Source organism: Dendrobates tinctorius, unplaced genomic scaffold (assembly GCF_039654945.1).
Source record: "Dendrobates tinctorius isolate UK_male_01 unplaced genomic scaffold, ASM3965494v1 ptg000211l, whole genome shotgun sequence".
Taxonomy (NCBI): domain Eukaryota; kingdom Metazoa; phylum Chordata; class Amphibia; order Anura; family Dendrobatidae; genus Dendrobates; species Dendrobates tinctorius.
The window spans coordinates 23,445,898-23,590,076 of record NW_027361878.1 but is presented as its reverse complement, the minus strand read 5'-3'; the positions used below and the strand labels follow the sequence as shown (position 1 = coordinate 23,590,076).

The 144,179-nt window shown below is 47.7% G+C and overlaps 2 protein-coding genes and 1 pseudogene across 7 annotated transcripts; 2 read left to right on the top strand and 1 right to left on the bottom strand.

Moving 5' to 3' along the window:
• The window catches only part of LOC141058144 (uncharacterized), a 5,881-nt pseudogene extending 1,315 nt beyond the window's left edge, over positions 1 to 4,566 (top strand).
• Positions 4,567 to 28,926: 24,360 nt separating this feature from the next.
• LOC141058375 (palmitoyltransferase ZDHHC4-like) lies at positions 28,927 to 78,998 on the bottom strand. Of its 5 annotated transcripts, XM_073554623.1 has the most exons (9): positions 78,874 to 78,900; positions 73,871 to 73,982; positions 58,848 to 60,279; positions 58,361 to 58,416; positions 34,291 to 34,369; positions 32,806 to 32,984; positions 32,223 to 32,348; positions 30,951 to 31,195; positions 28,927 to 29,437 (listed from the first exon to the last, which is right to left on the bottom strand). In XM_073554623.1, exons 5-9 carry the CDS (start codon positions 34,332 to 34,334, stop codon positions 29,204 to 29,206), a joined length of 828 nt encoding a protein of 275 aa, XP_073410724.1. In that variant the 5' UTR covers positions 34,335 to 34,369; positions 58,361 to 58,416; positions 58,848 to 60,279; positions 73,871 to 73,982; positions 78,874 to 78,900; the 3' UTR covers positions 28,927 to 29,203. The 5 variants fall into 5 exon arrangements, 4 of the variants coding, with proteins under 4 accessions (XP_073410724.1, XP_073410725.1, XP_073410722.1 ...); XM_073554624.1 differs by lacking the exon at positions 58,361 to 58,416; XM_073554621.1 differs by lacking the exons at positions 58,361 to 58,416; positions 58,848 to 60,279 and having other exon boundaries at positions 78,874 to 78,998.
• Positions 78,940 to 141,379, top strand: BSCL2 (BSCL2 lipid droplet biogenesis associated, seipin). Of its 2 annotated transcripts, XM_073554619.1 has the most exons (11): positions 78,940 to 79,075; positions 80,353 to 80,472; positions 80,686 to 81,166; positions 83,032 to 83,113; positions 98,260 to 98,403; positions 98,491 to 98,625; positions 111,491 to 111,588; positions 126,314 to 126,437; positions 126,534 to 126,600; positions 128,558 to 128,632; positions 138,970 to 141,379. In XM_073554619.1, the coding sequence occupies exons 3-11, from the start codon at positions 80,955 to 80,957 to the stop codon at positions 139,146 to 139,148; spliced, it is 1,116 nt and encodes a 371-aa protein (XP_073410720.1). In that variant the 5' UTR covers positions 78,940 to 79,075; positions 80,353 to 80,472; positions 80,686 to 80,954; the 3' UTR covers positions 139,149 to 141,379. The 2 variants fall into 2 exon arrangements, with proteins under 2 accessions (XP_073410720.1, XP_073410721.1); XM_073554620.1 differs by lacking the exon at positions 80,353 to 80,472.
• The last annotated feature ends 2,800 nt before the right edge of the window (positions 141,380 to 144,179 follow it).

Sequence of the window (144,179 nt, the reverse complement as noted above, 5' to 3'; positions counted from 1 at the left end):
CAGCTTGATTGACGGTGGGGACAGTTACAAAACACGTTAGACCGACAAATGAATTTGCTGACACGGGCGGGCTTGGCCGACAGGCTAATGTGTGGGAGGCCTCCAAGCCCTTCCCGCTGACACTGGTGTCAGGGAAGAGAAGGATCAGCATGTCTGATTTTTAGACAGACGTTCCTTTTTGGTGATTATTCTAAATATAATTTAGCACCCAAAACCTCTCAGGAGCAGCCCTAATGTCCGGTGAGGAGGAACAACGAAACGGGGCCAAACTCCAGGGTTGTGGTATACCGAGAGCAGGATCCAAGACCGTCTGCAGCTCTTTCCACTAATTCAGCGATGCCGTGCGTTTTCTTAAGCTGTTGCCGAATAGTCACTGTCCGGTAACGGCTTAAGAAAGTACATCGCTCTGAAATATAAGGTGCCTGTATGGGGGTTGTGTCAACAGCACAAGTAACGGCTGCAGACTGTAATTTTGGCGTTATCCACTTTGAAAGGTCAGCGTAGGGGGGTGTAATTTAGAAAGCTCCATTTTTCTTTCTATGGAAACATCGCTTTCATTTCCGGTCTCCTATTTTTCTATACGTTCTTACCAGATGAACGCCCATACAGCTGCGGGAAGAGTTTCCAAGAGTCGGGGGCATTAACGAGGCATATGAGGTCTCTGAGGTCCTGCACAGAGAAGATCAGCCATGTCTTGGGAAACAGCATCGTGCTGAAACGTGATGCAAACTCATCAGGTCTGTGCACAGCAAAGTCTCATTTCTTATGTACTAGAGGGGTCTACAACCAGTGAGTGCTTTCCTATATTCTTGTTTTCTTGGTTTGTATGATGATGGGGGTGATGGTGCCAGAATTTGTAATCTGTTTGTCGGCTGCGTTTTTTTACTGTTTCAGTGTGAATTGAGTTTTCCGTCTTTCTCTGTTGCAGTTTTGGTATATACAGACGTCACGTCGCACTTAGGAACCGAGGAACTAGACGGCAGCCCGGTGATCCAACTAGTGACGGACGAGAAGGGCAACCTACTGCATGAGATTCATGTCCAGGTGCGAGCTGTGGCTTTCAAAACGGCGGTGAGTAGCGATTTTCCTGTAAGGTGTCAAATCAGGTCTCCCTTTCTCGAGACGCCGCAGTCGCAGCTTTGTCAGTAGTCTGTTTTGACATGCAGGGAAGATGGAGACAGACAGTAATCATGTCATTTTGTGCAGGGGGCTACATGGCCTCACTAGTAAAACGCTGCAGGGGGTATTAAGGTGTTAGAATATCCGCTGATATCTATGTGTTTTTTTTTTCCTTCCAATAGATATATGGTATACTGAACAAAGACGCAGAGGATCTCCGGTGTCCAGAGTGCGGGGAAATTTGCAAGAGTGGCAACTCCTTAAAGGTCCATCTGAAAGGACATGAAGGTGAAGCATCGTCTGCTCTGCCTACCCTGGATATTCTGAGAGTCTGGGGTCAGGATAGATGGGGGGAAAACACACAGAAATCGGTGTGATAAAGTCAGAGAAAAGCCCCTTGACGTTCTGAAAAAAAGCACTTTCTGCCCTGTGGTTCATCACCTCGCCCTTCTCGGCTACAACTTATCGTGACTGTATTCTCTCAGCCATCACGGCTACAATTCCTGTCTTGATCGCGGGAATTGTGACCTAAACTAACAACGTCCCATCACCTACAGTTCAGCTGGAATAACATTTTGTCAGTCTGCATTTTTCTGCGAGAGAGAGAGGGACACCGTGGTGAAACCAGGTAATTAATCTCTGCTTGTTTCCGCAGGGTGCAAGCTGTTTCGCTGCGATGAGTGCCCACATGCTGAAAAAGCATCACTAATCCCACGGCAATATCCGGAAATACAGATGCGGAGAATGTGGTAAGATGTACAAAACGATAGCGCACGTCAAGGGCCACATGAGGGTGCACACTGATGACCGGCCTTACTCTGTTCCAAAGTGTGGGAAAAGATACAAAACGAAGGTGAGACGGGGCAGGGGCAGCGGTGATGGTAGCTGTTTATGTTTTACATATTCTGTCCCCATGGCAAAGTTTAATCCATTTTTTTTCTATTATATAAGCTCCAGCCTTGTATTTTGCCTCTTGTCACAGAACACTCAGCAAGTTCATTTACGCACCCGCATGGAAGACAAGCCATACGTGTGCCAGTACTGTCCCCATAGCTTTAGGGAGAAGGGGTCCTTGGTGCGGCACATCAGACACCACACGGGCGAGAAACCATTCAAGTGTCCCAGATGCAGTTGAGGATTTGCAGAATACGGAACGTTAAACCGCAACATGAAGGCCAAAGGCAAGTGTGCGCATTTACGTCATAATTATGTAAATTGTCTCTTCAGAGAGGAAGAGGACTAGAACTCTAGTGCCACCTATTGGAAGTAGCAATCCTAGAAGTCAATGTTGACTCTTTAACGAGCCTTGTTACATGACTAGGATAAAAGCCAAGCCAGAATCTCAATTTGCATACACTGTGTTTCGGGGTACTGCCCCTCATCAGTGCAAAGTGGGAGATCTGGTTTGGCTGTGTGAGAGGCGTCTGACCGATATCCAAGAAGTATCATTTCTCCTTGCAGAGAATCACCTCGGCATGCTTAGCATGTAATTCTCCGCAAGGAGAAATTATACTTCTTGGATAACATTTACGTTATGTCGTGTTCCCGACTTTGATGCAGGCTCAGGCGCTGAGCCCATATCTTTCCCCGCACATGACAGCTGATTTAATCAGAATTTTTTGTTTTCATCACCTAAATTAAAAAATAAACTATATGTTTGGTATCTGCACACTCGCACTGACCTGATGAATCATATTGCATGTCAGTTTTAGTTTTTAGTAAACATGGTAAATAAATAGAAAAAAAAAAAAACCTGTGGAATTGCAATTTCACTGCACTTGAATTTTTTTTTTTTCCTCTTTTTCAGTACACTATATGGTAAAATCAATGGTGTTGCAATAAGGGGAGGGAAAAACACAAAGAATGACCATGGTATGAAGGGGTTAAAGGGTTTGTTTGGCGCCTCATTTCCTCATCGGGGGGTTACATACCTACCAGGATGCGCTCACAATCGGTACAATGTCATTGACACCTCCTAATGTGGAAATGAGTGGTTTCGAACGTACTCCAAAGATCCACTGTATTGCAACAATATCTTGTTTTTTTAGGGGGGGCTCACTGTCCCGTTTCATCTTTTCTCTCGAGGGGGCTGTGTGATTCTTCAGCGGGACACAGATCAGACTGAACACACGGCAACTGAAAACAGCTATAGTTCGGAAGCCATGAGCAGCACAACGGCCTCCGAGGAGCCGCACACGATGCTGGTGGAGTTGTCTTCAGTGGTCGCCGATACTCAGGAATATATTATTGAGGTATTTACTAGTAAACTGAAAAAAAATACTATATTCTGTGATCAGGAGCTCCGGAAGCAGCGGCCCGGAGGGGATACTTGCTAAAGAAGTACAAGTGGTGGCCAGCATTTAGTTTTGTCCTTTCTTTTCTCCTTATACACAGGCGGCTGAGCTGCTGCAGAGCACAGGACTGCAGGAGGTGAGTGGTGGTACTATTATAGATGGCGGCATTTCAGCCACACTCGATGCTAATAGTAAGGGTATGTGCACACGTTGCGGATCTGGCCCTGCGGATCCGCTGCTGTTTTCCATGCGGTGTACAGTACCATGGAAACCTATGGAAAACCAAATCCGCTGTGCACATGCTGCGGAAAATTCCACGCACATTTCCTGCAGTTTATTTTCCGCAGTATGTCAATTCTTTGTGCAGAATCCGCAGTGTTTTTACACCTCTTCCATTATAGAAATCCGCAGGTGTAAAAACGCAGGCGGAATCTGCACAAAATCTGCACTAAATCCGCAGGTAAAATGTAGGTCATTTTACCTACGGATTCAGCCAAATCTACGCGAAAAAATCTGCAGCCAAATCCGCAACGTGTGCACATACCCTTAATCACCCCAGACATATTCGATAAGTCGGCTCAACGCACCAACGTTGGAGGGATCGACCGATTATCTAAAGTGTATGGGGGCCTTGTTGGATGATGTTAATGTCAAATGAATGAAGGGTCTGGTCAATGGCGCTGCTCACTAATAACCAAGACCCTTCATCTTTAAAACTGGTGGGGGTAAAATATTATATGGGCTGTTTTTTTTTTTCCTGTTTGCTCACCGAGCCTTCTTGCCTCTACAGGTGGATGGCTATATTCTGAATGTAGTCCAGCAGCTGGTGAGCAGCGCCCACCCGGGACAACAGATCATTGTCCAAAATGTGACACTGGACAATGACGACACTACTGAGCCCTGCATCGAGGAAGTCCCTACTACAGACACCATAACTATCACTTCCCTCGAATCTCTGACTGAGCAAGTCGCCCTGATTCTGGCCTCGGCCATAGGAGACTGGGCAGTAATCGCCAATGAAGTTTCTCCCGTGGAGGAAGTAATAGCTGCAGAGGATGTGGAGCAGGTTGAAGAGTTTGTCATTGCGGCACAGATAGGGGAGGTGGCGGTCCAGACAGATATCATGTAGCCGTCTCGACCTTTTGGGACAAAACAAGCCAAAATTTGTACACTGGTATGCTGTGAATTTCATCCTTTAACCTCCACTAGATGGTGCTGTGTATTGGCAAAGGCCTTCATGCTGCAGACTGATGAAGGCCCCAGATGATGGCGCCACGTGATGGAGGGGAGGTTTTTTTTTTGAGCTACTGGTGCAGTAAAGTGACACTGACCTGATTTTTCTGAAGTCTGAGGTGTGAGGATGTGGTAAGCTCAGAATAACACTGGTGCCTTTTGAGCTTTGCATTCTCAGTCATGATCCAGTGTCAGATGTATCGTCGTTGTCTTCTAATGTCTGTATTGGGGTGTATAGCTGCACCTCCCCACCCCAAATCCTTCTCACATTGAGAAACCTGCAGCTCTTCCCTCACACTTGGGAAGGTAATGGCTGCGTCATACAGAGGAGTGTTGTACATGCGGCTCCATCAGAGGGATGTTCTTAGTAAGCCGCTCACTGCTCTAAGGAGTAGGGTCACCATAACAATAGGACATGGGTGTCATCCCCAAATCTCCAGCATCCAGGTAGACTTGTATACGAGTGCATATGTTACAGATTTAGGTGACATTTCTGCCTTCTTGGCGACAGGAGCCTTGTAAGAAATGGTCGGTAGTTTTTAAAGGCCAACTGTTGCCTAACACTTGAAAAATGTCCACTCCGAGGTCCGAGAAGACATTCCTCCAGATTAGCTAAACATTGCTTGTGAAGGCTTCTTAAAGGGATTGTTAAAAATCAGACAGACCCTTTAACCAATTACCAGCGTTAGGTCAGCAGGACTTTATTACAATATAAAATCTCCAATCAAACATATTTGAAGAATCTCATAATGTGCAAATACACAATTAGCAGGACTTTATTGTATATGACAACACAGCTGTAGGTTCTTGTAATCTTTATGCCACCACCTTTTTGGTTTTCTGCATATAACCAACCGCTACTCCATTCGCTATCTATGGGACTTGCCAGAAAAACTCAAGAACAGACCCATAGGGAATAAATGGAGCGGCAGTCGGGCATGTCACTGCAACTACATCTGCTGATCAGTGAGGGTCCCAGCTGTTGGACCCACACCAACCTACAAGTTATCAACCCCTTTAAGAAAGTTTAAGGCCGGCGTCACACTAGAGAGGAATACGGACGAGTGAGAGGCGTTAAAAAAACGCATTGCACACGGACCAATGATTCTCTATGGGGCAGCTCCCATCAGCCGTATTTTTCTTGCGTATATTTTACGGTCCGTGCCAATCGCAGCATGCTGCGATTGTCAGCGTACTACAGCCGTAGTACGCCAATGCAAGTCTATGGGTGCGCTAAAAATGCACATTACACACGGACCACACGTGTGACTTGCGAGAAATACGCACCCGGTGTCTTTTAGAAAATCCGGCAATTCAGTGCGCTATACAGTAAGATCACACTGACAGGTTTAATAAAGAAACGAAAGAATAGATCTAGACACATTATATATAGATATATATATATATATATACATATATAGATATATACACACATATATATTATACTAGCTGAAGAGCTCGGCGCTGCCCGGGCATAGTAACTAACTGTGGTTAGTTATACAAATTATAATTATCCTCCATCCCATAGTCCCGTGCCCATATCCACGATCCCAAAGTCCCGTGCCCATATACCCATCATACATATCCTCCATCCCATAGTCGAGTGCCCATATACCCATCCTCCATCCCATAGTCCCATGCCCATATACCCATCACACATCCTCCATCCCATAGTCCTGTGCCCATATACCCATCATACATATTCTCCATCCCATAGGCCCGTGCCCATATACCCATCACACATCCTTAATCTCATAGTCTCGTGCCCATATACCCATCATACATATCATCCATCCCATAGTCCCATGCCCATATACCCATCCTTAATCTCATAGTCTCGTGCCCATATACCCATCATACATATCCTCCATCCCATAGTCCCGTGCCCATATACCCATCATACATATCCCTCCATCCCATAGTCCTGTGCCCATATACCCATCATACATATCCTCCATCTCATAGTCCAGTGCCCATATACCCATCACACATCCTCCATCCCATAGTCCCGTGCCCATATACCCATCACACATCCTCCATCCCATAGTCCCGTGCCCATATACCCATCATACATATCCTCCATCTCATAGTCCAGTGCCCATATACCCATCATACATATCCTCCATCTCATAGTCCCGTGCCCATATACCCATCACACATCCTCCATCCCATAGTCCCGTGCCCATATACCCATCACACATCCTCCATCCCATGGTCAACCATTATGACATCATAATGAGGGGCAGGGCTTGATACGCGCACACTTTTTCCCCAGTATGTAGATAGGGGCATTATGACATCATAATGAGGGGTGGGGCTTGACACGCACACACTTTTTCCCCAGTATGTAGATAGGGGCAAAATTGTTTGGTGAATTGGAATGCGCGGGGTTAAAATTTCACCTCACAACATAGCTTAGGACGCTCTCAGGGTCCAGACGTGTGACTGTGCCAAATTTTGTGGCTGTAGCTGCGACGGTGCGGATGCCTATCCCGGACACACACACACATACACTTTGAGCTTTATATGTAACTAGCTGAAGAGCCCGGCGCTGCCCGGACATAGTAACTAACTGTGGTTAGTTATAGCAAATTATAATTATCCTCCATCCCATAGTCCCGTGCCCATATACCCATCATACATATCCACTGTTGATTCTGCCGCACTAGGGTGTGGCCCGTCTTAATTGTCTGTGGCCAAATTGGATCTTTGGTAGAGATTTTACGTGCACGGAGAAAAGAATACACAAGACAAGGTGTATCGTGTCAGTATGATTCTTCTCTGTCTTTAATTCAGAGTGCGCAGCTTTTATAACAGAAATTATGCTATCTCATTGTGTTACATCAACAGTGCATTTCCAAGTTACTATTTACTTTGTTCCCATGTCGCTACATATCACTATGTGCGTTTCTGAGTTACTGTTTACTGTTCTCATATGCTACATAATCACCGTGTACATAAGTATTGTTTTCTAGCCCGATCCACCCTAATCCACCCAGTTCATTAAATATTAAATGAAGCTTAGGTGGGTGATATCATACAGAAACAATTAACAGAAAATCAGAAATATCTTAGAGAATCAGAAATATCATAAGCAACATGATCAGCAAAGCGTCCATATAGTGGTACAGTTTTGATTCTTGTATATATTCATATGCCATATATTTTCCCCTTAACACCACGATCCCATAGGCCCGTGCCCATATACCCATCATACATATCCTCCATCCCATATTCGAGTGCCCATATACCCATCATACAGCCTTCATCTCATAGTCCCATGCCCATATTCCCATCATACATATCCTCCATCCCATAGTCCCGTGCCCATATACCTGTCATGCATATCCTCCATCCCATAGTCCTGTGCCCATATACCCATCATACATATCCGCCATCCCATAGTCCCGTGTCCATATACCCATCATACATATCCTCCATCCCATAGTCCTGTGCCTATATACCCATCATACATATCCTCCATCCCATAGTCCCGTGCCCATATACCCATCATACATATCCGCCATCCCATAGTCCCGTGCCCATATACCCGTCATCCAATCCTCCATCCCATAGTCGAGTGCCCATATACCCATCACACATCCTCCATCCCATAGTCGAGTGCCCATATACCCATCTCACATCCTCCATCCCATAGTCCCGTGCCCATATACCAGTCATACATATCCTCCATCCCATAGTCCAGTGCCCATATACCCATCACACATCCGCCATCCCATAGTCCCATGCCCATATACCCATCATACATATTCGCCATCCCATAGTCGAGTGCCCATATACCCATCACACATCCTTCATCTCATAGTCCCGTGCCCATATACCCGTCATACATATCCTGCATCCTATAGTCCAGTGCCCATATACCCATCACACATCCTCCATCCCATAGTCCCGTGCCCATATACATATCCTCCATCCCATAGTCGAGTGCCCATATACCCATCACACATCCTCCATCCCATAGTCGAGTGCCCATATACCCATCACACTTCCTCCATCCCATAGTCCCGTGCCCATATACCCGTCATACATATCCTCCATCCCATAGTCCGGTGCCCATATACCCATCATACATATCCTCCATCCCATAGTCCCGTTCCCATATACCCATCATACATATCCTCCATCCTATAGTCCGGTGCCCATATACTCATCACACATCCTCCATTCCATAGTCAACCATTATGACATCATAATGAGCGGCAGCAGGGCTTGCAACCTTTGATGACATCAGTATCACCATGCAACCATTGTGACATCATAATGAGGGGCGGGGCTTGATACGCACACACTGCTTCCCCAGTATGCAAATAGGGGCATTGTGACATCACAATGAGGGGCGGGGCTTGACACGCACACACTTTCTCCCCAGTACGTAGATAGGGGCAAAATTGTTTGGTGAATTGGAACGCGCGGGGTTAAAATTTCACCTCACAACATAGCTTAGGACGCTCTCGGGGTCCAGACGTGTGACTGTGCCAAATTTTGTGGCTGTAGCTGCGACGGTGCGGATGCCTATCCCGGACATACACATACACACACACACACATACATACACACTTTGAGCTTTATTTATATGTAATACTAGCTGAAGATCCCGGCGTTGCCCGGGCATAGTAACTGACTGGCTATTTATAATAGATTATAATAATTATACTTCACATAAATTGTCGCTGTGTGTCATCTCCCCTGTATATAGTATATACCTGTGTGTCATCTCCCCTGTATATAGTATATACCTGTGTGTCATCTCCTCCTGTGTATAGTATATACCTGTGTGTCATCTCCTCCTGTATATAGTATAGCTGAAGAGCCCGGCGCTGCCCGGGCATAGTAACTAACTGTGGTTAGTTATAGAAAATTATAATTATCCTCCATCCCATAGTCCCGTGCCCATATACCCAACATACATATCCACGATCCCATAGGCCCGTGCCCATATTCCCATCATACATATCCTCCATCCCATAGTCCCGTGCCCATATACCCATCACACATCCTCCATCCCATAGTCCCATGCCCATATACCCATCACACATCCTCCATCCCATAGTTCCATGCCCATATACCCATCATGCATATACTCCATCCCATAGTCGAGTGTCCATATACCCATCATACATATCCTCCATCCCATAGTCGAGTGCCCATATACCCATCATACATCCTTCATCTCATAGTCCCATGCCCATATACCCATCATACATATCCGCCATCTCATAGTCCCGTGCCCATATACCCATCATACATATCCGCCATCCCATAGTCCCGTGCCCATATACCCGTCAAACAAATCCTCCATCCCATAGTCCAGTGCCCATATACCCATCACACATCCTCCATCCCATAGTCCCGTGCCCATATACCCATCACACATCCTCCATCCCATAGTCCCATTCCCATATACCCATCATACATATCCTCCATCCCTTAGTCCGGTGCCCATATGCCCATCACACATCCTCCATCCCATAGTCAACCATTATGACATCATAATGAGCAGCGGCGGGTCTTGCAACCTCTGATGACATCAGCGTCGCCATGGCAACCATTGTGACATAATGAGGGGTGGGGCTTGATACGTACACACTGCTTCCCCAGTATGCAAATAGGGGCATTGTGACATCACAATGAGGGGCGGGGCTTGACGCGCACACACTTTTTCCCCCAGTATGTAGATAGGGGCAAAATTGTTTGGTGAATTCGAACGCGCGGGGTTAAAATTTCGCCTCACAACATAGCTTAGGACGCTCTCGGGGTCCAGACGTGCGACTGTGCCAAATTTTGTGGCTGTAGCTGCGACGGTGCGGATGCCTATCCCGGACACACACACACACACACACACACACACACTTTGAGCTTTGATATATAAAGCTCAAAGTGTGTATGTATGTATGTATGTATGTATGTATGTGTGTGTGTGTGTATGTCCGGGATAGGCATCCGCACCGTCGCAGCTACAGCCACAAAATTTGGCACAGTCACACGTCTGGACCCCGAGAGCATCCTAAGCTATGTTGCGAGGCGAAATTTTAACCCCGCGCGTTCCAATTCACCAAACAATTTTGCCCCTATCTACATACTTGGGGGAAAAGTGTGTGCGCATCAAGCGCCGCCCCTCATTATGATGTCACAATGCCCCTATTTGCATAATGGGGAAGCAGTGTGTGCGTGTCAAGCCCCGCCCCTCATTATGATGTCACAATGGTTGCCATGGCGACGCTGATGTCATCAAAGGTTGCAAGCCCTGCCGCCGCTCATTATGATGTCATAATGGTTGACTATGGATTGGAGGATGTGTGATGGGTATATGGGCACCGGACTATGGGATGGAGGATGTGTGATGGGTATATGGGCACCGGACTATGGGATGGAGGATATGTATGACAGGTATATGGGCACGGGACTATGGGATGGAGGATATGTATATGGGCACGGGACTATGGGATGGAGGATATGTATGATGGGTATATGGGCACGGGACTATGGGATGGCGGATATGTATATGGGCACGGGACTATGGGATGGAGGATGTGTGATGGGTATATGGGCACTGGACTATGGGATGGAGGATATGTATGACGGGTATATGGGCACGGGACTATGGGATGGCGGATATGTATATGGGCACGGGACTATGGGATGGAGCATATGTTTGACGGGTATATGGGCACGGGACTATGGGATGGCGGATATGTATATGGGCACGGGACTATGGGATGGAGGATATGTATATGGGCACGGGACTATGGGATGGAGGATGTGTGATGGGTATATGGGCACTGGACTATGGGATGGAGGATATGTATGATGGGTATATGGGTACGGGACTATGGGATGGCGGATATGTATATGGGCACGGGACTATGGGATGGAGGATGTGTGATGGGTATATGGGTACTGGACTATGGGATGGAGCATATGTTTGACGGGTATATGGGCACGGGACTATGGGATGGCGGATATGTATATGGGCACGGGACTATGGGATGGAGGATGTGTGATGGGTATATGGGCACTGGACTATGGGATGGAGGATATGTATGATGGGTATATGGGCACGGGACTATGAGATGGTGGATATGTATGATGGGCATATGGGCACGGGACTATGGGATGGAGAATATGTATGATGGGTATATGGGCATGGGACTATGGGATGGAGGATGTGTGATGGGTATATGGGCACTCGACTATGGGATGGAGGATATGTATGATGGGTATATGGGCACGGGCCTATGGGATCGTGGATATGTATGATGGGTATATGGGCACGGGACTATGGGATGGAGGATAATTATAAATTTCTATAACTAACCACAGTTAGTTACTATGCCCGGGCAGCGCCGGGCTCTTCAGCTAGTTAGACATAAAGCTCAAAGTGTGTATGTATGTATGTATGTATGTATGTATGTATGTGTGTATGTCCGGATAGGCATCCGCACCGTCGCAGCTACAGCCACAAAATTTGGCACAGTCACACGTCTGGACCCCGAGAGCGTCCTAAGCTATGTTGTGAGGCGAAATTTTAACCCCGCGCGTTCCAATTCACCAAACAATTTTGCCCCTATCTGCATAATGGGGAAAAAGTGTGTATCAAGCCCCGCCCCTCATTATGATGTCATAATGGTTGCCATGGTGACGCTGATGTCATCATAGGTTGCAAGCCCCGCCCCTCATTATGATGTCATAATGCTTGCCATGGCGACGCTAATGTCATAATAGGTTGCAATGGCGAAGATGCTGTCACAATGGTTGCCATGGTGACGATGTCTTAATAGGTTGCAATGGTGACGGTTATGTCATAACGGTTGCCATGGTGATGATGATGTCATAATGGGTATATGGGCACGGGACTATGGGATGGAGAATGTGTGATGGGTATATGGGCACTCGACTATGGGATGGAGGATGTGTGATGGGTATATGGGCACTCGACTATGGGATGGAGGATATGTATGATGGGTATATGGGCATGGGACTATGAGATGGAGGATAATTATAATTTGTTATAACTAACCACAGTTAGTTACTATGCCCGGGCAGCACCGGGCTCTTCAGCTTATATATATATATTTCACAGAGTTCTTCATAGCAGAAGAGTCGCTAATTCAATTGCCGGCTTCTGTCAAATCATTCCCCAACCCGACATGAAATGACACATGGTTTACATACAGTAAACCATTTCATGTATATTTTTATATGTCCCTGACTAGTAATTAGATGAGGGTTTGTGTGCAAAATTTGGGAGGTGTAGGTGTTAATTTAAGGGGTTAATTCGTTGTAAAAAAAAATGTGTGGGCTCCCGTGTTAATTTATCAACCAGAGAGGTAAAGCAGGTGAGTGTTATGAGCGGTGGAACTCACTAAATAAAATTAAAATAAAGTGCGTTCACCGCTCGGGGTCCACCGTGCGGTAGATGACAAAACCGCTGCTGAGAGAGGCAGATCACTTAAGGCGGTAATGTGCACAGGTTTTAGCTGCACCTAGTGCACAAAAAGCAAACTCTGTTGCACTCACAGAGCTGCAGGCATGACCATATGCAGAAGCAGACTGTTTCACCCACAGCGCTGCAAGCATAAATGCATAAACAAAACCCTGAGTCTGTTTTAACCTCACAGAACTCAGAGACACAGACGTGGTATACGGTCACAGGAGTCGCCCAGACAGGCGGGACAGGCTCCGTCTAGACCTACTGTTTAGACGTCTGGTACAGTGACGCTGCATCAGCAAACGCACACTGTGCTGCAACTGCAGCGCGGCAAGAATAGAGCCGGTGGCAAGGCGCTGCAAAAACCGCTGGCGCAATGCAGGACGCTTAGCTGCTGAAGTGGCTGAAGCTTGAACGCGCTGGCGCTAGCACTGCTCCTGGCTGACCCAAACACTCACACATGCGTAATAACAAAGGAAGGGGATATTTAATGAGTCAGTCACCAGTCCAAGCATCCATCATCAAACACACAGCAGCAGTACCAAATACTAGCGCATGTCGGAACGGCCATGCGCATTTTTTATAGCGTACGGGACCTGCCGGAAGTCTCCAGAGCCCTGAGCATAACCAATGGAATCAGGAGCAGGACCTGAGCACCTGACTCCTGAAGTCCAATGGGAGCTCATCCCATGAGCATGCTCAGAAGAAGGGACGAAGGACTTAGCCTCTGGAGACAAATGTGAGGATCTGTGTTCCTGCATAGGTATTGTAGAAACCAGATACCTAACATTACCCCCCCTCCCTGAAGCCTCCGACCCACCAGCCTGTGCCCGGCAATGGCACAGACCTCAGACACGCCAAACAGCGAACCTGATGTCCTAGTAGGTGAAACTGAAAACCGGGACATACGGATGGTATCAGCGGAGGTCAGGTCACCAGCTCTCAGGGGGGATACCCTGTTGACAATAGGAGCGGAAGGTTTAGGAGATCGCCGCTGTGTATCGACGGCCGTCACCACCCTCCGTTCGGGGAGACTGTCCCGAGCACATAACGTGCATGCCCGAATGAATTTTTTGATGTTTCGAGCTCCATGGGGCCACCAATAAGCTCCAGCCAAGAGCTTCGAGACTTGCATGTAGCCTCGATGGTGAGACGCATTGGAGTCATGCGCCCAGGCGAGTACCTGAGCCCTAAGATGAGGAGGGACAAAGGTCTCGACAAGCGGCGGAGACTCAGACCATTGCGGGGAGCTGGCTTCCGGAGAAACCGCACATACGTGATGACAACCGCAAACGGATTCCTGGTCCGAGTCTGTATTAAAATCGGTACGAGACACCTCCATGGGCTCAGGGGGTAAGACCTCTGGCTCAGGTGGCTCCAGAGGCTTGAAAAATTTGGGAAGCGGAGTACCCTTCCGTTTTGAATGAGCACGCTCCAAGCCGCGCTCCGAAAAACGTAGGTCAATACGCGAGGAGATGGAAATCAACTCTTCCAAGGCAGTAGGAATCTCTCTGGTAGAAAGAGCGTCCTTGACATGCTCCGCCAACCCTCTCCAAAAGACAGGGATAAGGGCCCTATCAGCCCACTCCAACTCGGACGCCAGTGTCCGAAAACGTACGGCATACTGGCTCACCGAGAGGGATCCCTGAGAGAGTGCGAGTAGCTGTAGGGAAGTGTCGTGCGTGACCCGTGGACCCAGGAAAACCTGCTTGATGGCCATCAGCAGGTGCGCTGCAGTTCGTATATCGGGATCACCACGTTCCCATAACGGCGTAGCCCATTCTAGAGCCTTGCCCGACAGTAGGGATATAATGAACGCCACTTTGGCCCGTTCCGTAGGGAATTGTGCAGCCAGCAGCTCCAGATGGATCGCGCACTGGCTGATAAAACCCCTGCAGAAGGTGTCATCCCCGGAAAACTTATCGGGCAACGGGAGGCGGGTAACTGTCGGCGCAAGGGTAGACATGGACAAACGCGCTACTGCATCCGTTAACGCCTGTACGGCAGCATCTGTATCTTGCGCAGCTGAGAGAGACTTTTCAAGAGCGGCCACCCGGTCGCCGAGCTGCTTAACTCATTGCAACAGTTGCTGCTGATCTGCCATCTCCAGCCAGACCCTGGCGCTAGTATTATGTTATGAGCGGTGGAACGCACTAAATAAAATTAAAATAAAGTGCGTTCACCGCTCGGGGTCCACTGTGCGGTAGATGACAAAACCGCTGCTGAGAGAGGCAGATCACTTAAGGCGGTAATGTGCACAGGTTTTAGCTGCACATAGTGCACAAAAAGCAAACTCTGTTGCACTCACAGAGCTGCAAGCATGACCATATGCAGAAGCAGACTGTTTCACCCACAGCGCTGCAAGCATAAACAAAACCCTGAGTCTGTTTTAACCTCACAGAACTCAGAGACACAGACGTGGTATACGGTCACAGGAGTCGCCCAGACAGGCGGGACAGGCTCCGTCTAGACCTACCGTTTAGACGTCTGGTACAGTGACGCTGCATCAGCAAACGCACACTGTGCTGCAACTGCAGCGCGGCAAGAATAGAGCCGGTGGCAAGGCGCAGCAAAAAACGCTGGCGCAATGCAGGACGCTTAGCTGCTGAAGTGGCTGAAGCTTGAGCGCGCTTGCGCTAGCACTGCTCCTGGCTGACCCAAACACTCACACATGCGTAATAACAAAGGAAGGGGATATTTAATGAGTCAGTCACCAGTCCAAGCATCCATCACCATACACACAGCAGCAGTATCAAATACTAGCGCATGGCGGAACGGCCATGCGCACTTTTTATAGCGTACGGGACCTGCCGGAAATCTCCAGAGCCCTGAGCATAACCAATGGAATCAGGAGCAGGACCTGAGCACCTGACTCCTGAAGTCCAATGGGAGCTCATCCCATGAGCATGCTCAGAAGAAGGGATGAAGGACAGCCTCTGGAGACAAATGTGAGGATCTGTGTTCCTGCATAGGTATTGTAGAAACCAGATTCCTAACAGTGAGTGAGGGCAGATTTTAATAGCCATGAGAGGGACCATTGTTTTTGGCCCCCCTGGCTACAAAAATCTGCCCCCAGACACTCCAGAAATGGCGCATCTATAAGATGTGCCAATTTTGGCACTTATCCTCTCCATTCCCATTGCCCTATAGCGGTGGCGAATGGGTTAATATATCAAAGGGTTAATGTCACCATTCGATCGTAAGGTGACATTAAGTCGATTAATAATGGAGAGGTGTTTGATACTTTCAAATGAGGCTCCACGGACTTCATTTGCATGAAGAACTCTGTAATATAAATATAAATATCTGTGTCTCAATGACGTGTGTGTGTGTATGTGTATATATATATATATATATATATATATATATATATATATATATACACACACACACACACGTACACTAGCTGAAGAGCCTGGCGCTGCCCGGGCATAGTAACTAACTGTGGTTAGTTATAGCAAATTATAATTATCCTCCATCCCATAGTCGAGTGCCCATATACCCATCACACATCCTCCATCCCATAGTCCCATGCCCATATATCCATCATACATATTCGCCATCCCATAGTCGAGTGCCCATATACCCATCACACATCCTTCATCTCATAGTCCCATGCCCATATACCCATCATACATATCCTCCATCCCATAGTCGAGTGCCCATATACCCATCACACATCCTTCATCTCATAGTCCCATGCCCATATACCCATCACACATCCTCCATCCCATAGTCCCGTGCCCATATACCCGTCATACATATCCTCCATCCCATAGTCCAGTGCCCATATACCCATCACACATTCTCCATCCCATAGTCCCGTGCCCATATACCCGTCATACATATCCTCCATCCCATAGTCCAGTGCCCACATACCCATCACACATCCTCCATCCCATGGTCAACCATTATGACATCATAGTGAGGGGCGGGGCTTGATACACACACACACTTTTTCCCCCATTATGTAGATAGGGGCAAAATTGGTGAATTCGAACGTGCAGTGTTAAAATTTCGTCTCACTACATAGCCTAGGACACTCTCGGGGTCCAGACGTGTGACCGTGCCAAATTTTGTGGCTGTAGCTGCCACGGTGTGGATGCCAATCCCGGACATACACACACACATACATACGTACATACAAACACTTGAGCATATATATATATTATATATTACATTAGATTATATATATATATATATATATATATATATATATATATATATATACACACACACACTAGCTGAAGAGCCCGGCGCTGCCCGGACATAGTAACTAACTGTGGTTAGTTATAGCAAATTATAATTATCCTCCATCCCATAGTCCCGTGCCCATATACCCATCATACATATCCACGATCCCATAGGTCCGTGCCCATATACCCATCATACATATCCTCCATCCCATAGTCCCATGCCCATATACCCATCACACATCCTCCATCCCATAGTCCCATGCCCATATACCCATCATACATATTCGCCATCCCATAGTCGAGTGCCCATATACCCATCACACATCCTTCATCTCATAGTCCCGTGCCCATATACCCATCAGACATATCGTCCATCCCATAGTCCCGTGCCCATATACCCATCCTCCATCCCATAGTCAACCATTATGACATCATAATGAGCGGTGGGGCTTGCAACCTATGATGAATCATCGTCGCCATGGCAACCATTATGACATCATAATGAGGGGTGGGGCTTGATACGCACACACTGTTTCCCCATTATGTAGATAGAGGCATTATGACATCATGAGGGGTGGGGCTTGACGCACACACACTTTTTCCCCAGTATGTAGATAGGGGCAAAATTGGTGAATTCGAACGCGGTGTTAAAATTTCGCCTCACAACATAGCTTAGGACGCTCTCGAGGTCCAGACGTGTGACTGTGCCAAATTTTGTGGCTGTAGCTGCGACGGTGCGGATGCCAATCCCGGACATACATACATACATACATACACACACACACTTTGAGCTTTATATATTAGATATATGTGTGAGTGTATTCTTTCGTTTGTGTTTGAAAACCTGTCATTGGACTCCATTATATGTCCGTTTTGCAAGCCTGCGAGAAAAAAAAGGGTATACGGATGCTTACATGAGAAAAATACACGGCCACACCCTGACAACGGATGACATACGGAGCACTATTTAGGGACCATTTATGCGTATTATGGCCATACAATACGGTCCGTATTTTTCTACGTTGTGTGTGACTCCAGCCTAAAGGAAACCTATCTGGTAGCATACCTCCCACTCCCCCATAGGCTCACAGGTCTCAGAGTGTGGTTTGTCTAAAACAATGCAGTGTTTCAAAGTAAAACTTAAAGGGAATCTGTCACCCATATTTAGTGATATCATGTAAAGATATCACCCAATTGTGCGTCCCATAAGGATTCTATTCGGGCTTTTGACTACCCCCGACCCCACACCTTTGAGGCATAAATACCTTTTTTATCTTGTTGGGGATGTATGCAAATCGCCGCCGTCCGGTCCGATGGGCGTGGCTTAGTCGCCTTCTCCCCTGCCCTCCTCGGCTTGCTGCACGTAATCTTCATCTGTGAATATCAGAGATAACGTTGGTTTCCGAGCTTGAGCATTGTAAAGGCGTCCGGCGCCTGCGCAGTATGCTTTGCCCAACTGTGGGCGAAGCATATAATCGCTACTGCGCATGCGCCGGTATTTTCCAGCGCGGTCTATGCCCCAGAAGTGTGTCCTGCATGTGAAGACTTCCGGGGTATAGACCGCACAGGAAAATAACGGCGCATGCGCTGTAGCGATTATATGCTTCGCCCATAGTTGGGCAAAGCATACTGCGCAGGCGCCGGAGGCCTTTACAATGCGCAAGCGCGGAAACCAACGTTATCTGTGATATGCACAAATGAAGATTACGTGCAGCAAGCCGAAGAGGGGGGAAAGAAGGTGACTAAGCCACGCCCATCGGATCAGACCGCGGCGATTTGCATTCATCCCCAACAAGATAAAAGTATTTATGCCTCAAAGGTGCTGGGTCAGGGGGAATAAAAAATCCTAATAGAATCCGTATGGGACGCACAATTGGGTGAGATCTTTACATGATATTACTAAATATGGGTCACAGATTCCGTTTAATTGGCTGAGATAAAGCTGAACTCTGCTTCATGGCACTCGGGTGGCATAAATCCTGTAACTGGTTCCCTTTAAAGAGAAGCCGACCTGCTCTGCCGTGTCTCGGCCTCTTCATAGGTAAAATCTGGACAAAATCCCTAGTTCTCCTAGATTACAAGAATTACTAACGGTGTCGCCTGTGTTGTTTGCTTTAAGATTAAATGAAAAAAAAACGTTTCTGTTGGAGAACAGGACCTAATGATTGTAGGCAGTTGTTGGGTATCTAATATATTGAAGGAATTGTACAGGACTTTAAGGCTATGTGCCCATGTATGCAGAAAAAAAAAAACAAAAAAAACACACTTCTTCCCAGGAAAAACATGCATTTTCTTTAGCTTTTTTTGCATGGTTATTTTCGAGTTTTTCCTGCGATTTTCGCGTGCGAAATTCAAGCACTTTCCAAGCGATTTGAAGCATCGCTTGGAATGTGATTGACAGGTTGGTCACACTCGTCAAACATAGTGTTTGACAACTGTGACCAACTTTTTACTATTGAGGCTGCCTATGCGGCATCAATAGTAAAAGATAGAATGTTAAAAATAATTTAAAAAAAAAAAATCGTGATATTCTCACCTTCAGACGTCCCGCGCAGCGTTCCCAGGCCTCAGCGATGCTCCCGTTCCCAGTAATTCCTTGCAAGACCTTTGATGACGTAGGGGTATCGCGATAATTTAGCGTGAGACCGCTACGTCATCACAGGTCCTTGCCGCAAGGCATTCCTGGGAATGGGAGTTTGCGGGAGGATCAGTAAGGTTGCGCTGGACGCCGGAAGGTGAATATAACCTGATTTTTATTTTTTATTCTTTTTTTTTAAAGGGATATGGTACCCAGGGCCTGGAGGAAAGTCTCCTCTCCAGACCGTGGGTACATTTTCTGCACATGAGTTGCTCACTTTGTGCATGGTGGGCATAGCAACATCAGGGAAGTAAGCGGATCTCATGCATTCCTATGGGTGCGGAATCGTGGCAAAAAGAATGAGTATGCTGCGTTTTTTGCCGCGATGTGATTCTGACGCGGGAAAAAAACGCAGCATTAGCACAGCATGTGCGGAATGCCATAGGAATGCATGGAGTGCGTTCTGTATATGTTTTTTAAGCGTTTTCGCAGCAAAAATCATGACAAAAACGCTTATAAAAACGCAACGGTTGCACACAGCCTGATACTGATGACCGATTCTTAGAACGCAGTCAGACGGCTGTATAAATCACACCACAATGCACAGACTGGCCGACGGCTCTCCTGACCAAGCTTGGCAGCTACATAGAAATATATGGCGCTGTCATGCCCGGGTCTGGAGAGCTGCCGGACCGACCATACCGTGCTCCAGTTTATATGGCCACCTGACTGCACTCTAAGGCCTGGGTCACACTTGCGAGTGTGATGCGAGTCACTCGCTTCAATACCCGGCACTGCCGCTGGCACTCGGGACCGGAGTATGCGGCTGCATAAAAATACATGCAGCCGCACACTGATGTCCAAGTGCCTGCGGCAGTGTCGGGTATTGATGGGAGAGACTCACGCAAGATTCTCGCATCACACTCTGAAGTGTGACCTTGGCTTAAATGTGAGATCCGGTGTTTTGCTGTACGATCGGCGCAGCTCTTTATAGATCTCCACTGGGTTGAATGTGGTGTCTGACCCCTCGGTCCTGGCCAGTGATGTTTCCACGTTTATTATTGGGGGTCCCTTACATACCTTTGCAAATGCCTCATTACATGTTTTCTCCTTCGCCTCATTGGGGGACACAGGTACTGTGGGTGTATGCTACTGCCGTCTGGAGGCAGACACTAAGTGAAAAAAGAGGTTAGCTCCTCCTCCGCCGTATACACCCTTGCCCCGATTGCGGGCGGAAACCAGTTTTTTGCTTAGTGTCTGTTGGAGGCACACGTCTGTCTCAAGACTGATTTTTTTTCTTTTCTTTTTCCCCATGAAGATAAGACAGGGGCGACGGACCTTATTGAAAGTGTCCGATCTCCCCAAAACCAACAACGGGCGAGCACGTGCGAGTGTCCCTCCACGTATCCTCTCCCGCAACGGGGATTTTTTTCCGGATGTTCCTTTTTTACATGAAGATGAGATAGGGGCGACGGATCCTATTGAAAGGGTCCGATCTCCCCAAACCATCAACGGGCGAGCACGTGCGAGTGTCCCTCTACGTATCCTCTCCCGCACCATGGGACATGATGCCGGACTTAGCCCTGTCCACCCTAGGGTATTGAAACTCTAGGCTGCACAGAGGCACAAGTGTAGTCTGTGCGTCCCCCACTGCCCCACCAATACTAAGACTGCGGTGTGGCAAGGCGGCAGACGGTCCCTCTCCTCACCCGGCGGATCCGGTTCCCAGCCTTGGTCCTGGGGTCCGGCGGTTCCGCCTACCTCCCCCCGGGCGGATGGTGAAAATCGAGGCCGCGTCTTCAGCCAGCGTTAGGCCGCGGCTGGGAGTCCACCCCCGGCGTCGCATCATGGCGGCCCCGCCCCCTGTGGCCTGGGCGGATGCCGAAAAAATTTAGGCCCTGGCTTCAGGCCAAAGCTAAGCCGCACACGGAATTACCGCCCCCAGGATCCCTTTTTTCTTCCGGGGGCCTGCCCGCAGTTGTGGCGCGCAGAATGAAGCGACGCCTCGTACGCTGAAGAAGACACAGGGGACTGGGGTAAGTGCTGCCCCCTAGCCCCACAGAGAGGCCACGCTAAGAGAAGTAAAGAGCACCCTCCCCCGGCGTTTTTTTCAGCGCAGATGCCTGACAGGTACAGCCTGTCAGGAAAACCTAAGACACATAGGTTTTTATACGCTGCATGCATCTCCTGTCGGTCAGCTTTTCCGCGGGCGCAGACCAAGCGAGTCTGAACGCGCTCAGGAGCCCTCCCCTGCGACCGAGCCCAGTGTACCAAGTCCCCCGGAATGGGCGTTATCACTGTCGCAATCGATGGCGTTACAAGAGCAATAGAGTCCCCCAGATAGGGGCAGGGACAGTGGCTTGCCTGTCTTAGAGGGGTCCTCTACCTCACAGGAGGTTCTGGCCTGCAGGGGCTGCTCTCACTCCAGGCAGACCCGGGGGAAACGAACCCACACGGCGTCTCCCTGCCCATCCGGTGCCTCGGCATCCGTGAGCTCTGCTTCTCGCTCCCCGTCACCAGCAGTCGATAGCGAGCAAGGCTCGGACTACGACTCGGACGAACCTCTTGACCTAGATACGCCGGGTGGTCAGGAAACTGTTGACAGTCTCATAGAAGCCATCAACCAGACTCTGGGGATTGAGGATGATTCCATTCTGGCTTTGGGCCATGAGGTGTCATTTAAGCGAGGCAAGCATCCTCAGAGTATTTTGCACTCACCCTGAATTTGAGGACATAGTGCAACGACTCAGAACAGCTGAACAGGCGTTTCTCGGGCCACAAGGCACTCGAGGCAAAGTATCCTTTTGCCCCGGATCTCCGTAAAAAGTGGACGGAATCCCCAACGGTGGATCCACCTGTGTCGCACTTGGCTACAAAAACTCTACTATCCGTACCTAGTGGTTCTTCTATTAAGGATCCCACTGATCGTCTCATAGAGAACTTGGCTCGCTCAGTGTTTGAGGCATCGGGATCAGCACTCTCTCCCTCATTCGCAGCAACATGGGTAGCCAAGGCTATGATTTCTTGGTCAGAATCATTGAATAGAGCCTTGAAAGACATAGAACTACTAGCGGAAGTTTCAGAAATCACAAATCAGATAGCCATGGCGAGGGACTACTTGATCAATGCATCTTTAGATGCGGCCAACTGCGCGGCACTTGCGGCCGCAAATGCAATCTCCATTAGGAGAGCACTATGGTTAAGGACATGGCGGGCCGATTCAGCCTCAAAAAAGTCCTTGACAGCGCTACCATACCAGTGTGGCCGCCTGTTCAGAGAGAAGTTAGATTAGCTCATCTCCGACTCCACAGGAGGCAAGAGCGGTTTTCTTCCTCAACAAAAGGTCAAACCGCCATCTCGTCACCAGTTTCAGGCACGATTTTGGGCCTATCGCAACCCCGGGTGGACGACAGCGGCTACTTCCGCCACATTAGGGCGCCCCAACCAGACTAGGGACCGACAGGTCTCATATAGAGCCAACCCATTGGCGAGGATGGGTACTAACCAGTCCAGGTCGAGGGGGATCAAGGTCCCAAAGATCTTCAGCCAAACGACTCGAGGCATTTGTCAGGCGGCACCAGCAAGGTAGGCGGCCGCCTACTCCGGTTTCACCACGCCTGGCTCAATGTCGCACACGACGCATGGGTGAGAGAACTGGTGTCCAGGGTACAAGATAGAATTTGTCAGGTACCTCCCCCTCCAAGACTATTTTTTCTTTCCCGTCTTCCCAAAGTGGCAAAGGCTTTACTAGGAGCCATCAATTCGCTCAGCCACAACGTAGTCATCATTCCAGTACCAGAAAATGAGAAGACTCAGGGCTTCTATTCCAACCTGTTTGCAGTCCCCAAAAAGGACGGGACTGTCAGGCCCATTTTGGACCTAAAGCTCCTGAACAAGTTTATCAGGATCAGGCATTTCCGGATGGTCTCTCCGTTCAGTCATATCCCCATTTTCCCTCCGCATCAAAGGTTTCTACGCTTCGCCATCAACGGTCTACATTTTCAGTTTGCAGCGCTGCCCTTCGGGCTAGCCACTGCCCCCAGGGTGTTCACAAAGGTCATGGCAGTCCCCATGACCATCCTGCACTCCCGGGGCATAGTCGTATTCCCCTACTTAGGCTAGTTTCACACTTGCTTTTTTTTGCAGCGCGTTTTTCCCGCAAAAAAACGCATTGAAAAAACGCATACAAAAGCATACAACTGCTGCGTTTTTTTCAAGCATTTTTATGAGCATGCATGAAAAAAATGCAGCGTTTTTATGCGTTTGTATGCGTTTTTAGTGCGTTTTTACCGCGTTTGCGTTTTTTTCCAACATTTTAGGTGGCCCCTCACACTAACCCAAACCATGACTTTAATAACCCTAACCCTGACCCTAACCCTGACCCTAACCCTTAACCAAACCATACTTAACCCTAACCCTGACCCTAACCCTTAACCAAACCATACTTAACCCTAACCCTGACCCTAACCCCGACCCTAACCCTAAACCCCCTTAACTAACCCTAACTCTAACCCAAACCCCTAAATTCCATGGTTAACAAAAAAAAACGCATGTGCAAAAAACCGCATACATGAGCATGCCAGTGCGCACGTATGCGCATCCATAGGCTATAATGGCCATTTTTAGCGCAAAACGTGCGCATACGTGCGCATGCGCTTTTTTGCAGGGCCAAAAAATGCAACATGCTGCGTCTGGAAAATACAAACGCACACCCCAAAAAAACGCAGCGCATGAAAATCGCATACGTGCGCTTACCAGCGCGCAGGTATGCGCACCCATGTTAAATATAGGGGAAAAAACGCATGCGCACGTATGCGTTTTTTTACAGCGCAAAAAAACGCAAATGTGAAACCAGCCTTAGATGACCTCTTGGTCACGGGCCCTTCAAGGCGGGCAGGCGAGGAAAGTGTCAGCATTACGCTAGACACTCTTGCCCGCTTAGGGTGGTTGGTCAATGTAAAGAAGTCATCCCTTGTTCCAGCTCAGAGAATTTCCTTTTTAGGATGACCTTCGACACTTGCCGAGGGTTGATAATTCTCCCTCGAGACAAGGCCCTAGCCCTCCGGCAGGGAGTGCGGGTACTGCGTCAACCAGTCCCTCACACCATCAGTTACTGCATGAGGAGTCTAGGAATAATGGTGGCAGCGATGGAAGCAATCCTGTTTGCCCAGTTCCATCTTCACCCCCTGCAGCACGCCCTCTTGTCATTCTGGGACAAGAACCCATTCACGCTCGATCGGTGCAGGTTGTCCTCTCAGGTCAGACAGTCACTAGAGTGGTGGACAATCAATTCCTCCCTTCTTCAGGGTAAAACCCTTTTCCCCAAATCAGTGGCTGGTGGTCACAACCGACACCAGCCTTCTCGGCTGGGGAACGTTTTTTCGCCACCACACGACCCAGGGACGGTGGTCACCACAGGAGGCATGTCTTCCGATCAACTTGTTGGTGATACGGGCGATCAGGCTGACTCTGCAACGGTTTCATCACCTTCTAGCAGGCCGCCCGTCCGGATTCAGTTGGACAACGCCATGGCATAAATCACCAAGGGGGCACCCGCAGCAGGGCAACCATGCGCGAGGTAGGGCACGTGCTTCGCTGGGCCATGAGGAACCGCTCGGTGATATCGGCGGTCCACATCCCGGGGGTAGAGAATTGGGCGGCAGACTTCCTCAGGCGGCAGGGGCTTGTTTCCGGGGTATGGTCACTACACCCAGAGGTCTTTCAGCAGATTAGCCAACGGTGGCGAACACCGGATGTGGATCTGATGGCCCCCAGGGTGAACGCCAAGGTGTCCGTATTTGTCGCTCGGTCCCGGGACCCGTAGGCAATCGCCGTGGATGTGCTGCTTCTGCCATGGAATCAGTTTCGCCTCCCATACCTATTTCCCCCGCTGCCACTACTTACGAGGGTCATCAAGAAGATCAAGGCAGAAGGGGTGCCAGTGTTTCTGCTGGCCCCAGACTGGCCTCGTCGGACGTGGTACGCAGATCTAGTGCAGCTGCTCGTCGACGTGCCATGGCGACTATCAGAATGCCCAGACCTACTTTCTCAGAGGCTGATCTGCCACCCGAACTCAGGGGCCCCGTGTTTGACGGCTTGGCCGTTGAATCTTGGATTCTGAGGCAGGTGAGGTTTGGGTGCAAAGTGGTTGCTACGATGGTTAGCGCCCGGAAGCCTGCCTCAGCACGAATTTACCACCACACCTGGAAGGTTTTCTTTGCATGGTGTCGAGGCCACGGTTGTTCTCCACTGAGATTTTCCATCCCGAATATCTTGGCTTTTCTCCAGTCTGGCCTAGACTCAGGCTTGGCCCCCAGTTCTCTCAGGAGACAGATATCGGCTTTATCCGTCCTTTTTCAGCGCAGGACTGCTACCAACTTGCAGGTAAAGATTTTCATCCAGAAGGTCTCCCACTTGGTACCTCCCTATAAGGCACCTATGGACGCCTGGGACCTTATCCTGGTCCTAATTGTTCTGCATGAAGCTCCATTTGAGCCGCTACAGGATGTCTCTTTGTCATACCTTTCCTGGAAGGTGGTTTTTCTTGTAGCTATAACATCAATCAGGCGGGTCTCTAAGCTGGCAGCGCTATCTTGCCGAGACCAGTTTCTGACCTTCCACAAGGACAAGGTGGTTCTTTAGACCAGCTCCTCCTTTTTTGCCAAAAGTCGTTTCCTCGTTTCACATTAATGAGGATATTGTCTTGCCCTCTTTTTGTCCAGCACTGGCACACCATGTGGAAAAAGCCCTGCATACGTCAGACCTGGTGAGAGCACTCAGGAGGTACGTATCGCGGACGGCACCCTTTCGTCAGTCAGACGCATTGTTCGTGCTCTCTGAAGGTGGCAGGAAGGGACTCGCTGCCTCAAAATTGATCATAGCCAGATGGATTCGTTTGGCTATTCAGGAGTCCTACCGCATCAGAGGTGCGCCGATTCTAGCAGGGATCAGAGCACACTCTACTCGGGCAGTGGGCGCTTCGGCACCAGGCTTCGACGGAACAGGTTTGCAAGGCAGCAATCTGGTCCAGCCAGCACACGTTTACTAAACATTACAATATCCATACTCAGGCTTCAGCGGATGCGAGCCTGAGTAGAAGGATTCTCCGGTGGCGCACCTTTAGACAGGAGGTGCATGTAGCTTGGATTGGTGAGTCAACTTCCCACAGTACCTGTGTCCCCCAATGAGGCGAAGGAGAAACATGGATTTTTGCGATAACTCACCGTAAAATCCTTTTCTCAGAGACGCTCATTGGGGGACACAGCACCCACCCTGCTAGCCAAGTTGGCTTCTGTTTGTTTAATTAATATGCCCTCTGTATGATATTAGGGTGGTTATTTTCTAGACATGTTGTTACCTGCATTAAGGTTAATGTTGTCTGATTTTTGTTTGATCTCCTACTGCTTTTGCACCAAACTGGTTTCTGTTGTGAGTTCATTTTCCGGTCCACCAGTTGTGAGTTCTCCTTCCAGGCTCCCTCTGGCGGTAACTGGAGGTAGTGAGGCTGATTTAATCAGTAGACATCTGCCACCTGATAATGAGGATGACGATTGGACCTCAGGAATCTCAGACTGGATTTGACAGCCGACGCCCTAGTCTGGTGCTGGTGATTCCTTCTGGCTTGTCAGGTCTTTGTTTTCAGCTCTGTTCCAGTCATCTAAAGCTAAGTTTTTCTGCTAATGTTCACACTTGATTTTGTTGGTCTATTCAGTTTTTTGTGTGGTCAGCCAGCCCCGGCTGGGGCTGCGCTAAATTTCCACTCTTATTTATCTGTATTTGCCAATTTGCTTTTTGTCCCTTATTAGATTGGCCTCTTTTTGCTCTGTCCCAGAATATTTCGGAGTGCTGATATAGTGGGAGAAGTCTAGTGACTTCAGGGTTAATTTTGCTATCAGAAGTGTTGGACTTTATTTTTGTAGGATTTTGTGCAGATTGCAGACAGTGTCTTTCCATTCCTATCCTTTCTAGTTAGTTTGGGCCCCATCGTTTGCTCAGCCTATTTTCCTGCCTGTGTTTATGCTTTCATCTTGTTTCACCGTCAATACATGTGTGGGGGCTGTCTTTCCTTTGGGGTCTGCTATCGGGCAGTTAGTTTTCCATTTTCTTGCATCAGGCTTATTTAGTCCTCCGGCTGTGACGAAGCGTCTAGGACCATCGTAGGTACGCTCCACAGCTGCTGCTAGTTGTGTGGTTAGGATCAGGGATCTGCAATCTGCATAGTTACCAACCTCTCTGGTTTTCTGTGACTTAGCTTGTTTTGTTTTTTTTCTCCTCGGTGACCCATTCATAACAGGTTTCCGCCCGCAATTGGGGCGAGGGTGTATACGGCAGAAGAGGAGCTAACCTCTTTTTTACACTTAGTGTCAGCCTCCAGACGGCAGTAGCATACACCCACAGTACCTGTGTCCCCCAATGAGCGTCGCGGAGAAAAGGATTTTACGGTGAGTTATCACAAAAATCCATGTTTTATACCTCCCTCCCCTCCACATGAAACTTTGGGACTCAGTACATAACGGCCGACTTCCACCTCGTGGAGGAAATGTGAAGAGCACACACATCGCTACGCTTGGTGTTAGTACTGGTATTAATAAACATTGTTTACTTTCGGCCTCCTCCACACCTGACTAGATTTAGGACACAAGGACGGGAGTCACGTGCTGACCCTACACATCGTGGTTACTATAGGTACCGTTCCAGCAGCTGGATTACAAAGGCAAACCTATACCACTTATACACACACCTCAAAACCAAGGATCTAGTCATATCCCTGATGAAAGCTCGAGAAGTAGAGCTGAAACGTTGGATTGTAACACCACCCTTTTTTGGATTGTAACACCACCCTTTTTACATGTCATGGTACATTTCAGGCTGTCGAGTATGATGCCGACTACCTTATGCCCTGCTGATATGTGGGTAAATTCACAGTGCTGACACATAGATGCCGTCTTCTTCTCCAAACACCATCCTACCCCATGTAAATAAAACAAACTGGAAAAGATATACCCCATAATCGTTGCATCGGATCGTCTAATAGATGAGACATTACTGCCGTCCTTTATTACTCCGTATGGATTTATTACTTAAAGGGATTGTCCCAACATTAAATACATTTACTGTATAAGTCTTAAAAAAAACAAAAAACTGCCTATTTACACCCAAGGAAAAAAGTTAAATTATGGTGCCATCTGGTGTTTAGTGTATAAAAAGATGTGCACGTCCACACCAAATGAGCAAAGTGCTGGTGGTCGCACATGCTCAGTTACTCTCTACGGGCAGCCAAAAGAAATAGCTTGCTGCCTTCGGTTCCAGTCTCCGGTACAGATGATACCGCTCATCTCTCCTTATATTGGGTGTAAGGTTGGAATATTTCTTTCAGGTTTCCCATAATTCCTCTTGAGTAGCCTTCAGGAGACGCAGAGATACTCCGTGCCTTGTACCACTCATTGGTGGTCCGGTTAGTGATGGACAGGTACCAGACAAAGCAGGTGTAGCCCCCCAAGAAGAGGATCAGGTGGAGCAGGAATACCAGAGTGAAGACGATCCTTGGAAACGCCAGGAACAGGTGCTAGGAAAAAGGTAAGATGTGTGTGAGAGTCTAGAAGAGTCCAGCAGGGGGTCTGTGTAGAGAGCGGAGATTTTGTAATTTAACCAGTTACATCCTGATGTCAATCACTGACAGCAGCATGTAAAGCAGACAAGAAGCATGTCACAGATCCCGCCTCTTCCGTGATCACAGGGAGCCGAAGGGTTGTCATGACAGCCAGCGATCTGTTGAAATCCCCCATGCATGTCATCGATCCTCCTATGAATGACGGCTTGTGGCCGGCATTCATAGACCATGATTTTGTTAAACGTAGCAGAAACATTGCTAGGTGTAGCACGAGCGATTGGATGATCGCAGCTTCAAGTCCCCTAAGGGGACCTATTAAATATAGTGAAAAGTAAAAAAAAAAAAAAAATATATAGTGAAAAATTATTAAAAAAAAATTCAAATTGAAATGGCCCCCCTTTTGCCAGATTTAAAAATAAAATACACATATTCGGTATCGCTGCATTCAGAAATGTCCGATCAAACTATAAAGTAATCTGATCGTTAAACGACGTAATGAGGAAAAAAAATCTAAATCCCAGAATTGTTTTTTTTTGGCTGAAGCAATATTATAATAAGAAGTGATCAAAACATTGTATGTACCCCATTATAGCATCAATAAAAAACGTCAGCTCAGGGAGCAAAAACTAAGTCCTCACCCAGCCCCAGATCCCAAAAAATGAGACGGTTACAGGTCTCTGAAAATGGCGACAAAAGCAAGTATTTTTTAGGGACAAATTTCTTAATTTTTTTTTTACCACTTAACAAAAAACTTATACATGTTTGATATCTATGTCTCGTACTGACCTGGGGAATTATATTACCTGATCAGTTTTACCATATAGTAAACATGGTAAAAAAAATAATTGTGGAATCACACTTTTTTTTGCAACTTTCACAGCATTTGGAATTTTTTTTCCCCCCGTGTTCCAATACACTATGTAGCAGAAAACAAGCCCTCGTATGGCGATGTGGCTACAGGAGGAGGTGTAGTTTTGAATGGCAAGATTCAATTTACTGTATAATGTGCGAAAAAAATGGCAAAAAAAAACAAGCAATTCCGCCATTACTTTTGGGGTTTTGTTCTGATGATGTCTGTTATACTGTAAAAATGGTCAGTGCGATTACGGGGGAAACAAATGTATAATTTTTTTTCACTTGTATAGTTAAAAAATTGCCATTTTCTGACTTTTTTTATTTCTTTATTTTTTAACCCCGTTTTGGGGGACTTCAACCTGCGATTGCCTGTCTTTATGGAGTATATAGTTAGAATGGTGTTCTCTTATTAAGTCTGGCTCTCGGCTACCAGGACGACCCATCGGCACACCGTGATCGTGTCCTTTAAATGTCGATGGCCAGGATTGAAAGTGGTATTTAAATGGTTAAACTCCAGCTATCGGTTATTTCCCATTTTTATTAGAACATTCCCATTTTGGTATGAGCTACCATCCTCCACCCCCCCTCCATTTTCAGCAGGTCCGGTGCCCACCTGTATAACATAGGCCAAGCTGGCGATCTCTTCATGCCCCCAGCTGTCCACATAGGCTGCAGTCATCACGTCTGGGAGCAGCACCACCTGCAGGAAGAACGCTGTAATCACAGCCGCCAACCAGGCGGCCGTTAGGGTCAGGCTCAGCAGGTACAGAGAGAAGTATCTGATATTCAGGGCTCCGATGCAGTTATTCACCCAAACGCAGTGACGGTCAAAACGGTGGATGCAGCTCCTACAGACGCCTTCCGGGGAAAAAAAAAGAAAGAATGCAGATTTATTAGAAAAGTGCCCAAATTATAGCAAAACTCTGCATCCGAAACACAGAAGAGACTAGCACTTGCTGCAGTTTTGTTTTTTTCACGCAGATATTCGGTTCATTATATATTGAATAGCTGAGGGCTACCTAAAAGGAAGAGACTCTGCCCAAAAATACGCCTGTATGCACGTAGCCGAAGGTACGAGTATTTACTCTCTTTTTTTCCTGGGGTTAAAAAACATTTTCACAGTTGAGCTTCATTAACAATTCTACACTGTTTACCTTCTATACTCTGAGGCTATGTGAACACGTAGTTGGAAGTGCTGCGGATTTTGAAAAATCTGCAGGTCAAAATACCTGCGGTTTACCTGTGGATTAGCCCTGCGGTTTCACACCTCACAATGGAGGTGGTGTGAAACCGCAGCGGAATCTGCACATAGAATTGACAAGCTGCGGATTGTAACCCGCAGAAAATCCACGCGGAAAAATCCGCAGCATGTGCACAGCGTTTTGGTATTACCATTGAAAACAATGGTACTGTACAACGCAGCAGAAACTGCTGCGGACCCGCAGGGCCAGAAACGCTGCAGATCCGCAGCAGAATCCGCAGCATGTGCACATAGCCTGAATGACTTAACTGAGGATCCAGCGGTGAGCTCAATGACAGCTTGATGGGGAGTTTGTCACCCTCATCTGTCTTTTTCTGATTGATTTATGACCACGGACCGCATCAAAGTTGAATTTACAGCAAAACAAAGAGCTTGTAGAAGCCAAAAGGTGCAAACTTTTATAATGAAACACAATTGCGATAAAAATTTGCATGGTCTCCCTTCAAAAGAAAAAAAATGGCTGCTTTCAAAAATCTCTCTATAGGACAAGTGTGGTATTGCAGCAACGAAGCCAGACCCGACCCCAGGACATGGTGGCAGTGCTTCTGGGAAGGAGATGCCATTTTTGTTTTCTAATTCTGAGGAGCCCCTTTAAAAAAAAAAAAAAAAAAAACCTTCACTCACCGCAGTGTTTTGACCTTGCCGGTTTCATCAGGTGACATGTTGGACACTCATTGTTGCAATGAAACATGATGTTGTCGTGTTTGTACACCCGGATATAAAAGGTTACGTTCTGTTTGGTGACTCTTCCTAGAAACAAAAGACTGCAATCATAAAGGAGCATTCCCACATTAGGCCTTTCTGTAGGATGGAGTCTGCTCATGGCGAATGTTCCCATTTACTCGCTGCAAGCAGAGATATTGACGAGGAAAAGGATGCGAGACCAGCAGTTTGGGAGAAAGTTTCCTACATGTGTTTTCTGGCTGTTCTGATACGCCAGAACATCTGATAGTCTGTCAGGGTCCCACTGGAGAACATTCGGATGCAGTGGGTGCGAGGCCGCCACGACTGCAGTGGGTGCGAGGCCGCCACGTCTGCAGTGGGTGCGAGGCCGCCACGTCTGCAGTGGGTGCGAGGCCGCCACGTCTGCAGTGGGTGCGAGGCCGCCACGTCTGCAGTGGGTGCGAGGCCGCCACGTCTGCAGTGGGTGCGAGGCCGCCACGTCTGCAGTGGGTGCGAGGCCGCCACGTCTGCTCTGTCCCGTTACCTGGGTCTGATGTGCAGCACTTGTAGTAGAAATAAAGTTTTCCGGTGATCAGGACGTAAGGCAGGAAAACCAAGATCCAGTTTATCTCCATCTCCAGGCTGTAGTCCACAACCTCCCAGGTGTACTCTGTGAACACCAGCGCGTCCAGGACCAGGTGCAGGAGCACAAACGCACTGCACCTAAAATCCCAGAGGAAAGCAAAAAAAAATGACAAAAGGAAAGGCAATGGCCGCTTATCCCCTCTGTACGCCCAATCATTGCTCAGCTATAAACTACCGGTCTGCAACTTATAAATGTTGTGAAACTGCAACTCCCAGCATGTCCAGGGCGGGCCTAATGCATAAGAAAGTAGCCTTTTTTAAAATTCCTATATAAACCCATTAGTGTTGCTTGTAGGGGAGATTATTCCAGTGCTGTCACCTTGTACACGAGTCCTTAAAGGGGTTGTCCAGGTCGGGATCACACATGCGTGGAATACAGCCGACTCTCGCATGTTAATACCCGGCACTGCCGCACGCACTCAGGAGCGGAACTTGCGGCTGCATAGCAATACATGGAGCCGCATGCTCCGCTCCTGAGTGCCGGTGGCAGTGCCGGGTATTAACATGCGAGAGTCGGCCGTATTGCTCGCATGTGTGATCCTGGCCTAAGAGTGTGTGCGCACGTTGTCAGGATTCTCCGGTGCCAGTGGTCACACAATCTTCATACTTGCAGCCACATTCCAACTAGACGTTTCCAGCCGCGCTCATTACACTTGCATGAGCAAGGCTGCGCATGTCTAGTTGGCATGTGACCGCACATATTTAAGTCGCATACTTGAGGGCATCGAGCAAGGCTGCGCATGTCTAGTCAGCATGTGACCGCACGTATGTAAGTCACATGCTTGAGGTCACACGCCTGCCAGCATCGGAGAATCCTGTGAGGATTCACAAGTCTGCACTCACATAAAGCGAACCCCAAACCTGGACAACTCCTTTAAAGGGTTATTCCTATCTCCAAAGATGGATATTGTGAGACAGTGAATGGAAATGTAAGCACTGGAGCAAGTTACTGCTTTTTGAAATTTGCAGATGTTCCCGAGATGTAAACCCTTTTGTTTACAGCTCATTGCCTAGGAGACCGACCACTGCTGCTGCTGTCTAGCTTGTAAGCATTGCCCTGAAGTTGGCAGGGATTAAGAGGTAACAGCGCGCTCCAGCGATCCTGGGCAGCTTCAAGATAGCACTTAGAACCCCAAAAGAAGAGACTTTATAAGCACTGCACACATGTTGGCAGTGGGGGTCCGTCTTTAAGAAAACAAGCTAAAAGTAAAAGTGTTTATCTGTAAAACGGCTGAAAATTTTAATAAGCAGCAAATAGCAATAATGCTTGTTTTTATAAAAAAACTATCCGACAATATTCATCAATGAAGATGGTGAAACAACTCTTTAAAGGGCATTTTGCAATAAAGGATGATCCCTTTAACTATTAATAATATTGTAATACCTGGGTCTAAATGTGGAACTGTTCCTCATCTTGCGTGGAAGCATCTCTGAAGCCAGACGGGTGTCACCCGGGAAATGACCTGGAATATAAAACACATCGGTTCAATGTAGAGGGAAAATCATCCGGAGAATATAAAGGGCTAAACCGCTCCCGTTTCATAAACCTTAGTTATGCGCCGTAAGTTTTGCTCACGGGGTCCCAGAAATCACAAAAACGAAGGCGAAGAGCTCGGCTGATCGCTGTGCTCCTTCAAGGGGGATCAGATTTCCCAGCGCGGTGCTCTCTCAGTGATTGTTTGCAGCGGTCACATCTCTGTATGACTTGAACAGGATGAACACAGCTGGCTCTGGCCATACAGACGTGACCCCTGCAGTCAATCACTGACCATGGTTGGTAATCCGGTATGGAGCAGCGTAGCAGCAGAGCTGGAATGACAGCGGATTTATTATATTACGGCATAACCCTGATATTTGAAACCCCTTTTAATGTGCTTCAAAAAGGGCTTTTTACAATTTTGGCAAAAAAAAAAAAAAAAATACTGTTTGCACTAGAATAAAAATTTCATGTACCGGAACTCCGTCCTGGAAGAAGGGGGTAAATAACCTGCTCTACTTTATGATGGGAGCTGTCCAGCCAGTGGTTGAATCTTCTGGAACAGAAAGAGAAAGTAGAAACTCCCAGAACGAGGAAAATGACGTAGAGGGTGAAAAGGCTCTGAAACTCCATACTGGGGCTGGAATAAGCCACAGTGCAGGTTAGTGCAGATCCCACATCAGAACTCCGGACCACCCTGTCTCGTCACTGCCCTACTGAGACATGATCAGTATTTCACATCAGGATTTGTAGCCAAAACCAGGAGAGGGTGATAAAGAAGTGGTGAAGAGTTTGTTATACTTTTCCTCTGATTGTTTCACTCCTGGTTTAGGCTTATAAATAATGATGTAAACAAAACTGACCAAATACTGATAGTGTGAACGTGGCCTTAGGGCAAATGGACATAACAATCTCCGCTACCAGCAATGTTTAATGGGATTGTCCAGGATTCAAATTTATGGGAACAAAAAAAAAAAAAAAAAAACACACACATTTGGTATCGGAAACTCCATAAAAGTTCAGATCAATAAAAATATTAAATTATTTAAAGGGGTTGTCCGGTCTCGTGAAAAAAAGTCTGCAGTGAGTCTGTGTGACAGCAAGTGGTCGTTTGACTGACAGTATACGATTTGCATACATGCAATCACATGCTGACTAGTTGAGAGCGGCCTTCTTCCATTCCCTTGTATTAAGTGAAGGCTGGACACGTCTAGTGGGAATGTGGCCAGATAAATGCAAATTGCATACTTAGTAACATGGCCGCCCGCTGTCACCAGCAATAACAGGGAGTCGGCTGAAGTCACATTAAGCGCCTGCAGAAGTTTAGCAGAAGACCAGACAACCCGTTTAAAAAAATAAAAATCACAAAGCCAGAATTTCTGTTTTTCGGTCATTGCACCTGCCTTAACAATACAATAAAATGTGATATAAATGTCAAATGTGTCCCATTATCAGATCAATAAAAAATACAACTCCCCCCCCCCCCCAAACAAAGCAAGTCCCCATACAGATACATTGATGGAAAAATTAAAAAAAATAAAAATAAAGCTACCGGTCTTGGAAGAAGGGGAGAAAAAAGGCTGAAAAGCAAAAAAAAAAAAAAAAAGTCTGCAGCCTTAACCCCTTCATGACCCAGCCTATTTTTACCTTAATGACGGGCCATTTTTTGCAATTCTAACCAGTGTCCCTTTATGAGGTAATAACTCAGGAACGCTTCAACGCATCCTAGCGATTCTGAGAATGTTTTTTCGTGACATATTGGGCTTCATGTTAGTGGTAAATTTTGGTCGATAATATTTGCGTTTATTTGTGAAAAAAATGGAAATTTGGCGAAAATTTTGAAAATTTCAAATTTTGAATTTTAAAGGGGTTAAAAGTTGACCAGCGATTTCTCATTTTTACAACAAAATTTACAAAACCATTTTTTTTTTTTTTTTTTAGGGACCACCTCACATTTGAAGTCACTTTGAGGGGTCTATATGGCAGAAAATACCCAAAAGTGACACCATTCTAAAAACTGCACCCCTCAAGCTACTTAAAACTACATTCAAGAAGATTATTAACCCTTCAGGTGCTTCACAGGAACTAAAGCAACGTGGAAGGAAAAAGTGGACATTTTAATTTTTCCAACAAAAATTTTCTTTTAGCATCAATTTTTTCATTTTCACATGGGTAACAGGATAAAATGGATCCTAAAATTTGTTGGGCAATTTCTCCTGAGTACACTGATACCTCATATGTGGTCATAAACCACTGTTTGGGTGCATGGCAGGGCTCAGAAGGGAAGGAGCGCCATTTGACTTTTTGATTGGAAAATTAGCTCCAATCGTTTAGTGGACACCATGTCGCGTTTGGAGAGCCCCTGTGTGCCTAAACATTGGAGCTCACCCACAAGTGACCCCATTTTGGAAACTAGACCCCCGAAGGAACTTATCTAGATGTGTGGTGAGCACTTTGAACCCCCAAGTGCTTCACAGAAGTTTATAATGCAGAGCAGTGAAAATAAAAAATCTTTTTTTTGCTCAAAAATGATTTTTTAGCCCGCTATCTTTTATTTTCACAAGGCTAACAGGAGAAATTGAACCACAAAAGTTGTTGTCCAATTTGTCCTGAGTACACCGATACCCCATATGTGGGGGGGGAACCACTGTTTGGGAGCATGGGAGAGCTCAGAAGGGAAGGAGCACCATTTTGGAATGCAGACTTTGATGGAATGTTCTGCGGGCGTCATGTTGCGTTTGCAGAGCCCCTGATGTGCCTAAACAGTAGAAACCCCCACAAGTGACCCCATTTTGGAAACTAGACCCCCCAAGGAGCTTATCTAGATGTGTGGTGAGCACTCTGAGCCCCCAAGTGTATCACAGAAGTTTATAAACTGAGTACGCTGGTACCCCATGTGTGGGGGGGACCACTGTTTGGGCACACGTTGGGGCTTGGAAGGGAAGTAGTGACGTTTTGAAATGCCGACTTGATGGAATGGTCTGTGGGCGTCATGTTACGTTTGCAGAGCCCCTGATGTACCTAAACAGTGGAAACCCCCCACAAATGACCCCATTTTGGAGACTAGACCACCCAAGGAACTAATCTAGATGTGAGGTGAGCACTTTGAACCCCCAAGTTCTTCACAGAAGTTTATAACGCAGAGCCGTGAAAATAAAAAATATTTTTTTTTCTCTCAAAAAATGATTTTTAGCCCACTATTTTTTATTTTCACAAGGGTAACAGGATAAATTGGACCCCAAAAGTTGTCCAGTGTGTCCTGAGTACACTGATACCCCATATGTGGGCACACGTCGGGGCTCGAAATGGAGGGAGCACTGTTTGACTTTTTGAACGCAAAATTGGCTGTAATAAATGGTGGCGCCATGTCGCGTTTGGAGACCTCGTGATGTGCCTAAACAGTGGAAACCCCTCAATTCTAACTCCAACCCTAACCCCAACACACCCCTAACCACAAGCCTAACCGTAATCTCAACCCCAACCCACCCCTAACTCTAATTCCAACCCTAGCCCTAACCCTAACGGAAAAATAAAAAAAAAATATTTTCAATATTTTATTATTTGTCCCTAACTATAGGGGTGATAAGGGGGGGTGGTGATTTAGTTTTTTTTTTATTTTGATCACTGTGAAAGTTTATCATAATGATCAAAATAAATTAATGAATCTTCAGCATTGCAGATTCGATTCGGCGCACTGCGCATGCGCCCATTTTCCAAGATGGCGGCGCCCATGATCCTGGATGGCGGGACACCGGGACGGCCATAGGGAGTTCGGAGGCACCGTGGAGGGTGAGAGGGGGTGATCGGAGGGCGGGGGGAGCAGATTATGACGGCGGCTGCCGATCGGTGCCGTCAGTCAGTGTGTGTGTGTGTGTGTGTGTGTGTGTGTGTGTGTGTGTGTGTGTGTGTGTGTGTGTGTGTGTGTGTGGTCGGGTCTCGGTCTCCAGCCATGTCCGATGCTATTTCAGCATCGGCCATGGCTGGATTGTAATGTTTCACCAAATTTCATTGGTGAAATATTACAATAACTCCGATTGGCAGTTTCACTTTTAACAGCCAATCAGCGATCGTAGGCACACCCCCTGGGGTTATCTACGGAGGGTCCTCTGTGTGCGGGTCGGGTGACCTTTCAGTGACCCTGGTCACCCGACCCGCAGGGGGGCAATCAATTCATGACGCCACATAGGCATCATGGGTCGTATTGGCACGACTTTTCAAGACGCCTATGTGGCGTCAAAGGTCGGAAAGGGGTTAAGTACAGAGGAACAATGGCTCCCCAGGGTGAAATCCTGGCAAACAGGCCCCTCATTCGAGTTGAGCGACTTTGGTCAGATCGGGTTTCATGAAACAAAATTTGTTTCCGATGAAACTGGTCCGACTAGGGCAAAAAAAGTCGGAGTTTCGTCCGAAACCCGACCCCAATGATAGTCAATGGGAAATAAAAGTCGGCATTGAGCGGATGACATTCATCCACTCCATGCCGATTTTTTTTCCCCATTGACTTGCATTGGGGTCGGGTTTCGGACGAAACTCCGACTTTTTTTTTGCCCTAGTCGGACCAGTTTCATGTGGTCCGACAAGGCTGTGGACAGCCTGAATACATGTGGGGATTCCTTAACAAACAGGCATTCCTCACATGTATTCAGGCTGTCCAGCAGCCGCAAATCATGCAAATGCGTCGACAAACTAAATCTCTGAGCACGCCAAAATACTCCGAGGACACCCGAGCATGCTCAGGAAAGCCTGAGCAGCGGGCCTGAGGTACCGTGATTACCCTGCACACTGCAGCCGTCTCCCCAGTGCAGCCGTCTCCCCAGTGCAGCCATCTCCCCAGTGCAGCCATCTCCCCAGTGCAGCCATCTCCCCAGTGCACCAGTTTCCCCAGTGCAGCCATCTCCCCAGTGCACCAGTTTCCCCAGTGCAGCCATCTCCCCAGTGCACCAGTTTCCCCAGTGCAGCCATCTCCCCAGTGCACCAGTTTCCCCAGTGCAGCCATCTCCCCAGTGCACCCGTTTCCCCAGTGCAGCCATCTCCCCAGTGCACCCGTTTCCCCAGTGCAGCCATCTCCTCAGTGCACCCGTTTCCCCAGTGCAGCCATCTCCTCAGTGCACCCGTTTCCCCAGTGCAGCCATCTCCTCAGTGCACCCGTTTCCCCAGTGCAGCCATCTCCTCAGTGCACCCGTTTCCCCAGTGCAGCCATCTCCTCAGTGCACCCGTTTCCCCAGTGCAGCCGTCTCCTCAGTGCACCCGTTTCCCCAGTGCAGCCGTTTCCCCAGTGCAGCCATCTCCTCAGTGCACCCGTTTCCCCAGTGCAGCCATCTCCTCAGTGCACCCGTTTCCCCAGTGCAGCCATCTCCTCAGTGCACCCGTTTCCCCAGTGCAGCCATCTCCTCAGTGCACCCGTTTCCCCAGTGCAGCCATCTCCTCAGTGCACCCGTTTCCCCAGTGCAGCCATCTCCTCAGTGCACCCGTCTCCTCAGTGCAGCCATTTCCTCAGTGCACCCGTTTCCCCAGTGCAGCCATCTCCTCAGTGCACCCGTTTCCCCAGTGCAGCCATCTCCTCAGTGCACCCATTTCCCCAGTGCAGCCATCTCCTCAGTGCACCCATCGCCCTAGTGCAGCCATCTCCCCAGTGTAGCCTATTCCCCAGTGCACCCGTTTCCCCAGCACAGCCATCTCCCTAGTGCACCCGTCTCCTCAGTGCAGCCATCTCCTCAGTGCACCCGTTTCCCCAGTGCAGCCATCTCCTCAGTGCAGCCATCTCCCCCCCCCGGCGCTCATTCTATGGGTCCCTTGCGCCCATTGCCACCCCCCGGCACTCATTCTCCACCCAGCCGCCACTGCTCTTTCTACCGCCCCCCCCCCGCCGCTCTTTCTCCCCCTGGCTCACCTGTGGCTTGGACCGTCCATTCCCTGCCACAGCTTCTTCCTGTGTGTGAGCGAAGCGCGCTGACACGTGGTACCGCTAATTAGGATCATGAATATGGGTGCCACGCCTATGAAAGTGGAGTGGCGTCCATATTCATGATTTTAATAAGCGGTACCATGTGACTGCGCGCACTCACACAGGAAGAGCAGGACCATGGGAGCTGCAGCGCAGGCACGGCTGGAGGAGGCGAGTATGATCGGGGGGGGGTGCAAATGGAAAATACGGCCCTGCTGAGCACAATACTGCCGCACCTGGAAAGTGGCTGCGGGCCGCACAACATGATATGGCGGGCCGTATACAGCCTGCGGGCCGGACGTTCCCCACCCCTGTTGTAAATACACACCTGTATTTGTATCCCCCCCCACCTCCTTACAGATTGTAAGCTCTCATGAGCAGGGTCGTTTTATTTTGCTTTAATCACTGTATTATTGTTAACGTTTTAACTTTTGTCTGTTGTGTTTGAAACTGTTAAACTGTAAAGCGCTGTGGAATATGTTGTCGCTATATAAAGTTATTTTTATTATTATCTCAAATATATCAACCGGTTTAAAGAGATCCAAGGGCAGGAAACTACATAAATGTATGACATGGTCATGGCGAGCCCTCCTCTCTCAACGCCTAAAAGGCCACAAGTTACTATAGGTGCAAACGCACTCATATTAAGACATTTTAAAGTTATTCCAACTTTCAGAAAGGCGGCTATCTCATGAAGTCAAGCAGGTTGACAGGTTGAGTCGCAGATGCTGACTTTGTTTTTCAAGTTAGATGGGAAGTTTTGTGAATTATTTGAAATAATTAAGTCAAATTGAAAATGTCATGGATAATTCCTGAGCTAAAAGCCATGAGAGATGAGTACCTGAGTCTTCATACTTGGTTCCCTATGGCTGACCATCAGAGATACACAGACAACTGCAATTTAAATATCGGAAACATAACACTCACTCTGATGATAAGGCGTATTATCATTGCACTGGTCACAGCATACAAATTTGGGTCACTCCAGTGATTCATCATAAAACATCAGAATGGATGATAGCATTATGACATGAATCAGTTTTGATGTTGGGTGATGTGGAGTCTAGACAAAAATGGCTACATTACATGAAATTCACAGCGGAAACTGCAATTACTTCTACATTTTATTCCACATTATTTTATGTTTCCTGTAATTTCTCCTCCTTCCCAAGATTTGCCTCCTCCTTATTCCCATCAATACTTCATCATTAACAAGCAGCTGATGACAATACAGTAAATAATTTCTGATCGAGAAATGTCTAACTACTTCATTCCGTTATCATCTTGCAAAGGTACTCCAAAATCCCCCCTGACAGACCGATATCGGGGGTTGGCAGCTTATTTATCAGCAAAATATCTGAGTATATTGACAGATTTGTGCACACAACATAATTAATTCATTCTTGCAGGTCTTTTTCATCTTGAACAATAATTACTTTCTGTCCCTTACCCCCTATGTGTCAAGTTGAGTTTCTGCGCTCTCACCTTTTTCAACACCCAGTCCAGGCCCAGTTCCCCCACTTCACATTATAATTTTTTTTTCCTTTTTATTTTGCTAAAAATCATCATTAGGTATGGTTTATGAAAATAATATGCCTATTTTTTTGTACTTGGCATACAAATCTATAATATGATTTGTGTCTAAAAAAGACCTGGTTTCATTTGACTTATTTGTTCTTATCAGTAAATCACACACTAAAAAGCATCAGTGGGAACGTGTACAACTGTGGGATGAAGATTTCATTTTCCAGGATGGAATGTGGGCCCAAACAAACAAGACAGATGTGCTTTTCCCAATGAGTCTTTTGGTTTGAAGATGTCTACACAACAACCTCATACCCTAGAATCGCACCATCAGGCTGGTGTTTTGGGTTCTAAAATAGATTTTCAACCAGAGACTCCAGACCATGGAATTTTACCACCCTTTATTTAGTCCCTTTCTGTCAGTAAGGCCGGAGTCACACTACAGCGAGATACAGCCGAGTCTCGCAGGTTAAAACCAAGCTCTGGCTCCGGCACTCCGGAGCGCAGCGTTCAGCTCCATGTATTGCTGTGCGGCTGCACGCTCCACTCCGGAGTGCCGGCGCCAGAGCTTGGTTTTAACCTGCGAGACTCGACCGTATCTCGCTGTATGTGATCCCGGCCTTACCCCCTATGTGTCAACTCGAGTTTCTGTACCTTCACCTTTTTCAACACCCAGTCCAGGCCCAGTTCCCCCACTTCACATTATAGGTTTTTTTTCCTTTTTATGTTGCTATAAATAATCATTAGTTTGGTGTATGAAAATAATATGCCTATTTTTGTTCTTGGCATACAAATCTATATCATTTGTGTCTAATATAGGCCTCATCTCATTTGGTTTATTTGTTGTTCTAATCAGTAAATCACACACACAACACTAAAAAGCATCAGCGGGAAAGTGTACAACTGTGGGCTGAAGATTAAAGTCTGTGAAATGTGTAATACACATGGAGTTCCATGGACTATTAATACCACAAAGTTGTATCTATACACTTTACTAGTTATTAAAATTAGGGACCCCAGAAAAAAAGAATTCTGCATCATTTCTGTATTTTTTGGCTGGAAAGAGGCAGCTGCAAAAATGCGTGATTTTGGTTCATTTTTGCCTGATTTGAGTGAAGTCAATGGCGAAAACATAGGGAAAAACCGCAGAGAATTGGCATGCAGATTATTTTCTGCACCAAAGTTGCAAAAAAACTCAAAATGTGCATGACACGTCAGGTTTCTCATTCACTTTGCTGGCATCAGGTTTTGTCACATATCCGGGCAGAAAAAATGCGGCAAAAACGCACCAAACCTGCAACGTGTGCACACAGCCCTATAGGTACAAGCGATATCCGCAAAAACCATATACATCCATATGAGAAAAACTGACACGTGAACGAAGCCTTAGGTGTAAGTAGTAATGCCTGATAATAAACATTGGGTAAATATACGGGATGTATAAACATGGACTGCTGTTGTACAATTTGCCTTGAGACATAAGTGCGCTTCACAAGTATTTGTATTAGGTTTAATTTTTTCCCTTTTATATTCTGTAATGTTTTTAGCTCTTAGCTTCTTGGAGAAGGCAAAGTGCGCATCAGAATTTAGTTTATTTTCTTTGTGTGTTTAAAAATGTGAATTTTGCCTCTTCTTTCTGTCGTCAGTATTACATTGTTTTTCTTACTTTATGTGTTGCATTACGGCGCTATAAGATCATTTTCCTGACTCGTATGCTTCTTAGTTCGATCTTATTTATACTGAAGGTGATTTTCAGACACTTTATGAAGCACTGCTTGGCGGTTTTTCTCGTATCCCCATTATTTGTCATTTATTAACTTATAATTGAGGTTTAACATTTTTCCTGCTTTCTTTCAGTATTTTGTTATGATGAAATTTACACATAACGTGCTGATTTTTGCCTAGTGAGCGCTAGTGTAGTCACAGAACTCTGCCCCAAAGACACAGGGTTAGAGTCCCTCTAGACCCACTATGCGTGCGGCGTTGCACCTGCGAACACCACTAATAGACGCTGGCTACTGTGGAGTGCAGACCAAGTGCACAGAGGCGTAGAGGCAAAGCCACTACTAGGTGCTGAAGATAGGCCCCGACTCTGCCTGCACTTTCAGCCTAGGCACTAACTGGCAAGGCCGAACACCACATGCGTACCAAGGGTAGGGGTTTCATAATGAGTCAGTCACCAGAGACAGTCATACATACAACACTCACTCCACACACCGCAGGGGACATGGCTTGAGACTCCCCCTTGAGACTCATTATTTCAGTGTTGTCACTTTTGTGCCGTCATTTGATGTTGATATTGATCACTTTTTGCCCTCTGCGGGATCTTTCCCCCTCATCTCTGCTGTTTCCTGATTTAGAACTGCAGCTTTTTTTACAGGAACTCTATGAAAATTCAGATTCTGTGCTTTTCTGCTGTTGTGGAGTTGTGAACTAACACTGCAGATCTCCTAACACCATTAGTGTCTGTATACAGAGCTCAGACACTGCGCTCACTGACTTTCTTCACAGGAATCATCTTTTGTGAGGTAATTTTACCTCATGGCATCACTAAAACCCTAGAACATATTCCCACTAACGCCATTTACAGCAAGGAGTGCTGTCTTTCCTGTGTAATGGCGTCACAGACAGGTTTCCTGCCCTCAGACAGCTCAACTGCCCGTCTCTGAGTCCTCACTATATTGCACGTGTGGTCAAAATGGCGCCGTCTAGTGATGTGTCGTTCGTGAACGAACCAAGACAAAGAGCCGGCTCTTTCATGTGAACGACGGGAGTCGGCTCACCACTGGGAGCTGAGCCAATTTTTTTTTTTCCCCCTGCTGTTTGCTTAGCTTCTCTCACCTGAGTGGGGGCTGGGAGGAGCTGAGGAGGAGACTTTACAGCCTCTGTACAACTGAGGGGATGGCTGGCATTGCCTGGAAAGGCTTTGATTTGCGACTGGGCTCCTCCCATATGACACATAGCTGTACTGTGATTGGCTGCTCAGTGCAGTGAGTGCACACACATGATCTGTGATAGATCCCAATGTGCAGTCACACAGACTGTCACTGTCTGACATAACAGTGGATGTCCGGCAGCTGCAGGATGAGCAGAGGCGCTGAGGTCAGGCACTGACAGCCATCTTATCCCTCTCATTTTCTGTAGTTCCTGCTGCTCTACAGTGGGAAAGTAATAATATAAATCTGAGGCAGAGAAACTCTCTGGACAGATCCGGGTATATATATATAATGATCTATATATTATCATCTTATGGTCTCTGTAACCGAAATCCCGCCGCGCTGACTGGTTGCGTCCGCCAGCTGTTTGTAACAGTAACTGTGCCTGCTGCTGATTGGTGGTGGCTACCAGGCCGCAACCAATCAGCGGTAGGCGCAATCGGGCGCAGCACATCTGTAAAAAATAGAATTAAAATAAAAAAAGGTTATATTCACCTTCCGACGGCGTCCGATCTCCTTTCCACACGCCCGGCCTTGCGGTCCCAGTAATGCCTTGCGCCTTAGACCGGAGATGACGACATCGGCGGTGTTTCGCGCAATGCATTACTGGGACCGTGAGGCCGGGCGTGTGGAAAGGAGATCGGACGCCGTCGGAAGGTGAGTATATAACTATTTTTTATTTTAACAGAGACCATGCATACCAGGAAAGGGGGGTGACGGGACCATGCATAGCAGGAAAGGGGGGTGAGGGGACCATGCATAGCAGCAAAGGAGGGGGGACCATGCATAGCAGGAAAGGGGGGTGAGGGGACCATGCATACCAGCAAAGGGGGGTGACGGGACCATGCATACCAGCAAAGGAGGGGGGACCATGCATAGCAGGAAAGGGGGGTGAGGGGACCATGCATACCAGCAAAGGAGGGGGGACCATGCATAGCAGCAAAGGGGGGTGAGGGGACCATGCATACCAGGAAAGGGGGGTGACGGGACCATGCATACCAGCAAAGGGGGGTGACGGGACCATGCATACCAGCAAAGGAGGGGGGACCATGCATAGCAGGAAAGGGGGGTGAGGGGACCATGCATACCAGGAAAGGGGGGTGACGGGACCATGCATACCAGCAAAGGGGGGTGACGGGACCATGCATACCAGCAAAGGGGGGTGACGGGACCATGCATACCAGCAAAGGGGGGTGACGGGACCATGCATACCACGAAAGGGTAGTGAGGGGACCATGCATACCAGCAAAGGGGGGCGAGGGGGACCATGCATAGCAGCAAAGGAGGGGGGACCATGCATACCAGGGAGGTGAGGGGGACCATGCATACCAGGAAAGGGAGGTGAGGGGACCATTCATAGCAGGAAAGGGAGGGGGACCATGCATACGGGGATTGGAGGGTGAGGGGTACCATGCATATCAGGATTGGGGGGTGAGGGGACCATGCATAGCAGGAAAGGGGGGTGAGGGGACCATGCATACCAGCAAAGGAGGGGGGACCATGCATAGCAGCAAAGGGGGGTGAGGGGACCATGCATACCAGGAAAGGGGGGTGACGGGACCATGCATACCAGGAAAGGGGGGTGACGGGACCATGCATACCAGGAAAGGGGGGTGACGGGACCATGCATACCAGCAAAGGGGGGTGACGGGACCATGCATACCAGCAAAGGGGGGTGACGGGACCATGCATACCAGCAAAGGAGGGGGGACCATGCATACCAGGAAAGGGGGGTGACGGGACCATGCATACCAGCAAAGGGGGGTGACGGGACCATGCATACCAGCAAAGGGGGGTGACGGGACCATGCATACCAGCAAAGGGGGGTGACGGGACCATGCATACCAGCAAAGGGTAGTGAGGGGACCATGCATACCAGCAAAGGGGGGCGAGGGGGACCATGCATAGCAGCAAAGGAGGGGGGACCATGCATACCAGGGGGGTGAGGGGGACCATGCATACCAGGAAAGGGAGGTGAGGGGACCATTCATAGCAGGAAAGGGAGGGGGACCATGCATACGGGGATTGGAGGGTGAGGGGTACCATGCATATCAGGATTGGGGGGTGAGGGGACCATGCATATCAGGATTGGGGCGTGAGGGGACCATGCATGCCAGGAAAGGGGGGTGAGGGGGACCATGCATACCAGGAAAGGGGGGTGAGGGGGACCGTGCATACCAGGAAAGGGGGGTGAGGGGGACCGTGCATACCAGGAAAGGGGGGTGAGGGGGACCGTGCATACCAGGAAAGGGGGGTGAGGGGGACCATGCATACCAGGAAAGGGGGGTGAGGGGGACCATGCATACCAGGAAAGGGGGGTGAGGGGGACCATGCATACCAGGAAAGGGGGGTGAGGGGGACCATGCATACCAGGAAAGGGGGGTGAGGGGGACCATGCTTACCAAGAAAGAGGGGTGAGGGGGACCATGCTTACCAGGATTGGGGGGTGAGAGGACTATGCCTACCAGGATTGGGGGATGAGGGGTACCATGCATATTATTATTTATTATTATAGCGCCATTCATTCCATGGCGCTTTACATGTGATGAGGGGTATACATAATACATACAAGTACAGTAATCTTAAATAATACAAGTCACGACTGGTACAGGAGGAGAGAGGACCCTGCCCGCGAAGGCTCACAATCTACAACGGGATGGGTGAGAATACAGTAGATGAGGGTAGAGCTGGTCGTGCAGCGGTTTGGTGGATCGGTGGTTACTGCAAGTTGTAGGTTTGGGATTGGGGGGTGAGAAGACCATGCATAAGGATGGGAGGGTGAAGGGAACCATGCATACCAGGAAAGGGGGGGAGGGGTACCATGCATACCAGGATTGGGGGGTGAGAGGACCATGCATATCAGGATTGGGGCGAGGGGACCATGCATACCAGGAAAGGGGGGTGAGGGGGACCATGCATAAGGATTGGGGGGGTGAGGGGACCATGCATACCAAGATAGGCGGGGAGGGGTACCATGCATATCAGGATTGGGGGGTGAGAGGACCATGCATATCAGGATTGGGGGGTGCATTATTGCATTATTATTAAAACTTCAGAAATAAACTACATACATATTCTAGAATACCTCATGCGTTAGAATCAGGCCACCATCTAGTAGTATAATAAGTCGTGGACGACAGCACGGATCACACGGACCCATTCAAGTCAATGAGTCCGTATAACACGTACCCCACACAGATGCTATCCGTGCAACACGTATCGGAGCCTGGGAATCAGTGTACAGTTTACTCTGTTCCCAAGCTCCGAGTGCTCAACGCTGACCTCCATCATGGTTCCCAGCACCAGCAGGGGATAATGATGAGAGTAGTAGTCTGCACCCAATGTCTCCACCTGCGCCTAGCGAGCAGTGTCCAGTCACTCACTGAGGTCCAAGGCCTACTCGCTGCAGGCATCATTCTCCCCGGCTCCTCTGCATGAGCGGTCAAAAGCATTACAGGGGGGACAATTAGGACAGGTGAGTACATGGATTTTTTAAAAATTTTATTCTTTTTACAGTTGGACAGTGTGGGAGCAGACACTACTCTCATCATGGTCCCCTGCTGGTGCTGATCGCAGCAACCCCCAACCTCTGTGGCAAGGTAGGGATACTACCAGGCCAAAAAATAGGGTCAGTATCCCAGGTGTCCTTGTATGTGATATCACAGTCATCAAAATGTACTTTGAATGAATGAATGAATAAAATCTGCCGGCTGGCAGATCTCGGCAGGCACACTGCTCATGCGCCCGCTATTTTCTAACCAGAAGAAGATGGCGGCGCCCATGGAAGGGGAGCACACGGGCCAAAGACCACCGGGAAGTACCGGAGAGAGGAGAGAGAAATTAACCCCTTAAGCCCCAAGGGTGGTTTGCACGTTCATGACCGGGCCTATTTTTACAATTTTAACCACTGTCCCTTTATGAGGTAATAACTCTGGAACGCTTCCATGGATCCCGGTGATTCTGACATTGTTTTCTTGTGATATATTGTACTTCATGTTAGTGGTAAAATTTCATTCAAACAACTTGCGTTTGTGAAAAAAACGGAAATTTGGCGAAAATTTTGAAAATTTCGCAATTTTCCAACTTTGAATTTTTATGCCCTTAAATCACAGAGACGGCACACAAAAAACTTGATAAGTAACATTTTCCACATGTTTACTTTACATCAGCACAATTTTGGAACCAAAATTTTTTTTTGTTAGGAAGTTATAAGGGTTAAAAATTGACCAGCGATTTCTCATTTTTGCAACACCATTTTATTTTTAGGGACCACATCACATTTGAAGCCACTTTGAGGGGTCTATATGATAGAAAATACCCAAAAGTGACACCATTCTAAAAACTGCACCCCTTAAGGTGCTCAAAACCACATTCAGGCAGTTTATTAACCCTTTAGGTGCGTCACAGGAATTTTTTGAATATTTAAAAAAAATGAACATTTAACTTTTTTTCACAAAAAAAAAAAAAATTCAGGTTCAATTTTTATTTTACCAAGGGTAACAGGAGAAATTGGACTGCAAAAGTTATTGTGCAGTTTGTCCTGAGTACGCTGATACCGGATATGTGGGGGGAACCACTGTTTCAGCGCATGGCTGAGCTCAGAAGGGAAGGAGCGCCGTTTGACTTTTTCAATGCAAAATTGGCTGGAATTCAGATCGGACGCCATGTCACGTTTGGAGAGCCCCTGATGTACCTAAACAGTGGAAACCCCCCACAAGTGACCCCATTTTGGAAACTAGACCCCCCAAGGAGCTTATCTAGATGTGTGGTGAGAACTTTGAACCCACAAGGGCTTCACAGAAGTTTATAACGTACAGCGGTACAATTAAAAAATCATATTTTTTCCACAAAAATGATCTCTTCACCCCCAATTGTTATTTTCCCAAGGGTAACAGAACCCTAAAAGTTATTGTGCAATTTGTCCTGAGTACGCTGATACCCCACATGTGGGGGTAAACCACTATTTGGGCGCATGGCAGAGCTCGGAAGGGAAGCAGCGCCATTTGACGTTTTTGGCTGGAATTGAGATCGGACACCATGTCGCGATTGGAAAACCCCTGAAGTACCAAAACAGTGGAAACTCCCCACAAGTGACCCCATTTTGGAAACTAGACCCCCTAAGGAACTTATCTAGTTGTGTGGTGAGCACTTTGAACCCCCAAGTGCTTCACAGAAGTTTATAACGCCCGGGCGTGAAAATAAAAAAAATCAATTTTTTCCACAAAAATGATATTTTTGCTCCCAATTTTTTATTTTCCTAAGGGTAACAGGAGAAATTGGACCCCAAAAGTTGTTTTGCAATTTGTCCTGAGTAGGCTGATACCCTATATGTGGGGGTAAAACACTGTTTGGGCGCATGGCAGAGCTTGGAAGGGAAGGAGCACCATTTGACTTTTTCAACTCAGAATTGGCTGGAATTGAGATCAGACGCCATGTTGCATTTGGAGAGCCCCTGATGTGCCCAAACAGTGGAAACCCCCCAATTCTAACTCCAACCCTAACCCCAACACACCCCTAACCCTAATCTCAGCCCTAACCCTAGCCCTAACCCTAATGGGAAAATGGAAATAAATATATTTTCTTTTAATTTTATTATTTTTCCCCTAACTAAGGGGGTGATAACGGGGGGTTTGATTTACTATTTATGGCGGTTTTTATGTTTGGCGGCTGTCACACGCTAAAAGACGCTTTTTATTGTAAAAATAGTTTTTGCATCACCACATATTGAGAGCTATAATTTTTCCGTATTTTGACCCACCGAGTCATGTGAGGTCTTATTTTTTGCGGGACGAGTTGACGTTTTAATTGGTATCATTTTCGGGCATGTGACATTTTTTTATCGCTTTTTATTCCGATTTTTGGGACGCAGAATGAACAAAAACCAGCGTTTCATGAATTTCTTTTGGGAGGTTGCGTTTACACCGTTCCGCGTGCGATAAAATTGATAAAGCTGTTTTATTCTTCGGGTCAGTACGGTTACAGCGATACCTCATTTAGGTCGTTTTTTTGTGTTTTGTCGGTTTTATGCAATGAAAACTATTTTATATAAAAAATAATTATTTTTGCATCGCTTTATTCTGCGAGCTCTAACTTATTTTTTTGCTGATGATGCTGTATGGTGGCTTGTTTTTTGCGGGACAAGATGACGTTTTCAGCGGTACCATGGATATTTATATGCGTCTTTTTGATCGCGCGTTATTGCACTTTTTGTTCGGCGATATGATAATAAATCATTATTTTTTGCTTTTTTTTTATTTTTATTTTTTAAGGGGTTCGCTAAAGGGACTAATGGGACAGTTTTATAGGGCAGGTCGTTACGGACGCGGGATACCAAATATATGTACTTTTAGTGTTTTTGCTTTTTTTTTATTTCCAAAAAATGAATTTATTGGGGGAATATTTTTTTTTTCTCTAATTTATTTGGCGATTTTTTAAATTATTTTAACACTTTTTTTTTTAACTTTATTACATAGTCCCAGGTTGGACATCACTGTCCTGTGACAGATCACTGATTTGTCACATCACAGATCACTGTGACAGATCAGCGATCTGTCACAGGCATAGACGCAGACTTCCTCATGCCTGCGCTTTGCAGGCAGTGAGGAAGCCGGCTCCCTGTAAGCCCCCGAAGGTCCCTGTCGCCATCTTGGATTCGGGGGTCTCCAGAGAAGGAGCGCCCCTCAGCAGCGCTGAACATTGCGCTGCCGTGGGGGGCTCAGGGAAGCACGGAGGGAGCCCCCTCCCTGCCGATGCTTCCCTTTAACCCCCGGTACACCGCGATCGTGTTTGATCGCGGTGTGCAAGAGGTTAACGTGTCGGGGGCGGTCCGTGACCACCCCTGACACATTGTGCCGGGTGTCAGCTGTGATGATTAGCTGACACCCGGCCACGATCAGCGGCGCTCACCATGTGGGCGCCGCTGATCGCTATGACGTACTATCCCGTCTCTTGGGAATTAAATCCCAGGGCACATTGACGGGATAGTACGTCATATGGCAGTAAGGGGTTAAATGGCACATCGGACCTTTTTTTTGGCGGTCATGTTCTACATGCAATACTACCTCAATGATTATTACTATAACTTCACTGCAGCTAAAGCTAGGATGTAACCAGTGATGCAGATAGATTCTGTGTGACTTGCTGGGATGTAGCAGACCCGTGTGTGTACGAGGGTGTACGGAGCGGAGCCCCGTGTGTGTACGAGGGTGTACGGAGCGGAGCCCCGTGTGTGTACGAGGGTGTACGGAGCGGAGCCCCGTGTGTGTACGAGGGTGTACGGAGCGGAGCCCCGTGTGTGTACGAGGTGTATAGAGCGGAGCCCCGTGTGTGTACGAGGTGTATAGAGCGGAGCCCCGTGTGTGTACGAGGGTGTACGGAGCGGAGCCCCGTGTGTGTACGAGGTGTATAGAGCGGAGCCGTGTGTGTATAAGGTGTACAGAGCGGAGCCCCGTGTGTGTACGAGGTGTATAGAGCGGAGCCGTGTGCGTATAAGGTGTACAGAGCGGAGCCCCGTGTGTGTACGAGGTGTATAGAGCGGAGCCGTGTGCGTATAAGGTGCACAGAGCGGAGCCCCGTGTGTGTACGAGGTGTATAGAGCGGAGCCGTGTGTGTAAGGTGTACAGAGCGGAGCCCCGTGTGTGTACGAGGTGTATAGAGCGGAGCCGTGTGTGTATAAGGTGTACAGAGCGGAGCCCCGTGTGTGTACGAGGTGTATAGAGCGGAGCCGTGTGTGTATAAGGTGTACAGAGCGGAGCCCCGTGTGTGTACGAGGTGTATAGAGCGGAGCCGTGTGTGTATAAGGTGTACAGAGCGGAGCCCCGTGTGTGTACGAGGTGTATAGAGCGGAGCCGTGTGTGTATAAGGTGTACAGAGCGGAGCCCCGTGTGTGTACGAGGTTTATAGAGCGGAGCCGTGTGTGTATAAGGTGTACAGAGCGGAGCCACGTGTGTATGAGGTGTACAGAGCGGAGATGTGTGCAGAGAGGAGCCGTGTGTGTGTACGAGGTGTGCGGAACCGAGCAGTGTGTATACAAGATGTATGGAGCTGAGCCGTGTGTTTACGGAGCGGAGCAGAGCCATATGTGTACGGGGTGGAGCTACGTGTGTACGGAGTGGAGCTACATGTGTACGGAGTGGAGCTACGTGTGTACGGAGTGGAGCTACGTGTGTACGGAGTGGAGCTACCTGTGTACGGAGTGGAGCTACCTGTGTACGGAGTGGAGCTACCTGTGTACGGAGTGGAGCTACCTGTGTACGGAGTGGAGCTACCTGTGTACGGAGTGGAGCTACCTGTGTACGGAGTGGAGCTACGTGTGTACGGAGTGGAGCTACGTGTGTACGAGGTGGACAGAGCGTGGCCGCATGTGTACGAGGTTTACGGAGTTGAGCCATGTGTGTACTAAGTGGAGCCGTGTGTGTGCGAGGTGTACGGAGCGGAGCCGTGTGTGTACGAGGCATACAAAGCGGAACCGTGTGCATTCATACCTCCCAACCGTCCCGGATCCAGCGGGACAGTCCCGATTTTGAGAGAAAGTCTGTCCCGGCCGGGAGCTTACTTTTACTGCGGACACAGGCGTACATGGTGGAGCACCGAGTAGCACTTTAAAATTCACACGTGACGTTCCACTGGAAGAGACGTGCTAGAAGCTAACCGGAAATGAGGTAATTTTGGGAGGAGATTGTGACGGAACCATGGAGGCACTTCAGGGAATGCTTCAGATCCATCACAGTGTCCTCCTCCAACAGCGCGGACAGCGGGATCGCCTTGGAATCGGGGATGCTGGCCAAGTGAGCGGATCATGATATGTCCTGAACCGGGAGGCTCAGGTGGGCATTACAATGGGAGCCAGGCTGCTATAGTATCTTTTTAGAATCTCTCTTTGTTTCTCTCTCTCTCTCGCTCTCTAATCTTTCTTTTTTTTTCTCTCTGTTCTTTCTTTATCTCTCTCTGTTCTCTCCTTCTTTCCCATCTTTCTTACTCTCTCTGTTCTTTCCCCTTTCTTTCTCTCTGCTCTCTATTTCTTTCCCCTCTTTCTCTCTCTCTCTGTTCTTTTTTTCTCTGGAGAAGAGCAGGGGCCCTAGGACTGAACCTTGCGGGACTCCGACGGATAGGGGGCGCAGTGAGGAGGTGGTGTGCGAGTGGGAGACGCTGAATGTCCGGTCTGTTAGGTATGACGCGATCCAAGATAGGGTCAAGTCTATGATACCAAGAGATGAGAGGGTCTGTAGTAATAGGGAATGGTCCACTGTGTCAAAGGCAGAGGACAGGTCCAGGAGGAGGAGGACAGAGTAGTGTCGCTTGGCCTTGGCGGTTAAAAGGTCATTGGTGACATTAGTTAGGGCAGTTTTAGTGTAGTGGTGTGACCGGAAGCCAGATTGTAAGCGGTCAAGGAGGAAGCAAGAAGAGAGGTGGGAGGACAGTTCAAGATGGACGTGTTGTTCCAATAGTTTTGAGGCATAGGGGAGAAGTAATATGGGGCGATAGCTTTATACAGAGCAAGGGTGTGATTGAGGCATGTTTAAAGCTTGAGGGGAAAACACCAGTTAGTGATAGGTTAAAGAGATGGATTAAAGTTGGGATGAAGACTGGGGTGAGGTTTGGGATGAAGTGGGATGGGATCGGGTCAAGTGCACAGGTAGTGAGATGTGATCTTGAGAGTAGAGTGGAGAGTTGATCTTCTGTAATGGTGGAGAAGTTGGTTTTGGAGGAGGAGGGCAGGGCGGTAAGGAGGAAGGGCTCTGGGGGTTGTCAACCAAAACTGTGTCTGATGTTATCAATTTTCTCCTTGAAAAATGAGGCAAAGTCTTCAGGTGAGATGAGTGTAGAGGTGCTGGGGGGCGGAGGAGAGAATTGAAGGTGTTGAATAACTGTTTAGGGTTGTAAGACAGGGAGGATATGAGAGATGAGAAGTAGGTTTGTTTTGCTACAGCGAGTGTGGCCTTGAAAGTAGTGAGGGACTGTTTGAATGCGATGAAGTCCTCATTGGAGTGGGATCTTTTCCATCTCCGCTCATCAGCCCTGGAAGCTCGCCTCAGTTCTTTGGTCAGGCTGGTGTGCCAAGGCTGTCTGTTGATTTTGCGAGCTTTGGTATGTGAGAGGGGAAACTGATTCCAAAACTACGGCTATTGTGGTGTTATATAGAGCGGCAGCGGCATCCGCATTGTGTAGGGCAGGGGTCCCCAACCGCCGGTCCGCGGCCCAGCACCGGGCCGCTGCAGTGCCCTTGCCGGTCCGCGGACACAAGGGGAGCCAGGGGCGGTCAGTGGCGTAGCGGGGGCTGGGGCGGCGCGCAGCAGTTCTTAGCTGCGGCCAGGGAGCTGCCTGCAAGAGGGAATAGCAGGAGCGGAGCTGCAAGGACCCGTCCAGCTTCCTGCCCGCCGCCCGCGCTTCCTGTCTCTGACTGACACAGAGAGGAGCGCGGCCGCTGCTGTGTCAGAGCGAGGAAGCGCGGGCGGCGGGCAGGTGAGAGGAGAGGTGGTGTCTGTGTGTATGTATAATGTGTGTGTGTGTATATGTCTGTGTGTGTGTGTGTGTGTGTGTGTGTGTGTGTGTGTGTATATATGTCTGTCTGTGTGTGTGTGTATGTACATGTCTGTGTGTGTGTGTGTGTACATGTGTGTGTGTGTGTGTGTGTACATGTGTGTGTGTGTGTGTGTGTGTGTACATGTGTGTGTGTGTGTATGTACATGTGTGTGTGTGTGTGTGTGTGTACATGTCTGTCTGTGTGTGTATGTACATGTGTGTGTGTGCATGTACGTGTGTGTGTGTGTGTACATGTCTGTGTGTGTGTGTGTGTGTGTACGTACATGTCTGTCTGTCTGTGTGTGTACATGTCTGTCTGTGTGTGTGTGTACATGTCTGTCTGTGTGTGTGTGTGTACATGTCTGTCTGTGTGTGTGTGTGTACATGTCTGTCTGTGTGTGTGTGTGTACATGTCTGTCTGTCTGTGTGTGTGTGTGTACATGTCTGTCTGTGTGTGTGTGTGTGTGTACATGTCTGTGTGTGTGTGTATGTACATGTGTGTGTGTGTGTGTATGTACATGTGTGTGTGTGTGTGTGTACATGTGTGTGTGTGTGTGTGTACATGTCTGTGTGTGTGTGTGTGTGTGTACATGTCTGTGTGTGTGTGTGTGTGTGTGTGTACGTACATGTCTGTCTGTCTGTGTGTGTGTACATGTCTGTCTGTGTGTGTGTGTGTGTACATGTCTGTCTGTGTGTGTGTGTGTGTCTCTGTCTGTCTGTCTGTCTGTGTGTACATGTATGTGTGTGTGTTGGTCTGTGTTTGTGTAGCCTGGCCCTGGAGGAGATGGGGACATGAGGAGAAGGCCATGAGGGGAGTGATGGAGAGACGGCAGTGATGGGGTGAAGGCAATGATGGGGAGAGGGGAGTGATGGGCTGAAGGCAATGATGGGGAGAAGGGAGTGATGGGGTGAAGGCAATGATGGGGAGAAGGGAGTGATGGGGTGAAGGCAATGATAGGGAGAGGGGAGTGATGGGGTGAAGGCAATGATGGGGAGATGGCAGTGATGGGGTGAAGGCAATGATGGAGAGAGGGGAGTGATGGGGTGAAGGCAATGATGGGGAGAGGGGAGTGATGGGGTGAAGGCAATGATGGGGAGAGGGGAGTGATGGGGTGAAGGCAATGATGAAGAGATGGCAGTGATGGGGAGAGGGGAGTGATGGGGTGAAGGGAATGATGGGGAGAGGGGAGTGATGGGGTGAAGGCAATGATGGAGAGATGGCAGTGATGGGGTGAAGGCAATGATGGGGTGAAGGCAATGATGGGGAGACAGCAGTGATGGGGTAAAGGCAGTGATGGGGTGAAGGCAATGATGGGGAGAGGGGAGTGATGGGGTGAAGGCAATGATGGGGAGACAGCAGTGATGGGGTGAAGGCAATGATGGGGAGAAGGGAGTGATGGGGTGAAGGCAATGATGGGGAGAAGGGGGTGATGGAGCACTTATTCAAAACCTATGGTGAGTTGAGTCACATTATAAATGTTATTTAATTATAAGTATGCACTGCTACACTACAACCGTGTCCATAGCCCCGCCCCCTTATGACCAAAGCCCCGCCCCTGCCACACCTCCATCCCCGCCCTGCCGGGCTATGGAAGAATGGTCTTGCTTGAAACCGGTCCCTGGTGCAAAAAAGGTTGGGGACCACTGGTGTAGGGAACTTATGTCTTTAAGAGGAAGAAGGGGATTCAGACAGTGAGTGTAGATCGAGGTGTTTAAGATTTCTGCGAGGGTGTGCAAGTTTGTGGGGTGGGGATTGTGGACCTGGAGAGGAGAGGGAAGAGAATGTCAGTAGGTTGTTGTCAGAAAGAGGAAGAGGTGAGTTAGAGAGGTTAGATAGGGAGCAGAGGCGGGTGAAGATGAGGTCTAGTGTGTGGCCATCTTTGTGAGTGGCTGCAGAAGACCATTGAGTGAGGCCGAAGGAGGAAGTGAGTGATAGAAGTTTAGTGGCAGCTGAGAGGGAAGTGTCAGTGGGGATGCTGAAGTCGCCCAAGATGATAGTGGGATGCCAGTGGAAAGGAAATGAAGCAGCCAGGTGGTGAAGTGGTCAAAGAAGGTGGTGACTGGCCCTGGGGGGAGCGGTAAATGACAGCTAGTTAGAGGGGGAGTAGATGCGCACAGAGTGCACCTCAAAGGAAGGGAGGGTAACAGAGGGTGGCAGTGAGATTGGGGTGAAGGAGCAGTTATCTGACAGGAGAAAACCAACTCCTCCACCATGCTTGCTGCTAAGGCAGGTAGTGTGGGAAAGGTGGAGTCCACCATATGAGAGTGCAGCGGGAGAGGTTGTGTCAGAGGGGGTGAGCCAGGTTTCGGTGATGGTGAGGAAGGAAAGCTTGTTAGTACTAAAAAGATCATGGATGAAGGAAAGTTTGTTGCAGACAGAGCGAGCGTTCCACAGAGCTCCTGTTAGTGGGACTGGGGAAGCTGGGGCTGGGCGAATGGGTATAAGGTTGGCGAGGCTATGGAAAGTTGTAATTGAGCGTGGATAGGAGGTCGAAATAACTGTGGGAATGTGGTGAGGAGGGCCAGGATTTGGAGAGATGTCGCTGGCAGTGAGGAGGAGCAGAGAGTTTTAGCAGGTGGGAGCAGGAGAGGGCATGAGGGGGCTGTCTGTTTGGAGACAGAGGATTGTATGTTGAGAAAAAGATCTGAGTAAGAGGTGAGATGGATGGGAAGGATTGAAGAAGAGATGAACAGCTCCTTGCTTGGTGTAGGAATTAGGGGGGGGGTAGCAGAAAGTGAAGGATTATAGGGGTCAGAGTAAAAACAAACAAACATTGTTTGCATTGACTGTGTATCCAGTTACCTTCAGTTCCCTTCTGGATTAATTCATATCATCTCACACTTTTAAAGATACACCTGCAGACTAAAGTCTTGTCAGACTTGCGCTATGCAATATATGTGCTACAAAGTGTTTTCAGGTATGAAGCAGAGAGTAGTCTGTGCTCATCTTGGTCAGACAATTAAGAGTGGACCAGATGCATATGGTCAAGCCAAAGTAAACAATGTCATAAATAACACTGGGGTAAAGCAGAGGGTTAGTTGAAAGACATACCGAGTGAATATTAGAAGCAGATGTAAGAAGTCTGTGTGGAAAGCTGGGTGACGTACCTGTAGGGAGAATAGATAAATAGACATGCTGGTTAGAGTGAGATGGTGGCAGGTGGCAGGGCACAGTCTGTATACATCGTTCTGGATTAATTCATATCATTACACACAATGCAAACCGCTGAATTAGATGGGATGGCTTTGGCACTCCTCGATTTATCGCTCCTAAATTCTTTAGCATGAATTAGGGTTTTAAGAGAATTGTTTTACATTACCCTTAATTAATCTAATGTCCGAGGCAAACAAAGGAGATTCTTCACAAATAGTTTTTCTATACAGGACTGACAGTATCTTTTCCCATGCACTTGGTAGCTTTGCTATACATAATGCACACTCCTTCTGCTTAGTCTTAGTGATATACTTGTTTTATAGTGCAGGTCTAGGAAGTGTAAAACCCCCTACTAAAAGAGGCACATTCACAAAAGGTCACTTACCCCCTTAGTAGCCTTCAAATACCAGATTAGGAGAAATCACATCTTCCGAATGGTCCCCTCTATAGGGTGTGGGCTCATCCATCCTGAAGTCCAAGCACTATCCTACAGTGGCGTCGACCATTCTTCTGTGTTCTACCCCGCTTGCAGAGAACCACATCAGGGCAGCATGGTCTTTTTCAAATTGCCCGCCTTCTTCCGACATAACTCAGTCTTGACTTCCTTTATTCTCCTCACTGGATACTAGAAAAAACAGAAATGGAAAGCGCACATAGGGTGTATCGTCTATTAAAAACCGCAATGGCACGCCCAATATGTTAGACTCACCTGCTAGAGTTGTGCGAGTCACAACAAACTGGGAATCACTCAAATATCCGGTCGTCGCTGGTATCCCACAGGTAATAGATTAAGCAGATCCGAAGAAAAGAGCCGGGCTTATAAACCGCGCTGACCAGAAACACACCTTCCGCAGCAGATATAATAAAAACTTATTTAATGAGCCATTAAAGAAGTTTCTTCGGATCTGCTTCATTTATTCTCCTCACGTCATCAAACCAGGTGGACCGCTGGCTTCACGGAAGCACTTACGCTGCTGCTCCAGCACTTTGCAGCTACATTCCCTCAGGGAAGCACTGTGGTGCCCCGGTTTTCCACCTGACCAGCCCTAGAAGGGGAGCGGACTCGGGCCTGGGTGAGTATTCCACAACAATCTTCTCCCTGCAGAAAGTGTAGATTCCCTCTCCAAGGACAGAAAACCACTGATACTTTTCCAGAGGCTCTTCCTTTTATTTAGTAGGTTTCCTGTCCTTGAAGGGCAGATTCTATCTGGGGTGCAGTCAATGGTGACCGAAAAAAAAATATCCCTTTTTCTTTACAAAACTGTAGGTTACTTGGTGTAAGATGAGCCACATTTATTAAGAGATGACATCTTAAAAGGGTCCCTAGGCTTATTTCTATTTTTGAACATTGCAAGACATGAAATACCCTGCAAATTGGTGGAGGGGTCCAGGTCTGAAGAAACCCACTGATCCATCAAAACACTTGTCACTCATGCTGATCTAGAAGTAGGAATGCCCTGCTATGAGCCCGTATACCTCTTAACATGTGTGCAAGCTCTGACTGGCCGACAGGGGAACTGGAAAATCCTGCAGTAGGCCCCTTGAAGGATTGCTAATCAATAGTGATCGTACACTTGATTCACAATTTGCAGAAAAAAAAAAAAAGTTATAATCTAATCATTCATTAAACAAGCTATCCAAGTAATCATTATGTAAGGGGGACGACCGCACCACGGGTACCTGCTTTCCGGGGCTGGAACTGTTGAGGCTGCATCCCGTTCCTTGGGGGGAAGCATTAGTGAGGCGTACCTTCCGCTGCTGCCTGTGGGAAGCTCTAGCGAGGCGGACCTTCCTGTGTTGTCGGCGCTATTGACCTCCTAGTCAGAATTTAACAGAATTGCCGTTATTTCATCCGTTCTTAACGCTGCCTATTCTTTGCTTATCTTACTGTTTATTCCCGTTTAACCTATTACCTCCCTACGTGGAGTATTCCCCTGTTGCATTAAACTGTTAACCCTTGCTCTGCCTCCTGTCCATCACTGCATCCAGTGTTCCTGCGATTTCTACATTTACATAGAATAAAAGGAAATTTATGTACTAGGGTCAGGTTATTTTTGCATGCAGTTCAACAGTAGGCCTCAAGAATCAACGTTACTGGTGGGCTTTTACCAACTCAGTCCAACACTGCTCAGAACTTTGCAGGGAATTTCTTGTTAACATTGTAGAGAAAGGGAAAAAAAAAAAAAAAGGAAAAAAAGTATGTATTCCTTAATAAATTTGGAGCAACTTTACAGATGTATGTGCACCCGAGTTAGAACTATGAGGTGGTGACTAATTTCACAATCAAAACTCCTAAAAGTCATAAGGTTTTTATGCAACTTCATGGCATGTAGAGATTTGTGAATAACAGGATTTTTGGGTTGCTTACCATAAAATCTGTTTCTCGAAGCCTTCATTGGGGGACACAGAGACCATGGGTGTATGCTGCTGCCACTAGGAGGCTGACACTATGTACAGAAAAAGGTTAGCTCCTCCTCCGCAGTATACACCCCACCAACCGGCACTATTTTCCTCAGTTAGTGAGAAAGCAGTAGGAGAAGAAACAAAACAGAATGAAAACAGGACAACTCAACTGTAATCAACAAACATAAGAACAGGAGTTGCAGAACATGGGAGGGTGCTGTGTCCCCCAATGAAGGCTTCGAGAAACAGATTTTACGGTAAGCAACCCAAAAAAGGGAATTAGACCTACTGGTAGTTCTGTTTCCAGTAGTCCCTCAGGACAGCACCATGGAGGAAGTCCTCCCTTGACCTATAGCGGGACAGGATCACAGATAAGTTAAAAGGTCCCTCCCCCCTCCAGTGTTTTTTTAATGTACCACCGAGGATGGATGGAATTGGTCTAAACGCGCCCTTACAAACGCATCTATAAGAGACCATTCAACAGCTTCATCTTAGTCTGGAGCCATGGCGACCTGACAGACGAACGATCTGCCGGAAGATTGATCCCGTGCAAGCCTAAAGACAAACATAAGGGAGAGAATTAAGGGTGCTGTCCTGAGGGACTACTGGAAACAGAATTACCGGTAGGTCTAATTCCCTTTTTCCATTTCGTCCCTCCGGACAGCACCATGGAGAATACCAAAGGAAAGATCCCAGGCTGGGTACAGAAACCCAAGGACCAAAGTCCCACGCAAGAACCAGGCCAGATATAGAAATGATTTGCAAGATCAAAGAAATATAGATGTCTAAAGAAAACCGCAAATATAAACACCGTAGTGAGTGTCTGATCTATGTCTATAATGGCCAATTTCAGTATGAATGTGGTAAACAAGGTATGCAGCAGAAACAGAGTGAAACACACCCGCCGTACCCGAATACCAATAAAGAACAGCCGTGAATTATAGTTGTTGTGATAGATACTCATAAAACACCGCAGCCACAGAATAGGTTTAAAAACCTTATTGCCCAGCAAAGTATGGTGATAGCCGCAGCCACAACACCATGAGGACTGTACAGACAAGTAATTCGCTGCATGTGGTTAATGACAAAAGACTGTTCCTTCGTTGGTCCTCCTGGGCTCAGGTCAAACCCTGGTTAGAGATCAGCTTATCATAGTACAAGGAAATCTGCAAGACAGAGACCCTGGACTGCGGGAAGATCAAACCAATAACAGTTAGTACATGGATAATGGCAGAGCATTGGGATGCACATACATTACTCATCCAGGAGATCACGTCTATTCCGAACCCTTTGATGTCTAAACCCCAAGTAAGGGTTGATTATTATTTAAACTAAGGAAATATGCTATCTGGCAGGTAATATCTCCTGCCATTACCAACATTGGGCTTCTTATTAGAAACACTGAAAGGGAAACGTGGATCACGCCTGTTTTACCTACAGTATGTTAGACACAGGGAGTCTGGACTCTGGAATCGATGAAAGTGGTGTTGGTGGGGGGTTGTTGGTAAAAAAACTGATACGAGAGATTATTTCGAACTGCCTCTATACGAGTCATTAGTCCAGACATTATATATAAGTCAACTTATCTATCTATATCTACACACATATATACCCGCATAGCCTAAAAAGGCAATCTTCTCAGTGATATTTATACACCCAGACTGCCATGGTGGGAGTAACCATACCCTATAGCTAGAAAGAGTAGTTTTCTCCCCATCACACAGGGGGATTACCTACTGTGAGGCAATGGGACTATGGGTTCTCAACTCTAAGCGTCCAGGTTACAGATTCTTTATCTCTGGAGCCCTGACTGCTGTAAGGACAGTGTGTGTGGTATCCTCTGCCACCTGATGCAGTGCTGCTATTTCGCCACAAGGTAATGAAAAAACAGTGTTCAAGAGCCGTGTTGCTCGAAACGCATATGGTCTCATTAAACACCACCCCCTGTCATTGCTGTGCCATCTGAGATGTCTGTTTTGTCATTTTCAAATTTTTAAGGATCATCCAATAAAAAAAATTTCTGAATTTTTAAAAAAGCCTTGTGAGTGAGCTGGATCCACTTCTATTTTCCCTATTGCCTTGGACACTGTGCAGCAGTGAGGAAGCCAAACTCCTTCTTGTGCTTGGAATTATATCTCGGGGTGAGCTGAATGTTCTCTTTTGTCTTTACAAAGGCAATGATGCAGTTCCTGGTAAACATAATACAACAGACTTATGTGACAAAAATCTGTCTACTGGATGTTGATCAAGGCAACTAGTCTGATTGCCGTATGTGGAGCTGGGAAAGATTCTTTCCATCCACCTCATGGGATTTACTGCTCCCAGGACAGTAGTATGTCCTTTGTAGGATGAACCCAAAGATGTATATCTCCCTTTAAAGCTAATTATGAAAGAGACTTGCCCTTAGCACTCAAGGCAGTAGCTCCTTGAGAGTTCTGTTCCAGACAGAAGAAATGCCATTTTACTAGGCCAATTCAAGCATAGGTGTTTTTTTTTGGCTAAGCTCGGATGCCAAGAATGAAGCAACAGAAGTTGGATCTGGGTCCAAACTGAAGGACTCTGGGCCTGAGACAAAACGTGAAGTGGTAGGCCAACAATACAGGGTGCGGCCACACAAGGCCCAAGTCAGATGGTCTAAGCCAGAGGCCCACAGCCAGCGGCACAAAGCCACAACACCCGAAGTACTATGAGGCACCATGATGTACTATGAAACACTAGTGATACACCCTGAGGCACAGAGGCACCAAAGCACTATGATGCCATATGATACACCGAAGTATTATGACGCAATATGATGTATAGAGACGCTATGAAGCACTAAGATGCCATATGAAGCAAAAAAGCACTTATGAAGCGCTATGATGCAATATGATGCACTGATGCAATATGATGCGGGGCACTGTGAAGCAGTATGATGCAATATGCACAGAGGCCTATGAAGCACTATGATGCAATATGATGCCTAAAGGCAATATGATGCACTATAATGCGATATGATGCAGTGTTGCTGTGAAACACTCTGATGCAATATCATGTCGAGTTACTGTGAAGTACTATGGCTCAATATGCAGAGGCACTATGAAGCACTATGCCATATGGTGCAACCTGATGCACTCCATATAATGCCTAGAGGCACTGTGATGCAATATGACGTGCATAGGTATTATGATGCAATATGATGCACAAAGGCACTATGACATAGAGGTACTATGATGCAATCTGGTGCAACGTGATGCACTCCATATAATGCATAGAGGCACTATGATGTATTCTGTACAGAGGCACTATGATGCCATCTGATGCCCCGGGCACTATGGATGCAATATGATGTAATACGATGCAGAGGCATCCTGAAGCAATATGATCCATAGAGGCACTCAATATAAAGCATAGAAGCACTATAATGCAATATGAAGCATAGAGGCACTCAATATAGCGCATAGAGATGCTCAATGTGATGCTCTGATGAAATGATATGCACAGAGACACTTCTATATAAAGCATAAAAGCACTATAATGCAATATGAAGCATAGAGGCACTCAATGCATAGAAGCAACCTGATGCATAGAGATACTCAGTGCCATGCATAGAGGCACCCTGATGCAATATGATGCACAGAGGCCCTCAATATAAAACATAGAAGCACTCTAATGCGATATGAAGCATAGAGGCACCCAATATAATGCATAGAAGCAATATGGTGCACAGAGACACTCAATGTAATGTGTAGAGGCAGTATGATGCAATATGATGTCCGGAGGCACTCAATATAGCACAGAGGCAATATGATGCATAGAGATACTCAATATGATGCTATTATGCACAGAGGCACTCCATATAAAGCATAAAAGCACTATAATGCAATATGAAGAATAGAGGCACTCAATGCATAGAAGCAACATGATGCATATAGATACTCAGTGCCATGCATAGAGGCACTATGATGCAATATGCCGCACAGAGGCCCTCAATATAAAACATAGAAGCACCCAATATATTGCATAGAAGCTATATGGTGCAGAGAAACACTCAATGTAATGAATAGAGGCTGTCTGATGCAATATGGTGCACAGAGGCCCACAATATAAAGCATAGAAGCGCTATAATGCAATCTGAAGCATAGAGGCTCAATATAATCCGTAGACCCAGCCGTTGGTCTCAATCCTGTTGAGTGGTGATTTTCTTTTTCATTTCCCTCTGTGTCTCTACGGCTAGCGCCATGAGCTGGCTGCCACTCTGAACGGAATATCTCATTTGTCAGACTGACCCCATCCAAAGGAGCTAATTACTGAGCTGCAGCTGGAGGGCCTTCATGGAGACACTGTGCTGCATTAACCCCCTGTGTCCTCCTATGGATGGAGTAGTTAAGTCGAACCATGAGATGTAACCTGGACATATGGCCTTATTATAGCCTAGAGGTCCAAGGCTTAGCTGCATATATGTGAACAAATACCTCATCACCTGAGCAGCTTTCGGCACAAAGGCATGAGACTAGCATCCGTCCAGAGGCCTAGGCCATCAACAGAATTCCACCGTGCACTTACCTGTGCTGGCTCCATACCTGCTAGAAAACAGGGGGAGCTGGTAACGCCGAGAGCCCACCATGGAGGGAAGCGGCGTCCCGTCAGGCATGCTGCATTACTGCCAATGATTTCCTCTCCTGTGCCCCACGAGATCCAGGAAACTCGCCTGTTGCCTGTCTTGTTTTGCACAACCGCGTTCTACAGTGGAACGCACGACAACCTGCTCTGGCATCACCGGAGGAACAACGCCTTCTTCTCCACCCGATTTCCATAAGTAGCAGTGGCTTGCAGGCCAGCGTCAGAGCCGAGAGCCTCCACTGTGGGAGGAAGCAGCTCTACCCAGGAGCCTCATCCGCACCCTGATCTTTGTGGCTGAGGGACCCCCCTAGGAGGGTTTCAGCCCCGGGCTGCTTGACAGGGGGAAGGTTTGGCCCAGCCGCCCGATCCCCTTGGGCCCCGTCAAACGTTCACCTTCTATCTTCACTCCTCCTGGAGCAACCTCTCCTACGACCGTCCCCTTTGGGACAGGAAAAACACTGGAGGGACCTTTTAACCGCTCTGTGATCCTGTCCCGCTATAGGTCAAGGGAGGACTTCCTCCATGGTGCTGTCCGGAGGGACGAAATGGAAAATCCTGTTTTCTCTATCGCTTCATTGGGGGACACAGACCATGGGATGTCCCAAAGCAGTCCCTGGGGAGCGAGAAGCAAACTTCCATTAGGTCTGAGGACTCACCACCGCCACCTGCAGGATCCTTCTGCCTAGGCTGGCGTCCGCCGAAGCGTAGGTGTGGACCTTGTAAAATTTGGCAAACGTGTGGATCGAAGACCAGGTTGCCGCTTTGCAGAGCTGCAGCGCGGAAGCTCTGTGGCACACCGCCCAGGAGGCACCCACTGCCCGGGTAGAGTGAGCTTTAATTCCAGGAGGGGGCACTCGATGCTTGACCCGGTAGGCTTCAAAAATGGCTGATCTGATCCAGCGAGCAATGGTAGCCTTGGAGGCTGGCTGACCTTTCCGCGCACCATCTGGAATGATGAAAAGAGAGTCTGTCTTCCGCAAGGGAGATGTCCTAGCCAGATAAACCTTCATCGCCCTGACCAGGTCTAGCTTGTTCAAGGAGCGCTCCAGAGGGTGGATTGGACCCGGACAAAAGGTGGAAGGTGGACACCACCTTAGGAAGAAAGGAAGGTGGGGGCCGCAGGACCACCTTATCCTGGTGAAGCACCAAGAAAGGGGGAGGCAACAAGACAGGGCCGCCAATTCCGACACACGCCGGATGGAGGTGATGGCCACCAGAAAGGCTACTTTCCAGGAGAGAAGAGATAGGGAGACTTCCCCGAGTGGTTCAAAGGGTGACCGTTGAAGAGCCTCCAGGACCAGATTGAGATCTCATGGGTCCACGGGAGCGCAGTACGGAGGTACCGCATGAGCCACTCCCTGAAGAAAGGTTTTGACCTGCAGACGGGAGGCCAACGTCTTCTGAAAAAGAATGGAAAGCGCCGAGACTTGACCCTTCAAAGAGCTGAGGGAAAGGCCCACATCTACTGTAGGCCTGCCTGGAGGAACGCCAGGATAGAGGGGAGAGAAAAGGACATGGGCGGAACGTCATTGGCCTCGCACCAAGTGAAATAGGCCTTCCACGTACGATAATAAATTCTGGAAGACGATGGCTTTCTAGCCCGGATTATGGTGAAAATAACCCGATCCGAAAAGCCTGTTTCAGAACTGCAGTTTCAACAGCCACGCCGTTAAATTGAGCGGCCGAGAATTGGGGTGGCAGATTGGGCCTTGAGACAGCAGATCTGCTCTGTCTGGAAGCTTCCAGGGGGCGTCCGCGAGAAGGTTGACGAGGTCCGCGAACCAAGCCCTTCTGGGCCAATCCGGAGCGATGAAGATGACTGGTACCCCTTCCGCCTTGACTTTCTTCAACAGCTTGGGAAGAAGAGGCAGGGGAGGGAACAGATAGGGAAGCTTGAACTGAGACCAGGGAATGGTCAGAGCATCGGCGCCCACTGCGAGAGGATCTCGGGCCCTGGATACGAACTGAGGAACCTTCCTGTTCAGGTGAGACGCCAGCAGATCCACGTCCGGAGTCCCCCCAACAACGGCAAAGCTGATGAGAGACGTCCGGATGTAAGGACCACTCTCCCGCCGAGAGACCCTCGCGGCTGAGAAAATCGGCAGCCCAGTTGTCCACGCTGGGAATGTGCACTGCGGATATCGCTGGGACCGTTACCTCTGCCCATTGGAGAATCATGGACACTTGCGCTAGAGCCGATGAGCTCCGAGTCCCCACCTTGGTGGTTGACCTATGCCACCGCTGTGGCATTGTCTGTCTGAATCCAGACTGGCAGACCCCTGAGAAGCCTTTCCCAGTGAATGAGAGACAGATAAATCGCCCGTATCTCGAGGACGTTGATCGGCAAAGTTGTCTCTCGAGTCGACCACCGACCCTGAACCGTCTTGGTTTCGAAACACAGCTCCCCAGCCGAGAAGTCTGGCGTCTGTTGTCACAATCTGCCAGTGAATCGGAAGGAATGACTGGCCGAGGGAGATGAGAGGTGACGTCAGCCACCAATTGAGGGACTGTTTGACCCGGGACGAGAGGCGAATTGGACGATCCAGGGAGAGAACGGACCTGTTCCACCGAGAGGATGGCGTGTTGAAGCGGTCTCGTGAGGAATTGAGCAAAGGGAATTGCTTCGGTCGTCGCCACCATCTTTCCCAAGACCTTCATAGCTCTGCAAAGGAATACGTGGATTTCGTCTGCGCTGCCCAAATGATGAAATTCCAGAAGGTTAATAAAGTTTGACAGTGGTTTATTCTACACGTTTCAAGGTTTTTTGCAACCTCTTCTTCAGGAAATACCACATGAAGCATACATAGGTGGTGCACTAAGTACACACAGATTTAAAAAAAATGAGCTCCAAACAGTCAGATGACACATGTCAAAGTTCATAGTTAGCAGACAGTATAAAAATTCATAGTAATAGTTAGAAGCTGTTCTTATATTGACATGTCTATTCTAATTTCACAGGTTGTTGCAAAAAAGGAAAATAAATAAATAATATAAGGAAAATTAAAAAACACATATATGCTGAGCAAGAAAAGCAAAATCTCGGACAGCTTCCTCCAGATCTGCTGCCTGACAATTAGACCACTCGGCTATGCTAACAGGTTCCTGCAAGTGTATCCAATGTGGAAGAGACATATGTTGAAATAAACCATTAATTATATTACAAGGATCTAAATTTTAATCAATTAAGAATAAATGTTTTATTAATAAAAGTTCTTGATTAAAATTTAGATCTTTGTAATATGCTTTTGTTGCTCAGCATATATGTGTTTTTTAATTTTCCTTATATTTTTTTTTTCCTTTTGTGCAACAACCTGTGAAATTAGAATAGACATGTCAATATAAGAAAAGCTTCTAACTATTACTATGAATTTTTATACTGTCTGCTAACTATGAACTTTGACATGTGTCATCTGACTGTTTGGAGCTCATTTTTTTTTACATCTGTGTGTACTTAATGCACCACCTATGTATGCTTCATGTGGTATTTCCTGAAGAAGAGGTTGCAAAAAACCTTGAAACGCGTAGAATAAACCACTGTCAAACTTTATTAACCTTCTGGAATTTCATCATTTGGGCAGCGCGGACGAAATCCATGTATTCCTGTGCAGAGCTCTGTTTCAGATAGTCGGTGACCGACTTGTGGATCTGCAGCAGCCCTTATCTATACATGCTTTGAATACCTACTACCAGGTGAGCAGTTTTTTGTCAAACCGCTTACTTTGTTGGATAAGACTCTATATTGTGCTTGTGTCTCCCTCTTTCCTCACAATACCAAGACCTTCATGGCTGACCGGAAAGATGGAAGCTTTGGCCTCTGCAGCGATCGTACATCTTGCCGCAGGGAAATCAACTTCTCTTCCGGGAGAAAGACCCTCGATCAAAGGGTGTTGAACAATAAGCCTAGAAACACAAGACGTTGAGTCAGAACGAGGCAGGACTTCCTTTTGTTTACGAGCCAACCGAAACTGGATAGGGTGTCGAGAACGAAGATAAGGATTTGGAGAGTCTGGTGAATAGACAGAACTTTGATTAGAATGTCGTCGAGATACGGGAAGAGTACGAGACCCCTGATCCTCAACAGGGCCATCAACGCCGCCATGATCTTTGTAAACACTCTGGGCGCGGTGGCGAGACCAAACGGCAGGGCGACAAACTGGTAGTGGTCCTGATGAATCGCAAAACGCAGGAATTTCGGATGTCCGTGAAAGATGGGGACATGCAGATAGGCGTCTTGAATGTCTATTGAGCACATGAATTCCTGCGCCTCCATGGAAGCGATCACAGAACGAAGGGACTCCATCCTGAAATGTCGCAGGCGGACTCTTGCTCAGCAGTTTGAGGTCCAGAATGGGCCGAACCGCGCCACCTTTTTTCGGCACTACAAACAGGTTTGAGTAAAACCTTGTGAATCGTTCTGTTTCGGGAATGGGCACAATCACCCCGGAACTGAGAAGAGATGCGGTGGATGCAAAGAAGCCCGGAACTAAGGCGGGGTCTTTTGGAGGTCGAGACTCAAAGAAGCGATCTCGGGGCTGAGAGACGAACTCTATCTTGTATCCTGAGGATACAACTTCCCTGACCCAAGCGTCTTCCACCGAGGCAAGCCAGACATCTCTGAAAAAAAGAAGTCGCACGCCCAGTTGGGGCTGCGCCTCGGAACCTTGTTGATAGTCATGCCGATGTGGACCGTCCGGTTCAGGACCTGGAGGATCTGCCCAGGGAGGAGTAAGATCGCCAGGAGGGAGTAGGCCTAAAGGAGACCTTGTTCCCATCTTGGCTTGCCTGCGGCCTTTGTTGGTTGGAAAAGGTTTCCGCCGTCGCAACGCGGCGGAAGGGCCGAAACTGACGCCTTGGAGGGGGTCTACGTGGCTTGGACTGAGGAAGAGAGCTTGTGCCCCCAGTGGCGTCTTTAATAATCTGGTCCAGCTGGGATCCGAAAAGACGTGCTCCCTGAAAAGGCAGATTGGTAAGGGACTTTTTTGATGACAAATCCGCCTGCCAAGCCTTGAGCCAATTGTACGCTGGATTGCAACTACATTGCTGGGCGCTTGAGCTGCGCAAGACGCGGCATCTAAGGAGGCAGAGACCAAATATTCCCCTGCATGGGAGATCTGGTTGGCCAGCTCGGCCAGTCGTTCTGGCTGGGCTCCATCAAGAATGCCCTGGCGTAGATCCTCCGCCCAAGTAGCAATGGCCTTGGCTACCCAAGTGGAAGCAAAGGTTGGGCTTAGCACCATCGCCGCCGCTTCGAATGTTGTCTTTGCTAAGGATTCTATTATCCTGTTGTTAGAATCTTTTAGAGAAGCCACACCTGAAATCGGAAGGACCGTGTTGTTAGATAGTCTGGACACAGGAGTGTCTACAGAGGGAGAAGCCGACCAGTTGTCGGTGAGCTCTTGAGAAAATGGATACAGCACGCAGATCTGCTTCCCTCTTTGAAAGCGTCTGGTCGGATTTTCTCTTTCCCTGGTAAGGAGCTTATCAAACAGAGTGAGGAGCGAAGACTCTGGAAGGTGCTTCTGCCCGTCTGAACGAAACCTCCTGATCCGAGGGTTTCGCATAAGTCTGTGATCTCGAAAGTGTGGTTAATCGCTGCAATGAGGTTCTGTACTGGGGAAAAACGGGGGCAGGGTGAAAAGAAGCTGCACATGGGAGTCTGTGACAAAGGGAGACACCCTGGTGCTAGAGATAGGTGCTGTGATCCTATATAGCGATTTAGGGGCCCTATACTTACCCACCGTCTTGATCCGTTCTTCTGAGCAAACCTGGAAAGGAGAGTAAGTTGATTATCCAGCATACGTGCTTCCTGTAGAGGGATGTCCACGTCTCATCCTAACCGACAGGCTCTGATAGGCGATTGGGTGGGAGACGGGGGACGAGGAGCATATGGCTGGCACACACCTGTGTTAGGCTCTTGGTCCTGCTGTAGAGCGCTGTGAGGATGCGGGGTGGCAGTACATGCCGTACTCACAGTCTCTGTGTGGGACTACAGACATGACCATTCACTCTGTATCCCTCCGGAAACCTGAAAAGGAACGACGCACATTGAGGTAGATATGGGTCTAATGAAAGACCCGTGTCCACCTCCTACTGACACTAAGCTAAACTGAGGAAAAAAGTGCCGGTTGTTGGGGTGTATACTGTGGAGGAGGAGCTAACCTTTTTCTGTACATAGTGTCAGCCTCCTTGTGGCAGCAGCATACACCCATGGTCTCTGTGTCCCCCAATGTAGCGATAGAGAAAATATGTTAGAAGCTTGTTGTTAAATCCATATCTATTCTATTAATTCTAAACACTGTTTTTCGGTGATTCCTTTGTATCTCCGTTCATACTGCACCCACACACACACACACACAAATGATACACCATTTGAAAGGTAAACTTGCCCCCTTCAGCAAGAAAATAGCAAAACAAACCACACCTCCACGATTTGATCACAAAATAGTTTAAACATTAATTTTCATAAACCTGCAGTAAGGAAAAATGACCTGCAGATGGCACCACAGTACCCCGAAGAACACTACCACAAAGCTGCTTACAGACACACAATACACCATTTGAAAGGTAAACTGGCTCCCTTCAGCAAGAAAACAGCCAAACAAACCACATATTCACGATTTTATCACTAAATACAGTTTAAACATTCATTTTCATAAACCTACAGAAAGACACAATGACCTGCAGGGGGCACCTCAACCGGAAGACATGTTTTGGCTTCTACTTAGCAATACAATTTATTGTATTACCAATCTACATATATAAATACCTGTCTGTGTTCATCAGCTCATGAAATACATTTACATTTGACCAGCTTGCTTTTTCTGAAATTGCCTGCGCCCCCAACGACCAATGTGCGAAAATTTTGCACGAGCCAAGCTAGTGTTAATAAATTTGTATGCATGAAGGTACCTTGTATGAATATGTGTAGAGGTAAATTTAATATTGTCCTGACAGTATACATATGACCACGGCCTTCGTAAATAAAAAAAAACTAAAAAAAAGACAACATTTGTGAGTCAATCCGTAAGGGAACACACCAGGCAAAATATATAGGATTTTGTATTGCTTGGTGCAGTGCTCCAAGGAAGTGAATCACAGCAAGGATTCGAGACAAAGAAATCTTCATATTGTGAAAAACAAAAGTTTTGTTTGCAATTCCATAAATAGAAGACGCCATTTTTCCCTATTTAATTCAATAGGGAAAATTCTGCAAAATGGACAAGGAGAGGGCATAATTTGATGCGTTTTGCAGCAGTACAGAGAAACTTACACACTTACATTTGTGCAGATTTAATGACCACTCACAGTATTGGAAACGCATTTTTATTTGGCTTCAGAAATAAACTATGACTAATTGTGTAACACAACGATGTGCAGTCGGTGTACGACGGTTTGGAATCCTCCTTTTCTTCTATGTTCTCTATCCACCTAGTGTAGATATGGTGCAGCGAGCAAACAGTTAAAAATATTACTAAGTTTGTTTTACTCTTAAGCTGATCAACTGTGGATCCTACACTAAAACTATTGCCGGCCTCCGTGGCCCATGAGATTAATATATAAATAAATAATCATCAATCATTTATCACCTAAAACTGGTCCTGGTTGTGCCCCAAGAGCCAACATTTATCTACTGCAAAAACACTGACCGTCCCCTAAGAAACAAACTAATTATTGCTGTAATAGAGGAAAACAAAAGTATATTCATGAGGTTAATGAGCGGTACCACGTGACCGCTGAAGGAAGGCGTGGGAGGAGCAGGGGGGCTGCAGAGGAGCACCGGGGGGGTAAGTATGATCTCTGACACCCTCGCCAATCCCCGGTATATGACTCACGTATAAGCCGACAGGGCGACTTTCAGCCCAAAAAAAGGGCTGAAAATCTTGGCTTATACGCGAGTATATAAGGTATATACAAATGAATGATAATGAGTTTTAGAAATCAAAACAATGAATTAAGGCACATTAGAGAGTAAGGACAAAAAAAAAAAACAAAACAAACAAAAAAAAAAACACATTTTGTACCAAAAGTCCCCTGTGCTTTAGCCGCAAAAATTGTATTGCGGTACTTAACACAAAATTCCTTTCTCATTGAATAAACTATAGGACACGAGCGTGGGTAAAGGGAAGGGGATCTAGGTGGGCCCTGTGCCACAGATAACACGTCCTAGGATGACCCAAAAAAAACAAAACAAAGCCCCGAAAAAAAGCCAGAGAAGCATGACAGTACAGAGAGTATGTAAAGCAAATTCGGTAAAGGTGAGAAATAAATATTGGACAAAGGAAATGAAAAGGTGGTAGACCCCCACAGGACCAACCCTAGCAAGCCATGAGAAGTGGATAGCGGGCAGGGGAATATCAGATCTTAGACTCATTTATCTGACATCGGAGGTGCGCTGGGTCACACCTGTTTTGGCAGAACACGGATGGTGGAGAGACGACAAATGATGAATTGGCATCCAAAGAAGTCACTACTGTGGAGGACACGGTGAAAAAAAGATGGAGGAAATCCACAACACCTAGAATAAAACAAAGATATTTATTTAATAAAAATCCTGCCCAAGTTGTACAAAAAGACATGGCCGCACCTCCCAATATTCATACATTGATCTTTACATTCTGATCAGACGGTATGAAGCCCACTACGTCACAGTGACCAAAACAGTGTGTCCCTTGGCGAGCGGCAGCGCACTTCCTTCCCTACGCAGACGCAGAGCACGCAGTCCCATGCAACCTACACCCACTTCCCCAGGCGGACTCCCAGCACACAGTCCCATGCAAGCAACATCACCCTCTTCTCCCCAGGCAGAACCCCCATCCAGCATGCACATGCAGCCCCCATCACCCCCTTGTCCCCAGGCAGACCCCCCCCCGCCTCCAGCATGCACATGCATCCCCCATCACCCCCTTGTCCCCAGGCAGACCCCCCCGCCTCCAGCATGCACATGCAGCCCCCATCACCCCCTTGTCCCCAGGCAGACCCCCCCTCCAGCATGCACATGCAGCCCCCATCACCCCCTTGTCCCCAGGCAGACCCCCCCCCTCCAGCATGCACATGCAGCCCCATCACCCCCTTGTCCCCAGGCAGACCCCCCCTCCAGCATGCACATGCAGCCCCCATCACCCCCTTGTCCCCAGGCAGACCCCCCCCTCCAGCATGCACATGCAGCCCCCATCACCCCCTTGTCCCCAGGCAGACCCCCCCCCTCCAGCATGCACATGCAGCCCCATCACCCCCTTGTCCCCAGGCAGACCCCCCCCTCCAGCATGCACATGCAGCCCCCATCACCCCCTTGTCCCCAGGCAGACCCCCCCCCCCGCCTCCAGCATGCACATGCAGCCCCCATCACCCCCTTGTCCCCAGGTAGACCCCCCCCTCCAGCATGCACATGCAGCCCCCATCACCCCCTTGTCCCCAGGCAGACCCCCCCCCCGCCTCCAGCATGCACATGCAGCCCCCATCACCCCCTTGTCCCCAGGTAGACCCCCCCCTCCAGCATGCACATGCAGCCCCATCACCCCCTTGTCCCCAGGCAGACCCCCCCTCCAGCATGCACATGCAGCCCCCATCACCCCCTTGTCCCCAGGCAGACCCCCCCCCCGCCTCCAGCATGCACATGCAGCCCCCATCACCCCCTTGTCCCCAGGCAGACCCCCCCTCCAGCATGCACATGCAGCCCCCATCACCCCCTTGTCCCCAGGCAGACCCCCCCCTCCAGCATGCACATGCAGCCCCCATCACCCCCTTGTCCCCAGGCAGACCCCCCCCCTCCAGCATGCACATGCAGCCCCATCACCCCCTTGTCCCCAGGCAGACCCCCCCCTCCAGCATGCACATGCAGCCCCCATCACCCCCTTGTCCCCAGGCAGACCCCCCCCCCGCCTCCAGCATGCACATGCAGCCCCCATCACCCCCTTGTCCCCAGGTAGACCCCCCCCTCCAGCATGCACATGCAGCCCCCATCACCCCCTTGTCCCCAGGCAGACCCCCCCCCCGCCTCCAGCATGCACATGCAGCCCCCATCACCCCCTTGTCCCCAGGTAGACCCCCCCCTCCAGCATGCACATGCAGCCCCATCACCCCCTTGTCCCCAGGCAGACCCCCCCTCCAGCATGCACATGCAGCCCCCATCACCCCCTTGTCCCCAGGCAGACCCCCCCCCGCCTCCAGCATGCACATGCAGCCCCCATCACCCCCTTGTCCCCAGGTAGACCCCCCCCTCCAGCATGCACATGCAGCCCCATCACCCCCTTGTCCCCAGGCAGACCCCCCCTCCAGCATGCACATGCAGCCCCCATCACCCCCTTGTCCCCAGGCAGACCCCCCCCCCCGCCTCCAGCATGCACATGCAGCCCCCATCACCCCCTTGTCCCCAGGTAGACCCCCCCCTCCAGCATGCACATGCAGCCCCATCACCCCCTTGTCCCCAGGCAGACCCCCCCCTCCAGCATGCACATGCAGCCCCCATCACCCCCTTGTCCCCAGGCAGACCCCCCCCCGCCTCCAGCATGCACATGCAGCCCCCATCACCCCCTTGTCCCCAGGTAGACCCCCCCCTCCAGCATGCACATGCAGCCCCATCACCCCCTTGTCCCCAGGCAGACCCCCCCCTCCAGCATGCACATGCAGCCCCCATCACCCCCTTGTCCCCAGGCAGACCCCCCCCCCCCGCCTCCAGCATGCACATGCAGCCCCATCACCCCCTTGTCCCCAGGCAGACCCCCCCCTCCAGCATGCACATGCAGCCCCCATCACCCCCTTGTCCCCAGGCAGACCCCCCCCCCCCGCCTCCAGCATGCACATGCAGCCCCCATCACCCCCTTGTCCCCAGGTAGACCCCCCCCTCCAGCATGCACATGCAGCCCCATCACCCCCTTGTCCCCAGGCAGACCCCCCCTCCAGCATGCACATGCAGCCCCCATCACCCCCTTGTCCCCAGGCAGACCCCCCCCCTCCAGCATGCACATGCAGCCCCATCACCCCCTTGTCCCCAGGCAGACCCCCCCCTCCAGCATGCACATGCAGCCCCCATCACCCCCTTGTCCCCAGGCAGACCCCCCCCTCCAGCATGCACATGCAGCCCCCATCACCCCCTTGTCCCCAGGCAGACCCCCCCTCCAGCATGCACATGCAGCCCCCATCACCCCCTTGTCCCCAGGCAGACCCCCCCCTCCAGCATGCACATGCAGCCCCCATCACCCCCTTGTCCCCAGGCAGACCCCCCCCCGCCTCCAGCATGCACATGCAGCCCCCATCACCCCCTTGTCCCCAGGCAGACCCCCCCCCGCCTCCAGCATGCACATGCATCCCCCATCACCCTCTTCTCCCCAGGCAGACCCCCCGCCTCCAGCATGCACATGCAGCCCCCATCACCCCCTTGTCCCCAGGCAGACCCCCCCGCCTCCAGCATGCACATGCAGCCCCCATCACCCCCTTGTCCCCAGGCAGACCCCCCCTCCAGCATGCACATGCAGCCCCCATCACCCCCTTGTCCCCAGGCAGACCCCCCCGCCTCCAGCATGCACATGCAGCCCCATCACCCCCTTGTCCCCAGGCAGACCCCCCCTCCAGCATGCACATGCAGCCCCCATCACCCCCTTGTCCCCAGGCAGACCCCCCCCTCCAGCATGCACATGCAGCCCCCATCACCCCCTTGTCCCCAGGCAGACCCCCCCCCTCCAGCATGCACATGCAGCCCCATCACCCCCTTGTCCCCAGGCAGACCCCCCCCTCCAGCATGCACATGCAGCCCCCATCACCCCCTTGTCCCCAGGCAGACCCCCCCCCCGCCTCCAGCATGCACATGCAGCCCCCATCACCCCCTTGTCCCCAGGTAGACCCCCCCCTCCAGCATGCACATGCAGCCCCCATCACCCCCTTGTCCCCAGGCAGACCCCCCCCCCGCCTCCAGCATGCACATGCAGCCCCCATCACCCCCTTGTCCCCAGGTAGACCCCCCCCTCCAGCATGCACATGCAGCCCCATCACCCCCTTGTCCCCAGGCAGACCCCCCCTCCAGCATGCACATGCAGCCCCCATCACCCCCTTGTCCCCAGGCAGACCCCCCCCCCGCCTCCAGCATGCACATGCAGCCCCCATCACCCCCTTGTCCCCAGGTAGACCCCCCCCTCCAGCATGCACATGCAGCCCCATCACCCCCTTGTCCCCAGGCAGACCCCCCCTCCAGCATGCACATGCAGCCCCCATCACCCCCTTGTCCCCAGGCAGACCCCCCCCCCCGCCTCCAGCATGCACATGCAGCCCCCATCACCCCCTTGTCCCCAGGTAGACCCCCCCCTCCAGCATGCACATGCAGCCCCATCACCCCCTTGTCCCCAGGCAGACCCCCCCCTCCAGCATGCACATGCAGCCCCCATCACCCCCTTGTCCCCAGGCAGACCCCCCCCCCGCCTCCAGCATGCACATGCAGCCCCCATCACCCCCTTGTCCCCAGGTAGACCCCCCCCTCCAGCATGCACATGCAGCCCCATCACCCCCTTGTCCCCAGGCAGACCCCCCCCTCCAGCATGCACATGCAGCCCCCATCACCCCCTTGTCCCCAGGCAGACCCCCCCCCCCGCCTCCAGCATGCACATGCAGCCCCCATCACCCCCTTGTCCCCAGGTAGACCCCCCCTCCAGCATGCACATGCAGCCCCATCACCCCCTTGTCCCCAGGCAGACCCCCCCTCCAGCATGCACATGCAGCCCCCATCACCCCCTTGTCCCCAGGCAGACCCCCCCCCTCCAGCATGCACATGCAGCCCCATCACCCCCTTGTCCCCAGGCAGACCCCCCCCTCCAGCATGCACATGCAGCCCCCATCACCCCCTTGTCCCCAGGCAGACCCCCCCCTCCAGCATGCACATGCAGCCCCCATCACCCCCTTGTCCCCAGGCAGACCCCCCCTCCAGCATGCACATGCAGCCCCCATCACCCCCTTGTCCCCAGGCAGACCCCCCCCTCCAGCATGCACATGCAGCCCCCATCACCCCCTTGTCCCCAGGCAGACCCCCCCCCCCCCGCCTCCAGCATGCACATGCAGCCCCATCACCCCCTTGTCCCCAGGCAGACCCCCCCCTCCAGCATGCACATGCAGCCCCCATCACCCCCTTGTCCCCTGGCAGACCCCCCCCCCCCCGCCTCCAGCATGCACATGCAGCCCCATCACCCCCTTGTCCCCAGGCAGACCCCCCCCTCCAGCATGCACATGCAGCCCCATGCATGCATCACCCCCTTCTCCACAGGCAGATCCCCCCCTGCAGCATGCACATGCAGCCCCATGCAAGCAACATCACCCTTCTCCCCAGCCAGACCCCCCCCTCCAGCATGCACATGCAGCCCCATGCAAGCAACATCACCCCCTTCTCCTCAGGCAGACTCTCAGCTCGTGCATGAACATCCACTCACCTGATCTGTGACCCCATAACACTCCAAATCCCGCCATGATATCCACAGCTTCCTCTGTCAGTGTCTGCTCTATGGAGGAAGAGGCACCGCCCCTTCTGGTCACATGGGCATGACGTCAGCAGAGGTCCTTTCGCCCCACTTGGATTTAGCCTCTACCGTGCGTGCGGCGGTGCAGGCTGTGCGGCTCCGGTGTCACCAGCCGGTACGTAACCTTGTTGTTGTTGTTGTTGTTGTACGGGGATAGGAAGGAACCGATGTGCACAGATTTACGTGACTGAGTCTGGAGACCCTCCTGCATAGTGCCTTGTGGTCCTGCGCAGAGTCATGTCCTCCTCATGTAGGGGTCTGGGGATAAGCAGTCCCCTCCATTTCAGTGGCATGTTGGCCATGGACATATACTTATGAGCTACCTTTAGGCTTGTTCACACACTGCGTTTTTGCTATGGAAAAAAAGTGCTTTCCAATAGCAGCAAAGTGAATCCAATTTCTGAAATCTCATGCACCTGCTGCTTATTTATTTTAATTGCAGAATTGAACCTTCGATTCATCGTTTTTCACCTGTTTTTATTGAGTGGAGCATTTTTTGCTAACATTCTGTTTGTTTTTTTGCTGCAGAAAAATCTTCAAATGCTCAATGTGCCCACAACCTACGGCCGCGTTCACATCACGGGATACTGATCAGTATTTGTGAGCCAAAAGCAGAAATGGAACCTAGAGAGGAAAGGAACGGTGGAGAGAGTGACTGCTAGTCTGTGTTTTGGCTTACAAATATTGATACAAAAGTAGATTGAAAACACTGCATAATTTCATAGCACGTAAAAACCAGGCCTAAAAATCTGCACGTAAAAAAGACAGTGTAAGATCTGATTTTACAGATACATTGCAGTTCTGTAACATGGGGAAACTGTAAATGGTTAACTGCTGCTGTTTAAAAAAAAAAAAAAAGGTGTACACGGATGACAAGTGAACTTGCCTACTTTTCTGGATGAAAATCGCACTGATTTTTTTTTTTTTTTTTAAACTCCATTGTGTGAACCTGACTGTAGACAGAGAAGAACCAGTGTGCTGACGGAGGAGAAAGCCGCCGGCCGTATGCCAGTGTGTACCCTTAGGACTGCACTGTGTGAGGCTTGATGACACCCTGCCAGTTCTACAGAAGGAGAGGATTTGCATTAATTCAACTCGTTATGAAGACTAGGGGCCCGACTTCATAATTTGCATTTTTTTTAGTTACTCTTCGTTTTGATGTTTTTATGCCAAATTTTTCAAAATGTCGCATGCAATTCGTGCATTTTGTTCAAAGCACAAATTTTTTTTTTTCCACTTTTTTTTTTTTTTAGTGCGAAAAGTCCTATATTCTGCAAAATGTCTCAAATAGTGCAACTGGCATACATAAAATCACTCCGGGGGGGGGGGGGGGAAGTAGAGTTGTGACAAATTTTTGAAACTTTTTTTTTTTTTTTTTTCTTTTTTTAAAAGTTGCATTTCATAAAATCTGGAACAGCCGCATTGCCATAAATATCAGAAGACTAACAAAACCACAAAAGGCCATTTGGGGAAGGAAAAAGCACAAATTGTTTGAAGAACAATGACTTTGAGGTATTCGCGCCAAAAAGATGCAATGATGAATTGGGGCTAATTCTACAGACAAAGTGTAATGTGATTTTTAGCTGTGAATCTGAACTTTCATCGCTTATATTGCTTACTGATATCTTTAATTTTTTTTCTCCTCTGCTCAGGCTGTTGCTGCCCTCCTTTCCCGCTCCCTTTCTATGTTCTTTCCTCTTTCACCCAGTTCTGTATTCTTCACAGATAACTCTGATTTCCACACTGAGCAGTAATGTGACGCTGGAGGAGGTATACAGCCCACCCCGACGTGTCTGCGCCCATCTTCCAAGCATGGTCTGTCTGTGAGCCGCGTACACCGCCTGCTGCGTACACTGCAGATATACCCAGCGGAGCCCGTGATACTGCTGATACAAGCACATCCTAATGGTCACAGCTTTGGTTTGGACCCGGACAACATTTAACTCTTTATTAACCACTCAGCCTTGTATCTTGAGGACACCATCTACATCACTATGTCCAGCGAAGTGTCGCCGCCTCTCCTTCAGTGGGTGGAAGACATGTTTTTAATCTTCTTTCTGCGGACTCGGCGGCTGCTCCTCCAGACTGGGATTTTGGTGTGTGTCCTCCTCCTGCTCCTGTGGGTGTCCGTCTTCCTGTACGGCAGCTTTTACTACTCCTATATGCCGACTGTGAAGTATTCCACTCCGGTGCACTATCAATACAGGTATGTAGACGTGTGTAGTAACCTGCAGATGGCACGATGCTTTCTGGATTTCTATACACCGCTATAAGGTGTAGGTATAGTATTACATATAGAGAATAATGTCCACTAAGCAGTATTTCCATATAAGCCTGTGCGTCAGACTTTGTGCGCAGCCCCTCAGTGCGGTTGGGTGAGCGCGTGACACCACATTATAAGTTCCAGTGGTTCCCATCATATGACCGTTACAAAAACAAACCACAAGATACACGAGAAAAGAGCCTAACTTGTTTTTGCTTGGATATTTTATTTTTTTTTTGGGGGGGGGGGGTGCAGGTTCTTTGTATTGATACTTTGCTTTCATACATTTCTTGCTCCTTTATGAAATTGAACATTGACATGTAAATTACCATAATTGCTTGTCAAAAAAGAACTTGTTTTAGGCTATGTGCACACGTCCAGAATTCCCGCGGAAATTTCCACGGCAATTCCTCAACTCCCTGCCGCGGGAAATACACAAGAAATCCGCATGCGTAATTCCCGCGAAAAACTAGCGTTTTGCAAACGTAATTAGCTTGCAGAATGCTAGCGTTTTCCAAGCGATCTGTAGCATCGCTTGGAAAACTGATTGACGTGTTATTCTCGCCTTCCGACGTCCCGCGCAGCGTTCCCAGGCCTCAGTGATGCTCCCGGCAAGTCCCGTTCCCAGCGATGCATTGCAACAATGACCTTTGACGTCGCGGTCTCGAGACACCGTACTGGTCTCACGAGACTGCTACGTCATCAAAGGTCATTGTCGCAAGGCATCGCTGGGAACGGGACTTGCCGGGAGCATCACTGAGGCCTGGGAACGCTGTGGGGAACGCCGGAAGGTGAGAATAATACGATTTTTTATTTTAATTCTATTTTTACAGGAGTATGGTACCCAGAGCCTGGAGGAGAATCTCATCTCCTCTCCTCCAGATCCTGGGTACCATCCGCACATTTTCAGCTTACTTTGTGCATGGTGGGCACAGCCTCATGTGGAACAGTGCATTCCTGTGTGTGCAGAATTCCCGCGATTCCGCACAAAGAATGAGCATGCTGCGTATTTTTCCGTGATGCGATTTCGCCACGGAAAAATATGCATCATTAGCACAGCATGTGCGGAATGACATTGAATTCAATGGGTTGCTTATTTTATGCGTTTTTGCAGCTGAAAAAACGCGGCAAGAACACATAAAATCCGCTGGAATTCCGGACGTGTGCACATAGCCTTACTCCACCTAGCGTGTTAACATTTTCGTGTTCATAGCCAATGTAATTACCACTTTATGACTTTGGCTCATCAGTTTATGTAAGCACCAGAGGAGATCTGTGCTGAGCCGCCATAGAGCATCAGTGAATCATTGCAATAGATTATGTAAGTCCTCGTTCACATGTTTGTGTTTCCAATATGTGTGGCATCGTTTTTTGTATTTTTTTTCTTTTTTTTCAGGTATACCACACGTACCCATTATAACCCACGGTGCGGTTCACATAGACTGTGTGTCTGTGCAAAACACATGGAGACGTGCCCGGCAGCATGAATGACAAGGGCCAATACAAGTCTATGGGACTGTGAAAAACACGTACAGCGCACGGATGGCATCCATGAACTGTCCGTGTTTAACACTGCAAAGTATTGGAGAAGCTTTGTCTTTTTTTGTTTTTAACCATACCAGAAAAACACTGATGGTAAAAACGGACACGCTGATGGCACCATTATCGGGTCTTCACATACATGTTTAATCACTTGTGTGACGAGGGCCTCAGAGATGCAGAGCAGGCGTGTACGCATGTATTGCCGAATATTTCCCTGCGCCATCTGAAATATTCACTTTTTTTTTTTTTTTACTATTTCGTTTCAGCTCTGCATGTAACCCATCCCCTGGAATCCTGTGCTCCTTTCCCACCGCTAATGTATCACTTTTGAGGAATAATCGTGACCGGGTGAGCTTCTAAATAGGGTGATCTGCAAGATAGGCCAACGCAATGTCCACACAGACATACAAAAAATTGAGTTGGTCTGAGTTGCTTTATTATTTTATATCTTTTTTTTTTTTTAACCATTGAAATCTAAAAATATAACCCCATATCTGCAGGTTAACAGCGTTATTATGCTGCCCGGTGCCCGCAAGTAGCCGAATGCAGCGGTGAGAAAATGACTTTTATACGGTGTTCGGTCATAGCGGCGCCATGGGGTCACTCACCATTCTGAGTATACAGCGAGACCACGGTAATCGCTCCCCCCGGCCCTGACTGATAGCTGAGCCTCAATGTAGACCCAGTGTCAGTCAGGGCCGGGGGCACGGTTACAGCGGCAGGGAGAACAAAGATAATTTCCTCCCCGCTGTGTGCAGGCGCTGGACAGCATAATTACGCTGTTAACCCCATATCATAAACACCTTTAAATTGTTTAAAAAAAAGAAAACAACTGAGATTTTGCATAAATGTTATATATATATTTTATACAAAAAGCATAAAGTTTTTTTTAACCTTGTGTATAAAATCTATACAGCTCTGGCAAAAATTAAGAGACCACTGCAAAATTTTCAGTTTGTCTGATTTTTCTCTTTATATTTTTGAGTAAAATGTAAATTGCTCTTTTATTCTATAAACTATTGACAACATGTCTTCGAATTTCCAAGCACTAAATATTGTAGTTATTTTCAGAAAATGAGAAATGGTCAAAAATGCAGTGCTTGTAGACCTCAAATAATGCTAAGCAAACAAGTTCATAATCATTTAGAAACAACAATACTAATGTTTTAACTCAGGAAGAGTTCAGAAATCAATATTTTGTGGAATAACCATGATCTTTAATTACAGCTTTCCTGCGTCTTGGCTGCTTTCCACCAGCCTCTCACACTGCTTCTGGGTGACCTTACGCCACTCCTGGTACACACATTTAAGCAGTTCGTCTTTGTTTGATGGCCTGTGACTATCCATCTTCCTCTTGATTACATTCCAGAGGTTTTCAATGGGGTTCAGGTCTAGAGATTGGGCTGGCCATGACAGGGTCTTGATGTGGTGGTCCTTCATCCACACATTGATTGACCTAGCTGTGTGGCATGGTGCATTGTCCTGCTGAAAAAAAAAAAACAGTCCTCAGAGTTGGGGAACATTGCCAGAGCAGAAGGAATCAACTGTTTTTCCAGGATAACCTTGTATGCGGCATGATACATACGTCCTTTGCAAAGATTAACCTGCCCAATTCCAGCCTTGCTGAAGCATCCTCAGATCATCACCGATCCTCCGCCAAATTTCACAGTGGGTGCAAGACACTGTGGCTTGTACGCCTCTCCAGGTCTCCGTCTAACCATTAGACGACCAGGTGTTTGGAAAAGCTGAAAATTAGACTCATTAGAGAAGATTACCTTACTCCAGTCCTATGTGGCCCAATCCTTATGGTCTTTGGCAAACTTCAGCCTGGCTCTCCTTTGCTTCTCATTATTGAAAGGCTTTTTTCTAGCTTTACATGACTTTAGCCCTGCCTCTAGGAGCCTGTTACGAACTGTTCTTGTCGTGCACTTCACCCCAGCTGCCATTTGCCATTCCTTTTGTAGGTCACTTGATGTTTTCCTGCGGTTGCTGAGTGATGATCGAATAATATGACGGTCATCCCGATCAGTGGAGAGTCGTTTTCACCCTCTGCCGGTCTGTAACTTTGTTGTCCCCAATATCTGTTGCTTGACCTTGTTGTAATGGACTGGCTTCTTGGAAATTTTAAGGATTGAGGCAACATGACGCTCACTGTATCCCTCGGCTAGTAAAGCCAGAATTGAGCACTTCTCTTTTCCTCACTCAAGACTTCTTTTCAACTCCTTTGGCATGGTTAAAAGTTATTTTTTCATTTCTATTACTTTTGGGATATTACTAGCACTTGTTTTGCCATCCAGCTTGTCCTATTGCAAGAGGATTGTGAACACCACAGTAGGGTTTTTTTCCTTCATTAAATAAAGTTTGGTTCAGGTGATCACCTAATCAGAAGCACATTAAGTAGAATGAGGTGTACTCTGGTTGGAATTCAACTGACACTGGAATGGAATGACTGTCAGACATGTAGAGAAGCTGATTTGTATAAAACTTTGCAGTGGTCTTAATTTTGCCAGAGCTGTACATTACATTTATACACAAAGCTCTTTTAGACATATATACGGTAATGTGTGTGTTCTTGGTACAAGCTTAATCGTGATGTCTGGTAGTTTTTACCGTACAACTTTTTTTTTTTTTTTTTTTCCCCAACATCTTTCAGTTATATGGCAAAATAAATGATGTCATTCAAAAATACAACTCGTTTTGCAAAGAAAAAAGCAGTCATATGGCTAAGTTGATAATGTTTTCTCCTATGCCTCATTGGGGGACACAGACAGTGGGTGTTATGCTGCTTGCCACTAGGAGGACACTAAGTAAACACAGAAAAAAGTGAACTCCTCCCCTGCAGTATACACCCTCTCGCTGGCTGGGAATTCCCCAGTTCTTGCTTAGTGTCTGCAGGAGGCACTTGGATCTGGCTTCAGACCCCACCGTTTTTATTTTATTTTTGAATTTTCTGTAAATTTTTATTTTTTAATTAACGGAGTGAAGGGGGCGACGGTTCATTTCTACTGCCCGCTCTCCCCTGAACAAACAACAGACCCAGCACGCGGAGTATACCTCCCCGTACACTTTCCTGCGACGACTGGGGCTGATTCCTCTGGCGATGGTTCCTTTTTCAGTCCCGGTACCCCACACGGATACGAAGGCAAGCGCACGGAGTGCATGGAGAAGAACTTGTGGAGCGCTTCGGATGCCCTAAATCAGCCCCATAACCTCTCCATCCCCCTGCCCATAGGGTGGACCGATTGAGCAATACCCCTTTAACAACTCCTCTGGCTCTGCTACATCGCCCGGGAGCGTTTTTATCTCAGAAGCTGTGATGGGATGAAATCTGCAGGCTCCTGGACAGCGCAGACGGCCTGGTCCCTGGGCGAAACGCTGACATAGTCTCAGCGGCGGTATACCAGTGCCCCGTCGCGGTCCCCCCCCCCTTCTCCTGGCGCTCGCCGCGGGTAGGCCCAAAAATTTAGTCCCCAGCTTTTCGGCCTAGGCCGCAATTTACATAGCACCGCCCACCGTTAGCGCCGCCACCCACATCTTTGGCGCCTCGCTGTGTACGAGACGCGCCCTGCTAGTCTTGGAGGCCATGTCCTTAACCCCTTCTCTGCCCCTCGGGATCTGTGACAGCTGCGGGGGTGCGTGCACGAATGGACAGCACCTGGTGACGCTACAGGGCCACCAATTTTCCTCCCAGGGGCACAGCATTAGGACCGCGGGTAAGCTGCTTCTGCCTCAGAGCAAAGCTTAACCCCTTCTCTGCACATTCCCTGCAGCTGCAGCCCAGGCTCTGCTTGTAACCCTTTCAGGGGCACTATGTCTCAATCTAAAAGAGGCAGACTGGGGGCTACTAAGAAGCACACTGTGTTCTTTACCGCTTGTGCCACAAGACTGTCTTGCCCAGTGCCCAGACTAATCCGCTATGTACGGATTGCGACCCGGCTTGCGTTAAAGCGCCGCCGCCGCAAGGTGTTCCCTGCGTTTAGTTCCCCTGAATGGGCTGCGTCCTTGTCACGGTCTGTGGAGTCACTGACCAAGGCTAAAGAGGATTCCTGGAGGAAGTCTATAAGTCAGAACGCGTGTTTACCGCCCGAGGAGGGCTTTGGTGACTGCCGGGAATCGTCCAACAGCAGGGGCCGTGCTCGTTCAGGGGATCCTCGGTCTCTTGAAAGCGGACCCATGACGCGTCACCTAATCACGCTCACGCTTCAGCATCGGCGAGTTCTGCCTCTCGCTCTTCCTCTCCTAATGTTCGCAGAGGACATGACTCCGAATTCAAGTCTGACATGTCAGTCCCTCAGAATCTCCCAAATGTCCATGAGTCGTTTGATTCTCTTAGGCCGGTTTCACATTTGCGCTTTATGGCGCAGCGACGGCATGCGCACGGCTGCCCGCCCCATCCGGTCATCGCCGCCTACTAGCGCACATGGTTGCTTGCGATCTGCGCACTCTATCTTTAGCATAGGGTGTGCAGATCGTGCGCTGCCCGTGCGCTAGCAGGATTTTGCTGTGCGCTGTGCACTTTTGAAGGTGCGCCTGTGTGCGCCGAACGCAGCAAATTGCATTTCAGCGCGCACGGCGCACCTTCAAAAGTGCGCAGCGCACGGCAAAATCCTGCTGGCGCACGGGCAGCGCACGATCTGCGCACCCTATTCTAAAGATAGGATACGCAGATCGCAAGCATCCATGTGCGCTAGTGGGCGGCGATGACCGGATGGGGCGGGCAGGGGGCGGCGCTTAGCGGCGGCCGTGCGCAGGCCGTCGCTGCGCCATAAAGTGCAAATGTGAAACCGGCCTTACAGAGTCAGTCAACAAGTTTTTTGACGTTGGACAAGGAGAATATTCCCGCTCTGGAACAAGTTATCTCCTTTAAGAAAACTAAACGTGGACGCAGGGTATTTGTCAGCCATCCGGAATTTTACGGACATTGTCCAGAAACGAAGGAACCGACCACATAAACGGTTCACAGGGCAAAAGCCAATCGAGGCTAAATACCCCTTTGCTCCAGATCTAATGAAGGATTGGTTACAGTCCCCCTCGGTGGATCCTCCTGTATTGTCATGCTTCTAAAACACTTTGATCCGTTTCTAAGGGCTCTTCAGTCAGAAACCCCCTCGATCGTCAAATTGGCTACCTCGCCTGTTCAGTTCTTGGAGCTTCAGGAGCGGCTCTTTTCCCTTTCGTGGCGACTGGTGTGGCTAAGGCAATGACCACTTGGGCAGAGGTCTCTTTTTTTACTGCCCTTCCAAGGTAGCAATCCTCCTTCGGAAGACAACCAGTGTTGCTAAGCAGATAATTCACGCAGGGTTTTTTTTGGTAGTAGCCGCTTCTTTAGATGCCGCTTATTGCGCTGCTAAGGCAACCGCTAATGCAGTTTCCATCAGAAGCTCTATGGCTAAGCGACTAGCAGGCAGATTCCTCCTCCAGGAGATCAAAGACTTCTCTGCCTTATCAAACTGGTCGCCTGTATAGGGAAATACTAGACCAGCTCATTTCTGACACTTCCGGGGGGAAGAGTAGGTTTCTCCCCCAACAAGGGGCTGTCCGGCCGTTTTTAGGAATCAACAGCCGACTCGTTTTTCGACCTTTTTTCGTAACATCTCCAGCTGGTCCTCCACAACCTTCTCTTCTGGATCAGGCCGGTCCTCTCGTGGAGACAGGGGTTCCCAGGTTTCTCACAGACCTGTCTGCTCTTAGAAACCCAGGCCAGGAGCATCGGGATCTAGGGGAGCAGATCCCATAGATCCTCTACTCAGTGTCTTGTTGTGGTATCCGGCTGTCATTCAGTCACAGGCTTACTTCGGGCCGTTCATGCGCCACAAGGGGATGGAGTCATCCTTCTGGTCCCCCAAGACGAATGGTTCAACAATTTTTTTTTATTCAGACCTTTCTTTGTGGTTCTAAACAAGTAAGGTCAGAAGATAAATTTCGAAAAGTCTTCCCCAACACCGGTTCAGCAGATTACTTTTAGGAAATGATCTTGGACACTTCCCGCGGGTTGGTTATTCTCCCTCCAGAAGAGGCCCGATCCTTACAACAGGCAGCACGGACTCTTTCCCAACCGGTTTCTTACTCCATATGTTTTCAGCATGATGGTTCTCGGAAGGATGGTGGCAGCGTTGGGAGCGTTCCCATTCGCACAGTTCCATTTCCGCCCTTTACAACATATGTTGCTGTTAACTTGGGACGAGAACCCGTTCTTCCTGGACCGCCGGTTCTTTCTGTCCCTGCGGGTCAGATGAGCCCCCAAGCGGGGGACACTGAAATCCTCCCTGAGTTAAGGGAAGTTCTTTCTCTCAGTACGACGGTTGGTGGTGACCTTTGACGCCAGTCTTCTGGGCTGGGGTGCGTTTTTTTCTTAGTCACCACACGGCACAGGGTCATTGGTTAATTCGAGAGTCACATCTCCCATCAACATCTTGGACATTCAAGCGATCACATTAGGTCTACTGAGTTTCCACCATCTCCTCGCAGATCACCTCAGCAGGATGGCCATGCATGAAGTGAGTCACATCCTCCATTGGGCTGAGACCAACCATTCGCCCATCTTAACATTCCACACCCCGGGTGTGGACAATTGGGTGGTGGTTTTTCTCAGTCGACAAGGCCTTGCCTCAGGAGAGTGGCCTCTTCATCAAGACTAAACAACAAGGTTCCTCGACTCAATCCCCGATCACGCAATCCATGCGCCATTGGAGCGGACACCCTAGTTCTGCTATGGTACCGGTTCCGGCTCCCGTGCATTCTTCCCTTCTTCCCCCGCTCCCGAGGGTTATCAAGAAAATTAGAGCAAAGGGAGTACCAGTGATCCTAGTCGCGCCAGATTCGTTCCGCCGGCCATGGTACGCAGAACTAGTTCAACTAGTTGCCGACGTTCCCTGGCGACTTCCAGATCGCATGGATCTACTTTCACAGGACCCGATTTACCACCCGAGCTCCGGGGCCCTGTCTTTGACGGCGTGGCCGTTGAACCTGGATTTTTTAGAACTGGCTGGTTTTTCTCCCGATGTGATCTCCACCATGATTAATGTTAGGAAGCCCGTGTCCATGCGCATTGATCACCGCACCTGGAGAACCTTCTTCTCATGGTGCAGGGACCATGGTCTATCCCCACTGGTGTTTTTCTATTTCTTTCATATTGGAATTGCTACAACCCGGATTAAGGTCAGGCTTTGAGCTTGGCTCGCTCACGGGCCAGATTTCAGCCTTCTCAGTGCTATTCCAACGTAAAATTGCCACCAGGCTTCAGGGGAAGACATTCATTCAGTGAGTCTCCCATGTGGCGCCTTCCTATATTAAGGGCCATTGGAATCATGGGTCTTTAACTTGGCTCTCGGAGCCTTACAGGAGGCTCCTTTCAAACCACTGCAGGACGTACCACTTGCTATTCTCCCTTGGAAGGTGGTCTTTCTATCGGTAATTACGTCGAGCTTCAGAATTGGCGGCCCTGTCCTGCCGTCCTCCGTTCCTGAATTTTCATCAGGACAAGGCAGCTCTCAGGACGTCCCCGTCTTTCTTGCCCAAAGTCGTGTCGTCTTTTCATCTCAATGAAGAAATTGTTTTGCCCGCCTTCTGTCCGGCACCAGTCCATTGCATTGAGAGGGCCCTCCACACCCTGAATGTGGTTAGGGCTCTGAGACTGTACATCTCGCGGACAGCCCCCTTCCGCAAGTCAATGCCCTGTTTGTACTTCCACAGGGGCATAGGAAGGGTCTAGCCACTTAAAAACTACGCTAAACAGGTGGATTTGCTTGGCTATTCAGGAATCGTACCGTGTTAGGGACACACCTGTCCCAGCAGGGATGAAGGCGCATTCTACTCTCTCAGTGGGCGCCTCTTGGGCCATTCGGCACCAGACGTCGGCAGAACAGGTCTGCAACGCTGCGACTTAGTCCAGCCTGCATACCTTTACAAAACATTACCAAATTCATTCTCAGGCCTCTGCAGATGCAGCTCTTAGCAGACGCATCCTGCAATCGGCAGTACCACAGTGTTGAGTCAGTAGTACATGGGGTATTAGCAATTATATGTTCCCCACCCAGGGACTGCTTTAGGACGTCCCACAGTCTGTGTCCCCCAATGAGGCGTAGGAGAAATAGGGATTTTTGTGTACTCACCGTAAAATCCTTTTCTCCGAGCCAATCATTGGGGGACACAGCACCCACCCTGTTGAGCCTATTGGTTCACTGTAGCATTATTAGGTTTTGACAGAGATATGGTTATTGTCATTTGTTTAATGGTCCTACTGCTTTTTGCAACGAACTGGGGAATTCACAGCCAGCGAGAGGGTGTATACTGCAGGGGAGGAGTTCACTTTTTTCTGTGTTTAGTGTCCTAGTGGCAAGCAGCATAACACCCACTGTCTGTGTCCCCCAATGATTGGCTCGGAGAAAAGGATTTTACTGTGAGTACACAAAAATCCCTATTTTTTTTTTTTGTTTGTTTGTTTTTTTTTCCCCCCATGTTTCTACCTATATGAAAATAAAATCCTGAAATTTAGCAATTTTCACACCTGCTACTAAACACTACACTTTGTATTTCCTATATGTCAGAGACACCGCACTGCACTTGCTCATAGAGCCAGTGCTTCTGTACTCAGGACACGCGCAGTGCTGAAAGTTACCTGGGGAGCAGGGCAGCAGAGGTGACCATGCGTGCTTCAGGCTAATAGTGTCAGGGTCCAGTCAGCGCTGGAAAGTAAAGAGGCATAGGACCTGCGGACACTGAAAATGAGTAAGCTTGCACGGGACCTATGGTCATGTGACTGCAAGGGGGCGGGGCTTAGCGTCCTGTATTCAGATAGGACAGGACACCATACAACAACTCAGAGGCAGGCAAAACAGAGGTCACAGCAGTACGGGCAAACGAGGTACAGGAGGGACAAACAGACGGGTAGTCAGACAGAGCCAAAGGTCATACACAAGAGGGCGACGTGGTACCAAGTGGACGAGCAGAGAGGAGCGGGTCACAAGCAGAGAGTCATACACGAGAGGTAGCGCAGTACAAGAGGGTCAGGCAGAACTCGTAACAGGGACAGAACCAAATCAAAACCACACAAGCAAGCAAGATATCAGGCACAAGGCACACGTATACAAGAGGTCACTTAACTCAGCCGAGGGCAGGAGTATAACTGACACTGGACCCAGGTCCAGTGAGCACTAAATAGCCTCCTGCTGCCAGAGAGAGGCAGCACAATTAACCCATAGTATAACCAGGACGGGTCAAAGCGAAATCCCGTCCTGGATCATGACAGTACCCTCCTCTCAATGGGGGGCCACCAGACCCCCAGGTCTCTCAGGGTACTTGGCGTGAAAGGCTTGGATCAACCGATCCGCATGAACTGATCGAGCAGGAACCCACGAGCGTTCCTCAGGACCGTAGCCCTTCCAATGTATCAGATATTGAAGGGCGCGACGGACCAACCTGGAGTCGACAATTCGTTCCACTTCGTACTCCGCCTGCCCATCTACCAGAACCGGTGTCGGGGAAGATGATGATCCCTCCCCACCGGACCTCACAGGTTTCAAAAGGGCCTTATGGAAAACATTAGGGATCCTTAGAGATGGCGGAAGACTCAACCGAAAAGCCACCGGGTTAACTGCTTCGGTAATTACATAGGGACCTATAAACTTGGGTCCAAGCTTCGCAGAGGGGACCTTGAGCCTTATATTTTTGGTGGATAACCATACCTTATCTCCGACCTGAAACACTGGACCCATGGATCGTTTTTTTGTCCGCAAAAAATTAAAATTTGTCCTGGGCCTTCGTAATGTTATTCTGGACCTCCCGCCATACCTCCCCCAACCGCTGGATCGTCTCGTCCGCCCCAGGACACCCAGAATTCAAGCGGGAAAATTCTCCAAAATGAGGATGAAACCCATAATTGCAAAAAAAAAGGAGATGTACCCGTAGACTGGTTAGTGCGGTTGTTAAATGCAAACTCAGCCAATGGTAACACAGAACACCAATCATCCTGTCGGGCTGAGGTCAAACAACGCAGAATTTGCTCCAGAGACTGATTGGTCCGCTCAGTCTGCCCATTAGTCTCTGGATGGTAGGCGGATGAAAAGGACAGACCAATACCCAACCTCCTACAAAAGGCTTTCCAAAATCTGGACACAAATTGCACTCCCCTATCAGACACCACATTCAGGGGTACCCCATGCAACCGCACCACATGCTCCACAAACAATCTGGACAATGTTTCCGCATTAGGTAGAGCTGCCAAAGGTACAAAATGTGCCTGCTTACTAAACCTGTCCACTACGACCCAGACCACGGTATTACCCTTGGAAGGGGGAAGGTTGGTGATGAAATCCATGGACAGATGAGTCCATGGTCTCTCAGGAATTGGCAGTGGTACCAATTCCCCGGCCGGGCGGTTATGGGGAGTTTTCGCATGGGCACAAACCACACGCAGACACATACTCCCCAACATCAGAGGCTAAAGAAGACCACCAGAATATTCTAGCAATGGCCTTCCGGGTCGCTGAGATCCCTGGATGTCCACCCAGAACTGAGTCGTGGAACTCCTGGAGGACCTTGAGACGAAACTGAGCTGGCACAAAAAGTTTATCCACCGGCTTAGCTGGAGGTGCAAGAGCCTGTGTAAAATAATGCTTATCCTGTAAAATACTCAGGACTAATTACCAGATAAAAATATAGTGGTTTATTTGGATTCTTCCATCAAAGAAAGGTTATTACAAAAAAACAGGTGAATAAAAATAAGTGAAAGATTGTCCATTGTTCATAGCAAAAGCTTTCCATCTTCATTCTCTGAGATCCCACATGGCAAATGGCCTCTGTCTCTCTTAGTCTTCTTCGTAATAAAGTAACATACCAGCTGTTGAGTTATGTCATCTTGCGTCTGTGTCTCATGATGGTGAGGGAAGAAGAGCGACCTCTACAGTTAGCCATGAATTATATACGTCTCCTAAAGCACGTGGTCTCTACATATATGGAGCTGTCTTTCTACCATGAGCCAAGCTTAAAAATAGCCTATGTCATGTAAGCTAAAGCAATGTACAGAACTGAGTCTTATAAGAAATTAACGGATTATTAATATTTAACAGCCTGGGCTTCTCGAATCTCCCGTTCCAACACATTAGAAACCTCTGCCACCACCACCCCAGGCTGAAGAATGGAGGATGGAGGTGTCCGGGGGGGACACCGGATCAAGACCGCGTGACAACGCATCCGCTCTGATATTCTTGGATCCTGGCCGAAAAGTGATCGAGAAGTTGAATCGGGGAAAAAAAAGTGACCATCTAGCCTGTCTGGGAGTCAACCTTTTAGCTGACTCAATGTAAGCTAGGTTTTTGTGGTCCGCGATTACCGTTATAGGATGAACAGCCCCCTCCAAAAAATGCCTCCATTCTGCAAAAGCCAATTTTACGGCCAGAAGTTCCCGATTCCCCACATCATAGTTTCTCTCCGCAGGGGAGAACTTCTTTGAGAAAAAGGCGCAAGGTCTTAAATTGGTCAAAGTGGCGGGTCCCTGGGACAATACCGCCCCCACCCCCACCTCTGAGGCGTCTACCTCAACAATAAATGGTTCAGAGGGGTCTGGTTGGATAAGAACCAGGGCCGACATGAAACATTTTTTCAAAAACTGAAATGCCGCTACCGCTGCGGTTGACCAATTCTTGATATCGGCCCCCTTTTGAGTCATGTCTGTCAGGGGTTTAACCACCTGTGAAAACCCCCTTATAAATTTCTGATAATAATTAGCGAACCCTAGGAACCGTTGCAGACCCTTCAAATCACACGGTTGAACCCACTCGAGAATGGCCTGCACCTTATTAGGATCCATGCGATACCCTTCAGCAGACACGATGAACCCCAGAAAGGACAGTTCCTGAACAAAAAATAAACATTTTTCAAGTTTAGCAAACAGACAGTTCTCCATGAGCCTTTGGAGAACTGCCCGAACATGACCAATGTGAGTCTGTTTATCAGGCGAGTAGATTAAAATGTCATCCAAATACACCACCATAAAACGTCCAATCAAATCGGAGAACACATGATTTATGAAATTTTGGAAGACCGCTGGAGCGTTGGTCAGGCCGAAGGGCATGACCAAATTTTCAAACAACCCTTCAGTAGTGAGAAAAGCGGTCTTCCATTCATCTCCGTCCCTGACTCGGATAAGGTTATACGCTCCCCGTAGATCTAATTTCGAAAACCACTTCGCTCCGGACAACTGATTGTATAAATCAGGAATAAGTGGAAGGGGATAAGTATTCCTCACAGTTATTTTATTTAACTCACGAAAATCGAGGCATGGGCGCAAACCAATGTCTTTTTTTTTTTTTTTACAAAAAAGAACCCTGCCGCCACAGGAGAAACAGAAGGACGAATATGTCCCTTACGGAGGCTCTCGGAAATATATTCCTTCATCGCAGCCCGTTCCGGACCCGAGAGGTTATACAGGCGGGCTTTGGGCAATTTAGCACCTGGAACCAGGTCAATGGCACAATCAAATGGGCGGTGTGGTGGTAAAACCTCAGCCTCTTTTTCGGAGAAAACGTCCGTATAATCTATCAGGCACTCCGGAATGCCTTCTAGACCCACGGATGACACAGACACAGAAACAAGACATTTCTCAGAGCAATAGGGACCCCATTTAACAATATCCCGAGATTCCCAATTAATCACAGGATTATGCAGCTGTAACCAGGGGAACCCCAACACCAGTCCCGCAGGCAGGTTGTTCATTACAAAACATGAAATACGTTCCTGATGTAAGGAACTCGCTTTAAGGAGAAACTCTTCAGTACAAAACATAATGTCATTCTTATCCAGTGGTGTTTTGTCAATAGCAACAAGGTGAATCGGAGTCTCCAACCTAACTGTCCCTAACTTACACCTGGCCACCAAGTCAGAGTCAATAAAGTTCAATGATGAACCGCAATCCACGAAGGCAGAAGTGGATGTGGAGACACCCCCACAACAAAGTTCCACTTGAAATGACATTTTAAAAAATGCAGAAAAGGGTACCTGAGAGCCTGGGTGACCTCCACGATAATCACCCGGGCTCAGTCGCTTGTTGGTTAGTGGCCGGGAGGGGCAATCCTTTTTCCCATGTCCAGACTCGCCACTGTGAACACAGCATTTTCTCACGTGCCGTTGTCTCCTTTCTTCCTCCTTAAGGTTGATGGTTCCCATCTCCGTGATTTTCAATGAAGAACTGGCTCCCCTTCCTTGGGAGAATAATGATGTCTCGGTTTGTATCACTCCCCTTGCCCGTAACCTGCGATCCATTCGGACGGCCTGTGTCATAGCTTCCTCCAGGGCATCAGGTGGGGGGTGGAGAGCCAAGGCGTCTTTCAGATGCTCAGACAGGACTCTACGGAACAACCCCCGGAGAGCAGCGTCGTTCCAGCAGACCTCAGCAGCCCAGCGTCTGAACTCTGAGCAAAACCACTCGGCTGAGTGTTTCCCCTGGCAAACATTCATCAGCCTGTCCTCAGCCATACGCACCCGATCAGGCTCATCATAAATATGTCCCAGGGCCTCAAAAAATGCATCCACAGTCAAACGCTCAGGGGCCGTGGTAGGAAGGGAGAAAGCCCAAGCTTGGGGGGCTCCCCTTAACAGAGAAATAATGACCCCCACTCTCTGACTTTCATCCCCAGAAGAGTGTGGTCTTAAGGAAAAAAAAAGCTTACAGCCCTCCTTGAAAACTCTGAAGTCATTTTTATCTCCAGAAAAGGTATCTGGTAACTTCACTGGAGACTCAGGGGAAATGAATGTAACATCCCGAGCCCCCAATGAAAGAACCCCCTGCACAGTGTCGGCGATCAGCTGCTGAGACTGAGCCAGGACTCTTTGTTCTCCAAACAGTTTCTGAGACATCTGCGTCAGATGCTTAACCTGCTCAGAAAGAGTGTGCACAGGATCCAGCACACACAGGTGAATGGGAGCAGAGAAAAAAAAATGGTATCGGTCAGTTATAATGTCAGAGACACCGCACTGCACTTGCTCATAGAGCCAGTGCGCGTGTCCTGAGAACAGAAGCAGTGCTAAAAGATACCTGTAGAGACGGGCAGCAGAGGTGACCATGCGTGCTTCAGGCTAATAGTGTCAGGGTCCAGTCAGCGCTGGAAAGTAAAGAGGCATAGGACCTGCAGACACTGAAAATGAGTACTCTGCACGGGACCTATGGTCATGTGACTGCAAGGGGCGGGGCTTAGCGTCCTGTATTCAGATAGGACAGGACACCATACAACAACTCAGAGGCAGGCAAAACAGAGGTCACAGCAGTACGGGCAAACGAGGTACAGGAGGGACAAACAGAGCCAAAGGTCATACACAAGAGGGCGACGTGGTACCAAGTGGACGAACAGAGAGGAGTCGGGTCACAAGCAGAGAGTCATACACGAGAGGTAGCGCAGTACAAGAGGGTCAGGCAGAACTCGTAACAGGGACAGAACCAAATCAAAACCACACAAGCAAGCAAGATATCAGGCACAAGGCACACGTATACAAGAGGTCACTTAACTCAGCCGAGGGCAGGAGTATAACTGACACCGGACTCAGGTCCAGTGAGCACTAAATAGCCTCCTGCTGCCAGAGAGAGGCAGCACAATTAACCCATAGTATAACCAGGATGAAATCAAAGCGAAATCCCGTCCTGGATCATGACACTATATTAAATAAAGAGTGTCCTTATAAATACCAGGGAAGAAGCCCCTGCGAAACGCACGTAGGGGTGAGGGAGGACACACTACACTGCGCCACCAATGTTCCACCTACTTAAAGGTAATTTTATATTTTTCTCATGTCCAATACTTTTATTGGAATTACCCAGACTATTATAAGCGCCCTTCAATTTATGGCCATGATTTTTTTGCTATACATCGCCATGGGCATAGTTATTGCTCTTTTATTATAATAGGGATTACCTTGGCAGTAATATATTTGTCAGTTTACATGGGGGAATATGTGACATACTAATAAAGTTCTTTTGAACCACTTAGGCTAATTATATTAGCGTTTTCCAATTTTATAGCCGCGAATTGTTTGCTTTACATCGCCATGGACATAGTGATTGTTTTTTACTACAATAGGTATTACCTTGGTAGTGATATATTTGTCATCTTATATTAGGGGTACATGTGGCATATTAATAAAGGTTTTGTATAGACACTGTTCTTTATAATATATATTAATATAAACTATAAAACTTTCATTTTGTATAAATTGGTATTTTTTGCTGTAAATCAGAGTGGCGATATCAGTGTTTTTGTTGTGTCTTCCATTGGGCATTGCTGTTTATTATGTATTAAAATATTGTAATAATAAAAACCTTTTTCTATAATATTGCTGGATCTCTTAATTTTCGGGTACCTTTTTTGGTGTTATTCCGAATAAGGGTTTTTTGACTTTGTATTTCCTGTTGAGTACAGAAAACTTTTCAGCAGTCTCATTATCAGCACAGAAAGATTACAATGACATTGTGGTAAGCTAAGATGTATTCTTCGCTCTTCTCTCCTCAGGTGATGATGTATGGCCAGCCATATCGTATAACTCTGGAGCTTCAGGTGCCAGAGTCCACAGTGAACCAAGACCTTGGGATGTTTATGGTTTCAATGTCATGTTACACGCGAGGCGGAAAGGAGATTTCTTACACTGCTCGATCTGTAAGTTACTGATGTTGGTCCCTTTTTTTTTTTTTCTGTTGACTTATTTTGTCGTCTTCTCCTCGTTGCCATGTTGTCCTTCAACAGGCGATGCTGTACTACAAATCCCACCTCCTGAAAACTTTGGAGACTTTGGCTGTATTCCCTTTGTTCATCTCAGGACTTTCTCAGCAGAAGCAAATTCTTGAAGTTGAGCTTCACTCTGAATATCGAGAAGATTCGGTTGGTATCAAACATTCAAACATTTTGTTTTTGTTTTGTTTTTTTTTTGCTTATTCTAATCTTTATTTTAATGTCCCTTGTTTTCAGTTCTCTATTAATTACCGTGATCTTCATTGACCTTTAAAAGAGCTTTCCCATAAAGGCATTTTTTCACCTAATAAAGGGAACTTGTCACCAGTTTTATACCTGACATACTTTGCGCATTCTACAACCCCTTTATACCTTTATACATTCCCATGCATACCTCCGAAAAAGTGTTTTATTCATGTCCCACACTGCATGCAAATTGCGCAGCCGGGTCCGATGGGCGATTTCCGATCATGCTCGGTACCGCCTCTTCTGTCCTGATGGAGGTGCCCTCTATATCATCCACATGGTGCTCAAACTCTTGCGCCTGCTTAGTTGAATCCTAGACCTGTCCTGGCACATTTCGCTCTGCGCCTGCCTAGTTCAGTGATTCTGCTGCACAGCCGCTAGAGGTCATCCTTTTCCATCAAGATAGACCAGGTGGCGCTTGAAGGGACTGGTGCGGCGCTGAATGCAATCTGGAGATCAGACAACGCAATTTGCATTAAATGGCTGCATACTCTGCTCCACCATCCATGGTAAATTTGTGAATCAGGGTAGCTCCAAATCGGTCAAGACCAGAGCTCAGGTTGCTAAATCTCCTCCTAAAACATCTGACTCTAAGGCTGTGTGCACACGATGCGGATATCTAGCGGATCCGCAGCGGATTTTTCCGCGCAAAAACGCTGCATATCCGTCTTGTGATGTACAGTAGCCTTAAAATCAATGAAAAAAAACAAACGCTGTGCAGACGCGCGGTACAAAATCCACAGCATGTTACTACTTTTGTGCGGTTTTCCACCTCCCCTGTCTCCAAATCCGCAGGGGTGAATCCGCAGTGGAAAACTGCACAAAAACCGCAAGAAAACCGCAGGAAAAAATGGAAGAAATCCGCAGGAAAAATGCAGGTAATTTGACCTGCGGATTTCTTCAATTCTGCGCGGAAAAATCCGCAGGGCAAAAAAGTCTGTCTGCACTCAGCCTAACACCACCATGTCTGAGGAATCCCTGCAAGCAATTGCTGCTTCTATTACAATGAAGCTCATGTCGGTGATTGACGCTAGACTTGAATCTTTTCAGTCATCACTGGAATCAATCACATCACGGCTAACTGAACACACCAATAAAATTTCAGTGGCAGAACAGCGGATTTCTGACTTGGAGGACACTGTACAATCCTTTGTTACCCAGATAAAGGACAGAGACCACGAGATAGAGCAGCTTCGGGAAAAATTTGATGACCTGGAAAACCGTCATCGTCGTAACAATCTACAGATCATCGGTGTTCCTGAATCTGTAAAGGACCTACACAACCTTACTTCCCCATGGCTCCCACGAGCACTCAATTTGCCTGACATGCCTGGCTCTATGGTGGTGGAGCGAGCACACAGAATTGGACCTGAGCGCTCTGATCCGAAAGCTCGTCCACGCCCGGTAATTTTCAAGTTACTCAATTACCAGGACAAACTTCAGTTGCTCCAGGTGTACCGAGCCACCTCCTCATTGAAATAACAGGATTTTTGGGTTGCTTACCGTAAAATCTGTTTCTCGGAGCCTTCATTGGGGGACACAGAGACCCTGGGTGTATGCTGCTGCCACTAGGAGGCTGACACTATGCACAAAAAAAGATAGCTCCTCCTCCGCAGTGTACACCCCACCGACCGGCAGAGAATTCCTCAGTTAGTGAGAAAGCAGTAGGAGAAGTAACAGAATAGGTTGACAACATAAACAACTCAACTGTAAACATTCAACCAAAGTAAGAACATGAGCTGTAAAACATGGGAGGGTGCTGTGTCCCCCAATGAAGGCTCCGAGAAACAGATTTTACGGTAAGCAACCCAAAAATCCTGTTTTCTCGTTCGCCTTATTGGGGGACACAGAGACCTTGGGATGTCCCAAAGCAGTCCCTGGGGTGGGAAACAAACTTCCATCAGGCCAGCGGACTCACCACCGCGGCCTGCAGAATCCGTCTACCTAGGCTGGCGTCCGCCGAAGCGTAGGTGTGGACTCTGTAGAATTTCACAAACGTGTGAACCGATGACCATGTTGCAGCTTTGCAAAGCTGCAGTGCGGAAGCTCTGTGGCGCACCGCCCAGGAGGCACCCACTGCTCGAGTAGAGTGGGCCCTGATACCCGGAGGGGCTCCGCGACGCTTAACACGGTAGGCTTCCAGGATAGCCGATCTGATCCAGCGAGCAATGGTGGCTTTTGACGCCGGGTGACCTTTCCGCGCTCCATCAGGGATAATGAAAAGAGACTCTGTCTTTCGCAAGGAAGTCGTCCTAGACAGACTCTTACCGCCCTAACCAGGTCCAGCTTGTTCAAGGACCGCTCTCGGGGATGAGTTGGATTCGGACAAAAGGACGGGAGCACGATATCCTCGTTGAGGTGAAACGAGGACACCACCTTCGGAAGGAACGAGGGCGGAGGCCGCAGAACTACCTTATCCTGGTGGAGAACCAGAAAGGGAGAGCGGCACGAAAGAGCTGCCAATTCCGACACGCGCCGGACGGAGGTGATGGCCACCAGAAAGGCTACCTTCCAAGAAAGGAGAGAAAGGGAAATATCCCTGAGGGGTTCAAAGGGCGGACCTTGCAGAACCTCAAGAACCAGATTAAGATCCCATGGATCCACGGGCGCCCGGTACGGCGGGACCGTGTGAGCCACGCCCTGAAGAAAGGTCTTAACCTGAGGACGGGAAGCCAACGTTTTCTGAAACAGAATGGACAGCGCCGAAACTTGACCCTTCAGGGAACTGAGGGCAAGTCCCGCATCCAATCCTGCCTGAAGAAACGCTAGGACTGAAGGGAGCGAAAAGGACATGGGCGCGACGTCATTGGTCTCACACCAAGTGAAATAGGCCTTCCAAGTACGGTAGTAAATCTTGGAAGATGATGGCTTTCTGGCTCGGATCATGGTCTGAATTACGTGGTCGGAAAATCCTGCTCGTTTCAGAACCTCGGTCTCAACAGCCACGCCGTTAAATTGAGCGGCCGAGAATTGGGGTGGCAAATCGGACCCTGAGACAGCAGATCTGTTCTGTCTGGAAGCTTCCAGGGGGCGTCCGAGAGAAGGTTGACAATGTCCGCGAACCAAGACCTTCTGGGCCAATTCGGGGCGATGAGAATGACCGGAAGTCCTTCTGCCTTGATCTTCTTCAACAGCTTGGGAAGAAGAGGCAGAGGAGGGAACAGGTAGGGAAGTTCGAACTGGGACCAAGGAACGGCCAGGGCGTCGGTGCCCACTGCCAGAGGGTCCCGAGACCTGGACACGAATTGTGGGACTTTCCTGTTGAGGCGAGACGCCATGAGGTCTACATCCGGGGTTCCCCACCGAAGGCAGAGCAGATGAAACACTTCCGGATGTAGGGACCATTCTCCCGCCGCGAGACCCTCGCGGCTGAGAAAATCGGCGGCCCAGTTGTCTACGCCGGGAATGTGAACCGCGGAAATTGTCGGGACGGAAATCTCCGCCCAACGAAGAATCTTGGACACCTCTGCCAGGGCTGAAACACTCCGTGTTCCCCCTTGGCGGTTGACATATGCCACCGCTGTGGTGTTGTCTGTCTGAATCCGTACCGGCAGTCCCTTGAGGAGCCTTTCCCAGTGGACAAGAGCAAGATGGATCGCTCGAATCTCCAGAACGTTGATCGGTAGCGCTGATTCCCGATCCGACCATCGACCCTGAACAGTGTGGTTGCGGAACACAGCACCCCAACCGAGGAGACTGGCATCTGTGGTTACTATCTGCCAGTGAATGGGAAGGAAGGATCGACCCGATAGAATGAGAGGTGACGACAACCACCAGTTGAGAGACCGCTTGATCCGGTAAGAAAGATGGACAGGGCGATCCAGGGACCGAGGCGACCTGTTCCATTTCGACAGAATGGCCTGCTGGAGAGGCCTGGCGTGAAATTGGGCAAAGGGAACTGCCTCTATCGCCGCGACCATCTTTCCCAGGACCCTCATGGCTGTACGGAGGGATGGGAATCGCGAGGTCTGCAGCGATCGTACTTCCTGCTGCAGAGAGAGAATCTTTTCTTGTGGGAGAAAGACCCTTGACCGACGAGTGTCGAACAGAAGACCTAGAAAGACCAGGCGTTGGGTAGGAACCAGACAGGACTTTTTCCTGTTGACGATCCACCCGAAATTGGAAAGAGTGTCCAGGACGATTGACAAACTTTGGTGAGCCTGTTGGAATGAGGGAGCCTTGATCAGAATATCGTCTAGGTACGGGAAAAGAACGAGGCCTCTGACTCTCAACAAAGCCATCAACGCAGCCATGATCTTCATGAAGACTCTGGGAGCGGTGGCAAGACCGAAGGGCAGTGCGACAAACTGGTAGTGGTGCTGTCGAATCGCAAAGCGCAGGAACTTCTGATGTCCGGAGAAAATTGGAACATGTAAATAGGCATCTTGGATGTCTATTGAGCACATGAATAACTGCTCCTCCATGGAGGCGATGACCGAGCGAAGCGACTCCATGCGGAAGTGGCGAAGGCGGACCCTCTTGTTGAGCAGCTTGAGATCCAAGATGGGTCGAACTGCGCCGTCTTTTTTCGGCACTACAAACAGGTTCGAGTAGAACCCCGTGAAGCGCTCCGATTCGGGAACGGGCACAATCACCCCGGAACTGAGGAGAGCGGCGATAGCTGTAGAGAACCCCGGGATCAAGGCTGGATCCTTTGGAGGCCGGGATTCGAAGAAACGATCCCGTGGGAGAGAGACGAACTCTATCTTGTATCCTGAGGATACGACCTCCCTGACTCAGGCGTCCTCCACGGCGGCCAGCCAAACGTCCCTGAAGGAAAGAAGTCGACCTCCCAATTGGAAAGGCCCTTCGCGTGCCCGATGATAGTCATGCTGAAGTAGACCGTCCAGATCTAGATCTGGACGGTCTGCCCTGGGAGGAGTGGGGTCGCCAGGAAGGAGTGGATCTGAAGGAAACTTTCCTTCTCTCCTGGCGAGCCTGCGGTCTCTGTTGGCTGGAGGAGTTGTCCGCCGTATTGAAACGGCGGAAAGTCCGAAAGGGTCGAAACTGACGCCTTAGTGGGGGTCTGCGAGGCTTGGACTGAGGGAGGAGTGAACTCGTGCCTCCGGTGGCGTCCTTAATAATCTGGTCCAATTGGGACCCAAAGAGACGCACCCCCTGAAAAGGCAGGTTAGTGAGGGACTTTTTAGAAGACAAGTCCGCTTGCCATGCCTTTAGCCAAAGTGTACGTCGAATTGCAATAACGTTGCTTGACGCCTGAACTGCACAGGATGCAGCATCCAAGGAAGCGGAGAGAAGATAGTCCCCAACATGGGAGATCTGATTGGCGAGATTGGCCAAATGCTCCGGTTGCGCCTTATCTAAGATGCCCTGCCGAAGGTCGTCTGCCCACGTGGCTATGGTCTTTGCTGTCCAGGATGAAGCAAAGATTGGACACACCGCCGCTGAAGCCGCTTCAAAGGCAGACTTCGCCAGGGATTCTATAATCCTGTCATTAGAATCCTTTAGGGACGCCACGCCTGAAAGCGGGAGAACCGTGTTATTGGATAGCCTGGACACGGGCGGATCGACCGAGGGAGAGGCCGACCAGTTGTCCGTGAGCTCCTTAGCAAATGGGTAGAGTATGCCGAGACGTTTTCCTCTTTGAAAGCGTCTGGTCGGATCCTCTCTTTCCTTGGTAAAAATTTTCCCAAACTGGGAATGGAAAGGAAAAACCCTGGAGGGAGTTTCTGCCCGTCTGAACGAAACCTCCTGATCTGAAGATTTCGCAGGGGAGTCAGCAATATCGAAGGTATGATGGATCGCAGCAATGAGGTCCTGCACTGTGACCTTCATGCTTGCATCCTGGTCTGAATCCAGCTCTAAAATCCCCTCAGATGACCTGTCCGAAAGCGCTTCCCCTGACTCGGGAGAGGAGGCCCGAGAGGGAGACTGGTGAGAAGGGCTATGCGGTGAGATGGGACTAGGAGAGGATTTCGGCTGGGAATCTTGCCTGGGTCTTTTGCGACTACCGCTGGCTGATTCAGATGGAACAATTTGGGACCTGCTTGGCCCTGCTGAAGAGTCCAGGGGCAACTTATCAAGAACGGCCACCAGGGACTGAGACACCCTGGTGAGGTCTGCCACTGATTGAGATAGCGAGGAGGCCCAGCCAGGCATGGGGGGCTCACTCTCACCTGGGGCCGCAGATGGCTCCTGGACGGCGTCAGGCTGAATTGGATTGCTACAATCCAGGCAGAGGGGAGTGGACTGGCCTGAGGGAAGTTTGCGATTGCACGAAGAACATGCAAAGTACTTGACTAAAGTGCAGGGGGGGCGGTAGAGCGGGTACGATCAGACTTAGACATTGTGAAAAGCTGAGGTAATGCCGGAAGGTTGGGGGACAGAGGGCGGAGAAGGGTCAGTCTGCAGTGCAGAGCTACTCACGGTCCGGTGTCCCCAGAAGCGATGCTCTGCGACCTGTCAGTGGATGCAGGTCAGAGCGAAATCCGGCCGACAGACCTCCTGAAAAAACCAGCTGGAGAAGATGCTGTCCAGTGAGGAGCTGGTGCCCGGCTAACAGGCTGGGAAAATGGCGCCGTCCTGAGAAAAAGCGCGCCTTAGGAGAGGAGGGAGGGCGGAGCACCTCGCAGGGTTAAAATTCACCGCCCTCTAGCCAATAGCAGGCTGGGCAGGTGAAGGACAGGCAGTGGGAGGGCCTGGGAAGAGCGGGAGAGAAGCCCTCTTAGAAGAAAGGGGCGGGGGGGCGTGGCCGCGACGCAGCGGTAGGCCCGAACTGAAGCCGGGGCCTAAATTAGTTGCGGCGGCCGCCTGTCAGCAGGGGGTCGGCGCGGAGGTCCGAAAAAGTGGGACGCCGCAGTCGCAAGTCGCTCCCAATGGGAAAAAACCCTGTGCTCCCTGTACCCAGAAAGGGGGGGGGATGCCCAGCAACATTGAGCTGCCTATAGCCTTGTGGCGACTGCGAGCGACCGCAGCGCCTACCCCTGTGACCATTGAAGAGGTGACCGTCGGGAATGGGCAGCAGGTAAATAAATATGAAGCCGGGGCCTAATACTCACCTATCCACGATCCGTTACCTGTCTGAAGAAGTCTTGCGTCTCATCCAACCGACAGGCTCTGGTAGGCGAGTGGGAGGGAGACTGGCGACAAGGACCCCTGGAGTCGCTGGCACGTCTTGGTGTCGGCGTCCGTCTGGCTGGTCCTGCCGCGGAGAACTGCAAGGATACGGGGTGGCAGTACACGCCGTACTTGCAGACTCCATGTGGGAGTACAGATGTGACTTTTCACTCTGTATCCCTCCGTAGAACCTGAAAAGGAACGACGCACAACGAGGTAGATATGGGTCTAATAAAAGACCCGTGTCCACCTCCTACTGACACTAAGCTAAACTGAGGAATTCTCTGCCGGTCGGTGGGGTGTACACTGCGGAGGAGGAGCTATCTTTTTTTGTGCATAGTGGCAGCCTCCTAGTGGCAGCAGCATACACCCAAGGTCTCTGTGTCCCCCAATAAGGCGAACGAGAAACGAGGGCCATTCCCTCCTTATGTTTCAAAATTTCTCCTCCTTGGTGGTGACCAAGCGCCGTGCTTTTTCTTCAGTATGTAAACTATTACATGACAAAGGCAATCGTTTTGCTCTTCTCTACCCTGCACGCCTTCGGGTGGTGCTTCAAGGAAAACCGGTATTTTTTGATGACCCAGATAAAGCATTAGAGGAAGCTGAGCGCTCTTTCCGGGCTTCCTCTCCGGTCACTTGACTCTGATCTGTAGCCATGTGTTATTTTGCCTTTAAGATTTAATTTTGAGCTTATGGCTTGATCTATATTGAACTTTTGTTCTTATCTCATGTTTTTCCTTCTAGGGGATACCATTAGTTAAGATAACTTAACCCGATGCTTAACTTTTTGGCTTATATGTTGTTTCTCAGTTCAGTTGGGGTTTGGGGGTCGGGGGTGGGTTCCCTCTCCTTGGGAACGCTCTATGTCCGGTCTTTTTGTCTAACTTGGGTTGGTAGGTTTGCTTGCTGGGACAGACCTTTGCCCAACTACTCCTTTTTTTTTTTTTCTCATTTCTACGTTCTGGCCCCAATGTGGGATAGGTTAACATGGCCGCCCCAATAGCATAGCTTCTCACATTAATATACGCTCCATCGAACTTTTATCATGGAATGTGGCTGGCCTCAATTCACCGGTAAAGCGTAGAAAAGTACTAGATCACATTTCTCGTCTACGCCCCCATATTGTCTTTTTACAAGAAACCCACTGGCTATGCAGGGGTAACCCAGCGCTCCGTAATAGATATTATGCGGAGTGTTTGGAGGCTTCCTTTACACAGAAAAAATGTGGTGTGGCCATTTTGTTTCATAAGGATCTCGATTATTCTATACAGGATGTGGTGAGGGACCAGGCAGGGCAATATATATTAGTCAGAGGTATTATTGAACAGCGGGAATATTGCCTTATAAATGTTTACGCACCCAATACTACTAGCCCCTCCTTCTTTCCTAAACTTGAAAAGATGGTTCACGGCTGGCATCCTACCAGTATATTATTGGGTGGAGATTTAAACACCCTTCATGATGCTTTTTTGGACAGATCTTCCCCTCTGCCCGCATCTCGCCCTCCATCCAGAGCGATTTCTACCTTGTTAAACAGGCTTGACTTGGTTGATGCCTGGAGGTGCTGCCACGCTACGGAAAGAGAATATACCTTCTATTCTAGGGTACATGATGTTCACACTCGAATTGATTATTGGCTAACTTCTGCCTCTCTTCTTTCCCTTCTAAAAACAGTTGACATTCTCCCTTCAATTATCTCAGACCACTCCCCTGTCTTACTTACTCTGGAACTCCCCACTAATAGATCTGTGTCTTTGCGCTGGCGCTTCCCTTCTTATCTTTATACTTCAGATGATTTCAAGCGCTATACGACAGGCTAGTGGGAGACTTTCGTGGAGGACAACTTGGAACACTTGGACGATATCAATCTATTTTGGGCCACAGCTAAAACAGTACTTAGGGGACGTGTTATCTCTTATGTGTCCCAGAAAAAAAGGAAGTTGTCCTCCTTGCGGCCTCACCTAGACCAGCTCACTCAGTCATATAGAGACTTTAAATTACATAATACTCCCTCCTCCAGAGAGGCTTACCTGACAGCTAAACAAAATTTAAATACCCTATTACATGAGCAGGCACACAACCAATTAGCTCATCAACGTAACCATTATTTTCGTTGGGGTAACAAACCAGGCCGTCTCCTGGCATCTTTAACGAAGCCATTCAAAGCGGCTACTAGGGTTCCCAATATTGTCTTACCCGATGGCTCTATCACTCGTGACCCAACCCAAATTTGTGCGGTTTTTAGAGACTTTTATGCACATCTTTATGGCCCATCTCCGGACTCTCGGGAGGATGGATATGCAATCCTATGCAAGGCTTGTCCATCAAGGCTTTCTGACTCTCAGAGGAAGATCCTAAACCAACCAATTTCTTCTGAGGAGGTAAGATCAATCATTAAATCTTCAAAACTGCATAAAGCCCCTGGCCCGGATGGGTTCTCGGTAGAGTTTTATAATCTGTTACAACCCTTAATTACTCCACACCTCACCTCTCTTTTTAACCATATTTTGGACTCGGGTTCTGTGCCGGATCGATTTAATGAAGCCTGTCTGTCATTACTGCTAAAGCCGGGCAAAGATCCAATCCGCTTCTCCCTGCCTCGTACCGCCCGATTTCCCTTTTAAATGTTGATTTTTAAATTGCTCACCAAAATCATGGCTAATAGATTACAGTCTATGCTTCCTGATATTCTTACCTCATCTCAAACGGGCTTTGTCCATGGTCGGTCTATCACTTACAATATCAGGACGGCGTTAGCGGCCATCACACATAGTTATCAGGCTAAGGCCAAGCAGAATATACTGGTTAGCCTCGACGCTGATAAGGCTTTTGACCATGTGTCTTGGTCTCATCAGAACTCTGAAGTATAGACTGTTTGGCTTTACCTTTTTTAAATTTTATACGCACAATTTACACTAATTCCCAATCTACGATTTGGCTTAATGGTATCCAGTCAACCCCTTTTTCCATCTTCAAGGGGACGAGGCAGGGCTGTCCTCTGTCACCTTTGTTGTTTAATATTGCCCTTGATCCCTTACTAGGATATCTGGATCCCTTCCTTTGGGGGCATAGGGGTCGGTCACCATACACTTAAAACGTTGGCATTTGCTGATGATATCTTACTCCTGATATCCAATCCTAAGGAAGCCATTTCCTCTATAATGGACGCCTTTAATGAATTTGGAGCAGTTTCGGGATTTCGTATAAACTTTACTAAATCTCATGATTTAGCTATTTTTAAAATTGCTCAGAAACAGTGGCCGTTCCCTTTTCCCTTTCAGTGGAGGAGAAATTCTTTACCTTATCTTGGCGTTGACCTACCATCAAATCCTCATGATATATATAAATTAAATGTTCAGCCTCTTATTTCTATAGTTATACAAGAAATTCAATCCTGGAAATCCCTTAAATTATCCTTTGCAGGTAAAGCCCATCTAATTAATATGATCTCTTTCCCTAAAATACTCTTTCCTTTACAGACGCTCCCGGTTCTACTTTCTAAAGCTGATGATAGGCTACTGACACGAGCCTTCCGCCAATTTATTTGGGGCTCAGAAGGGGGCTCTAGAATTAGTGTTTTTAAGCTACAGCAAACCAAATCTTTGGGTGGACTTAATCTCCCAAATTTACGCCTCTACAGTATAGAGGCTGCTTTTCGCCATTCCCTTGGTTGGATGTACGCCTTTAATCGCTTCACTAATACCTCAATAGATGAGGCCATGTGTAGACCCTTCAGCCTCCCAGCATTGCTTCACCTACGAAATGCTGAAATTCCAGTGGAGGTTAGAGATAATCCTCTATTATGGTCGGTAATCTTGGGATGGCGTCAAGCTAGACGAGTTAGCGGTCTTGACCCCCACATCTCGATGTTTCTTCCCTTTCAAGGTAACCCCTCTTTTCTACAAGGCAAGTCACCTCCCATTTACAAGGTGCTTGGAAACAATGGGTGTAGACTGGTCCGAGATACGTTAACAAATAATCAATGCCTTCTTACCTTAGAGGATATGGTTTTCAAATACCCAATCCTTACAGAAGACAATTTTACTATCTCTCAAATTAGACATTACGTAAGCTCAATATTGCGAGACATACCGGATGATGCTAGAACACACCCTCTAAATTTAATATCCATTAAAGCCCAAATGGGAACTTATTCTATGAGTCTTATATATAAATCATTAAAGTCTTCTATACATTGGTCAGACTCTTCACCAGGCCCTGGAAAATGGGTTGCTCAATTAACGAACTGTCAGGTAAATGACCTTTTGAAAGCCACTCTGCGTATTAACTCTGTATTACCATAAGACAGTTACATAACCATGTCTCTTATGATATTTCATAGAGCATACATCTCCCCGGAGGTCAAATCAAAAATGTCCCCCTCAGGGGATTATCCCTGCCCTAAATGCTTACACTCTCCAGCTGATATTTTCCATTGCCTTTGGGACTGCCCAAAAATAAGGGAGGTGTGGGATACATCTCATCAACACTTGTGGCATATCTCTCTCTCTCTCTCTCTCTCTCCCCGGAGTGGGCCATATTTAATATTCTCGCACAGGACCAGTTGGTGAGGCTTTCTGTCCAGCAGCGCCGCATCTTGTTCATATGGGCGGCAGCCACAAGTAAAAGCATTCTCCATTTGTGGGCACAGGATATAACACCACCTTTAAGCTTAATTACTACAAAAGTAACATCTCTTCAAAACGGATTGGATAGAGGCCTTAATAAAGAAAAAGACACTGAACGCTTTTTTTTCACATGGTCTCTTTTATCAATACTCAGACATCTTCCACACGCCAGGCGATACATAGTTGTTTCCAGCTCACCAACTGGTATATGAGAGAGCAGCTTGCCGGTAATATCCCTGTTAGACTGGATTGAAATTGTGTTACGAAGTTATGGAGTTTTCCCGGGGGAGAGGAGCGGAGTTATAGTTGAAAAAAATGCAGTCTAATGTTAATAATATTGCATAAATGTTCTTCTGTTATGTTATTGGACATTATATGTATGCTTTGTATTACACTCAATAAAGACGGTTTAAAAAAAAAAAACAGATGTGACATGCATAAAAGTGAACCAGTCGGTTGGACAGTGTTCACACCACCCAAAGACTGAAACACAAAAAAAGAAACACAGTATGACAAACGTGCAAAAATACTCTGCTCTAAAAAAATATATAACAGTAGACAGCAAGTGCTAGTAAAAAATGATAACAAAACAGGGTATTTAGTTGATACATTTTTTGCAAAAAATGTATACTAATCCACTCCACCAACGTCACGGTATACCCATCTCGGAGCAATTTGCATGCAGCCATGTACATAAATATATACAATCTGGATGAAGGGAACCTGTCACCAATTTTATATTGGATAAATCATGTCCATCACCTTTTAAAACCTTTTAAATGGTGTCCTACAACCCCTTATTAAACTTATAGGTGCCCCTGCATGTCTCCGAAAAAGGTGTGTTTTGTTGTTGGTTTTTTTTTTTTTTTTTAAATTAAGCCCAGCACTTGGGGAGACTTAGGACCCCTGTTCTACTGATTATCTCCCATCCTGTAGATAGTGACAAAGTTCTTTGTGGGAAGACCCCTTTCATCCATTTTGCTTTTAATTCTTCTCTTTGCCTTATTATGCTACACTCCTCTTTTCTTTTATCATTTCTATATATTTTGTCCTACTCTTTGCAGTACGTCCCAACCACCGGGGCTGTGATACAAATGCAGAGTGTCCACCTACAAATATACAGTGCTGAACTCCGGGTCCACGCTCACTTTACTGGTCTCAGGTACGGATATAGATTTGTGTGACTCTCCTATTGCTCATATTCCCCTCCCCATATGACCAGTTTATTTTTATGTGAAATGAAAACGTTGGAAGCCTTTATCATGCCCCGGACTTAGATGGCAGAATCATTTGCTCCCCACGATCGTGTTGCGGAGTGACGATGGGCATCTAAATGCACCTACCCTGCAGGATCTAACCACTTAGCATTTTTCGATTGACTGCACCACCTAAGCAATGATTGGTGCTGGCTCTGATTTATCACAGGTCCTATCAATATTCTGCAAATGTGTTCAATGTGAGGGGAAAACCTATGCAGTAGTGCTACATCTTAGGGAATACCCTGACATATTACATACATAGTAACAGTTTTTAAGGTTGAAGGAAGACTCTAAGTCCATCTAGTACAACCCATAGCCTAACATGTTGATCCAGAGGAAGGCAAAAAAAACCATGCGAACAATAAGTTCCACATTGGGGGGGAAAAAATTCCTTCCCGACTCCACATACGGCAATCAGACTAGTTCCCTGGATCAACGCAATATCAAGGAAACTAGTGTATATAACCTGTAATATTATACTTTTCAAGAAAGGCATCCAGGTTTTTCTTAAATTTTAGTAGAGAATCACAACATCATACGGCAGAGAGTTCCATAGTCTCACTGCTCTTACAGTAAAGAATCCGCGTCTGTGATTATGCTTAAACCTTCTTTCCTCCAGACGTAGAGGATGCCCCCTTGTCCTCGTCACAGGTCTAAGAGTAAAAAGATCATTAGAAAGGTCTTTGTACTGTCCCCGCATATATTTATACATTAAGATCACCCCTAAGCCTTCGATTTTCGAAACTAAATAGCCCCAAGTGTAATAACCTGTCTTGGTATTGCAGACCCCCTAGTTCCCTAATAACCTTGGTCGCTCTTCTCTGCACCCGCTGCAGTTCAGCTATGTCTTTCTTATACACCAGAGACCAGAACTGTACACAGTATTCTAAGTGTGGTCGCACTAGTGACTTATATAGAGGTAAAATTATGTTCTCCTCGTGAGCATCTACGCCTCTTTTAATGAATCCCATTATTTTATTTGCCTTTGCAGCAGCTGCCTGACACTGGCCACTAAATGTGAGGTTGTCGTCCACCCATACACCCAGGTCTTTTTCAGTGACAGTTTGGCCCAGTGTTTTACAATTAAGCACATAATACATCTTGTTCGTTCTACCCAAGTGCATGACCTTACATTTATCCCCTTTAAAGCTCATTTGCCATTTACCATCCCAAGCTTCTGGTTTACATAAATCCTCCTGTAATATAAAATTGTCCTCCTCTGTATTGATTACCCTGCAGAGTTTAGTGTCATCAGCAAATATTGAAATTCTACTCTCTATGCCCCCTACAAGGTCATTAATAAATATGTTAAAAAGAAGCGGGCCCAAAACTGACCCCTGTGGTACCCCATTGCTAACCGTGACCCAGTCCGAGTGTGCTCCATTAATAACCACCCTTTGCTTCCTATCTCTGAGCCAGCTCTTAACCCACCTACACATATTTTCCCCTATCCCCATTGTTCTCATTTTTCTCATTTATCAACCTTTTGTGTGGCACCGTATCAAAAGCTTTTGAAAAGTCCATGTACACCACGTCCACTGCATTCCCTTGGTCCAGTCCGGAACTTAACTCTTCATAAAAGCTTATCAGATTAGTCTGACAGGAACGGTCCCTCATAACCCATGTTGATATTGGGTCATGAGGTTATTCTTCTTCAGATACACCAGTATAGTATCTCTTAGAAAACCCTCCAGGATTTTACCCACAGTTGAGGTTAAGCTCAATGGCCTATAATTTCCAAATTCAGTTTACTCTGTCGCCTAATTGGGGGACACAGAACCTTGGGTGTTATGCTGCTGTCCACTAGGAGGCGACACTATGCATAATCTGAAAAAAGATTAACTTTGGCTCCTCCTCTGCAGTATACACCCCTGGACGGCGTCAGCCTTCTCCAGTTTTTGCTTAGTGTCGCAAGGAGGCACACCTTTTTTCTTCCGTTTTTTTTCCTTTTTTCACGGAAATACAGATGAAGAAAAGTGGGTCTCCAGCGAGACTCCCGGCATGGCTCCCTCCTCGGTCCCCTATTAGGGGTACCCGGTTGAGGTTGAGGTGGTTTTTTTCCCCATGTCGCTCCCTCCCCAGTCCCTCGGGTCCTGGTTCGAGGTCGAGACCCCCCTCCTTCCCCAACACCCTTAAGGGGTCTGGGTTGAGGTCGAGGCGAGGATGAAGACCCCCTGACGGTGACAGACGCACCCTCCCTAATCCCCCGCAGGGGGTATTAGGTTGAGACGCCTCAGGTAGGGTCGGAGATCAGGCAGCATTCCGCAGCTTCCAGGGACCCCAGGCCGGCTGAGGGATCCTGTGGGGGCCGGGGGAAGGTGCGGACTGGATGGCACAGCAGAAACAGGGCTTTTGCTGCGTCCCTGTCTCTGCAGCCCTTCAGGGGCCCCCCATACAAAAACCGCTATCCAGTCGACCGTTCTGGGGGGGTCTGGTACAAATCCGCCCCCCCCCCCGGACTACCGCGCCGCTCTGGAGCCCTCCTGGGCATCAGGCTTCAAATTTAGACCGCGGCTTCGGCCTAGCTGAAGCCGCCGCCTTTTCCCCGCCCCCCGGCCCGCCCACCGGATGACCAAAATGACACACTGGAGTGTCATAGAAGGGGCGGATTGAGGCAGAAAGGGCGCGTTTTTACACAGCCCAGCGCGCCCTTTTCAGCTCTCCGCCCCCTCCTCCCTCTCCTCAGAGCCCCGGTGGCCATTTTTTCTGGATGAGATCCAGGAGAGAAGCATCACAGCGGTCTTCTGGGGGCACAGAACTTGGATCTGTCGGCGCTGGACCTAGGGGCACACCGGTGGGGTAAGCTCACAGCTGGGTTCTCATTACTCAGCTGTGAATCTATACTTCCTATAAGGCTTTCTGTGGGTTCCCTCTGCGTAGCCACCCCTGTACGATCCCTTATAGCCAGCCTCTGTGCACTATGCCGGGCTCAAGGAAGAGAACCAGGCAGGAATGTTTCTATGCATTCTGCACAGCCTGCAAAGCCACGTTCCCTAGTGGCAGCACGTATCCGCACTGCCGGGTCTGCATCCAGAACTCTGGGTCAGAACCCCAGGGAATCCCTACTGACGCTTCAGTGTCACAGGCCACGCCGGAATGGGCAACTCAGATGTCTCAGTCTATGTCACAGTCCATAGACAACCTAACTGCTACATTGCTGCAAGCTCTGCAGAGTCGGACCCCGGCTATGGACGGTACACAGCAAACGGACAGCTTGTCTCAGGAACATGCTGCTTCCGACTCTCACAGACGTAAGCGGACTCACAGGTCTCGATCACCTGAGTCGCACTATAGCACAAGGTCGTTCCCCTCTAGGGAGAGACAGCGTCATTCCAGGTCTCCTGGGCAGTCCCCTGCCACATACAGACAGTGCAATTTACCACAGGGATCCCCCACCACAGAAGACCCCCGCCCCAGGTCGCCCTCCAGGGATCACCTTAGTGAGGCACAGGATTCGGAGGGCATCTGTGACTCCGACTCAGATAATGAAACGGTCAGGTCCGTGGTACCTTCTCCCCCTAGCAAGACAGCGCTAGTTGAGGACATAATTTCTTCTATTCATCGGGTGCTAAAAATTCCAGAGTCGCCCCCGGAAGTCCCAAAACACAGGATTTGCTTCGAAAGTGTTCAAAAAATTCGCTAATCGCAAATATCTGGAAGCGAAGTACCCCTTCCCACAGGAAGACACCAAACAATGGGCAGATCCACCTGAAGTGGACCCTCCGGTTTCTAGGCTAGCAGCGCAGACTTTACTCTCTCTGCCGGATAGCTCAACCCTCAGGGACGCAGCAGACCGGCAAGTAGAACGCATGGCTCGTTCTATTTTCGAAGCGGCAGGCGCCTCTCTGGGCCCTGCGTTTGCTTCAGTTTGGGCAGCCAAGGCCATCCTAGCTTGGGCCAAAAGACTACAGGAGGGTCTTCAGGCTTCAAATCCTGAACTCTCGGACCAAGCGGTCCAGATGGCAGTGGTAGCAGACTACATGATTCATGCAGCCCTGGATTCCGCCAGAGGTGTAGCGGGAATAGCATCAAACGCCATCACGTTCCGACGCATCCTCTGGCTGCGAGAATGGAAAGCGGATGCGGCCTCAAAGAAGTCCCTCACGCGACTTCCGTATTCTACTGGTAGACTTTTCGGCGAAAAGTTGGACACCATGATAGCCAATGCCACCGGGGGTAAGAGTACCTCTCTCCCTCAACTAAAACCGAAACGCACGTTCAAACGAAGAAACCAGACGCGATTCCGATCCTTTCGGAATTCCTCGGGCTGGTCCGTTTCGCGCCCAGTGCAAAACCGCAACCGTTCTCCACGCAGAGACAACCCACGGACGCAGCAGCGACCGGACAGGGCTTGGCAGTCGAAAGCAGGCCAAGCGAAACCCAAGGGAGGAAAACCTCAGAACTTCACTTCATCATGACTCGAGACCTCCGGAAGACACCCCACCAGTAGGCGGCCGACTTTTACTCTTTCAGCAAGTCTGGCTGCCTATTACAGAAATCCTCCGCTGGGCGGAAGACACAAGGTCGGTTCTTTCTGCGGTACACATTCCGGGTGTAGAAAACTGGGAAGCCGACTTCCTCAGCAGGCAAGGAATGGACTCGGGGGAGTGGTCTCTCCATCCCGAGATTTTTTACCAGATCTGTCAACGATGGGGAACCCCGGATGTGGACCTAATGGCATCCCATCTCAATGCCAAGGTTCCCAATTTCATGGCCAGGACACACGACCCGCGGTCGCTCGGAGCGGATGCCCTGGTCCAGGACTGGTCCCAGTTCCGACTCCTGTACATTTTTCCACCCCTCCCCCTAATAGCCAGGGTCGTGAGGAAGGTCAAGCAAGAGGGAGTTCCGACCATCCTCATCGCGCCAGACTGGCCCAGACGTACTTGGTACGCCGACATCGTCCAACTTACGGCAGACGCCCCCTGGCGTCTACCCGACCGCCACGACCTTCTGTCTCAAGGTCCGTTCTTCCACCAGAATTCAGGGGCCCTCAATTTGACGGCATGGCCCTTGAAACCTGGATTCTAACCCAGGCAGGTTTTTCACCGGCAGTCATTGCAACTATGATCAGGGCAAGGAAGCCTGCCTCTGCCAAGCTCTATTATCGTACCTGGAGAGCCTTCTTTTCTTGGTGCGAATCTCATGGACAAGTCCCACTCCCTTATTACCTCCCGAAGGTACTAGGTTTTCTTCAATCGGGCCTAGATGCCAAGCTATCCTTAAGTTCGCTTAAGAGTCAGGTGTCGGCGCTTTCAGTCCTTTTTCAAAAGCGCATTGCTATTAAACCGCAAGTAAGGACTTTCATCCAGGGAGTTTCCCGATTGGTTCCTCCCTACAAACGTCCGATGGATACGTGGGACCTCAATCTGGTCCTGACAGCATTGCAAGCTCCACCCTTCGAACCTCTTAGAGAAGTTCCACTCTCCATTCTGTCTCAGAAAGTGGTTTTTTCTAGTGGCTATCCCCTCGTTACGCAGAGTGTCGGAATTGTCAGCACTTTCCTGCAGATGACCTTTCCTAGCCTTTCACCAGGACAAGGTGGTTCTCCGCACGGTACCATCCTTCCTTCCGAAGGTTGTGTCCAACCTTCACCTTAACGAAGAGATTTCACTGCCTTCCCTTTGCCCGGTTCCGGTACATAGAGTGGAGAAGGCTCTGCATACGCTTGACCTAGTCAGGGCATTGCGGATTTACGTGTCCAGGACTGCACCTTTCCGGAAATCCGATTCCCTCTTCATTCTTACGGAAGGTAGTCGCAAGGGGTTGCCGGCTTCCAAGGCTACCCTTGCCAGGTGGATCAAGTCCACCATACATGAGGCCTACCGACTTAACGGTTCCCCTCTTCCGGCCGGTATCACGGCACACTCTACACGGGCAGTAGGGGCCTCCTGGGCCATTCGGCATCAGGCTTCGGCACAACAAGTGTGCAAGGCGGCCACTTGGACTAGCCTACACACGTTTACGAAACACTACAGTGTTCATACCCAGTCCTCAGCGGATGCGAGCCTGGGTAGACTGGTTCTGCAGGCGGCAGTACCCCAAGTCTAGGGGACTGTCAGCACAATATTCGTCCACTGCTTCCCACCCAGGGACTGCTTTGGGACGTCCCAAGGTTCTGTGTCCCCCAATTAGGCGACAGAGTAAAGGAGATTTTTGTGTACTCACCGTAAAATCTCTTTCTCTTAGCCTTTAATTGGGGGACACAGCTCCCACCCTGTTGCCCTTACGGGCCGTTGTTTCCTGTTGAGTTCTCATATTGTTCTTGAGCTCGTACATAGTAGCCTTCTTACAGGCATGGTTATGTTATTTGGTTACGTTCCTCCTTATGCTTTGGCACAAAACTGGAGAAGGCTGACGCCGTCCAGGGGTGTATACTGCAGAGGAGGAGCCAAAGTTAATCTTTTTTCAGATTATGCATAGTGTCGCCTCCTAGTGGACAGCAGCATAACACCCAAGGTTCTGTGTCCCCCAATTAAAGGCTAAGAGAAAGAGATTTTACGGTGAGTACACAAAAATCTCCTTTTTGTCCCCTTTTTGAATATTGGCACCACATTTGCTATACGCCAGTCCTGTGGTACAGACCCTGTTATTATGGAATCTTTGAAGATTAAAAATAATGGTCTGTCTATGACTGTGCTTAATTCCTGCAGTACTCGGGGGTGTACCCCATCCGGGCCCAGGGATTTGTCAATTTTACTCATTTTTAGATGCCGCCGTACTTCCTGCTGGGTTAAGCAGGTGACATTTAATGGAGAATTTTTATCACTGACCATGTTATCCGTCATGGGATTTTCTTGTGTAAATAAGTCATTTAGCATATTGGCCTTTTTCCTCATCCTCATCCACCATTTCACCCAGACTATTTTTAAGGGGGCCAACACTATCATTTTTTAGGAAAACTGAAAAAATAATAGAAGCTCAAATACCATAAAAAATGGATTTTTATTTAGTACATGCAACAATGCAAATTTTACATATTTTCATAATAAAAGACAAATTTTATTTAATAAATGAAACAATGCCAATTAAAAGCGGGTAACACCAATACAAAAAAATTGCTGCACAAATATCCTATTGTATAGATGGATGATGCATTCCCTGCATAAAAGTGTGCCCAGATAAAGTTAAGCTTAATGAAGAATCCGAAAGGGTTATTTAACCAAAAAATGTCCAAAAGACTAGCCTACATGACCAAATGCTTGTGAAATGTGTATATATATATATATATATATATATATATATATATATATATATATATATATATACATACATACATACATAAGGCTTGTACCAAGTATTAGAGAGAAGTCTCTATTAATAGAGCAATGCAAGCATAACAATAATGGAATGAATAAAATGACTGTGCAAAAAAAGAACCGATTCTGGTCCTTAAGGTATGTAATTAAATTGCTATACAAAGCCAAGTGCGAAACGCGCGTTGGGGTCATTGCTGCTAACAGGTATAGACACAGATTCCTTACATGGGCACCTTTTGCATAACCAGTGTTTTATTGTAGCACTTTCTTATGGTAATGAGACTTGACTGGTTTGATTATTCATTCATCTTGGGCAATGCTAGTATAGCAATTTAATTACATACCTTAAGGACCATGGACTTGTCCCTCTTGTAGACTTGTTTGTCTAGAATTGGTTCTTTTTTGCACAGTCATTTTATTCATTCCATCATTGTTATGCTTGCATTGCTCTATTAATAGAGACTTCTCTCTAATACTTGGTACAAGCCTTTGTATATATATATATAAACATTATTTCACAAGCATTTGGTCATGTAGGCTAGTCTTTTGGACATTTTTTTGGTTAAATAACCCTTTTTGTATTCTTCATTAAGCTTAACTTTATCTGGGCACACTTTTATGCAGGGAATGCATCATCCATCAATACCATAGCATATTTGTGCAGCAATTTTTTTGTATTGGTGTTACCCGCTTTTAATTGGCATTGTTGCATTTATTAAATAAAATTTGTCTTTTATTCTGAAAATATGTAAAATTTGCATTTTTGCATGTACTAAATAAAAATCCATTTTTTATGGTATTTGAACTTCCATTGTTTTTTCGGTTTTCCTGCATTTATTGGAAGCACCAAGTAAATTTCAACATTATATCTATTTGGTCACTATCATTTTCTAGCTTCTTACTATTTACTGTATATAGTTAAATAATATTTTGGGATTATTTTTACTTTCTCTGGCAATGAGTCTCTCTGTCTAAGTCTTTGCTGTTTTGATTTGCTTTTCACAGAATTTATTTAATTTTCTGCATTTAATGCCTCATCACTACCTACTTGCTTTAATTCTCTAAATGCTTTATTTTTATCTCTTATTGCGCCCCTTACAGCTCTATTTAGCCATAGTGGTTTCCTCCTATTTCTCGCATGTTTATTCCCGTACGGTATATATTGTGCACAGGTCCTATTCAGGATGCTAATAAACGTCTCCCATTTTCTTTGTGTATTTTTATGTCTCAGGATATTGTCCCAGTTTATTGCACTAAGGGTTCATACCCATTTGCGAGAAAAAAAACGGTCCGATCTCCGTACCGAAAAAAAGGGCAAGTGTCATGCGATTTTCTCTGTGATTCCCCCCTCCACGGAACATCCTTATGACATGCGTATGCAATCCGTATGCAATGATATTTGTATTATGAGGTTTTACATAGAACAGTTCTCTCTATGTGAAAACTCATGTTAAAATAGCATTGTAAAAAAGAAACGTACACATCGTTTAAAAAGCAAATAATCCTATATATAGATAGTTGGTTATAGAGAGATATATATATAGCGATAGCAGAATAGGTGATAATTCAATTGTCAGAATCTGTAAAATCATTACAGAACCCGTCAGGATATGAGACATGGTCTACATACAGTAAACCATTGCATATCGGTTATATTTTTCTATGTCCCTCACTAATAATGTTAGTAGTGTATGTGTGTGAAATTTTGGAGCTGTTGGTCTTAACCCCTTCCCGACCTTTGACGCCACGTATGCGTCATGAAAGTCGGTGCCAATCCAACCCATGACTCCTATGTGGCGTCATGAATTGATTGCCCCCCTACGGGTCGGGTGACCAGGGTCACTGAAAGGACACCCAACCCGCACACACAGGACCCTTTATAGTTCACCCCGGGGGGGGGGGTGGCTTAGCCCCCACGTGCCTACGATAGCTCTGATTGGCTGTTACACTTTTAACAGCCAATCGGAGCGATTTGTAATATTTCACCAATGAAATTTGATTAAATATTACAATCCAGCCATGGCCGATGCTGCAATAGCATCCGTCATGGCTGGAGACCGAGATCTGACCCCCACACACGTGTGTGTGTATATGTATATATATATATATATATATATATATATATATATATATATATATATATATATATATATATATATATATATATATATATATATATTATATACATACACACTGACTGACTGACTGACTGAGGCGATAGGCCCCCGCCACTGACGTACGGTGGCTGTCTGCTGCTGCCTTTAACATAAGCTCCCCTCCCCCTTCCCTCTGCTCCCTCCCACCTTCCGATTTCCCCCCCCCCACGGTACCTGCAAAGTTCCTCTGGCCATTCCGGTGTCCTGGATCGTGGGCACCACCATCTTGGAAAGTGGCGGGCACATGCTCAGTCTGCCCGCTGGAATTTGCTGGCTGCAGATTAATTTTTTTTCATTTTGATCACTGTGATAAACTCTCACAGTGATCAAAAATGCACCCCCCCCTTTATCACCCCCATAGGTAGGCGCAAATAATAAAATATTTTTTTTTTTTTTTTCGGTCAGGGTTGGAATTAGGGTTGGAATTGGGGGTTCAAAGTGCTCACCACACATCTAGATAAGTTCCTTGGGGTGGTCTAGTTTCCAAAATGTGGTCACTTGTGGGGAGTTTCTACTGTTTAGGCACATCAGGGGCTCTGCAAACGTACATGACGCCCGCAGACCATACATGACGGCCGCAGACTATTCCATCAAGTCGGCATTTCAAAACGTCACTACTTCGCTTCCGAGCCCCGACGTGTGCCCAAACAGTGGTTTCCCCCCACATATGGGGTACCAGCGTACTCAGGACAAACTGGACAACAACTTTTGGGGTCCAATTTATCCTGTTACCCTTGGGAAAATAAAGAATCATTTTTGAAGAAAAAAATGATTTTTTATTTTCATGGCTCTGCATTTATAAACTTCTGTGAAGCACTTGGGGGTTCAAAGTGCTCACTACACATCTACATAAGCTCCTTGGGGGATCTAGTTTCCAAAATGGGGTCACTTGTGGGGGGTTTCTACTGTTTAGGCACATCAGTGTCTCTGCAAACACAACATGACGCCCGCAGAACATTCCATCAAAATCTGCATTCCAAAATGGCGCTCCTTTCCTTCCGGGCCCTGCCGTGCGCCCAAACAGTGGTTTATGACCACATATGAGGTATCGGTGTACTCAGGAGAAATTGTCCAACAAATTTTAGGATCCATTTTATCCTGTTGCCCGTGTGAAAATGAAAAAACTGAGGCTAAAGAAAATTTTTGTGAAAAAGTCCTCTTTTATTACTGATCAATTTGTGAAGCACCTGGGGGTTCAAAGTGCTCACTATGTATCTAGATAAGTTCCTTGGAGGGTCTAGTTTCCAAAATGGGGTCACTTGTGGGGGAGATCCAATGTTTAGGCACACAGGGGCTCTCCAAACGTGACATGGCAACCGCTAAATATTCCAGCATATTTTCCATTCAAAAAGTCAAATGGCGCTCCTTCCCTTCTGAGCCCTGCCGTGCGCCCAAACAGTGGTGTATGACCACATATGAGGTATCGTTGTACTCAGGAGAAATTGCCCAACAAATTGTAGGATTTATTTTATCCTGTTACCCATGTGAAAATGGAAAAAATTGATGCTAAAAGAAAATTTTTGTTGTAAAAATTAAAATGTCCATTTTTTCCTTTCACGTTGCTTTAGTTCCTGTGAAGCACCTGAAGGGTTAATAATCTTCTTGAATGTAGTTTTGAGTAGCTTGAGGGGTGCAGTTTTTAGATTGGTGTAACTTTTTGGTATTTTCTGCCATATAGACCCCTCAAAGTGACTTCAAATGTGAGGTGGTCCCTAAATGAAATGGTTTTGTAAATTTTGTTGTAAAAATGAGAAATCGCTGGTCAACTTTTAACCCTTGTAACTTCCTAACAAAAAAACAATTGTTTCCAAAATTGTGCTGATATAAAGTAGACATGTGGGAAATGTTATTTATTAAATGTTTTGTGTCACATAAAGTAACTCTATGGTTTAACAGAATAAAAACTCAAAATTTGAAAATTGCGAAGCTTTCAAAATTTTTGCCAAATTTCCGTTTTTTTCACAAACGCAAAAATTATCGACCTAAATTTACCACTAACATGAAGCCCAATATGTCATGAAAAAACCTTCTCAGAATCGCTAGGATGCGTTGAAGCGTTTCTGAGTTATTACCTCATAAAGGGACACTGGTCAGAATTGCAAAAAATGGCCAGGTCATTAAGGTCAAAATATGCTGGGTCATGAAGGGGTTAAAGGATTAATTCACGGAAAAAACTGGCATGGGTTCCCGCGCAATTTTCTCCGCCAGAGAGGGCAAGCCAGTGATTGAGGGCAGATATTAATAGCCTAGAAGAGGGACCATTGTTTTTGGGTCCCCCCTGGCTAAAAAAATCTTTTCCCAGGTAATTGTCTCTCATAGTTGTCATAAACCTATTACCTTTGCTGGAACTGCAGGTTTCTGTTCCCCAATGTATTTCAGTGTAGTTGAAGTCCCCCATAATAATGACTTCTCCTTGAGTCGCTGCTTCATCTATTTGCTTCCATTATTTTTGGAGCCTTATTACAAACCCCAATCAGTAATTTATTATTTTTTTCCTCCTCCCCTTCTCTCCAGCCACAGGGACTCTACATTTTCATTAGATTCACATATATTATTGCGCAGAATGGGTTATAAGGATGATTTTACATATAAATAGACACCTCCCCCTCGCTTATTTGTACGGTAGTTTCTGAACAGACCTTTTCTTACTTGTGACTCCGCAAAAACTCTTACTGTTTCTCTTATTCATTCTCGTCTGGACTATTGTAACTCTCTTCTAATCGGTCTCCCTCTTAACAAACTCCCCCCTCCAATCTGTCTTGAATGCTGCAGCCAGGGTCATATTCCTCGCTAATCGTTACACCGATGCCTCTACCTTGTGCCAGTCATTACACTGGCTACCCATCCACTCCAGAATCCGGTACAAATTTATTACCCTCACCCACAAAGCTCTCCATGGCTCAGCACCACCCTACATCTCCTCCCTCGTTTCAGTATACCACCCTACCCATGCCCTCCGTTCTGCTGATGTCCTGAGGTTAGCATCCTCAATAATCAGAACCTCCCACTCCCGTCTCCAAGACTATAAACGTGCTGCACCAATTCTTTGGAATGCACTTCCCAGGTCAATACGATTAGTCCCCAATCCCCACAATTTTAAGCTTGCCCTGAAAACACATTTATTCAGACTGGCCTACCGCCTCAACACATTAACCTAATCTATCCCTGTGTGGCACAGCCAAAAGGTTTACCATAACCAGGTTCCCTGCATCATGTTCCCACATGCTTTATGCATCCATTAGCCCTCTGTGTCTGTACTGATACACACTTAACATTATGGCTGGTCCATACAATCAGGGCAACTGTTACCACCCACCTTTCGTGTCTACCTCTTTCCTCATAGACTGTAAGCTTGCGAGTAGGGCCCTCATTCCTCTTGGTATCTGTTATGATCTATGTGATTATTGTTATGCTGTAATGTCTATCATCTGTACAAGTCCCCTCTGAAATGTAAAGTGCTGCGGAATATGTTGGCGCTATAGAAATAAAATGTATTATTATTATAGACTATAGCCCTGTAAATTAACCTCTTGTCCAGCCATGTCTCAGATATCCCCACCATGTCATAATTATGCTCCAACAAAATTAATTCTAATTTCTCCATTTTGTTGGCGAGGCTTCTGGCATTAGTATACATTTATGTATCTCTCTGTACCTCTATTCTTTCTGAAATTATTAACTGTTCTAACCCCACCCCCAATTTCATTATTTGTGCCCAGGTCTCTATCTGCACTGTCTTCCCCTCCTATAAAAGGAATACCCTCCCCTCCCCCCCCCGTCTCTAGTTTAAACACTCCTCCAACCTTCTAGCCATTTTCTCCCCCAATACAGCTGCACCCTCCCCATTGAGGTGCAGCCCGTCCCTAGCGTAGAACCTGTAGCCAACTGAGAAGTCTGCCCAGTTCTCCAGATACCCAAACCCCTCCTTCCTACACCAATTCTTGAGCCACTTATTAACCTCCCTAATCTCCCATTGCCTCTGGCGTGGCACGTGGTACAGGCAGTATTTCAGAGAATACCACCTTGGAGGTCCTTGCTTTAAGCTTTGTCATTTGTGCCAATGTGCACCATGACCGCTGGGTCCTCACCAGCCCCTCCCAGTAATCTGTCAAAGCGATCAGCGATGTGTCGGACTCGAGCGCCATGTAGGCAGCACACGGTTTGACGATCCCTGTCTTTGTGACAGGTTGCCCTATCTGTTCCCCTAATAATTGAGTCCCCCACTAACCAGCACCTGTCTGGCCTGCCCTGCTCTCCTATTTCCCCCCTTACTGGAGCAGACACTCCTTCGGCTTTCAGAGGGCATGCCTTGCTGCAGCAGTGCTACCCCTACACTGACACTCCCCTCATCCGCCAACTTAGCAAACTTATTGGGGTGTGCCAGATCAGGACTAGCCTCCCTGGCGCTCTTCCCTCTACTTTGCCTTCTGTCACCCAGCTAGCTGCCTCACTGTACTGCAGCTCCAACCTAGCATCCCCCCCTCATCTATCCCATTGACCATCTGCTCAGTGAGCAGAAGACTCCTTTCCATATTGTCTATGGATCTGTGTTGCCAGCTGCACATTTAGATCCAGTATCTGGGCTTCCAAATGCACAACGTGCTCACATCTTGCACAGCAGTATGCACCCTCGACCAGCTAGTCAAGGATTGCATGCATGCGGCAAGATGTACACTGAATAGCATTGGCAATAGTGGAGCACATTTAAACTACCTGAATCCAAAGTCACTGAATCACAAGTCACACACTTACCACCGTTCACACTTGCACTCCGGTCACACTTGGCTCACTCACAACTTGCTAAGGCAGAAGATGTAAAGAGGGTTTTTTTTTTCCCTTTAGCAGAAATCCACAACCTACAGCTCAATGCACTTCCAATGTGAGCTAAAATTTTATACATATTTTCATCCTTCTCCTATTTAAGAAATTGATAGATGCACTAAGATAATCTAGCAGCCCTGGAGTACCTTAACCTCCTCTCCTAAAGGCCTTTTTTATGCATAAGATTGTATTCTGCACCTGTGTTCTCAGTTTTATGCCCGGACAACTGAGTTCAGACCTACCCCTGAACCACAAAACTGGGGCCAATTTTTTAGTTTTTTACAGTGTTGTGTTACATGCAAATATGCATCATTTCTGTTTTCCCTATTTTTAGTCTTTTTTTTTTTTTTTTTTCTCCAAGCTAACTTCTGTTCTTTGTGATCTGTTTGTAGGTATATACTGTACAATTACCCAGTCATTTCTGCCATCATCGGCATTGCCAGCAACTTTGTCTTCATGAGCGTCCTGGTGTTACTCAGCTATCTGCAGTTTGGAGGTGGAAGATTCCGATTCAGGGTGAGTGAGGAATAAAGTGAGGAAAGCGACACACCAGGAATCCAGTTGATCGAAGTTGAGAGTATGACTACATGAATGCTTTTTTTTTCCCTGTAGGCTGCAAACGTGGGCAGCACCGAAACCGGAAGAGTGGAGACCCAAGAAGGCAGCGCCGCTCAGTCAGGTAAAGCCGCGTGTTATCATTAATTTAACATAACACAGCCTCCTGGTTAAAGGGAACCTGTCGGCTGATTCCAAACCATGGACCGCAACTATCAAGAGCCTGGAGCATTTCATGAAAAAAAAAATATATATAACGGGCTAAGCGTCACTCTGTCTGAAGCGTTTATAGACTGCGCAAGCACGACGCGCCTGCGCAGTCTGGCTCCAGACAGAATGAGGCATCCAGCGGTGAGGAGTGTGTATGGCGCCCGGAGATGGCAGTATGCGTACACACTGCATACTGCGATCTCGGGTGCCATACTTACCTGACCGGGAGGAGCGTTGCTGCGCGCTTCTCTTCGGCCGGAGACCGGGGCAGGAGTACGGCCGGAATCGCGCATGCGCATAGAGTGATCCGGCGCCATTTTACTGAAGTCACATTTGCAGTGTGCCTTCAGCAATATGGTGCCGGACAGTGCTATGGGCATGCGCGTACTCCAGCGCCAGACTCCTCCTCCAGCAGAACATGACAGCGCTGGAGCACAGGAAAGAAGGGTGAGTATAAATGTTTGTTTTTTGTTTTTTTTTTTTTTGTATGTGTGTAGTTTAATAGGGGTGAGGTTAACCATGCATACCACGAAAGGGGAGTGAGGGGACATGCATACCACAAAAGGAGGGTGAGGGGACCATGTATACCAGGATTGGGGGGTCAGAGGACCATTCATACCAGGATGGGGGGGTGAGAGGACCATGCATACCAGGATAGGGGGGTGAGAGGACCATGCAAACCAGGATAGGTGGGGTGAGAGGACCATGCATACCAGGATGGGGGGGTGAGCGGACCATGCAAACCAGGATAGGGGGGTGAGAGGACCATGCATACCAGGATAGGGGGGCAAGGGGACCATGCATACCAGGATAGGGGGGCAAGGGGACCATGCATACCAGGATAGGGGGTGAGGGGACCAAGCATACCAGGATGAGGAATAGGGTGCCATGCTTACCAGGATTGGGGGGGGGGGGAGGGGAGTGGAGTAAGGGTGCCATGCACACCAGGATAGGAGGGGGGGCAGCACATACCAGGATGGGAGACCATATACCAATAGAAATGCTCGCCACCCGGGCGTAGGACGGGTTCGTAGCTATATATAGAGAGCTTAGAGACTAGAGTAGGTCAAAACTAAGCACCGAGTCACATCTCCAGCAAGTTAGTAATGGACGGCAATATTTTGTTTTATGTTCTACCATCTTTTACCTTTAAAGGATATAACCGGTGATATTACATCTGGTCTGTTAGGTTGCTGCATACAATCACAGCACCAGCAGTATGCGACTGCCTCTGAAATTATACTAAGGAACATCTGACAGGTACTGTCAGGCATCTGATGGAGGATCGTGTGACCGGTCCATCAGCCACCTCCAATAGCAAAATGGTTCACATAGCAAAGCTGCTTTTCTCTTGAAGGATGCAGGTGGTCTGGTCACTTGGTCCTCCATCGGCTGCTTTTTTTATGGATGAAAGTGCTAGTCCTTTTCAGGAAAGCTGCGCTAATGAGACAGGGGCCAACTTCTTCAATTTTTTTTTCTTTTGCTCAGTTTTTTAACATTCAAAAGATCAGAAATAAACAAATCTTTATTTATGTTCTACAATGGAAGTACGGAACAGCCAAGGAGTATTCTTAGAAGATGACCATTTGCTGTTGGGGAAGAACTATAGCGACCATGGTTTGGGTCCCTTTTTAGCGTTCGGAGTCTTGAGCAAGTGAGGCCCCTTTTGTTGTCCATGTGTCCTAATATGACAAGTGGTCTTTATGAGACGGCCTTTTTATGGTATACGTGTCAGTAGGATATCCTTAGTAGAATTTACTTTTTGATGGGGTATTGAAGCACGAAGCCTTCTTGTAACATTATGTAAATAAGTGCAGGCGATAAGTCATGATGGTTACTCCTACCCATACCCAAAATGTTTCTTCTCTCAGAGCGTGGTGAGGATCCAGACACAGAGACTCTTGGCCAAGGTGAAAGCACTAGAGCAGATCTTACCCATGACGCTGGTACGTATGCTCATTACCATCCGTATTGACCTGTACACAGAATTCATCTTCAATGGTGGCAACCCTATGTACAGTCCTGGCCAAAAGTGTTGGCACCCTTTGAAATTGGTCCAGAAAATGAAGTATTTCTTTTATTGCAATTACACATGTTTTGCTTTACATGTTTATTTCCTTTTGTGTGTTTTGTAACAACACAAAAAAACAGAGAACAAGGGGCAAATTGGACGTAATTTCATAAAATTGGCTAGATAAAATTGTTGGCACCTTTCCAAAATTGTTGGTGAACAACTTTGCTGCGCGTTCAAACTTATCTAGTTTCAGGTGTGATTTTCATATTGCTCACACCTGTTACTTGCCACAGATAAGAGAAGTTGACTCAATTTTTACATTGTGTGTCTGTGTGTGCCACACTAACCATGGAGAAGAGAATTGTCTGAGGACTTGAGAAACTAAATTGTTGAAAAACATCAACAATCTCAAGGTTACAAGTCAATCTCCAGAGATCTTGATGTTCTTTTGTCCACCGTGTGCAACATAATCAAGAAGTTTACAACCCATAGCACCGTAGCTAATCTCCCTGGAAGTGGGTGGCAGAGAAAAACTGATAAAAGGTTGTCTGAATTGTGGATAAGCAGCCCCAATCAAGTTCCAAAGAAACTCAAGCTGTCCTGCAGGCTCAGGGTGCATCAGTGTCAGCGCAAACTATTTGTCCACGTTTGGATGAAATGAAATGCTATGACTGGAGCCTCAGGAGGACCCACTGATGACACAGACATAAAAAGATAGACTGCAGTTTGCCAAAATGTACGTCAGTAAGCAAAAATCCTTCTGGGAATGAGCCTTGTGAACAGATGAAGCAGAATTAGAGCTTTTTGGTAAAGCACATCATTCTAATGTATACTGAAAATGGAATGAGGCCTATGAAGAAAAGAACACCGTGCCTACAGTCTAATATTTGTGGAGGTTCAAAGATGTCTTGGGGTTTTGCTGCCTCTGGCACTGGGTGCTATGACCATGTGCAAGGTATCATGAAATCTGGAGATTACTAATGGATTTTCGGTCGACCAGTATCAGAAAGCTGGGTTTGTGTCCTACATCATGAGTCTTCCAGCAGGACAATGACCCAAAGCATACTTCAAGAAGCACCCAGAAATGGATGGAAACAAAGCGCTGGAGAGTTCTGAAGTGGCAGCAATGAGTCTGGATCTAACTCCCACTGAACACCTGTGGAGGGATCTTAAAATTGCTGTGGGGATAAGCTGCCTTCAAATATGAGAGACCTGGAGCAGTTTGCAAAAAAAGAGTGCTCCAAAATTCCATTTGAGAGGTGTAAGAAGATTGTTGATGGTTATAGGAAGTGATTGCAGTTATTTATTCCAAAGGGTGTGCAACCAAATATTAAGTTGAGGGTGCCAACAATTCTGTCCAGAACACAAATTGCAATATACTGTGTGTAAACTCTTCACTATTTTATCATAAAAATTACAAAATTGACAACTTTGGACTTACTGTTATGGTGTTGCATTTATATACACAATAATAGTAACTCATATCTACCAGCCGGCATTCCGTTGTTGATAGCCATTGTAGATGACTGACCATGGCCAGCTGACACCTCAAGTGACACGGTCAATACTAACAAATATGTCTATGTGGGCTCCCTCCGTCATCCCCTTGGCATTCCAGTGATGTGATCTTCTGGACACACTGGGTTTCCATGATAGCTGGGGGCCTCATGAAGACTCCTGCCTAGGTCTGCCATATTGGTATAGGAGTCTACTGTTATATCGCTGATCAAGCATCCATTTTATGGGGGCGTGGCCTGCTTGCTAATGGCACCGGTCACTTAGCTGCTGAGCTCCAGCCACTTCGACTCCTAATCGGCTCATTGCGGCTCGCCAGCGGCACCAATCTCTCTGCACACGGGGGGGGGAGTGCTGCGGAGGTATCCAGGATCGTAGCATGCCAAGGGGAAAATCCCAGAAGAAGCCGTCCCCGGCGAAAGTTACAGACTTCTTCTCCAGCACGGGGCGAGGGAAAATGGCGGCAGCATCCTCCTCCACAGCTTCCTCACGCTCATCCAGGAGGGGATCCACAGCAGGCCCAGACTTGGACACAGACGCTGCAGATATACCGCTTACCAAAGGTACAATGCAGAAACTGCTCAGTGCCCTCCGCTCATCACTGCAGCAGAATTGGAAAGATATGGTGGCTGAGCTGAGGGGAGATATCACTGCCATAGGCAGCCGTACAGCACATATTGAATCTAAAATGGGGGAGCTGACAAAGTCACACAATAGCCTCATTGATGCCAATGCAGCACTGGAGGAACAAGTGCAAAAGCTCCATACCAAGGTCTTGGATTTAGAGGACAGGTCCCGCCGAAATAATATAAGAATCAGAGGAATTCCAGAGGCCATACCAGACAAGGGGCTGCAGAGTTTTCTGGGCTCCTTGCTGCAGGAGCTGCTCCCAGACCTGACTGCAACTGATTTCCTGGTGGACAGAATACACAGAGTCCCTAAGCCTAAATCCCTCAGTGCTGATGTCCCTCGGGACACTTTAGCTCGCCTGCACTTTTACAAGACCAAAGAAGCCCTGCTGCAAGCCCTGAGAAAGAGACCCCCTCTGTCTGAGCAATTCCGGCACCTGTCCATTTTTCCAGATCTGTCTGCAGGAACCCTGGCAAAAAGGAGGGAATTTGCTCCTTATACCAAAGTTCTCAGGGATGAAGCTATATCCTATAGATGGGGTTTCCCTGTAAAGATCCTGCTTTTCCGAGCAGGAAATACCCACGCCTGCCATTCCCCACAGCAGTTGGCAAATCTCCCGGCCAGATCTCCAAGAGCTACAGGATCATCCCAACAGGATAAAGTGAATGAAGATTGGTCCGTCGTGTCGCGGCTGAGACTTAGTTGCTACTTTTAAGGTCCGCTGGTTCTGTTCAACCAGGACCCTGAACCCCCATGGCGGTAAATTTCCACCATACCGCAGGCCCCTTTTTTGGGCTTTTTTCTTTGTGGACTGATGCTCCCTACTTCAGTATTGTTAGTGATGTCAATATTGTTAGTGTTATCTCTTTCCTGCCTAACCTTCCTTTTCCCCCTGCAGCTCTAGGCAAGAGACTTTTTTTTCATGTACAATGGTACTGAACTGTATGTCTATAAATGTTAGGGGTCTGAACTTGCCAGCCAAGAGATCCATGTTTTGGCGGGAAGTGGTTAAATCCAAATGTGATGTAATATGTGGTCAGGAGTCTCATCTCCTCCAAGGGGACTCGCACAGGTTAAATAATGCTAAATTTCCTTTCATACTGCTGGCTTGTGGAAAAAAAAAAAAGGCTGGAGTATTCATTTGTGTAAAAAATACTGTTGCGTTCACACTACATTCACAACATTTAGACCCTGACGGTAGATACGCCATTATTAATTGCTCCATAAATGGATCTAAGTATACTATTGCAACCATTTACGCCCCTAACTCTGGTCAGATCAGCTTTTTGCGGAGGTTTCTTTCCAAGCTTTCATCCGTTAAAGAGGGTAAGCAAATAATCTGCGGGGATTTTAACATGGTAATGTCCAGCACTCTGGATTGCTCCAATACTGCTGTAAAGAGGAAGGAGATGAGCACAATAATTTCAGAAAGGCATCTCCATGATATATGGAGATACCAACATGCAAATGAGAGGGACTACACATTCTTCTCGCCTCGGTTCACCTCTTACAGCAGATTGGACTACTTTCTGGTTGATAGCTCACTTATTATGGATTGCTCAGATTCAAAAATTGGACTTATAGCTTGGTCGGACCACGCCCCCATATACCTGACAGTTCAGGAGCAAAACCGCGCGCCTGTTTTTACCCGGTGGCGCATGAATGACTCCCTCCTAGTGTTGAGCATTCCGATACCGCAAGTATCGGAATTCCGATACCGACTTCCGATATTTTTTCAATATCGGAAGTCGGCATCGGAATCGGAAGTTCAAAGTTGATTGACAGCCTGACGTCATCATGATGCGCGGTGTGTGCGCATCATGATGCGCCGTCATTTCGGGCCTTCCGGGGGTCTCTGCCGGCCTGCCGGGGGGCTGTGTGGACTGCCCGGGGTCTGTACCGGCCTGCCGGGGGGCTGTGCCGGCCTGCCGGTGGTCTGTGCACCCTGTGGGGGTCTGTACCGGCCTGCCGGGGGGCTGTGCCGGCCTGCCGGTGGTCTGTGCACCCTGTGGGGGGCTGTGCCGGCCTGCCGGGGGGCTGTGCTGATGTCCGGGGGTCTGTGCAAGCATCGTCCGATGGGACTACAAGTCCCATCTGGCGATGCCTGCTACCATGACAGTGATTGACACATTAGCCAATGATGGGACAGTAGTAGTCCCATCATCCGGCTAATGTGTTAAATGTTAAAAAAAAAAAAATGCTACATACATACTACATGCTACATACATACTACATACCACATACATACTACATTCATACTACATTCATACTACATACATACTACATACATACTACATACATACTACATACATACTACATACATACTACATACATACTACATACATACTACATACATAACACATATATACTACATGCATGCTACATACATACTACATGCTACATATATATACTACATACATACTACATACATACATACTACATATATACTACATGCATGCTACATACATGCTACATACATACTACATATATACTACATGCATACTACATACATGCTACATACATACTACATGATACATACCACATACATACCACATACATACTACATACATACTACATACATACTACATGCATGCTACATACATACTACATGCTACATACATACTACATATATACTACATGCATGCTACATACATACTACATGCTACATACATACTACATATATACTACATGCATGCTACATACATACTACATGCTACATACATACTACATATATGCTACATACATACTACATACATACTACATGCTACATACATACTACATATATACTACATACATACTACATGCTACATACATACTACATATATACTACATGCATGCTACATACATACTGCATGCTACATGCATGCTACATACATACTACATGCTACATACATACCACATATATACTACATACATACTACATACAATACATTCATACAATACATACATAGACATACAGTACATATAACATAGAGTAACATACTTACCAATACTTGTCACATTGTTCCCCGAAGCCATTGTCTTTTACGGAATAAATATTAACATAACAAACCACAAAAATACTCACCCACGATCCGAAGCAGTCCACGAGTGTGTCCCACGACGATCTTGGGTAGAGAACTGCAGCATCAGCTGTTGCTGCCGTTCTCTACGGGCTGCAGGAATCCAATGACGGAAGGTAAGTATCCTTCCGCACTGTATTCCTCCGCCACTTAAAAAAAAAAAAGTCCCTAGTCTCACTTTATGCCATTGCTGTGTGGGAAATTCCCACGCAGCAATGGCATAAAGTGAGACTAGGGATTTTTTTTTTTTTAAGTGGCGGAGGAATACAGTGCGGAAGGATACCTACCTTCCGTCATTGGATTCCTGCAGCCCGTAGAGAACGGCAGCAACAGCTGATGCTGCAGTTCTCTACCCAAGATCGTCGTGGGACACACTCGTGGACTGCTTCGGATCGTGGGTGAGTATTTTTGTGGTTTGTTATGTTAATATTTATTCCGTAAAAGACAATGGCTTCGGGGAACAATGTGACAAGTATTGGTAAGTATGTTACTCTATGTTATATGTACTGTATGTCTATGTATGTATTGTATGAATGTATTGTATGTAGTATGTATGTAGTATGTAGCATGTAGTATGTATGTAGTATGTATGTAACATGCATGTAGCATGCAGTATGTATGTAGCATGCATGTAGTATATATGTAGTATGTATGTAGCATGTAGTATGTATGTAGTATATATGTAGTATGTATGTAGCATGTAGTATGTATGTATGTAGTATGTATGTAGCATGTAGTATATATGTAGTATGTATGTAGTATGTATGTGGTATGTATGTAGCATGTAGTATGTATGTAGCATGCAGTATGTATGTAGTATATATGTAGTATGTATGTAGCATGTAGTATATATGTAGTATGCATGTTGCATGCATGTAGTATATATGTAGTATGTATGTTGCATGTAGTATATATGTAGTATGTATGTTGCATGTAGTATATATGTAGTATGCATGTTGCATGCATGTAGTATATATGTAGTATGTATGTAGTATGAATGTAGCATGTATGTAGTATGCATGTTGTATGTATGTAGCATGTATGTAGCATGTAATTTTTTTTTTTTTTTTACATTCAACACATTAGCCGGATGACGGGACTACTACTGTCCCATCATTGGCTAATGTGTCAATCACTGTCATGGTAGCAGGCATCGCCCGATGGGACTTGTAGTCCCATCGGACGATGCCTGCACAGACCCCCGAAGCCTGCACAGCCCCCCGGCAGGCCGGCACAGCCCCCCGGCAGGCCGGCACAGCCCCCCGGAGCCTGCACAGCCCCCCGGCAGGCCGGCACAGCCCCCCGGCAGGCCGGCACAGACCACCGGAGCCTGCACAGACCCCCTGGCAGGCCGGCACAGCCCCCCGAAAGGCCCGTACAGACCCCAGAGAGGCTGTACAAGGGAAAAACAGGATTTTTCTTATTCCGATACCGGAAGTCCCATAGACTTGAATGGGACTTCCGGTATCGGAATCGGCGATACCGATACTTTTTTTTAAGATCGGCCGATCCATTCCGATCCGATACTTTGAAGTATCGGACGGTATCGCTCAACTCTACTCCCTCCTAGCCTGTAGACAAATCTCTGAGGAGTTGCAGGCCGACCTCGCAGAGTTTTTTAACTTTAATGATAACAAGGAGGTGACAGAGGAAACGCTTTGGTCTGCACACAAGGCCTATATTAGGGGGTCATTCATCAAAATTGCCACTAGGGAGAAAAGGAGGCGTCAGGCAACTTACAAAGCTCTACTGTCCCACATAGTACTTTTGGAAGCCCACAATAAATCTGCCCCAAACTTGTCGACATCTGACGAACTCAGGAAACTAAGAACACAGCTCCGCCAGGTGTTGATGGCAGACTATGAGAAAAACTTAAGATCCCTCAAACAGCGGTACTATGTGATGGGTGACAGGGCGGGTGCCTTACTAGCCAGGAGGGTTAAAAAACGAGAAATGCAAAATAAAATTGAATACCTCGTGACGGGTTCTAATGCCACAATACGCAACCCAACGGAAATAGCCAACGCATTCGCTGACTTTTACCAGTCTCTCTACAACCTTAAAAATGACCCCACTGCCCCAAAGCCTACCCAAACGGCAATTCCTTCTTAAACAATATTATTTTTCCTCGGTTATCTGCAGTACAGCTGGAGCAACTAAATTCCCCTTTTTCTCTGGAAGAGGTTCGCCAGGCGGTGACCACAGCCAAAAGAAATTCAGCTCCAGGCCCAGACGGCCTCACTAACTCCTATTATAGGCAATTCACTGAAACCCTGTCTCCTTTCCTCCTGAGACTTTTCTCCTCTTGGCGAGCCACAGCAGATATTTCACCAAATAATCTAGAGGCCATTATAACTACCCTGCCAAAACCAGGAAAACCCCCTATTTCGCCACGAAACTTCAGGCCAATATCCCTCCTAAACTGCGACTTAAAATTGTACGCCAAAATAATCTCAGCTAGAATACATAAAGTTCTTCCATCACTGATTTCCCCGGATCAAGTGGGGTTTGTGGCCGGGAGGCAGGCGAAAGATGGAACGAGACGTATGCTAGATCTGTTTGCGGTGGCTGAGGGGAGGAAAATCCCCAGTGTATTCCTGTCCCTGGACGCAGAGAAGGCGTTCGACAGGGTGTACTGGGGATATCTGAAATCTGTTCTGGCCAAGTTTGGTTTCAAAGGCCCCATACTTAATGCCATAATGGCGCTGTACTCTAACCCTAACGCCAAAGTTCTGGCATCCGGATTTATATCTCGGAGTTTTGAATTAACCAATGGGACACGCCAGGGGTGTCCGCTCTCCCCTATCATCTATGCCCTTGCTATAGAGCCTCTGGCGCAGACTATCCGTGAATGCCCTCGGATCTCGGGGATTTGAGTGGGGAGTATAAATCATGTGATCAGTCTATATGCAGATGACGTGATTTTATCTTGCACTAAAGTAGAGGTGTCCCTACAACACGTAATGGAGATCCTGTCCTCCTTCGCTCAAGTCTCGTATTACAAGCTTAATATTACCAAGTCCTTAATTTTTCCGCTCTTCTTGCCAGCCTCTACCAGAGCCACTCTTTCTCATCTTTACCCTTTCAAATGGGAAGACGAGGGAATCCCCTACCTGGGTATTATACTGGCCCCGCTACACTCCGTGATCCGGAAAAATCTGCTGACCCTGCACACCTCATTGGATAAAGAACTTACTCGCCTTTCTCTTCTCCCGCTCTCTTGGGTGGCGAGAATGCAGACTTTTAAAATGATCTGTCTCCCAAAAATTATCTACTTACTTCGGTGCCTGCCCCTAACAATTCCGCAACGGTATCTCACCAAAATTCATTCGCTAATGAGTAAATTTATATGGGCTGGGAAAAAACCTAGAATAGCCCTGAGATGTATGCATGCCCCGTTCAGTGGTGGAGGAATGGGTATTCCTAATATTCTAACATATCACAGAGCTGCTATCCTGGAACCGGCTCGAGATTGGTGGAAGAATGATTCAGACTTGAGATGGTTACAGATTGAGTACACCTGGGCACAGGCCCACTCCCCTAAACAATTCATAGACTCCCTGCTCCTAACCCCTTCGCCCCCCGGCGATCTTCTACCCACCACAGCAGCTCTAAAGAAAGCTTGGTCCTTATGGAGCAAGCCAGTGTCACAGGCTCTAGGTCCCAGCCTTCCCCTTAGATCGCTGGAAGCCTTCATTCCGAATTTGAATCTTGCCGCCTGGACACGTGGAGGTCCAATTACCCTAGCAGATCTCTATAGAGAAGGCGTCCTACTCCCGTACTCAGAAATGTGTGTTAAATTTAACCTCCCCCGACACAGTTTATTCCAGTTTTTTCAAATACGTCACTTCCTTCAGTCCGCTCCTCACCTACCGGTTCCCACAACAGCCGACCACGCTGCAATTAAAAAATTCTTTCAAAATAGCAAAATCAAAGGCCTTTCATACATCCATAACCTGCTAAACTCCCCGGAACCGGACAAACAATTGCCGTATATGCTCAAATGGGAAAAAGATCTAGCCTCTCAGCTTCCGTCGCAAGAATGGTTCGCGGCCTCAAAATGGATCCACAAATTCTCTTCATGTCTCAATCACATAGAGCAATTAAAAAAGGTTCATCTGCGGTGGTACAACTCCCCTACTAAACTGGCTTCTTTTTCCCCACATATGTCACCTTTGTGCTGGAGGGGATGCAACCACAGGGGCACCTTGTGTCATATGTGGTGGTTTTGCCCTAAGTTATCTAACTTCTGGCAGGAGGTGTTCAATCTAATCCATGAGGTTACTAGTCTCCGTCTTTCCCCAAACCCAACCTTAGCGGTGCTACACATTGGCCTAGATGGGATCCCGGATCTTTTAAAAAATATAATTTCTCACATTCTCATAGCCGGCAGGTACTGTGTGGCATACAAGTGGAGGTCGGTGAGCCCCCCTACAAAAACAGAACTAATTGAGAGGACCAACCTACATTGGCTATACGAAACCAACTTGACCCCCAGTCTAGAGAAGAGAACGGTGAGACTTAAACAATGGCATCCGTGGGCCACTTCCCTTTATGCAACGGCCCTCCCCCAGATACAGACACCTACACCATAAATAAATTGATTGTGCCTAAGAATGCCATGCATGTAGAGCTGCTTCCCCTTCCTCCCCCCTCTCCCCGCTTCTATGTTCAAGTTGTTGTTGGAAGGGGTATTTAATGTCCCAGATTGATATTCTAATAATGGCTCGAGGTTATTCCACCTCTTGCTACTCATTGCTCCTGTTCTTGATGTGTTTGTATGAGAAGTTTGTATTTTTTCTGAAAACTCAATAAAAACCTTTATGATAAAAAAAAAAAAAAAAAAAAAGCATCCATTTTATAATGGGATTGAAAGTAAATGCAAAAAGAAGAGTTTTAAAAAAGTATATAATGGACACAAATAAATCAGAGGTGCCTTAAGTGTATAGGTTTTTGTTACCTAGAGTAATTCCACCATTTGTCAACCTTTTTTACTGTGATTAGAAAACAAGTGGATAACTATTGGATGCATACCATTCTTGACCATTCCTCTCTCTTCTAGGTGCGCAGCCTCGGACTTTAGGAATGACAGAAGAGAGCGAGGACAAAGAGGATTTCGTCACAAGTTTGCTGGGAGACGCGGACCTCCCTGGCGCTGTTGGCACGCACATGGAAACTCTGAATGAGCCTCAAACCGGACTGACGCTGCGGCAGCGGCTGACTCAGTGCAGCGCCCACTGATGACTCCCACCATTGAGCTTGCTCCCCCCACATCCTTCCAAAGTGTCAGCAGTGCAGTTCCTGATTAGATAAGGCTCTGTCTCATTCCCTGTTGTCTAGATGATACTCCCACCGTGTTCTCGTATACAGAGACTTGTACTCCGCCACATCTTGCAGCCGTGATCCGGAACCTGTGACTTTCCAGGTGTGATCAACTACAACCCTCCGCATGCCAAGACCGCCACAGTGGAGTAAAGACTGCAGTTTAGGATAATAGAACTAATCCAAAACCTTGTTGTAACCATTGGTCATGGCAGCGGAAATCCTCGTTATTTCCGTCTGTGACTCTCCTGATCGATAGTGTACACACAGTCACTCAATGTTTTCATTTTTCTGGGTCAGTTTACACAATTTTTGTTACATTTTGACATGTTCCTCTTTTTTTTTTCCTGCTATAATTCCTATCAGGATCTCTTGTATTTATCTTGTGCCAACACAGAAGATTGTGGTGTTTCATGAGCAGATGACTCTGCTGTCTTAAGATGTATAGACTCTTACACAGACACACATTCCACAGAGACTTAAAGGAAGTCTCCTCCTTACCTGTATCACTTCAACTTTTCCCAACTTGGGAGCCGTAAAGACACACCTTAATGATCTGGTATGTAGTGATTTTTTTTTTTTTCACGAATGTGCCCAGACATGATGATTTCCTAGGTGAGGACGTTTCTAGCTTTTCTATCCTTACAGAACATTCTACCACGTAGCATACATACTTATGTTCTATTCTAATGACCTTTGTCATGAGCCAAAGCGTGGACATAATTATTCTTGAAGGCATTAATTTATCTACTTGAGTAAAAAAATCTGATCTTAAGAGGAGTTATCCCATAAACAACATTTATCTCCTACCTCAGGGTGTCCCGATTGTCGAGCCCCTCACCGATCATAAAAACAGAGTAGCTAAAGTCTTTAATGATCATGTGCCACTTCTCTTCCATTAACTCTACTTTAGGTGAAGAAGCGGTGGTCACACGTACACATTACTGCTTCATTTAATAGAGGGGTATTGCCTCCCTCACGGTTCGGTGGGGGGGTCTTAGTGGAATTCTTTAGCAGTCTAATGTGTTGGGCGCTTACCCAATAGATGACCTTGGTGGAGAGAAGCAACCGCCCTGCTAAACTTCAAACCTTACGGTAGATGTTGCAGCCAAAAAAGTCCTACAGCAGCTCTTTTAGAGCGCACTGGAGCGTTTGGCCAAATCTGAGCGTGCCTATGTATGGAGGACACGAGAGTCCACCTTTCTCTGGCCCTATAAAGTCAGCTGTCAATCAATAAAGAGTGGGCGGAGATAGGAGGAAACCAAGCAGGTGGGAAGGTGTAGTTAAAAGTTTGGCCCTGCCAGGAAGCACCGAGCAGTGGGACTTATTTTGAAAAGTCATTCTGTGCGGACAGAGACCTTTTTTAAATTTCCTTCTGCTGAGAGGCAGATTTCTATAGTGGGACCCTTGCCTTGCACCTTTCCAGTCACTCCTGCCCATTCTTCACACCTCCAGCCGGACATAGGAGCGCGTTGCACCTCTGATTTTTCAGAATGACTTCTGTGGGACCTGTTGGTGGTGTCATTTTGCTTTCTGTTCTATTTTTTTATTTTTCTAAAAAAAATATTTTTCCCCTACTTTTGTTTTCCTCTATTACAGCAATAATTAGTTTGTTTCTTAGGGGACGGTCAGTGTTTTTGCAGTAGATAAATATTGGCTCTTGGGGCACAGCCAGGACCAATTTTAGGTGATAAATGACTGATGATTATTTATTTATATATTAATCTCATGGGCCACGGAGGCCGGCAATAGTTTTAGTGTAGGATCCACAGTTGATCAGCTTAATATTAACACAAACTTAGTAATATTTTTAACTGTTTGCTCGCTGCACCATATCTACCCTAGGGGGATAGAGAACATAGAAGAAAAGGAGGATTCCAAACCGTCGTGCACCGACTGCACATCGTTGTGTTAAACAATTAGTCATAGTTTATTTCTGAAGCCAAATAAAAATGCGTTTCCAATACTGTGAGTGGTCATTAAATCTGCACAAATGTAAGTGTGTAAGTTTCTCTGTACTGCTGCAAAACACATCAAATTATGCCCTCTCCTTGTCCATTTTGTAGAATTTTCCCTATTGAATTAAATAGGGAAAAAAAGGGCGTCTTCTATTTATGGAATTGCAAATAAAACTTTTGTTTTTCACAATATGAAGATTTCTTTGTCTTGAATCATTGCTGTGATTCACTTCCTTGGAGCACTGCACCAAGCAATACAAAATCCTATATATTTTGCCTGGTGTGTTCCCTTACGGATTGACTCACAAATGTTGTCTTTTTTTAGTTTATTTTTTTTTATATGCAAAGGCCGTGGTCATATGTATACTGTCAGGACAATATTAAATTTACCTCTACACATATTCATACAAGGTACCTTCATGCATACAAATTTATTAACACTAGCTTGGCTCGTGCAAAATTTTCGCACATTGGTCGTCGGGGGCGCAGGCAATTTCAGAAAAAGCAAGCTGGTCAAATGTAAATGTATTTCATGAGCTGAGGAACACAGACAGGTATTTATATATGTAGATTGGTAATACAATAAATTGTATTGATAAGTAGAGGCCAAAAAATGTCTTCCGGTTGAAGTGCCACCTGCAGGTCATTGTGTGTTTCTGTAGGTTTATGAAAATGAATGTTTAAACTGTATTTAGTGATAAAATCGTGAATGTGTGGTTTGTTTGGCTGTTTTCTTGCTGAAGGGAGCCAGTTTACCTTTCAAATGGTGTATTGTGTGTCTGTAAGCAGCTTTGTGGTAGTGTGCTTCGGGGTACTGTGGTGCCACCTGCAGGTCATTTTTCCTTACTGCAGGTTTATGAAAATGAATGTTTAAACTGTATTTTGTGATCAAATCGTGGATGTGTGGCTTGTTTGGCTATTTTCTTGCTGAAGGGGGCAAGTTTACCTTTCAAATTGTGTATCATTTGTGTGTGGGTGCAGTATGAACAGAGATACAAAGGAATCACCGAAAAGCAGTGTTTAGAATTAATAGAATAGATATGGATTTAACAACAAGCTTCTAACATATTATTCACAAATCTCTACATGCCGTGAAGTTGCATAAAAACCTTATGACTCTTGGGAGTTTTGATTGTGAAATTAGTCACCACCACATACTGTAGTTCTGACTCGGGTGCACAAACATCTGTAAAGTTGCTCTAAATTTATTGAGGAATACATACTTTTTTCTTTTTTTTTCCATTCTCTACAATGTTAACAAGAAATTCCCTGCAAAGTTCTGAGCAGTGTTGGACTGGGTTGGTAAAAGCCCACCAGTAATGTTGATTCTTGAGGCCCACTGTTGAACTGCATGCAAAAATAACCTGACCCTAGTACATAAATTTCCTTTTATTCTATGTAAATGTAGAAATCGCAGGAACACTGGATGCAGTGATGGACAGGAGGCAGAGCAAGGGTTAACAGTTTAATGTAACAGGGGAATACTCCACGTAGGGAGGTGATGGGTTAAACAGGGGAATAAACAGTAAGATAAGCAAAGAATAGGCAGAGTTAAGAACGGATGAAATAATGGCAATTCTGTTAAATTCTGACTAGGATGTCAATAGCGCCGACAACACAGGAAGGTCCGCCTCGCTAGAGCTTCCCACAGGCAGCAGCGGAAGGTACGCCTCACTAATGCTTCCCCCAGGGAACGGGATGCAGCCTCAACAGTTCCGGCCCCGTTAAAGCAGGTACCAGTGGTGCAGTCATCCCCTTACATAATGATTACTTGGATAGCTTGTTTAATGAATGATTAGATTATAACTTTTTTTTTTCTGCAAATTGTGAATCAAGTGTACGATCACTATTCATTAGCAATCCTTCAAGGGGCTTACTGGAGGATTTTCCACTTCCCCTGTCGGCCAGTCAGAGCTTGCGCACATGTTAAGAGATATACGGGCTCATAGCAGGGCATTCCTACTTCTAGATCAGCATGAGTGACAAGTGTTTTGATGGATCAGTGGGTTTCTTCAGACCTGGACCCCTCCACCTATTTGCAGGGTATTTCATGTCTTGCAATGTTCAAAAATAGAAATAAGCCTAGGGACCCTTTTAAGATGTCATCTCTTAATAAAGTTGGCTCATCTTACACCAAGTAACCTACAGTTTTGTAAAGAAAAAGGGATTTTTTTTTTTCGGTCACCCATGACTGCACCCCAGAGAGCCTCTGGAAACGTATCATTAGTTTTCTGTCCTTGGAGAGGGAATCTACACTCTGGGGTTTCTGCAGAGAGAAGATTGTTGTGGAATACTCACCCAGGCCCTAGTCCAGTCCCCTTCTAGGGCTGGTCAGGTGGAAAACTGGGGCGCCACAGTGCTTCCCTGAGGGAATGCAGCTGCAGAGTGCTGAAGCAGCAGCGTAAGTGCTTCCGTAAAGCCACCGGTCCCCCCGGTTTGATGACGTGAGGAGAATACAGGAAGTCAAGACTGTTTGAGTTATGTCGGAAGAAGGCGTGCAATTTGAAAAAGACCATACTGCCCTGATGTGGTTCTCTGCAAGTGGGGTAGAACACAGAAGAATGGTCGACTCCACTGTAGGATAGTGCTTGGACTTCAGGATGGTTGAGCCCACACCCTCTAGATAGGACCTTTCGGAAGATGTGATTTCTCCTCCTAATCTGGTATTTGAAGGATACTAAGGGGGTAAGTGACCTTTTGTGAATGTGCCTCTTGTAGTAGGGGGTTTTACACTTCCTAGACCTGCACTATAGAACAAGTATATCACTGAGACTAAGCAGAAGGAGTGTGCGTTGTGTATAGCAACGCTACCAAGTGCATGGGAAAATATATTGTCAGTCCTGTATAGAAAAACTATTTGTGAAGAATCTCCTTTGTTTGCCTCGGACATTAGATTGATTAAGGGTAATGTAAAACAATTCTCTTAAAACCCTAATTCATGCTAAAGAATTTAGGAGCGATAAATCGAGGAGCGCCAAAGCCATCCCATCTA

Coding starts and splice junctions, on each gene's coding strand:
- BSCL2 (XM_073554620.1), top strand. CDS start 80,955: ATGTCCAGCGAAGTGTCGCCGCCTCTCCTTCAGTGGGTGGAAGACATG. Junction 98,404..98,490: donor TTTCTTACACTGCTCGATCT/GTAAGTTACTGA, acceptor GTCCTTCAACAG/GCGATGCTGTACTACAAATC. Junction 126,438..126,533: donor GTGGAAGATTCCGATTCAGG/GTGAGTGAGGAA, acceptor TTTTCCCTGTAG/GCTGCAAACGTGGGCAGCAC.
- LOC141058375 (XM_073554621.1), bottom strand. CDS start 73,922: ATGCCAATTCATCATTTGTCGTCTCTCCACCATCCGTGTTCTGCCAAA. Junction 32,349..32,805: donor GTGCTGCACATCAGACCCAG/GTAACGGGACAG, acceptor TTTTGTTTCTAG/GAAGAGTCACCAAACAGAAC. Junction 31,196..32,222: donor GGCAAGGTCAAAACACTGCG/GTGAGTGAAGGT, acceptor TTTCCCCGGAAG/GCGTCTGTAGGAGCTGCATC.